At 39.7% G+C, this 144,179-nt stretch overlaps 3 protein-coding genes and 1 long non-coding RNA gene across 6 annotated transcripts; 2 read left to right on the top strand and 2 right to left on the bottom strand.

The window, feature by feature from the left end:
• The first annotated feature begins 14,987 nt into the window (after positions 1-14,987).
• On the top strand, positions 14,988-16,010 carry LOC116406961 (protein kinase C delta type-like). Its single transcript, XM_031892181.1, has 3 exons — positions 14,988-15,152; positions 15,432-15,560; positions 15,794-16,010. Exons 1-3 carry the CDS (start codon positions 15,048-15,050, stop codon positions 15,920-15,922), a joined length of 363 nt encoding a protein of 120 aa, XP_031748041.1. The 5' UTR covers positions 14,988-15,047; the 3' UTR covers positions 15,923-16,010.
• Positions 16,011-51,442: 35,432 nt separating this feature from the next.
• zc4h2 (zinc finger, C4H2 domain containing) lies at positions 51,443-65,989 on the bottom strand. Its single transcript, NM_001016675.2, is given in 5 exon segments — positions 51,443-52,038; positions 52,425-52,587; positions 53,135-53,307; positions 60,568-60,739; positions 65,894-65,989. Coding segments are annotated over 5 exon segments (675 nt in total). The 5' UTR covers positions 65,947-65,989; the 3' UTR covers positions 51,443-51,924.
• Positions 65,990-90,418: 24,429 nt separating this feature from the next.
• On the bottom strand, positions 90,419-94,130 carry LOC116406668. Of its 2 annotated transcripts, XR_004219732.1 has the most exons (3): positions 93,645-94,126; positions 92,707-92,865; positions 90,419-90,625 (listed from the first exon to the last, which is right to left on the bottom strand). It is a non-coding gene; the product is annotated as an uncharacterized LOC116406668 (long non-coding RNA). The 2 variants fall into 2 exon arrangements; XR_004219731.1 differs by having other exon boundaries at positions 90,419-92,865; positions 93,645-94,130.
• A 36-nt stretch (positions 94,131-94,166) lies between these two features.
• On the top strand, positions 94,167-142,773 carry zc3h12b (zinc finger CCCH-type containing 12B). Of its 2 annotated transcripts, none has more exons than XM_004915752.4 (6): positions 94,167-94,367; positions 134,502-135,316; positions 135,861-136,000; positions 139,610-139,844; positions 140,264-140,370; positions 141,189-142,773. In XM_004915752.4, exons 2-6 carry the CDS (start codon positions 134,670-134,672, stop codon positions 142,622-142,624), a joined length of 2,565 nt encoding a protein of 854 aa, XP_004915809.1. In that variant the 5' UTR covers positions 94,167-94,367; positions 134,502-134,669; the 3' UTR covers positions 142,625-142,773. The 2 variants fall into 2 exon arrangements, with proteins under 2 accessions (XP_004915809.1, XP_002931879.2); XM_002931833.5 differs by lacking the exon at positions 94,167-94,367 and adding an exon at positions 118,771-118,873.
• The last annotated feature ends 1,406 nt before the right edge of the window (positions 142,774-144,179 follow it).

The raw sequence follows: 144,179 nt of genomic DNA, 5'->3' as shown, positions 1-144,179 counted from the left end.
TCAGAGCGCCCCCTCAAGACCCAGGGTCCCCCCCATGGTGCCCTCAGTTTCAATGCTGGTTATGTTGCTCAGCAAATGTGCAATGATTTTTTTTATTAAAGGGGTAGTCTACCTTTAAGTTAACATTTAGTATGTCATTAAATGTCCAATGCTAAGTGACCAGGCAACAGGTCTTTATTATTTAATTTTTTAAGTATTTGCCTTCTTCTTCTGACTCTTTTCAGCTTTCAAATGGGGGTCACTGACCCAGCAGCCAAAAAACTATTGCTCCGTGAGGCTACAATTGTATTGTTACTGTTACGTTTTATTACTTATCTTTCTATTCAGGCTCTTTCCTATGAACATGTCAGTCTCTCATCTAAACTACTCTCTGGTTGCTAAGGTAATTTGGACCCTAGTAACCAAACAGCTGCTAAAATTACAAACAAAAAGTAAAATTATTTAATAAAACACCAATAATAGAAAATGAAGTCCAATTGCAAATTGTCTCCGAATCGCACTCTCTGCATCATACTAAAAATGAACTCAGGGTGAACAACCCCTTTATATGAATGAAGACTTGGAAACTTTCTTTACATGTTGGCACTACTGTTTCTGGAAGTTGTTACCAAAGTCTGTTCAGTGGGATGCATTTTCTAACCATTTTCTGCTTTATGTGCAACCCTGGAATGTAGGTCACTCTTTAGAGACATATGGCAATAATTTAAGAAATTCTTTATAACAATCCTTTTATATCCTGTTTGTCCGATGCCCCATAATATCAGGTCTCTATGGGGTATATTTATCAAAGAGTGAAGTTAGAGCTACAGTCCACTAGAGTGAAATTCTGCCACTTTCTATTCATTTCTATGGGATTTTTAATAGAGTATTCATCAGTGAGTGAAAGTGAAAGTTCACCCTTTGATAAATATGCCTTTAAAAATGCTATAGAAATGAATGGATAAACTCTTTGATAAATATGCCCCCCTGTCTGGGGTGGAAGTGTTGCTATAAGGACTATCTGATGTACTCATTTTATATTTTTTCCTTTCTATTAAGAAATTCTGTACAGAATTCTGCAACATTATATTTAAGTTATTATGCAGCATTCTGACTTTAAGAGAAAAAACATCTGTTCTAAAATCCACTTATTTCTACGCCACCACTTTGATGTTTATCTATCCTTTATTCTTTTTAATTACACACCTAATTGGACTATGGGCTCTATGAAGCTCTGAGACTGGTTTTAATTAGCCTGTAATGCTCCCTTGCCTGTAGCAAAGTGCAGTGTTTCTTATGCCTGCCTTCTTCTTCCCTTTCTGCCTGGTGCCCTAGCCTTGCTACCTTTTTGTGTATATATTGTGTATTTAATGTAATACCTGTGTGTTTACCTTGCTACCATACATGTACTTTTTCTTGCTGCCTTGTTTATGTTGGTGACTTGCTACATGGCTACATTTGGTTGTTCCTGGACTTTGCTTATTTCCATTATGTACATTATATATATATTTTATATTATTTTATTTTGCCTTGCTACCTTGTCTAGGTTACAACATTGCTATTTTGTTTGTCTTGACAATGTCCCTCCTTACCACCCTGTATATGCATCTGCCTTTCTTCTTTGTTTTTATTTCCAGTGTTCATGCCTTGCTACTGTGTTTGTTTTCTTTCCTTGCCAGTGTTACTTCCTTGTTATCATACTTTGTTCATGCAATCTACCTTTTTTAGTGCACTTTGTACACAGGCAGAGAAAAGCTGATCCACCACTATCCACTCCTTTGTGTAGCTCCAGGTCACAGCATTGGCCTGTGTGCAGCTTTTCTGAGTGGATTTGGCCCGAAAATATTAAAAGTATGCATTTTGGCACTATTATTTTCTCAGTGTAGCAGCAGTCAGGCCAACACCGGTGAAGCTACACAAATACAAGTGTATCCACCTTTCCCCACCTGCATACAAAATGCAAGCAGAGAAAAGTGGATCCTCCCCCCTGTGTGACCCTAGCCTTAGCCTTCCCAAATAGAGGTAATCCAATATATATTTATATAAATATTAATGAAATTCTCCTACTGGTAGGCTCACCAAACACCCTGCTTACTGCGTCTGCTTACCCTAGTTTCAAGTTCTTAGTCCCCATTTCTGCTGGGCAGACTGACACATCCTGGAAGCAATTCAAAAGCTGCCCTTATAAAAATGAACCAAACTGCAGACTGTCTGTTGCTCTCTACAGAGAGCCCTGGTCTCCTCCCCTAAATCCCTTTCTGCACAGAGCAGCATTAATAGAATATTGCTGTTTATAATGAAGTTTTAGAAGCTGTTAATGAGGCTCCCAGCAAACTTGATTGAACAGCCAGCAGTTTTTCTCTTTACTGTTGCATTATTACGGGACTAAAATTAGAAGCAGCAAGAAGGAGCAGTGTCGTGGGAGCAAAAGGCTACATTCTGCAGAGCTTCATTTGTCTTCAAGGCGCATTCTTTCTCCCAATCACAGAGAGCTAGCTCATTATCGCTTTGCTCCAGGAGTCTGAGGGCTGTAGGCTTATAAACCACAAAATAAATAGTTTGCACCAGCACAACGCTTTGGAAAAATGAATATAAAATAAGAATAACAGCATTCGGAGCCCGATTAACAAAGATCCCCTGCTACGGATGGGGTCAGATCATTCTTTGGGGGAGTAAGTAGCAATTAATACATTGTGATTAAGACATTAATTTCATATTCTCTTAAAAGCATTTACAGTAAAGACATTAACTTGTTTGCTGGCAACCTGTGAACATATCTATATTTATTCACAAGCTGGCATTTACGTTCTACACTCAATGTGCCAAAAAAAATATACGCTATTTAAGGTCTATGGAGACAGGTCAGGAAAGGAATACTTTACTGTACCAGTGTAGGGCTAGCCCACCAGGAGTTTTCCTGGTATCCAGGTGTAAGTGGGCCCTCCTGCTTATAACTATTTAGCCTAATTCATGATCATTCCTTATATCTCAATATTGAAATAAAGAGACTAAATAGATGAATAGATTATATATTAGGAAAAGCGGTAAAGTGAAGAGTGGAAAGAAAGTTTTGAGAGTAGGCCCATAAACTTTCATTTTCTGGTGGCCCTTAGCATGCCAGTCCAACAGTACACTTCCTGACCACTTTGTTAGCAGTAGGTGCATACAGAAGATAGGAACTCAAATAGAAATGGTTTCCCTACTGCTGTTTTTACAGCATGATGGAGCGCCAGGCTGGGGTAAAGGGTAAGCAATTACAATCACTGGGGATGGGGGGTGCCTAACATTTGGCACCCCTCAGTGATTTTTACTTTTCCTTCTCCTTTAAGTTCTTGTACAAGGTTGTAGGAGGGCATTTGGTTCCTATTAAAGGGGACCTGTCACCTTAAGAAATAATTCCAAATTGTTTTCTATTGTGTTTGTCAAGCAAAAAAAAACTTTACTTACACTATAAAAATTATTTTAATCTTATTTTCTTGGAAAATTGTGGAATTCACAATTGCAGCAAGCAGACAGGCGCCATTTTGTGGACACTGTCATCAAAGCAGGCATTGCATCCTGCCAAAATCTGGTTTCTATGCCAGTATGGGGGAACCTGATGCCCATGTCCCTGCACTGGTTACACAATTACATGGTGAGGAGGGAGGGGGAATGTGAGGAGGGCAGCAACATCTAAAAAGTTCTGAATTGAAACTGAAATTTACTCTCTGCCCCACCCCTATGCCTAAGGCATAGAGGCGGGACAGGCAATATATGATTGACAGCTGGGATTTTTAAATGCCTTTATAATGGGTATGGATGTGTTAATATAAAAATTATTTGGGTTTCTTGTTTAATTTAAAAAGGGCTTTTATTATACAGCTTTTTATGTCTGGGTGACAGGTCCACTTTAATGACTCGACAGGGTTCGAAGACCCACAAAGGAATAGGGGTGATTTGACAGCGTTCAACAAACCATAAAGCAATAGGGTTTGTGCAACGGTATAACGGAGTATATCTGGTTGCCCAAGTAGAGTTGCTCTATGCCACCCTCCTCAGCAGCCAAACATGCAAATGTACCAGTCAGCCATAAATTCATACGATTTAACAGATAGAAAACAAGAACATTTAATTTGCAATCTCCTTTTCTTCCCTGGAGCAGAACGGTCCAACCTCAGGCTGTGAAGGGATAACTGAATAAAGGATTGTGCCGCCATAATAAGTGCTGCAGGATAGACCACAGCGTAACAGAGCATTCTTGGGTTTTACATATTTTAACAGGTAATGAGATGCAGAGACAATTTCATGTATTGCTTGTTTGCACTCAACTGTCTGTTTCATTAATGCAGAAGAGTGAAGAGCTGATAGACCTTCCTTGTCCTATAAGGGACTTCACACTGCGGGATGGATACTAATCACCTTGTAGGGAATGAGCAAGTGAAGCATTATTATAGTGTGACATTACCTGGGGGCATGTAAGGTGTTACGCTTACAGAATGTGCCTGGCAATCAGACAATTTTGGAAACGGTGTAGGTGAATCAATATCCATGCATTGCACAATACCAATTACTAGTGATTAATCATCTGTTCTTTTAATAAAGAATTTGTGGCATGTGGCATTTAGTTGCTTCCTTAAACTCTGTATCTCATTAGTTACCCAATGTGAAGTCAGACTGCTCTTTTTACTCAGCTTAAGTCATCAGCAGTAATGGCAGAATGCAGGGGAGGCTGATATACTGTAAAGCTGGGGGTCCTGTACATTACCTGGGGCTATTATTGTCTTGACATTTGTCATTAGATTGATTCATTAACCAAGCAATTAAAGTGATATAAGCACACGTATGCAAGCAGGCAGCAAGTGCTGAACATCCAGACACGGAATATAATATGGTCATGTAAAATATTTTTAGCAATGTTAAATATGTTATTGTTTTGTCCTACCTGATGACAATCAGGAGGCACAAATGCTGCTAAGACTAAGGCGGCCAAAGAGCTAGTTGACCAACAAATGTGCTATTGTACCAGCTTCATTTCCCATAGCAATCATAAGAGATCTTTGGTTTGATTCTCTAAATTTTAAAAGATTGTTCAAAGCTGATTGGCTGCACTGGCAACTGCATTTGTGCAATATAGCCCTTGTGTTCATAAACAGGCCTCCCTTCCACCATGGAAATCTCACCTGTAGTATTAATGGCACCGGCTCATCTAAGGGCTGTCGCTGTGAAAAATGGTAAATAGAGCAAGACATACAAACAGATTTTTTTTATATAACTCTAATGTCCAGCAGAACATTTGTGTTAACAGCAGTGTCACTATTCTCTTGCAGCCACAAATCATTTACTGAATGGAACCATGTCACTCTACCCTTCTCTATCAACTCTGTCATCACTATTGATAAAGGTTGGTCAATTACAAGATCTATGAGCAACTTCTCATTTGACAGTTGCACTTTACCTATAAAAGTAGAGATGGCGTTACCACTTCCCCACAAACTATATGCTCTGAACTGCTCATAGTAATGCTGTGGGATCCCATAGCATTGCTGGTTCTCTAGGCAGGAGCCTTCTATAGTGCAGTAGCCATGTTCTATTCTACTTAAAATTGCTGGAAAACTATCTGTTAAATGGAGAGATAAGGCCTGAACTGAACAGGCATAAGCAAGCCCCCCATTAGGCTTGCCACCTGGCTAGTAAAAATTATGCTTGCCCCCAATGTTATTAATAGGGGAGAAAGGTGGAAATATACAAGGGCTGGTATTTTTTTCCAGGAAGCTGGAAACCCTATTCCCCATATGCCTTGTCGTAAGCCTCTATACCGCAATATTTTCATCATCACTACTTCATTGGCAGGCAACCGACACTTGGAAACATGCAACGCCACATTTCTAAGTGACTGTCCCATGACAATCAAAATGCACAAGCATTTACAGGCAATTGGCAGAGAAGTGAAGGAGGGCATTAAAACACAGCTTTTCATTTAATAAATACAGTATGTCAATAAAACATCTTTCCAGGGTATAAACCTGTTATACTTTATATAGGCTATGGGGAAAGCTGCGCTCATCTCTAAATTGGTGGGGGTGCAATGAGGCTGTGACCACAAAATTGAATATGCTTTGATATATGGACAAACAATCCCTGTTTTGTTTAAAGAGGAGGGCATTGGTAGCTTAATGCACAGAATGTGTTAGTGTCCTATATACAGTATATTGATAATGAGTGCAGAGGACCCCTTGTCTTTGCCTATACTTTATAAAGGCTCAGGAACAGTGAATGTTACATGCCCTTAGGTACTATCACTCACTGCGACACAAAATTTTATGTTTTCCATTGCTGAGAAATTAAAAGAAATCTGTCTAAGGGAATTTCTATATGTTCGAGGCAGGTATTTGATATATTCTATTTTATTCTATTGTATTCAGGTATTCTAATAAAAGGGTATTGGATACTGCCTTAGGATATTATAAATTGTACATTACTATATTGATTTATAAATGTTCAGTAAGGCTGATGTCAGACGACGCGTAGGGCGGATATTTTCGGCAAGCGGGAAAACGCCCTACGCCTCCTACATGTTTCCTGCACCCGAATGAATGAGATACGCTCGGGTGCAGGCCAATGCAGTGGAAATACGAATAAAAATGCGAGAGTTTGGAAGTCTTGCATTTTTATGCGTATTTCAGCTACATGTGCCTGCACCCGAGCGTATTCCATTCATTCGGGTGCAAGAAACATGTAGGAGGCGTAGGGCGGTATTTTCAGCAAGCGTTTTTTTTGCTTGCCAAAAATATCCTCACTACGCCTTGTCTGGCATTAGCCTTAACTATGCCGGCCCAGTTTATTTTTTATTTGCTTAATCCCCTCCAGGTGCTAAATCGTCATCAGGAATGATTGCTTAGTGTTTTTGACTGAAGTGCTACGCAGAGATGGAGGTGCCTTTGTTTTACCCAGTAAGAAAGGCAGTATAATATCAATTATGACTGCAAGTGCAGGGTGCAAAGTGACACTTTATTATATTTGTTACCGATAATGCAGCGTTTTCCCATAATTTCAGCACAATTGCTGGATGTACCAAAGAGAAATGCAATTCAGCATGCATGTGGTAGCAAATCAGATGCAGGTTGTGGCTAACAATTTCAGAGTCAGGTTTGAGAAAGTTCCACCGTTAAATTGACGTTTGTATGTGATTCATCTGCTGCATCAGCAACCTGCTGTGGGAATTCTGCTGTATACTGCTATATAAGGCATTATGTTCAGTTCATTACAGTTCATGCCAGCGAACCCAACATGCCAGACAGAAGAAGATGGGTTTGTCATCCGCTATGTGCCCACAACTGCATATCCTGTGAGGGTGATAAACCAAATCAATAATTAGATGCCTTGAAGGAAATATTACTCATGACGTGGTAGTTATAGTTTCTACATATATATAATTATACTCTATTTATTAATGCATCTGGTTCCCCTCTGACATATTGATAAGAGTATTTGCATAGGCCTGAAGCTCATAATAATCAATGCCCAAAAATAGATTGTTGTCAAAGTTTCAGGCGTTGCCGACCATATAGACAAATATATGAAAAAAATATGAGCAAAGACCTTCAGCGATAATCATTCTCTGACCACTTAGAAAGGCCCATTTATAATAAACATTGTCAGAATAAATTAGGAAAAATAGGTGAAGTCCTCTGAGCACTTTTGCTGTTATTTTCATCTTTAGTGGTCTCTTGGATTTATACTTTATATAAAGTATATACATTGTATTAAGTACATACTAATACCAGACTTTCACATCACCAACTGTCTTTTAGAGCTGCTGTATCAGCACCTATCTACCCCTAGGGTTACATAATTATGCCAGTCATTGAGTAGCAAGTGTGGTATTATGTCTAAAACAGAAAATGAAATTTAAAAAGATTTCAAGTAGTCTAGACTGGAAAATATGTTTATATGTTTAAAGGCATTAGGACAATTTGTCTCATTTACAATGTATGGGGCACTCTTTTTCGAGTTTCGTCTGTATGGTTCCTAAAAAGATTTTGCTGAAGGCCAGTTATTTTTAGTTAATCGCCTGCATGAAACCTTATGGGTCCCTAAAATATGCAAAACCATGACCACCATTAACTAGCTGCTATTGCTTGTTCTTGAGTTTCAGTAATGTATTCCTCCTTTTGGGGCAGATTGGAATATTCAGTTAAATACCTATAGCAGCTAAACAAGTCACACTTTATTTTGTTTCCTTTGATCCTGAACATCCCAGAACATTTCCTGCAACTGTCCTGGTGCTGGAACCGACAAATTCAATCATTTTGGAGATCATGCCCAATTTTTTTAGCAAGACCTATTGATGTGAATTGTCTCTGATACTTTAGTAATGCAGATGGAAGTATATTTTAGAGAATGTTAATATATATATATATTTAGTTGAGAATTTTAAACACATTTTTGAAAGTTTATTTTAAAAGCTGGAAATGTTGTCTGTTAAGTGTTGTTTTTGCTGCATACTTGGCTTGGTACATGGAAAATATCGGTTCTATTTAGTGTAAAATTGATGGAATATTTTTGGTGGAAGGACAGGACACAGAGCCAACTTTGGGTTAAAACGTGAAAAGTGGGCACTTGTTCAGGAAACAAAAAAATGCTATTATACTGATTTATTAAGATATATATATATATATATATATGGCCAGTAACAGTAACCCTGTTTTACTTCCTGGTACAGGTATAGGACCTGTTATCCAGAATGTTTGGGACCAAGGGTATTCTGGATAAGTGGTCTTTCGGTAATTTAGATCACCATACCTTACGTCTACTAAAAAATCAATTAAACATGAATTAAACCCAGCAGGATTGTTATATATTGAATAGGGATTATTTATATCTTAGTTGGGATCAATTACAAGGTACTGTTTTATTATTACTGAGAAAAAGGAAATTCGTTGTAAAATTCTGAATTATTTGATTAAAATGGAGTCTATGGGAGACGGGCTTTCCGTAATTCAGCGCTTTCTGGATAATGGGTTTCCGGATAAGGGATCCCATACCTGTATATAAAGAAAAAATATCAATTGTAAATCTCAATGTTAAAATGCAAAACATAAGGAATAAGTTATAATAGACATATTGGTATCACAGACATACTGAATGGGAAACTAGTCCATTACATTACATGGAAGAAGTGGGACAGCAATGCAGTATAACAGTGACCCTCAAGTGCAGCCATTTTGTAAATCAGTGGGTAGCTCTATATAAAAACTACATTTTTACATTGGAATTTACACCAACATTTTATATGTCAATAGACTTGCCAGAAAGCCACTCAGAGGGAGTAAAGAGCAGTAAACGTGCATTTATGAATATTGCATGAGCTGCGCAATAAGTTTCTATGCAGTTTTTATGACGTGGTTATGTCAGCGATTCCTTGTTTCATAGTTTCACTAACTGGGAATTATATTTCTGTGCAACATTTACATCGCTTTATGTGGCCCTGAGGGTTTTTGATGGTCACATGTTTGTGAGGAATGTTTTTATATTTCTGCCTTATTGTGTATTAAATCTCACTATAGCCCCATTTTTTTAAATTGTGGCCTCAAAAGCTGTTTGACTACAACTTCCACCATTGTTTAGCATACAGTAAAGAGCAAAGCATTCTGGAATTGTAGTCCAGTCACATCTGGGGACCCTATAAGTTAAGAAACACAACCTCCCCCTGCATTTGTGTTTATGGTTCTATTGGTGTTCTACAAAGTCCCTCTGATGACTCTGATGAAGTATGTTTTTGCAATTCTAACAATGATTTCGGTAAGATATCGAACTTTGGCATGTATTGCAATAGTATACTTCTGAATCAACTGTCAATCAATGACAGTTACAGACAGCAGAGCAGAGGACAGTTGGGCCACTTGACCGTTGGCTAGAGAGAGGGGAGCAGCTAGCAACAGTCTTGAGATAGTGGAGGAGAGATTTTTGCGATTAGAGGAGAAATTTGCGAATCTTGGAAAATTATTTGAGAGTTTTGGAGAGGAGGAGGATTGGAGGAGGAAAATGAAGAGGCGCCAGGAGGAGGTAGAGAGCCGGAAGGAGAGCAAAGAGGCATTGAGAAGAGCCAAAAGGAGTCGTGAAGATGAGGATGAAAAATCAAAATCATTTGGCAGAAAGAGCAAAAAAGCCAAAAAGTCATGGAGCCAGGAAGAGAATACACAGGTAAGTGAGAAGTGCAGGATGGAGAGCAAAGCGGAGGAAGAAAAGAAGAAAATTCAAAAGAAGAGATCAAGGTCAGGGAGCCAGGAGGAGAATGCACAGGTAAGTGAGAAGTGCAGGATGGAGAGCAAAGCGGAGGAAGAAAAGAAGAAAATTCAAAAGAAGAGATCAAGGTCAGGGAGCCAGGAGGAGAATACACAAGTAAGAAAGAAGTGCAGGATGGAGAGCAAAGCAGAGGAAGAAAAGAAGAAAATTCAAAAGAAGAGATCCAGGAGCCCAGAGAGCAGCGCAGGTAATGAGAATTAAACTGACACAAGCGCCTTTAGCCCATTTCACATTTACTCTCCCATTTATTTGTTCATATTGCAACTGAGTGCATTGTAATGTTATTAACTGACTTTAATGTGCTGAGACAGTAGGGCTTATTTAGGAATATAAGTGCTAAATGGTGCAGTTGCTCATAGCAGCCAATCAGCTGTTTTGGATATAGTACTGTACTGTACTGATTAGTTCATGTGTAATGCACTGCTGTGTGTGTGCAAAGAATGTAAACTTTATTCAGCCATTTCTGCTGATACCTTAGCAACAGTCCATTATCTATATACTTGCTGTTAATTCTTTAATGCACAGATGTTGTTGGACTACAACACCCAGAATGCTTTAACTATTGATTAAATGTTAAAGAATGCTGGGAGTTGTAGTCCAGTAACATCTGGGGACCCAGGGTTAAGAAACAAGGATGCAGACTTTAGTGCAGATGTCAGTTGGGATAAACCAGTTGCCTCTGAATATAGGGGGAGCTGTGGATAAATGAGATATGAGGCAATTGAGAGACTCCTGACAGGGGGAACACTAGATGCTGATCAGTAATATCTGTGCAGGGAATAAGGATCTGCAGGGGCAATGTGGGATCCATACAGTTTGGGGCCTATTGGCTGCTACATCCTCCCAGTGGGGCTCTAGATCTCTGTATTTATAGGAACCTGTTAGGGCTACATCACTGCTAGAGAAGGTTCCAGGCGTTTATCAATCTGCCAGCCCAGTATAATATACTGTTATTAACATTATAATTATCAAGTGGCATTGAACTGACTGAATAGGGAGTTATAAAATGAAGGCATTGCATGGGCAGCATCTAATTTGCCAATGTGATTCACTGAAATTAAAAGAAAATACACTGAATAAACCCCTAATGCTTACTAGAGTATATTCCTCCTATAAGATACTTTATTTGCAGTATGAGTTGTTAATGTGATTTCTTCCCGACAGGAGAGGGAAGCAGCAGAAAGAGACTCTGTGTCCCAGCCCCAGGACCTGCCCCACTCAACATCAGCAGCTTCAGGTTCCACTATGAGATCGGACAGGGGACCTTTGGCAAGGCAAGTAATGGGGTTCCTCATTGCTTTATCTCAATAAGGATAAAAGCAGTTACAGCTTCTTCTATTGGGCAATAGCTGTTCTTTCTTATTAGTCGCACAGAACTAATATAAAAAGTTGATTATATGAAATAGAAATTAATATAGCTCTGTTATTATTATGTTATTACGTACATTCATATTTTGTATTGTTTCTGTTTATTTTTGAACTATAAAGTAAGTTGTTATCATATACATTTTGAACTATCTTGGGAACTGAGTTTAATGTTAGAGTAATATTCACACTCCCTTTCTCAGGTCATGTTGGCTTCTTGGACCAGCAAGAAGAAACTAGTGGCAGTGAAGATCTCAGGGAAGACACCACAGGCTGAGATGGAGGCACGTGTGCTACCGATTGCGAGGGGGAGCCCTTTCCTTTGCCATGCCTATGCGGCTTTCCAATCAGAGGTAATAGATTTATATCTGTGTTTCCTGATTTTGTTAGGAGAGCAACTGAACAAACAAGGCAGCACAGTGTGTATTATATATATATATATATAATACACACTGTGATGCCGTTTTTTGTTATATATATATATACAGGGATATTACATCCCTATAGTGAAACATAAGGATATCTGCTAAGCAAGTCCATGAAATGTAGATAATTATGAGAGATAGTATTTGCAGCAAATGCTTATCTGGGGTGGAGACTTTTAGGTAAATTGCATCATGGGGATTATACGTATATCACTAAGATATTTGTTAATTTGTTTTTGAGCACTCCAGCCAAACAGGCTTGGTATGACATCCCACACTAGGATACTCAGATAGAGTGTAATGAGACCTTTATTTTCATGGGGTGTTGTTCTGTGGTAAAGTTTAGGAAGATTATATAAATACAGTAATTCTTTATGCCTCCTACTTAGCTAATTTGGGGCAAATGCATTTAAGCCTGCTGATATTGATGTATCTTTGGGTGTTACCCTACATTGTATTGCTCCGTTGTTTTCTATCTATTTAAATGTCTCATTCTCTCCTTGTTTGCCTTCCTGACCAGGCACAAGCATTTATCATCTTGGAATACATCGGCGGGGGCACCCTTCGGGATCGGATGAGCAGAGAGGGAAGAATGAATACAGCCAACATTGCGTAAGTAATATATCACTTGTAAAGGGAAATAGTGAGTGCAAAGAGAGAATTTGTGTTCCAGTAGCTTAGAAAGATAAATAAATAATAAATAATAAATAAATAGAACTACTCTTTAGCCATAATCAAGTCAATTCTATACATTGACAAAATGATGACAGTATGTTGGATTTGGCTATGTAATTCACTGCACAAGGGATACAGTGTTGGATATCTTTTTGTGAGACCAAAATATGTTAATTATTACTCAGGTTAATTCCAGTGATAGAAATACAAAGGAATACAGACAAAATTACTGCTGCATTGTACCCATGTCTACCTTTCTAGGGGCTACATATAGGGCCATTACTCTATACATACTATATGAAGAGTATTTTATGATATGGGGCACTTTACTGAGGCTCTGTGAGATATTCAGCATATCTGATTGTGGGCCATAGGAGAAAGTTGTTTGGAGCCATTTAGATCATTGTAGGCTATGGAATCCCTTTTTGGATGGCCATTGTGAGCTGGTTGGTCACTTTACTAGGAGACAAGTTGGGATGTGGGGTACCTAATAGGAACATTGCAGGATGTGTAACATTTTATTGGTTCATTGAAGACTACAGGACACTTTATGTGAGAATTTATATAAAACTGTATATCAGTGGAACCGTGGGCTATGAGGCACTGTGTGGAACTAAATAATGCACTTTATTAGAGCATTAAGTGCTATGGGACACTGTGTAAAACCATGTCATGAACTTAGATGTGGATTAAATGTACATTGTGTTGTACCGTGAAGCATTATGGGCTAAGGGGGTGCTGTGAGGGGTGTGGGTCTATGTTGGAGATTTAATGGAACATATTTGAGCTATTTTGTTTAAGGCTCTCAGACATCACGGTTTTCCTGATTGTATACTATACAGACTCCTGTTTGCCATTAGGAGGCTAAAAGTCTCAGTTTTGCTTTAACTGTCCCCTTTTATTCAGTATCATAACAAAATACTAACTTTAAAATGTTACTGGTGTTTTCTTGGTATCAATGCTGTAATAAGTTGCTCTGGCCTTTCAAAACTGGGACTAGTTTCTTTACATATTAGTGTCTTTTGTCAATTTTAAATATCTATGTTCATCATTTTTTTCCCTTTATTAAGGTTCTACTCAGCAGAGATTATTTGCGGCCTGCAATTCCTTCATTCCAACGGGATCATCCATCGGTTAGTAAAATGCTCTGATCTCTGATTTCCCTCCAGTCTTTATATTATGTTTATATTAAGGACAGATCTTCCATAAACCCTTCATTTTGAGCATAATTGAATGAAAAGTAATGAGACTACAATTAAAGGGGCTGTAAATGTTTCTCCATGTAGAATCTGCCTGCATGACAGAGTGCCCAGAGCTTTAATCACTGTCAGGCTCAGGACAGATCTCATTGGTGGACTTCTGCCTTATTATGTACCCCAGTAACCAGTAGTAACAAATGTTGAACTTAATCCACAAGTCCGACTAAGCATAGATATTGCACCACAGGCACTGCAGTGTTCAGCACTAATACCTTATTAATCACCCAACTAAAATAATTTAAGAGGACACCTCGCTGTATCCATTTCCTCCATAATTATATTTTTTTGCACACAAATGTGTTATGTTCCCTAAATGCCACATGTGGGACATATGGCGAATTGCCAGAGTGGTATATGTATGGTAGAGGCAGCAGGGCATATGTGGGGTTGGGGAGTATGTGGGGGTAGGGGCAGCATGGCATATGTGGAGTTGGGGAGTATGCGGGGTAGGGGCAACAGGGCCTTGATAAACTTTAATAGAAAAAGGAGCAGGACAGAGAGGCGTGCAGAGAAAAAAACATAGGAACTGCAGCTGCCTAGCTAATGTAAGTGCATGACCACCCCCCCCCAAGAAACCACATCTCACTGGGCCCAGGACAATTGTCCCCCCAGTGCCCCCTGATGATGGCCCTGTTTATGGGCTGCCATGTTGGTGAGTACTGGCTACTGATCCACTGCTGCACAGACAGAATTCTGTCTCCGTACTATGTTCCGTACTTGCTCAAGCTCAAATCTCTGTACTACTCAAACTGTTTCACTAATTTTATTCTTGCAGTGACCTCAAACCGGACAACATCCTGCTAGACCAAGAAGGCCATATTAAAATAGCTGACTTTGGTCTGGCAGCTAACAACATCTTCGGCAACAAAACCACCAGAGACCGAGCCGGAACACGAGGATACATGGCGCCGGAGGTGAGAAACCCAGTTCCATACAGCACATGCACAGTAACAGCAATGGGTAAATGTTAAATGATCTGTTCCTTCTCTTCAAGGTGATCCAAAGGAAGGAGTACAACGCAGCAGCTGATTGGTGGTCATTGGGCGTTGTCATCTACGAAATGGCCACCAACATTCTTCCATTTTTCAGCGGGCAATCGGTAGTCTATGAGGAGCCCATATATTTCAGATGTCGCAGTACAGAAATGGTGGATCTCCTGCAAGCGGTGAGTATAAGCAATTATACTATGGAATAATTTGAAAAAGAAATAAAGCTTAAATTCTCTTTTCAGAACACATTTTATTGTATTTTATTCTCTGTTATACATATCCCATAATTCTGTTTGGGAAGCCCATGGTGCCTACTCCCACACTTTCTGTAGAAAATTGTTATTTTCAGGGTTAGAGGCTTTCTCCCCTTGTGAATATATATATATATATAATCTGGAGTATTAAAATGGCATTTAAGGGCTCTGGGAGTATACTTATGTTCTGATTTTTTTTAGCTACTTAAGAAAGACCAACATCAACGCCTTGGCACCACTGGGAAGATCAGGGAGCACCCTTTCTATGGATCTATCGATTGGGTGAAACTGGAAGAACGCACAGTAACATCACCTTTCATGCCCATGGTGGTGAGTATATGGCTGAACCAATCAATGGGAAACTGCTGCTTTACTGTTAGAATCCGACCTATGCCAGAATTAATCTTTACCCAAGCAGCACGTGAACCACTGCTCGGGCACATCCACTCATTACAGGTCACTTTTAGGTTATTGCCCCAGTGAACAGATTTAATAATTCCTAGAAATTGGAGGCATATTAAGTAGAAACAAGTCTAAAATTCATTCTTTTTTTTTTTTTGTAGTGTTCATTTGAGGACTTCAGTGACTCCACTGGAGAATCCTCATCATTTGTGTCAGTTCCCAGTGAAGACGACAGCAATAACACCGTCCTTGAAGGGTTCTCTTTCCTGGATCCCAGTGGGCAGGAGTAAGTGTTGGCTGCAATAGGACATCCATGGCAGTCAGCTATAGACATCGGCACCATTTCTGAATAACCTTTACACTGCTATGTGGAAGCTACCATCGCCTTCTGCTGCATCTGCCTACATAGAACATCTGCTGCAGAGTCTCTTGTAAGTAGGAGTTTAAGTAAGGTAAGTAGGAGTTTAAATAAGGTAAGTAGGAGTTTAAGATAGAAATATAAAAGGTTTTAGATAGCAAATTATGGGGAATAATAATATAATGATATTTCAGTTATTGGGTAATAGGGGAATTTATAATCTTAAATTATATGTTATTAAATAGGGCAGGGGGGATATTGCTGTGGATTTAGGTTTAATAGGTAGGTTTAAATAACAAAAGAAAAGAGCATCATTAAATTGGGTTGTGTTGATTGAGGGTGGGAAGGGAAGGAGGGTGGTTGAGGGGGTTGAATGGGTTTGGTTTAAGGGTATGGGTGGTTTGATTGGGTGGGCCTGGGCCTGTTTCCTTATCAGAGCGAGCCTTGTTTCACTGCCTGCAATGATGAGATGAGTCCATCTGATGACGATGATACATTTGTTGCGGACTTTGTTCTGAGACAGGTTGAACATTGGCTACGTGGATGGGGAACCCTTAGCGAGTTGATATTATTACTAATTATTTAGGTGGTGACAATAGTAGCATTAGCACAGATATGTCTGATCAATCGTTACCATCCTCTTTCTGTACAACGAGACAATCGCTTCCTTGCATCTTAGTTGCTTTCTGTCTTTAGGCAGACAGGGTTGAAGTTGCTTTTCCTCATTTACTGTGATCATTTTGGATTGCCCTTTATGATCAACTGCTCTAACCTATGTGTTTTTTAATTGCACAAGTGGGAATTTTTTATTCTGGTTAAAGGTTAAGTTTTAACTATTGGTCTCTGTGGATTTATTTACCCGGTTCATGTGGGAGGGAATGGTGCATATGTTCGGGGTCTTCTTAAAGATTACTTTTATGGTGCTCTTTTCTTTTGTTTTGTTAGTCAGTAGGTATGTAGAGATAGTGTAGGTTAGTTAAGATTAGAATATAAGAATTTGTTAAGGTCCCCATACACGGGCCGATAGTAGCTGCCGATATCAGTCCCTTGTACCGGTTCGGCAGCTAATCGGCCCTTGTATGGGCACTTCCAACGGGCCTGCCCGACCAATATCTGGCCTGAAATCGGCCAGATCTTGATCGGGCAGGTTAGAAAATCTAGTCGGATCGCACCAACTTTACCTATGCCCGTCATTATAATTCGATTGTTTGGCCCCAGGGCCAAACGATCGAATTACCCTGCATACTCCCGATATCGCCCACCCGTAGGTGGGGGATATCAGGAGAAGATATGCTCGCTTGGTGACATCACCAAGTGAGTGGATCTGCCAATGTATGGGGACCTTTAGTCAGTAGGTATGTAGAGATAGTGTAGGTTAGAGTTAGGATTAGGATGCTTTTTCCCCTACAGGTACACGGGAATGAGGATATAAGGTTAGTGTGTGATTGTGTGAGAGAATGGAAAGCCAAGTGCAATAAGGGTTGTTTGGACTCCTGCTAAGTGGGGGGCCTTACTATTGGGGTATTAGTTTAGTGATAGGTTAGTGTTAGGCTAGTAGTTAGAGTAGTTAGGGTAAGCACTCCCTGAAGCATGTTTTGCCCGGAATGAAAGGTGTGTGAATGGGCAGTAACAGGGTTGAAGCCTTGACGTGGCGTTACTGCTCACATGGGTAACCATGTGCTAATTCAACCGAGTGTGAGACTGTGGGTGTGAGTTGTGAGAATGAGTTCTGCTGTGCTCAGAGCCTTTGTTACTAAAGCTTCCCAAAATTCAGACCAACATTTTCTAGGGGTTTTTAGAGGTATAAAACCATTGGGATTTTAATTGCAGTAAAAGTGTCTATTTAAAATAAAATATATACTTGACTCACCATTTACTCCATTTTCCCTTTGGAGCAGGAGTACTACTCTTTCCTTAAAATGCAGACATCCCTTCCCTAGCTGGTATTATTCTATATTTTATTAACAAGAAGGCCTGCTGGCCAAATGTTACCCCCTTTTTATTTTTTAACAATTCTTTTATTGAGCATTACAAAGTATGCTTTACCTGTATGACATAACGACTGTGTTACAACATGCCATGTTTTCATTAAAATAAAAGATATAAAAAAACAACTTAACACCGATGGTGTCATGTTTCTCATTGTTTCTAAGGTATACCAGTGTTTAGTTGATAGGTATTATACCGGTTGGGGGGAGCTTCAGAAAAGCAATTTATCCTTTAACTTTAAGTCTGCATTTACCTTGTGTAGGGGTCTAATCTACGGCTGGGTCTGGGTCTATCCAGAGTTCCCAGACTTTGTTAAATTTATCCGGACAACCTCTTCTCATGTAGGTAAGCCTATAGAGTGGAATTGCCTCCTCTACCAGTTGTTTCCATGAGTGTATTGGTGGCCCTCCACTGGATTTCCAGTGAATTGCAATTGCTTTTTTTGCATACATACATAGAATAGACAGTAATGTACATTGTGCCCTTCTTGGTGTTACCTCCCCTAGTTGATTAAGTAATATGATTATAGGGTCCATTGGGAGTACAATGTCAGTTTTTTCTTTTATCAGCTGTATTACGTTTCCCCAGAAGGGTTTAATTATAGGGCAGTCCCATACCATATGCATGAAGTTTGCAGGGACATGTTGGCAACGTGGGCAGTTTTGAGGTACATTAGGGTTCATGTCATGTAACCTCTGCGGGGTTAGGTACACTCTATGTAAGTAGTTCATTTGCGTCATCTTATCTTTACTGCTAATGACCCTCTCGAAGGCTGAGTCTTTTCCAGAAAAGATAGAAACGTTAAACATAGGTCCATTCTTAAATCTACTAAGGAAAAAAGAGTCAGTTTTTCAGGGACAGATTTAGACAGCCTAGATAGCAACAGTGAATCAGATACGGGTGCCTGCTCCTCCTCTCCTTTTTCTCCTCAGGACACTAGAGATCTCAGAATGAAGAATTCTCTCTTGAGTGAAGATATCAGATCGAAAAATTTCTTCATCTACAAAAAACGACCAAGATGGCAGAATAAAATGGAAGAACAAAAAGAACTTTCGATCAAGCGAGTCAGGCGAGGAAGAATTCACCCCCAGGACACAAAAATATCCACTGAGGAACAAGGAGAGGAGAAAATTTTGAACCTCTCGTATAGGACTCTAACTCCTGAAGAAAAGTCTGTTTTGGAAAAAGGACTTACTTTCTGCCCAACGAAAAACTTCGACCTATTTGACACAATAACGGACATTAACCGATTTGTACGTAAGCTTTTGCTAAAAAAACACTATTATTCTGATGAACTTATAGACATAGATAGACAGAAAAGTGAGATGAGTGAGAGTATATCTGTTCCCCTACAATCCCATATGTCAAACTTTAAGGATATGGTTTCTGTTCTTCACTTAGAATCACTACTTAAAGAAAATGATCCTAAGATTGGGAGAGTAGGAATTGATCCCATTCAAATAAAAGATAAATTTAAATCTAAATCCAACTATTACCCAGTACATTTGAGAGATAATACTATAAATCTTTTTCAAAAGAATGTAGAATGTGAACTTACTTCACTATACGATAGCTTAAACAATGAAAGGAACACATCTCTACATTCAAAAAATAATCTTTTATCTAAAGAGGTAAAAGCTTTGAAAAACTTGGAGAGAGACAATACAATTGTGATAAGGAGAGCCGATAAAGGAGGCCTCATAGCCGTCCTTAATAAAACTGATTATTTAACTGAAGCCTATAGACAACTTTCTGACAAGGACTCCTATAGTACCTTAGAAAAAAATCCTCTAAATGATTATGAAATTGAACTAGATGTCCTCCTTTCAGAAGCCCTCCATTATAAAATCATAGATGAAAAGTTATTCTCCTTTTTGAAACCAGACAGACCTCAAGTGGCAATCTTTCATTATTTACCAAAAACACATAAAAAGGAGAGACCACCACCGGGTAGACCTATCATAGCGGGTATAGGCTCCCTGGGTGAAAATCTATGTGAATATATTGACTCATATTTACAACCTTTAGTCTTAAGACTACCAAGTTATCTAAAAGATAGTAGTCATTTAATACATACCTTAAAAGATTTCAAATGGGAACAAGGCATCTATAAATGGGCCTCCATAGATGTGGTATCATTATACTCATGTATTCCTCACTCCCTGGGTATAGAGGCTGTTAAATATCATCTTACTCATTACAGTACTTATGATGAAAACTTAAAAATCTTCATCCTAAAAGCTATTAAATTTTTGTTGACACATAATTTTTTCCTATTTAATAAGAAATATTACTTACAGAACCAAGGCACGGCAATGGGAGCCAAATTTGCTCCCTCATATGCGAACCTTTTTTTTAGGTTGGTGGGAAGACACACACATTTATAATAACAACATGTATCATGAACACATCCAATTCTATGGACGTTTCATAGATGATATTGTTATTATATGGTCAGGCACTCTTGGTCACTTTGAGAACTTTCTCGCCTTTATTAATACAAACACGTATAACTTGAAATTCACCTCAGAATTTAATGAAGATTTTTTGAATTATTTAGATATAAACCTATCTGCAGACAAAAAACACATCACCACCACTATTTTTCGAAAACAGTGTTCAGCTAACACTATTTTGAATGCAAAATCTAATCACCCTAAACACTTAATTAAGAATATTCCATATAGTCAATTTTTAAGATTAAAAAGAATATGCTCGGATGAAGAAGATTTCATAGTAAAATCAAAAGATCTGTTTAAAAGATTGAGAGAAAGAGGATATACCCCTACTATTCTCAATACAGCATATGAAAGAGCAGCCTCTAAAAATAGAAACCATCTCTTTAATAGATATAAATTTACTGATAGTAATAATAAATCTTCAAAAAACTCTACACAATCTACTTTAATCAAACCTAAAGACACTACTACTTTGTCATGTATACTTACATACAGTCCTCAATATAATAAGATCAAAAATATTGTGGACAAGAATCTAGCCATATTAAAGACAGACCCGATTCTTAGGTCTATTTTGAATGATGGCATAAAATTTATCTCTAGGCGAAATGAAACAATAGGAAACAGACTGTCACCTAGCATGATTCAAGATAACGTACCAGAAAAAACGTGGCTATCCACAAAAGGATGTTTTACCTGTGGGGCAAAAAGATGTATTACTTGCAAATTTGTGACTAAAACAGATACATTTGTTTCAACAACTACAAAAAAGACTTATGTAATCAAACACTTTATAAATTGCAACACAAGAAATGTGATTTATCTTCTCACTTGCAAAAACTGCGGGAAACAATACGTAGGACAGACGAGTAGAAGATTAAAAGAAAGAATCCGTGAACATGTTCTGAACATTACGGATACTAAATCTCACACACCAGTAGCAAGACACTTCCATGAGTGTTCAAATAGATCTCTACAACATTTTTCTGCTATAGGTATTGACAGGGTCCTCCCAAACCCTAGAGGAGGTAATATTGTTAATACACTTATAAAAAAAGAAACAAAGTGGATTTTCTTTCTCAATACTAGACAGCCGCAAGGCTTGAACTTTGACTATGATGTATCGTGTTATGTTTGAATTGCATTCTACATATATAATTTTACCTGCTGTTACATATTGTATATAGTAAACAATATAGGAAACTCTAAAATTAGCATGATTCCTATATGGTTTAAATGAGCTTCTTCATAAATATACCATTTGTAAAAATGACATCTACATAGGAAATTATTCCATTTGTCAAAAAGACATCTACATAGAAAATTATATTAAACTATATATAAAAGATAATATATAAAGTAAACAATGATAAATAAATAATATACAGACATTTTTTGAGATAACTTACTCTATTATACACTTTAGGATACATACTGCTACTAACACATGTTTTTTTTTTTAAATGTTTTGCCAATTGTTTTTACTTAATTAATTCTGTGTTGTGATTGGCTAATCACATCTAAATGATCATTGGCCTCTCATGCTTTAAATACTCTTTGTGAGCAATTGTTCATTCAGCCTATGATTAAGTACCGAAAGGTACGAAACGCGTAAGGCTTGCTGTTACATGTGTTAGCTTTAAATAAATATACTTTGATTTTACTACTTTTCTTGTGAACTTCTGCAAAAAATCCTTTATACCTGAAATCCCGGAGTGCCTGCCTATTGATGTTTTCGGTGAGTCTAAAGGTGGCCATACACGCACCGATAATATTGTACGAAACCTCGTTTCGTACGATATTCGGTGCGTGTATGGTATGTCGGTGAGTCGACCGATATCGCAGGAAGCTGCTGATATCGGACGACTCGCCGATCGGACCAGTTTGAAAATTTTGATCGGGCGCCATAGAAGTCGCCTGACCAAAATTCTCCCTTCAGCGCTGAATCGGCAGAAGGAGGTAGAAATCCTATTGTTTCTACCTCCTTACCTGCCGATTCAGCCCTGAATGGTGTGTGGCGGATCTGACGATGTTTCGTGCGACCGATGGTCGCACGAAACATCGTCAGATCGCCACGTGTATGGCCAGCTTTAGATATCTTCCCATTGCTCTGGTGTGATGTGGGGATATCTCCCTGCCATTTTGTGTACAATTTGTTCAGGGATGCACTTCCAACTTGTATTAAGCTGGCCATACACGCACCGATAATATCGTTATATAATATAATAATAATATCGATATATTCGGTGCGTGTATGGCAAGTCGGTGAGTCGACCGATATCTCAGGAGGCTGCTGATATCGGTCGACTCACCGATCGGGCCGGTTAAAAGATTTTGATCGGGCGCCATACAAGGCGTCTGAGCAAAATCTGCCGTCAGGGCTGAATCGGCAGAAGGAGGTAGAAATCCTATTGTTTCTACCTCCTTATCTGCCGTTTCAGTCCTGAACGGTTAGTGGCAGATTGTACGATCTTTCGTGCGACCAATGGTCGCACGAAAGATCTACAATCGCCACGTGTGTCGCCACCTTTAGTTGTGCATAAAAGCTCGAGAGAGGTTTTTTAGGCTCTCACTATGTATCATTATTTCTATATGCCTTGGTATTGTATCATTTGGTACGTGCCCAAACTGTGCTTCAGCGGCGTGCCTTAGTTGTAGGTATCTGAACAACTAAAAAGTATTTTTGTTTTAGCTCTTGATAGGGAAGCAGTGTTCCATTTGTTATAATATCTGGCAGGTACTTGACGCTGTGTTGCGCCCATAACTGTGGGTCTGAAATTGTTTTAAAGTGCTTTAGATGGGGATTATACCAAAGTGGGGTATATTCTGAGTGATACTGTTGGAGTTTGGGATAGGAACGGATTACTGTTTGCCAGGCTCTGGCTGTCGCCTTCATTAGTGGAGAGGCCTTTTTGGTGTATTTACAGCCTCTATACAACATATTTTTTCGCTCCTCTAGTGAGCCTATTACCTGTGCTTCTAGAATGGTTGCTGCTTTAGTTAGGGTGGGTACTGCCCAGTTTCTTGCTACCAGGTAGTATAAAAATAAATTGGGAGCCGCCGGGCTTCCTGGTTTTGTTGGGAGTTGTAGGGTAGTTAGTGGAATTCTTGAGGGGGGAGCGGTTCCAATGCAGCGTAGTCACTAAGCTTTTAAGTTTGGCAAAGATAGTTTTATGAATGACGGTTGGGGCTTGCCTAAAGATGTAGGTCAATTTGGGAAGTATTACCCTTTTGAACAGGTTTATGCACCCAATAAGTGATAGGGGGAGATTCGCCCATAGCTCAATCTTATCCTCCACTAGCTTAAGAATTGGGTGTATGTTGAGCTCACTGAATTTGTTTAGATTGGTGTGGGAAAAGTACTGACTTCTCCCAGTTGATTTTGAGGTCAGAATAGTTGGTGTGAGTGTTTTGAATTTCCACCAAGTCAATAGGTAAAATCTGATTGGCTGTTCGCAGCTCCACCCACTTTTGGGCATCCATTAATCATCATATTTTCATTCAGGCTGACCCCATGACTATGTGATTCAAGTTTGGGGAGTGTAGCCTCAAAGCTGTAAGATTGGCAGCAGTTTCAATATCCCCATTAAAGTCAATGGGTGAAATTTGATTGGCTGTTGTTGGCCCCTCCCACTTTGGGGTCATCCAGCAAATGTTGCTGGAGCAACCTGCTCTGCTATAGGGCGAAGAAGTATGGAGAGTTTGGGTGTTGTACCCCTAAAACTGTAGGAGGAGCAGCATTTAGAAATGGGGGGCGCTAAGAAGAAGCGGAAGAATAAGCTGAAGTGGAAGAACAGTCTGTTGGGGTTTACAACCAAACATAATGATTACACGGAACAATATTATTATTTTGCATCCAGCAATGAGAAGATAAATGATGTTGCATCCCCACCTTGAGCTGCTTCTGGGAATTGCACAGCGAGAAACACAAGCCTGGTGCAGAGAATGTGCCGGATGCCACAATAACCAAAAACTCTGAGCAAACTCAAACCCATTTTAGATTTTATTTAAATACGGTCAGATTGGAGGAAAATTGAGAGTGGTATAGCCATTGTCAGAACGGAGATAAATTATGTGCAATAAATAATGCACACAGTTTTCTTAAAAAATAAATGCTCCCCGATATGAGAGAGTCTTTACAAATCTGCTTCAGCACCAAGCTCAAACTCTCCATTCTCAAGCTATTTGAGACATGCTGATTTTCCCTAATTTTTAAGAAAAAAAAGATTATTAAAATCCCAAAATTAAGAATATCCGCTTCCCATTGGTTTTAATGGTACCTCGGTAGATGTGAGCAGGGCCCCATACTACTACATTAGTAGGACCCTCCCCCCAAGAGGCCTCAATTATTAACCCATTGGTCACTTGGGCCCCTGGGCAGAGGATCCTACCAACAAGAATGGGGCCCCTATGAAAAAGAAATGACCTGCAGGTGCAAACACCATGCTTCTAATCCACCCAGCAGTGTCCTATTATGCCAAACCTGCTCTACAACAAACCCCAACCCACCACTGGCACGTTTCCGTCTCTTGGGGCCCACTCTAACATGGGGCCCCTGACTGCTGTACTCCCTGTACCCCTCAGTGGTGGCCCCACTGAGAGATGAAACTTGATATCAATGTAAGTTATATCATAAAGCTTGAGAAATATGGAATTTGGATCTTCCAAACTAAAATTGCAATGTATTGATAAGAAAAGGCTTTAATTAACTAATTAAAAAAAAGTAAATACCCCCTATAATCTGTCAGGCTTTCCTTGACTATGAACCACTATGTATAAAGCCCCCCTAAATACACAAAAGCCTATGGGACACACAAATCTCTAACCTTGAAGTTCAATACATCTGCCCCCTAGAGTAATATTTCCGGTATCTTCTGCTTAGTGGGTCCATAGGTGTCTAAACAATAACGTGTTTACGAATTACAAGCTTTGTATATGTACAGTCAGGGCAGCCATCAGAAATCGCGGGGCCCCTCACAACAAAATTTTCTGGGCCCCACCCTCCCACGCCCCCTCCCATCAATACAAGGGACACACAGGCATTGGTAGCGAGGGCCCCTAAAACATTGGTAGCCAGGGCCCCCCTAAAACATTTGTGGCCAAGGGTTACGTTTTGCATTGGTGCCAGGGCAGGGACCCACTAAAACATTGCTAGCTAGCCCAGGGCGCCCTTAAACATTGGTGGTCCTCCCCCAGTGCCCCCATACAATGGCCCGCTCTCCGCTGCTTCCTTACTGCTTCTTCCCGCTCACCCCGCCCAGCATCCTCCTGCTTCTTCCAGGGCACCCCAAGCATTCTTCAGCTCCCCCCAGCATCCTGCTGCTTCCTTCAGGGTCCCCCCCAAGCATCCTCCTCCTTCCCCCAGGGCCCCCCCAAGCATCCTCCACCTTCCCCCAGGGCCCCCCAAGCATCCTCCACCTTCCCCCAGGGCCCCCCAAGCATCCTTCACCTTGCCCCAGGCCCCCCCCCAAGCATCCTCCACCTTGCCCCAGGCCCCCCCAAGCATCCTCCACCTTGCCCCAGGCCCCCCCCAAGCATCCCCCACCTTGCCCCAGGCGCCCCCCAAGCATCCTCCACCTTGCCCCAGGCCCCCCCCCCAAGCATCCCCCACCTTGCCCCAGGGCCCCCCCAAGCATCCTCCAGTCCTCTCCCCCTGCAGCCGCCGCCAGAATTTTTCTCTATCCTGTAACTCTGTCAGTTGTCCCGGGCGCTTTTATAGGGTTGCGCCCCGTGCGTGTGACGTCAGTACGCACAAGACGCAACACTATAAAAGCGCACATGCAGCGGGGAGTTCGGGACATAACAGTGGACACCAGCGATAACAGTAACAGAGTTCGGCCGGGCCCCCTATAAACGCCCGGGACAACTGTACCCCCTGTGCCCCCCTGATGGCGGCCCTGTGTACAGTGGATATAAAAAGTCTACACACCCCTGGTAAAATGTCAGGTTCCTATGCTGTACAAAAATGAGACAAAAGATAAATCTTTTCAGAACTTTTTCCACCTTTAATGTGACCTAAAAACTGTACCACTCAATTGAAAAACAAACTGAAATCTTTTAGGTGGAGGGAAGAAAACCAAAAAAACTAAAATAATGTGGTTGCATAAATGTGCACACCCTCTTCTAACTGGGGATGTAGCTGTCACAATCACATTCAAAATCATGTTAAATAGGAGTCAGCATACACCTGCCATCATTTAAAGTGCCTCTGATTAACCCCAAATACAGTTCAGCTGCTCTAGTTGGTCTTTCCTGACATTTTTTTAGTCGGATCCCACAGCAAAAGCCATGGTCCACGGGCTTTCCAAGGCATCAGAGGGATCTCATTGTTAAACGATATCAGTCAGGAGAAGGGTACAAAAGAGTTTCCAAGGCATTAGATATACCATGGAACCCAGTGAGACAGTCATCATCAAGTGGAGAAAATATGGCACAACAGTGACATTACCAAGAACTGGACGTCCCTCCAAAATTGATGAAAAGACAAGAAGAAAACTGGTCAGGGAGGCTACCAAGAGGCCTACAGCAACATTAAAGGGGCTGCAGGAATATCTGGCAAGTAATAGCTGTGTGGTACATGTGACAAAAATCTCCCGTATTCTTCATATGTCTGGGCTATGGGGTAGAGTGGCAAGGGGAAAGCCTTTTCTTACAAAGAAAAACATCCAAGCCAGGCTACATTTTGCAAAAACACATCTGAAGTCTCCCAAAAGCATGTGGGAAATGGTGTTATGATCTGATGAAACCAAGGTTGAACTTTTTGGCCATAATTCCAAATAATATGTTTGGCGCAAAAACAATACTGCACATCACCAAAAGAACACCATACCCACAGAGACGCATGGTGGTGGCAGCATCATGCTTTGGGGCTGTTTTTCTTCAGCTGGAACTGGGGCCTTAGTTAAGATAGAGGGAATTAGGAACAGTTCCAAATACCAGTCAATATTGGCACAAAACCTTCAGGCTTCTGCTAGAAAGCTGAACATGAGGAGGAACTTCATCTTTCAGCATGACAACGACCCAAAGCATACATCCAAATCAACAAAGGAGTGGCTTCACCGGAAGAAGATTAAAGTTTTGGAATGGCCCAGCCAGAGCCCAGACCTGAATCCGATTGAAAATCTGTATGGTGATCTGAAGAGGTCTGTGCCCAGGAGATGCCCTCGCAATCTGACAGATTTGGAGTGTTTCTGCAAAGAAGAGTGGGCAAATCTTGCAAAGTCAAAATGTGCCAAGCTGATAGACTCATACCCAAAAAGGCTGAGTGCTGTAATAAAATCAAAAGGTACTTCAACAAAGTATTAGTTGAAGGGTGTGCACACTTATGCAACCACATTATTTTAGTTTTTTTGGTTTTCTTCCCTCCACCTAAAAGATCTCAGTTTGTTTTTCAATTGAGTGGTACAGTTTTTAGGTCACATTAAAGGTGGAAAAAGTTCTGAAATGATTTATCTTTGTCTCATTTTTGTACTGCACAGGAACCTGACATTTTACCAGGGGTGTGTAGACTTTTTATATCCACTGTATTATTTATTAATAAATCACAACATGTAGTGTTCCGTGGTGCTAAAGATGCCCACCAGCCAGTGTGGTGACCATAGGCAGAGGCTGAATTTTTTGTTTGGGGAGGCTAAAGATGGGCCATACATAGACTGACCTAAAGCTAATATGAGACTTAGTGGATTTGCTGCTGGTGTAAAAAATTAACCTCCCAACTACCTCTTGCGGTTCCCATTGACTCCCAGGGACACTGCGCAAAATTGCAGTGGGAGGGCTTTTTTTTACCCTAGAATGCTAAGGATGTAAGAATTTATACATGCACTTCTGTGAGGGGGTTTCCATTCATTTGTGTTTGTGATCAGTGAGCTTAAAGGGGTAGTTCACCTTTAAATTAACTTTTATTATGATGTAGACATTGATATTCTGAGACAACTTGCAATTGGTCCTTTTTATTTTTAATGGTTTTTCAGTTATTTAGCTTTTTGTTCAGCAGCTCCCCATTTAGTATTTCAGCAGCTATCTGGTTGCTAGGGTCTTATTTACCCTAACAACCAGGGAATGGTTCAAACAAGAGATGGGAATATATAGTTTAGGGGCCTGCATGGAAAAATAAGTAATGAAAAATTACAATAATAGTAAAATTACATAGTAACATAGTAAGTAACACAGTAAGTTGGGTTGAAAAAAGACATACGTCCATCAAGTTCAACCATAATGCCTATATATAACCTGCCTAACTACTAGTTGATCCAGAGGAAGGCAAAAAACCCCATCTGAAGCCTCTCTAATTTGCCGCAGAGGGGGGAAAATTCCTTCCTGACTCCAAGATGGCAATCGGACCAGTCCCTGGATCAACTTGTACTAAGAGCTATCTCCCATAACCCTGTATTCCCTCACTTGTACTGAGAGCTATCTCCCATACCCCTGTATTCCCTCACTTGTACTAAGAGCTATCTCCCATAACCCTGTATTCCCTCACTTGTACTGAGAGCTATCTCCCCTACCCCTGTATTCCCTCACTTGTACTGAGAGCTATCTCCCCTACCCCTGTATTCCCTCACTTGTACTGAGAGCTATCTCCCATACCCCTGTATTCCCTCACTTGTACTGAGAGCTATCTCCCATAACCCTGTATTCCCTCACTTGCTAAGAATCCATCCAGCCCCTTCTTAAAGTTATATAATGTATCAGCCAGCACGACTGATTCGGGGAGGGAATTCCAGAACTTCACAGCTCTCACTGTAAAAAATCCTTTCCAAATATTTAAATGGAACCTCCCTTCTTCTAAACGGAGTGGGTGCCCTCGTGTCCGTTGGAAGGACCTACTGGTAAATAAAACATTATAAAGGTTATTATATGATCCCTTTATATATTTATACTTAGTTATCATGTCACCTCTTAAGCGCCTCTTCTCCAGTGTAAACAGACCCAACTTGGCCAGTCTTTCTTCATAACTGAGACTTTCCATACCCTTTACCAGCTTAGTTGCCCTTCTCTGGACCCTCTCTAACTCAATAATGTCCCGTTTGAGCACTGGAGACCAAAACTGAACAGCATATTCTAGATGGGGCCTTACCAGCGCTCTGTAAAGGGGAAGAATAACCCCCTCCTCCCGTGAATCTATACCCCTTTTAATACAGCTCAAAACCTTGTTTGCCCTTGCAGCTGCTGCCTGGCATTGCTTGCTACAGCCAAGTTTATTATCTACAAGGACTCCAAGGTCCTTCTCCATTATTGATTTGCCTAGTGCAGTCCCATTAAGGGTATACAGGGCTTGCATATTTTTACATCCCAGGTGCATGACCTTACATTTATCCACATTAAATCTCATCTGCCACTTAGCTGCCCAGATTGCCAGTTGGCCAAGATCCTGCTGCAAGGATGCCACATCCTGGATAGAATTGACTGGTCTGCAGAGTTTTGTGTCATCTGCAAACACTGATACATTACTCATAATACCCTCCCCTAAGTCATTTATGAACAAGTTAAACAAAAGTGGACCCAGTACAGAACCCTGACCCCACTGAGAACCTTACTCCAAGTAGAGAATGTACCATTAACAACCACCCTCTGTACCCGATCCTGTAGCCAGTTTTCTATCCATGTGCAAACGACTTCACTAAGACCAATAGACCTTAGTTTAGAAAGCAGTCGTTTGTGGGGAACGGTATCAAATGCTTTGGCAAAATCCAAATAGATGATATCTACTGCATCCCCACTGTCCAGCTTCTTACTTACCTCATCATAAAAAGCAATTAAATTGGTCTGACATGACCTGTCCTTCATAAAGCCATGCTGATTACTGCTCATAATGGCATTCTCCACTACATAATTTTGAATGTGATCCCTTAACAAGCCTTCAAATAACTTGCCCACCACGGATGTCAAACTTACAGGCCTATAATTGCCAGGCTGAGATCTTACTCCCTTTTTAAATATGGGAATGACATTCGCCTTCTTCCAATCCCTAGGTACCATACCTGATGAAAGCGAGTCTGAGAATATCAGAAACAAGGGCCACTGCAATTCTGCCCCTAGCTCTCTCAGTACCCGAGGGTGTATTCCATCTGGCCCAGGTGCCTTGTTTACATTTATCTTGTGTAACCCTTTAAGCACCATATCCTGTGCCAACCACTGTGTAGTTGGAGCTGAGGCAACAGTGCAGCTATTGGGTGGGACATGGCCCACTGGCTCCTCAACTGTAATTGTAGCCTCGCAGAGCAATACTTTTTGTTTTAGTTGCAGTCTGTATTTACAAAACCAGCACATTATATTCCGTGAGAAGCAGTGGGTACGGATGGCAGATATTCAGGCCCTGGCACTATAACACTGGCACTGATACAAAACATTGGCTCCACCGTAACTAACTAGAAATAAACAAATCAATGACAAAAGTAAAAAAATGTTGTAAGTGAAAAACAACAAATACATAAAAGCACAATGAGCTTTTTCAGGGGGAAAGAGTTAACTTACTATCCATCAGTTAGGGTAGGGGATAGGGATATAACAGATGTAAGGTTACAAAAAACAATTTAATTTCACAAGTGATTCGACCTTTAGAACTGAATAGTGCCTGTGTATAGTGCCTGTGTATAGTACCTGTGTATAGTACCTGTATATAGTGCCTGTGTATAGTGCCTGTGTATAGTACCTGTGTATAGTATCTGTGTATAGTGCCTGTGTATAGTGCCTGTGTATAGCGCCTGTGTATAGTGCCTGTGTATAGTACCTGTGAATAGTGCCTGTGTATAGTACCTGTGTATAGTGCCTGTGTATAGCGCCTGTGTATAGCGCCTGTGTATAGCACCTGTGAATAGTGCCTGTGTATAGTACCTGTGTATAGTGCCTGTGTATAGCGCCTGTGTATAGCGCCTGTGTATAGTACCTGTGTATAGTGCCTGTGTATAGCGCCTGTGTATAGCGCCTGTGTATAGTGCCTGTGTATAGTACCTGTGAATAGTGCCTGTGTATAGTACCTGTGTATAGTGCCTGTGTATAGTACCTGTGTATAGTACCTGGGTATAGTGCCTGTGTATAGTGCCTGTGTATAGCACCTGTGTATAGCACCTGTGTATAGTACCTGTGTATAGTACCTGTGTATAGTGCCTGTGTATAGTGCCTGTGTATAGTGCCTGTGTATAGTACCTGTGTATAGTACCTGTGAATAGTGCCTGTGTATAGTACCTGTGTATAGTACCTGTGTATAGTACCTGTGTATAGTACCTGTGTATAGTACCTGTGAATAGTACCTGTGTATAGTACCTGTGTATAGTACCTGTGTATAGCACCTGTGTATAGTGCCTGTGTATGGAGCCTGTGTATAGCGCCTGTGTATAGCGCCTGTGTATAGCGCCTGTGTATAGTACCTGCGTATAGCACCTGTGTATAGCACCTGTGTATAGTACCTGTGTATAGCGCCTGTGTATAGTACCAGTGTATAGTACCTGGGTATAGCATCTGTGTATAGCGCCTGTGTATAGCGCCTGTGTATAGTGCCTGTGTATAGTGCCTGTGTATAGTGCCTGTGTATAGTACCTGTGTATAGTACCTGTGTATAGTACCTGTGTATAGTGCCTGTGTATAGTACCTGTGTATAGTACCTGTGTATAGTGCCTGTGTATAGTACCCTGTGTATCGTGCCTGTGTATAGCACCTGTGTATAGTACCTGTGTATAGTGCATGTGTATAGCACCTGTGTATAGAGCCTGTGTATAGCGCCTGTGTATAGTACCTGTGTATAGTGCATGTGTATAGCACCTGTGTATAGAGCCTGTGTATAGCGCCTGTGTATAGTACCTGTGTATAGTATCTGTGTATAGCACCTGTGTATAGTACCTGTGTATAGCACCTGTGTATAGCGCCTGTGTATAGTACCTGTGTATAGTACCTGTGGGATGAAATCGTCAGCTAAAGTTCAGAGTTGGTGAGGTTCTTAGAACCAAGAACACTGGCTCCCAGGCATACTTGGCTTGGTACATGGAAAATTATCGGTTCTATTTAGTGTAAAATTGATGGAATATTTTTGGTGGAAGGACAGGACACAGAGCCAACTTTGGGTTAAAACGTGAAAAGTGTGCACTTGTTCAGGAAACAAACAAATGCTATTATACTGATTATACTGATTATTAAGATATATATATATGGCCAGTAACAGTAACCCTGTTTTACTTCCTGGTATAAAAAGATAAAAAACAATTGTAAATCTCACCCTGACTGTTCTTAGAAGAGAGCCAAAGCTTAAAAGTAAAGAAGTAGGCTTAAAATAACAACCCTTAAGCTTAGCTTATCAACAGCTGCTCAGAGCACACTGAGCATGTGCAGTGTCACTGACACTCCTATCAAGATGGGGAGTGAAAATGTTAAAGTTCTGGATCATTCCTACTATAGAGATGCTTACATTTAGGCTTGTGCAATAAGTTCAATATATAAAATAGCCATATTGATTTTAGGATTTAGTTTTCCACACCATTTTTCCTTTTTTTTTTTTTTTTAACAGAAATTCTTTTTATTGCTTTTATCAGTATATAAGGGTAGGGATAAAGAAAGGAAAAAGGGGGGGAGGGGGGGAGGGGTTACAGCTATAGTTGAGTTTTCCATATTATCATTCAATAACATACAAGAATGTTCCATTTTTCCTTTTTTACTGGCTCAAGTTGTTTCACCTAATTAACAAGATTACTAATGATGGACAATTAAACTGACAATAGATACAAAGTCAGAGGGATATATTACAATGCAAGACATAAGGAATAAGTTATAATAGACATATTGGTATCACAGACATACTGAATGGGAAACTAGTCCATTACATTACATGGAAGAAGTGGGACAGCAATGCAGTATAACAGTGACCCTCAAGTGCAGCCATTTTGTAAATCAGTGTGTAGCTCTATATAAAAACTACATTTTTACACTGGAATTTACGCCAACATTTGACATGTCAATAGACTTGCTGGAAAGCCACTCAGAGGGAGTAAAGAGCAGTAAAAGTACATTTATGAATATTGCATGAGCTGCGCAATAAGTTTCTATGCAGTTTTTCATGACGCGGTTATGTCAGCGATTCCTTGTTTTATCGTTTCACTAACTGGGAATTATATTTCTGTGCAGCATTTACATCACTTTATGTGGCCCTGAGTGTTCAAAAAATGGCGCTGGAGCATTTTCCTATGCTCGTCCCATGTAACTACTTCCCTGCGGCGTTTCCCATTTCAGTGAATGGAAGGAATCAGGCTCAGGCAGTGGCTTTTTGATGGTCACATGTTTGTGAGGAATGTTTTTATATTTCTGCCTTATTGTGTATTAAATCTCACTACAGACACATTTTTTAAAATTGTGGCCTCAAAAGCTGTTTGACTACAATTTCCACTATTGTTTAGCATACAGTAAATAGCTAAGCATTCTGGCATTGTAGTCCAGTCACATCTGGGGACCCTATAAGTTAAGAAACACAACCTCCCCTGCATTTGTGTTTATGGTTCTATTGGTGTTCTACAAAGTCTCTCTGATGACTGAAGTATGTTTTTGTAATTCTAACAATGATTTTGGTAAGATATCAAACTTTGGCATGTATTGCTATTGCTATACTTCTGCATCATAATGAGTTTCAACTGTCATCAATGACAGTTACAGACAGCAGAGCAGAAGACAGTTGGGCCACTTGACCGTTGGCTAGAGAGAGGGGAGCAGCTAGCAACAGTCTTGAGATAGTGGAGAGATTTTTGCGATTACTGGAGAGTTTAGCGAATATTGGAGGATTATTTGAGAGTTTTGGAGAGGAGGAGGATTGGAGGAGGAAAATGAAGAGGCGCCAGGAGGAGGTAGAGAGCCGGAAGGAGAGCAGAGAGGCATTGAGAAGAGCCAAAAGGAGTCGTGAAGATGAGGATGAAAAATCGAAATCATTTGGCAGAAAGAGCAAAAAAGCCAAAAAGTCATGGAGCCAGGAAGAGAATACACAGGTAAGTGAGAAGTGCAGGATGGAGAGCAAAGCGGAGGAAGAAAAAAAGAACATTCAAAAGAAGAGATCAAGGTCAGGGAGCCAGGAGGAGAATACACAAGTAAGAAAGAAGTGCAGGATGGAGAGCAAAGAGGAGGAAGAAAAGAAGAAAATTCAAAAGAAGAGATCCAGGAGCCCAGAGAGCAGCTCAGGTAAAAACTGACACAAGCGCCTTTAGCCCATTTCACATTTACTCCCCCATTTATTTGTTCATATTGCAACTGAGTGCATTGTAATGTTATTAACTGACTTTAATGTGCTGAGACAGTAGGGCTTATTTAGGAATATAAGTGCTAAATGGTGCAGTTGCTCATAGCAGCCAATCAGCAATCTGTTTTGGATATAGTACTGTACTGTACTGAGTGGTTCATGTGTAATGCACTGCTGTGTGTGCAAAGAATGTAAACTTTATTCAGCCATTTCTGCTGATACCTTAGCAACAGTCCATTATCTATATACTTGCTTTTAATTCTTTAATGCACAGATGTTGTTGGACTACAACACCCAGAATGCTTTAACCATGATTAAATGTTAAAGAATGCTGGGAGTTGTAGTCCAGTAACATCTGGGGACCCAGGGTTTAGAAACAAGGATGCAGACTTTAGTGCAGATGTCAGTTGGGATAAACCAGTTGCCTCTGAATAAAGGGGGAGCTGTGGATAAATGAGATATGAGGCAATTGAGAGACTCCTGACAGGGGGAACACTAGATGCTGATCAGTAATATCTGTGCAGGGAATAAGGATCTGCAGGGGCAATGTGGGATCCATACAGTTTGGGGCCTATTGGCTGCTACATCCTCCCAGTGGGGCTCTAGATCTCTGTATTTATAGGAACCTGTTAGGGCTACATCACTGCTAGATAAGGTTCCAGGCGTTTACCAATCTGCCAGCCCAGTATAATATACTGTTATTAACATTATAATTATCAAAGTGGCATTGAACTGACTGAATAGGGAGTTATAAAATGAAGGCATTGCATGGGCAGCATCTAATTTGCCAATGTGATTCACTGAAATTTAAAGAAAATACACTGAATAAACCCCTAATGCTTACTAGAGTATATTCCTCCTATAAGATACTTTATTTGCAGTATGAGTTGTTAATGTGATTTCTTCCCGACAGGAGAGGGAAGCAGCAGAAAGAGACTCTGTGTCCCAGCCCCAGGACCTGCCCCACTCAACATCAGCAGCTTCAGGTTCCACTATGAGATCGGACAGGGGACCTTTGGCAAGGCAAGTAATGGGGTTCCTCATTGCTTTATCTCTATAAGGATAAAAGCAGTTACATAGTTACATAGTTAGTTAGTTACATAGTTACATAGGGTTGAAAAAAGACCAGTGTCCATCAAGTTCAACCCATCCAAGTAAACCCAGCACACCTAACCCACACCTACCAATCTATACACTCACATACATAAACTATAAATACAACCACTAGTACTAACTGTAGATATTAGTATCACAATAGCCTTGGATATTCTGATTGATCAAGAACTCATCCAGGCCCCTCTTAAAGGCATTAACAGAATCTGCCATTACCACATCTCTAGGAAGGGCATTCCATAACCTCACTGCCCTCACCGTGAAAAACCACCTACGCTGCTTCAAATGGAAGCTCCTTTCCTCTAATCTAAAGGGGTGACCTCTGGTGCGCTGATTGTTTTTATGGGAAAAAAGAACATCCCCCAACTGCCTATAATCCCCTCTAATGTACTTGTACAGAGTAATCATGTCCCCTCGCAAGCGCCTCTTTTCCAGAGAAAACAACCCCAACCTCGACAGTCTCACCTCATAGTTTAAATCTTCCATCCCCTTAACCAGTTTAGTTGCAGTCTCTGCACTCTCTCCAGCTCATTAATATCCTTCTTAAGGACTGGAGCCCAAAACTGCACTGCATACTCAAGGTGAGGCCTTACCAGGGACCTATAAAGGGGCAAAATTATGTTCTCATCCCTTGAGTCAATGCCCTTTTTTATACAAGACAGCACTTTATTTGCTTTAGTAGCCACAGAATGACACTGCCTGGCATTAGACAACTTGTTATCAACAAAAACCCCTAGATCCTTCTCCATTAAGGAAACCCCCAACACACTACCATTCAGTAGATAGTTTGCGTTTATATTATTTCTACCAAAGTGCATAACTTTGCACTTATCAACATTGAACCTCTTTTTCCAGTTTGCTGCCCAGTTATCTAATTTTGTCAAATCGCTCTGCAAAGCGGCAGCATCCTGCATGGAACTTATAGTTTTGCACAATTTAGTGTCATCAGCAAAAATAGAAACAGTACTGTCTATGCCCACCTCCAGGTCATTAATAAACAAGTTAAAAAGCAAAGGCCCAAGGACTGACCCCTGCGGTACTCCACTAACCACACTGGTCCAATTAGAAAATGTTCCATTTACAACTACTCTTTGTACTCTATCCTTCAGCCAGTTCTCTATCCAATTACAAATATTATGTTCTAGGCCAATATTCCTTAATTTGATCATTAACCTTCTGTGAGGTACTGTATCAAACGCTTTAGCAAAGTCCAAGTAGATGACATCAACTGCCATTCCAGCATCGAGGTTCCTGCTCACCTCCTCATAAAAGGCGACTAAATTAGTCTGGCAAGATCTGTTACGCATAAAACCATGCTGGCACAAACTAATAGTATTGTGAACTGCAATGTATTCAAGTACCCTATCCCTTATTACCCCTTCCAAAAGTTTTCCTACTACTGATGTCAGACTAACAGGCCTATAGTTTTCAGGCTGAGAACGGGATCCCTTTTTAAATAACGGCACCACATTAGCAATCCGCCAGTCTCTTGGCACCATGCCAGACCTCAATGAATCCTGAAAAATTAAGTGAAGAGGTTTGGCAATCACAGCGCTCAGCTCATTTAATACCCTGGGATGAATCTCATCCGGTCCTGGACCTTTGTTTACCTTTACATGTTCAAGTCTCTTTTGAATTTCCTCCTGAGTGACCCACGCGCCAGTAGCTAAATTACTAGAACTGGGCATATTACAAGGGAAGCCTTCATTATCTGGCTCCTCCTCCTCAGTTACAGCTTCTTCTATTGGGCAATAGCTGTTCTTTGTTATTAGTCGCACATAACTAATATAAAAAGTTGATTATATGAAATAGAAATTAATATAGCTCTGTTATTATTATATTATTATGTACATTCATATTTTGTATTGTTTCTGTTTATTTTTGAACTATAAAGTAAATTGTTATCATATACATTTTGAACTATCTTGGGAACTGAGTTTAATGTTAGAGTAATATTCACACTCCCTTTCTCAGGTCATGTTGGCTTCTTGGACCAGCAAGAAGAAACTAGTGGCAGTGAAGATCTCAGGGAAGACACCACAGGCTGAGATGGAGGCTCGCGTGCTACCGATTGCAAGGGGGAGCCCTTTCCTTTGCCATGCCTATGCGGCTTTCCAATCAGAGGTAATAGATTTATATCTGTGTTTCCTGATTTTGTTAGAAGAGCAACTGAACAAACAAGGCAGCACAGTGTGTATTATATATATATATATATATAATACACACTGTGATGCCGTTTTTTGTTATATATATATATACAGGGATATTACACCCCTATAGTGAAACATAAGGATATCTGCTCAGCAAGTCCATGAAATGTAGATAATTATGAGAGATAGTATTTGCAGCAAATGCTTATCTGGGGTGGAGACTTTTAGGTAAATTGCATCATGGGGATTATACGTATATCACTAAGATATTTGTTAACTTGTTTTTGAGCACTCCAGCCAAACAGGCTTGGTATGACATCCCAATCCCACACTAGGATACTCAGATACAGTGTAATGAGACCTTTATTTTCATGGGGTGTTGTTCTATGGTAAAGTTTAGGAAGATTATATAAATACAGTAATTCTTCATGCCTCCTACTTAGCTAATTTGGGGCAAATGCATTTAAGCCTGCCGATATTGATGTTTCTTTGGGTGTTACCCTACATTGTATTGATCCGTTGTTTTCTATCTATTTAAATGTCTCATTCTCTCCTTGTTTGCCTTCCTGACCAGGCACAAGCATTTATCATCTTGGAATACATCGGCGGGGGCACCCTTCGGGATCGGATGAGCAGAGAGGGAAGAATGAATACAGCCAACATTGCGTAAGTAATATATCACTTGTAAAGGGAAATAGTGAGTGCAAAGAGAGAATTTGTGTTCCAGTAGCTTAGAAAGATAAATAAATAATAAATAAATAGAACTACTCTTTAGCCATAATCAAGTCAATTCTATACATTGACAAAATGATGGCAGTATGTTGGATTTGGCTATGTAATTCACTGCACAAGGGATACAGTGTTGGATATCTTTTTGTGAGACCAAAATATGTTAATTATTACTCAGGTTAATTCCAGTGATAGAAATACAAAGGAATACAGACAAAATTACTGCTGCATTGTACCCATGTCTACCTTTCTAGGGGCTACATATAGGGCCATTACTCTATACATACTATATGAAGAGTATTTTATGATATGGGGCACTTTACTGAGGCTCTGTGAGATATTCAGCATATCTGATTGTGGGCCATAGGAGAAAGTTGTTTGGAGCCATTTAGATCATTGTAGGCTATGGAATCCCTTTTTGGATGGCCATTGTGAGCTGGTTGGTCACTTTACTAGGAGACAAGTTGGGATGTGGGGTACCTAATAGGAACATTGCAGGATGTGTAACATTTTATTGGTTCATTGAAGACTACAGGACACTTTATGTGAGAATTTATATAAAACTGTATATCAGTGGAACCGTGGGCTATGAGGCACTGTGTGGAACTAAATAATGCACTTTATTAGAGCATTAAGTGCTATGGGACACTGTGTAAAACCATGTCATGAACTTAGATGTGGATTAAATGTACATTGTGTTGTACCGTAAAGCATTATGGGCTAAGGGGGTGCTGTGAGGGGTGTGGGTCCATGTTGGAGATTTAATGGAACATATTTGAGCTATTTGTTTAAGGCTCTCAGACATCACGGTTTTCCTGATTGTATACTATACAGACTCCTGTTTGCCATTAGGAGGCTAAGTCTCAGTTTTGCTTTAACTGTCCCCTTTTATTCAGTATCATAACAAAATACTAACTTTAAAATGTTACTGGTGTTTTCTTGGTATCGATTCTGTAATAAGTTGCTCTGGTATTTCAAAACTGGGACTAGTTTCTTTACATATTAGTGTCTTTTGTCAATTTTAAATATCTATGTTCATCATTTTTTTCCCTTTAATAAGGTTCTACTCAGCAGAGATTATTTGCGGCCTGCAATTCCTTCATTCCAACGGGATCATCCATCGGTTAGTAAAATGCTCTGATCTCTGATTTCCCTCCAGTCTTTATATTATGTTTATATTAAGGACAGATCTTCCATAAACCCTTCATTTTGAGCATAATTGAATGAAAAGTAATGAGACTACAATTAAAGGAGCTGTAAATGTTTCTCCATGTAGAATCTGCCTGCATGACAGAGTGCCCAGAGCTTTAATCACTGTCAGGCTCAGGACAGATCTCATTGGTGGACTTCTGCCTTGTTATGTACCCCAGTAACCAGTAGTAACAAATGTTGAACTTAATCCACAAGTCCGACTAAGCATAGATATTGCTCCACAGGCACTGCAGTGTTCAGCACTAATACCTTATTAATCACCCAACCAAAATCATTTAAGAGGACACCTCGCTGTATCCATTTCCTCCATAATTATATTTTTTTGCACACAAATGTGTTATGTTCCCTAAATGCCACATGTGGGACATATGGGGAATTGCCAGAGTGGTATATGTATGATAGAGGCAGCAAGGCATATGTGGGGTTGGGGAGTATGTGGGGGTAGGGGCAGCATGGCATATGTGGAGTTGGGGAGTATGTGGGGGTAGGGGCAACAGGGCCTTGATAAACTTTAATAGAAAAAGGAGCAGGACAGAGAGGCATGCAGAGAAAAAAACATAGGAACTGCAGCTGCCTAGCTAATGTAAGTGCATGACCACCCCCCCCCAAGAAACCACATCTCACTGGGCCCGGGACCATTGTCCCCCCAGTGCCCCCTGATGATGGCCCTGTTTATGGGCTGCCATGTTGGTGAGTACTGGCTACTGATCCACTGCTGCACAGACAGAATTCTGTCTCCGTACTATGTTCCGTACTTGCTCAAGGCAAATCTCTGTACTACTCAAACTGTTTCACTAATTTTATTCTTGCAGTGACCTCAAACCGGACAACATCCTGCTAGACCAAGAAGGCCATATTAAAATAGCTGACTTTGGTCTGGCAGCTAACAACATCTTCGGCAACAAAACCGCCAGAGACCGAGCCGGAACACGAGGATACATGGCGCCGGAGGTGAGAAACCCAGTTCCATACAGCACATGCACAGTAACAGCAATGGGTAAATGTTAAATGATCTGTTCCTTCTCTTCAAGGTGATCCAAAGGAAGGAGTACAACGCAGCAGCTGATTGGTGGTCATTGGGCGTTGTCATCTACGAAATGGCCACCAACATTCTTCCATTTTTCAGCGGGCAATCGGTAGTCTATGAGGAGCCCATATATTTCAGATGTCGCAGTACAGAAATGGTGGATCTCCTGCAAGCGGTGAGTATAAGCAATTATACTATGGAATAATTTGAAAAAGAAATGAAGCTTAAATTCTCTTTTCAGAACACATTTTATTGTATTTTATTCTCCGTTATACATATCCCATAATTCTGTTTGGGAAGCCCATGGTGCCTACTCCCACACTTTCTGTTAAAAATTGTTATTATGTGCATGGCAGGCTCCCACGATGAGATGACTTTTCTGTCCGTGCCACTTTTCAGGGTTAGAGGCTTTCTCCCCTTGTGAATATATATATATATATATATATATATAATCTGGAGTGTTAAAATGGCATTTAAGGGCTCTGGGAGTATACTTATGTTCTGATTTTTTTTAGCTACTTAAGAAAGACCAACATCAACGCCTTGGCACCACTGGAAAGATCAGGGAGCACCCTTTCTATGGATCTATCGATTGGGTGAAACTGGAAGAACGCACAGTAACATCACCTTTCATGCCCATGGTGGTGAGTATATGGCTGAACCAATCAATGGGAAACTGCTGCTTTACTGTTAGAGTCCGACCTATGCCAGAATTAATCTTTACCCAAGCAGCACGTGAACCACTGCTCGGGCACATCCACTCATTACAGGTCACTTTTAGGTTATTGCCCCAGTGAACAGATTTAATAATTCCTAGAAATTGGAGGCATATTATTGTTAAGTAGAAACAAGTCTAAAATTCATTCTTTTTTTTTTTGTAGTGTTCATTTGAGGACTTCAGTGACTCCACTGGAGAATCCTCATCATTTGTGTCAGTTCCCAGTGAAGACGACAGAAATAACACCGTCCTTGAAGGGTTCTCTTTCCTGGATCCCAGTGGGCAGGAGTAAGTGTTGGCTGCAATAGGACATCCATGGCAGTCAGCTATAGACATCGGCACCATTTCTGAAGAACCTTTACACTGCTGTGTGGAAGCTACCATCGCCTTCTGCTGCATCTGCCTACATAGAACATCTGCTGCAGAGTCTCTTGTAAGTAGGAGTTTAAGTAAGGTAAGTAGGAGTTTAAGTAAGGTAAGTAGGAGTTTAAGATAGAAATATAAAAGGTTTTAGATAGCAAATTATGGGGAATATTAATATAATGATATTTCAGTTATTGGGTAATAGGGGAATTTATAATCTTAAATTATATGTTATTAAATAGGGCAGGGGGGATATTGCTGTGGATTTAGGTTTAATAGGTAGGTTTAAATAACAAAAGAAAAGAGCATCATTAAATTGGGTTGTGTTGATTGAGGGTGGGAAGGGAAGGAGGGTGGTTGAGGGGGTTGAATGGGTTTGGTTTAAGGGTATGGGTGGTTTGATTGGGTGGGCCTGGGCCTGTTTCCTTATCAGAGCGAGCCTTGTTTCACTGCCTGCAATGATGAGATGAGTCCATCTGATGACGATGATACATTTGTTGCGGACTTTGTTCTGAGACAGGTTGAACATTGGCTACGTGGATGGGGAACCCTTAGCGAGTTGATATTATTACTAATTATTTAGGTGGTGACAATAGTAGCATTAGCACAGATATGTCTGATCAATCGTTACCATCCTCTTTCTGTACAACGAGACAATCGCTTCCTTGCATCTTAGTTGCTTTCTGTCTTTAGGCAGACAGGGCTGAAGTTGCTTTTTCCTCATTTGCTGTGATCATTTTGGATTGCCCTTTATGATCAACTGCTCTAACCTATGTGTTTTTTAATTGCGCGAGGAGTCCAAGTGGGAATTTTTTATTCTGTAAATAAAGGTTAAGTTTTAACTATTGGTCTCTGTGGATCTATTTACCTGGTTCATGTGGGAGGGAATGGTGCATATGTTCAGAGTCTTCTTAAAGATGATGGTGCTCTTTTGTTATGTTAGTCAGTAGGTATGTAGAGATAGTGTAGGTTAGAGTTAGGATTAGGATGCTTTTTCCCCTACAGGTACACGGGAACGAGGATATAAGGTAAGTGCGTGATTGTGTGAGAGAATGGAAAGCCAAGGGCAATAAGGGTTGTTTGGACTCCTGCTAAGGGGGGGCCTTACTATTGGGGTATTTAGGTTAGTGTTAGGCTAGTAGTTAGGGTAAGTACCCCCTGAAGCATGTTTTGCCCGGAATGAAAGGTGTGTGAATGGGCAGTAACAGGGTTGAAGCCTTGACGTGGCGTTACTGCTCACATGGGTAACCATGTGCTAATTCAACCGAGTGTGAGACTGTGGGTGTGAGTTGTGAGAATGAGTTCTGCTGTGCTGAGAGCCTTTGTTACTAAAGCTTCCCAAAATTCACACCAACATTTTCTAGGGGTTTTTAGAGGTATAAAACCATTGGGATTTTAATTGCAGTAAAAGTGTCTATTTAAAATAGAATATATACTTGATTCACCATTTATTCCATTTTCCCTTTGGAGCAGGAGTACTACTCTTTCCTTAAAATGCAGACATCCCCTTTCCTAGCTGGTATTATTCTATATTTAATTAACAAGAAGGCCTGCTGGCCAAATGTAACCCTTTCATATTTGTACAGTCATCAGTCTCCTTCTTATGACCAGGCCTGGATTAGTGGGAAGGCTACAAAGGCCTGGGCCTAGGGAGGCAAAGATTTGGGGTTGGTATGTTGCCCGCTGGCCGCATCCGAACTGGCGACTGGGAGGGAGGATTTTGACAGCTGTTTGATTCTCCCACCCAGTCCACAGTACTGGTGATAGATGGAATTGGTGTAGCAGCAGCGGGGAGAAAGTGAGGGTTATGTAAGTGGGAGCGGGTAGAGGGGGCAAGTGGTTGGGGACTGCAGGGGTGTTGCAGGAGGGCGAGTGGCTTAGGGGTGCACCATCTTTAAATCCGGTGCTGCTTATGACTTCATAATTTAATCCAGTTTCTAAACATATGATATAGTGCATAAGTGATCCATTACATGGAAGAAGCTGGACAGTACTAAACTATATCAGTGATCCTCAAGTGCAACTGTCACCAGGTTCAGGCTGGCCTCAGGGTTAAAGGCAGTAGCAAGCAGCCAGAGTCTCCATGTCATTTTGTCTCAATTCCCCTGGCATTTCTTTTTAAAGCTTTTGGCAAAATATTTATGGCAGTTGGGTGAATCAAACATTGCTGTTATTCACCGTGTTCCTCTGCATGGAAACGCCAGATGGCAACTTTAACCATAGGCTTTTGGCTAGTTCACTACCATGCTCCAGATAAGCTTATATATCCAGAAAGTCTCAGAAAATAGAGCTAATTAATTAAAAATTATATATAGATATATTCTCTATTTCACTCTGTGGTTTAAAAGCTTTGCATTTATAGCTCTTTGTGTCCTGATTAATACAAAACATACAATTTAGCAAGACATAAGCCCTCATTGCTATGGAAACAGAACCCCAATGCACAACTTTAACATACTTTTCTTCTCTGCTTCTGAAATACTGTGTTTGATTTCCGCGTTTTTTGCGTTCCGCCAGTGTTTGATGTCGGAAGATGAAGCGTAAGATATTTAATGAACAACAAAGATCTAAACCTTTATTATTTTATTAGGCCACCAAGTTTAGAGGTGCAATTTACAGTGACAATTATACAAATAAACTTCACACTCAACATAGGCAATTAATCCCCTTTGCGGAGCCACAAAAAAACCATTATTGATCTGCCTATTTATGTTCATAAGGGGAGACACTGCCCACAATGCAGGCGGTGTGCATGAAGCTTTGGGTGATTATGTTTGAAGGATTGAGGAGGAAGGTGGCGCCGCAAGATTTTGTTCACTGTGTGTGAGTGGGATCTGACCTACTTGGTCCAGAAAAGGTTGGCAAAACCACTTATGGCACACAAAGTAATTTTGGGTGTTTTGCCCAAAGGGAGATTTTAATAAAGATGGCATTGGCACTATTAATCTGCCAAGAGTTCTGAGCGTATTATACATGGAATTGGCACTATTAATCTGCCATGAATTCTGAGAGTATTATACATGGAATTGGCACTATTAATCTGCCATGAATTCTGAGAGTATTATACATGGAATTGGCACTATTAATCTGCCAGGATTTATGAGAGTATTATACATGGAATTGGCACTTTTAATCTGCCAGGATTTATGAGAGTATTATACATGGAATTGGCACTATGTATCTGCCATGAGTTCTGAGAGTATTATACATGGAATTGGCACTATGTATCTGCCATGAGTTCTGAGAGTATTATACATGGAATTGGCACTATGTATCTGCCATGAGTTCTGAGAGTATTATACATGGAATTGGCACTATTAATCTACCATGAGTTCTGGGAGTATTATACATGGAATTGGCACTATTAATCTACCATGTGTTCTGGGAGTATTATACATGGAATTGGCACTATTAATCTGCCATGAGTTCTGAGAGTATTATACATGGAATTGGCACTATTAATCTACCATGTGTTCTGAGAGTATTATATATGGAATTGGCACTATTAATCTGCCATGAATTCTGAGAGTATTATACATGGAATTGGCACTATTAATCTGCCATGAGTTCTGAGAGTATTATACATGGAATTGGCACTATTAATCTACCATGTGTTCTGGGAGTATTATACATGGAATTGGCACTATTAATCTGCCATGAGTTCTGAGAGTATTATAAATGGAATTGGCACTATTAATCTACCATGTGTTCTGGGAGTATTATACATGGAATTGGCACTATTAATCTACCATGTGTTCTGGGAGTATTATACATGGAATTGGCACTATTAATCTACCATGTGTTCTGGGAGTATTATACATGGAATTGGCACTATTAATCTACCATGTGTTCTGGGAGTATTATACATGGAATTGGCACTATTAATCTACCATGTGTTCTGGGAGTATTATACATGGAATTGGCACTATTAATCTGCCATGAGTTCTGAGAGTATTATAAATGGAATTGGCACTATTAATCTGCCAGGATTTATGAGAGTATTATACATGGAATTGGCACTATTAATCTACCATGTGTTCTGGGAGTATTATACATGGAATTGGCACTATTAATCTGCCATGAGTTCTGAGAGTATTATACATGGAATTGGCACTATTAATCTGCCATGAATTCTGAGCGCATTATACATGGAATTGGCACTATTAATCTGCCAGGAGTTCTGAGAGTATTATAAATGGAATTGGCACTATTAATCTGCCAGGATTTATGAGAGTATTATACATGGAATTGGCACTATTAATCTGCCATGAATTCTGAGAGTATTATACATGGAATTGGCACTATTAATCTGCCATGAATTCTGAGAGTATTATACATGGAATTGGCACTATTAATCTGCCATGAATTCTGAGAGTATTATACATGGAATTGGCACTATTAATCTGCCATGAATTCTGAGCGCATTATACATGGAATTGGCACTATTAATCTGCCATGAATTCTGAGCACATTATACATGGAATTGGCACTATTAATCTGCCAGGAGTTCTGAGAGTATTATACATGGAATTGGCACTATTAATCAGCTATAAATTCTGAGAGTATTATACATGGAATTGTATTGCCATTATTAATAATACAAGTGATGTTGTGAAAGCTATGCAAATTGTGTTGTTACGCCTAAAAGGTACAACAAAACATGTTATTTGAATAACTTTTGCAGTGCCTATCTATCTATTGCTAATTAGCCATGAGTCAATATGTGGTTGGTATTAAAGTGGTGCGTTGGTAACCCTGTTGGCTGCTGGGGTCAGCATTATGAGTTGCAGGCTACAAATAGGAAGAATAGTAAAGCTATTAATTTGAAAAACATACAATAATGAATAAAGCAGTAAAAAATTGCTTAGAAAAGGTCAAAAAAACTTGTTAAAAGTTGATAAAAATGCATTGGCCTCTCAGGTCTCCTTCCCTTCACTTTTTACTCTTATGGAATATGACCAGCTCAAAGGAAAAGTGTCTACTTTAAATTACTGAATCGATATAAAGTCCAATCTTTTATCAATGAAACACATTCACAACCAAAAGTTTCTGTCAGTTCTTTGTAATGCTGGTTAAAAGAATTGATTAAAATATTGGAGAACAATTTTGGGCTGCTGTAAGATGCCATAGACAGTCACTATTAATTGGGCTGGTGGGGGGCTGCTTGGGCCTCTGTGTACTTGAAATGCCAGGGCCTTTTTTAAACCCCAGTCAGGGCCGGCTTCATAAGCACAATCCTTTCCCGTCAGGACAGAAAACCTCCTTGATACCATGAAGGTGATAATTCAAAATGACTTTGCAGTTAGTGGCTTTTAATTTTACCCTTTAACCATGTGGAACCTTCACAGGCATGTTTTTTTTTGGGTAGTATTCATTGGTTTGTTTATAACAGACTCAAAGATACCACAATAAGTGTCTCAATACCTAGTAGACCAGGGGTCCCCAACCTTTCTTACACGTGATCCACAGTCCAATGTAAAAAGACTTAGAGAGCAACTCAAGCATCATAGTAAATCTTGTTTTTATTCAACAAAAACCTGCCACCAAGTAAGGAATTCTGAGAGCAACATCCAAGGGGTTTGTGAGCAACATGTTGCCCCCGAGCCACTGGTTGGGGATCAGTGTAGTAGACTAATGACCATGTTCAATTCACCACTTCTTTGTGAAAGCATGCTAAATGTATTAACAAGTCTATGCCCTCCAATCAAAACATGGCATCTGTTTCTGTAATGTTCTCAAGGAAGTGTATTTGGAGAGGGGCTTGGGACACTGCATCAGTGTTGGATTCATTTCCTGATTATCAGCCGTAGGTGCAAAATGAACTCAGACCTGTGCAAATAAATATTCCCAGGCCAAATCCTCATTAGGGTTGTGGCACACGGGGAGATTAGTCGCCCGCGAAAAAATCTCCCCGATATGACATCCCACCGGCGAGAATGTAAATCGCTGGTGGGATGGCATACGTGGCACCGCGATTGCGGAAGTTACCTCTCGAGGCAATTTCGGCCTGCGCCGTGTATGCCATCCCACCAGCGATTTACATTCTCGCCGGTGGTATGTCATATCGGGGAGATTAGTCGCCCGCGACAAATCTCCCTTGTTGCGGGCGACTAATCTCCCCGATATGACATCCCACCAGCGAGAATGTAAATCTCCCCGTGTGCCACAGCCCTTACACACACACATGCTGTTCTGAGCTTTGTTTAGATAATACTTTTCTACCTTAAGTAAACCAGATTAAGAGTATTTCAATAACCATTCTGTAATGTAGGCTGGGAATAACATGCTAGATTTATATTTAGGACACAGGAAACTAGAGATAAATCGCTTTCTTTAGAGTTCTAAATATGCGGTTTGATTAAATAAATTGTGTTTACAAAGCATCCAGGATTGATACTTTAATTATCTGGTAATGAGGCATCTTCAGATTTTTCATCTCTATGGATAATGACATGGAAAATGTTGGGGGTTTTTAAACCAAACATAATGATTACACGGAACAATATTATTTTGCATCCAGCAATGAGAAGATAAATGATGTTGCATCCCCACCTTGAGCTGCTTCTGGGAATTGCACAGGGAGAAACACAAGCCTGGTGCAAAGAATGTGCAGAATGCCACGACAACATGGGGCCCCTGACTGCTGTACTCCCTGTACCCCTCAGTGGTGGCCCTGTAGAGATGAAACTTGATATAAATTTAAGTTATATCATAGAGCCTGAAAAACATGGAATTTAAGTCCCCTAAGTACCCCCTATAACCTGTCAGGCTTTCCTTGACTATGAACCACTATGTTTAAAGACCCCCTAAATACACAATAGCCTATGTGACACACAAATTTCTAACCGTGAAGTTCAATACATCTGCCCCCTAGAGTAATATATCCCCTGCTTAGTGGGTCCATAGATGTCTGAACAATAACGTGTTTATGAATTACATGCTTTGTAAATGTATTATTCATTAATAAATCACAACATGTAGTGTTCCGTGGTGCTAAAGATCCTGTGATACTAACTTCTTGTACTATTATAGAGAAAAGGTAGCAGCACGACAACAAACTCTCTAGCTGGCAGAGGTGAGAGGCGGTAATGCAGTCTCAGTGTTAGGACTGCATGTTACTCAATTTGCTACATAGGAACATTTTTTGCCATGCCCCTCAGTACTTCTGCTCTCTGTCTTCCCTAAGCTCTTTGCAAGCAGCACCTCTTTTTAGATCCCTCAAACAGGCATCTTTAGGCGGTATGGTTGCTGCTAAAGGGTTGCAGCATTTAGTAGTAATGGGTGTAAAATTTGTGTATATAATTATACAGTATATTATATTATGTATATAGTGCATTGGACTATCAACAGCTTGTAGGCCAGTTTTTAAATTGTTATAATAATTACACAGAAATTTGCCAAAATACATGTAATTTGTTTCTGTTAGATTGGAGATCTTTTTATATTAGGAGGATTAGGAGTATATTGGGAGAGAAATTTGCAGATGGGGCAGAAAGATTCTAAGTGCATTTCAGTATGAGACAGGGCAGAATCTGATGAAATGTGGGCACAATGTATAATCTAGCCCAGGCAAAGTATTCAAGGAGGAGGAACAGTTTAAAAGGGTTGTTTACCTTTAAATTAACTTTTAATATAACATAAATGTTTGTATTCTGAAGTAATTTGCAGTTGGTTCTTATTTTTATTTTTTGTGTTTTTTCAGTTTAGATTTTTATTCGGCAGTACTCCAGTTCGGCTATCTGGTTGCCAGACCTTGTTTACCTTAGCAACCAGGCAGTGGTTTGAATGAGAGACTGGAATATGAATAGGACAGAGACTAAACAGAAAGATAAGGAATATAAAGTACCAATAATAATAAAATAATAAAATCTCACAGAGAAATAGTTTTTTTTGGCTGGGGTCAGTGACCCCTATTGGTAAGCTGGAAATATGTAGAACAGAATGGCAAATAATTATTAGCTATAAAAATCAAATAAAGAAGACCAATAGCTAAGTTGCTAGGAATAGGACATTCTATAACATAATAAAAGTTAAAGACGAACCACCCCTTTAACTAGCAAGTAGATATGACAGGAGATACAGGGGACACCTGAAATCCATAGAAATCATGGAAGCATGTTCAGAGCAGCATATTATCCCTGTTACTATGGTATTGGCATGCTTCTGTTTGTTACTCCCAATAAAGCAGGGCAAGCAAATCAAAGAGCTGTATGAAGCAGGATGATGCCACAGCTACACATGGTTTCCTTCTCTCTGACAGCCTTTGCGTATTGATGACAAGCTGGACATTGGAGTTGACAATCTGTAGGATGCATGTTGGAAATCCTTGCTTAAGTACCTTGCATTGATCTAAACAGAAGATGCAAGAAGATGCAGCTTACAAGGACTATAGAAATAGTTGTAAGGCTAGTTGTGAGGCACTTTCATACAGCCTCATAATTCAACATGGTTGGACTCATTCAGGATATTCATGGAGAGTTCAGCAGTACCCAGTGTAACTGCAGGCTAACAAGTCCATTACAAGTAGGTCATAACAATCAGACTGAAGTTGAAATACCTTGGGTATTTCCCAATGCGTCGTGAAAAATGACTAGGATATAGATCATATAAGTCACATGCTTGCAGCAGGTATACTAATCCATAACAACCAATTAGATGCTTGCTTTCAAACAAGTAGTTAGTAAATGCCTCCTGCTGACTAGTTGCTATGGGTTAATAGATTGCATGCAAACTTTCCTACCTTTATTACATTCCCCCCTTCCCTTTCCTGCAACTAACTCATCCATTTCAATAGTTACGCTAAAACACTTTTTAAGTGTAAATGAGTTTTATTAACCTCACAATGGAGATCATAACAGAGGGAGCACGTCTACCAAATGCTGGGGGCCCGAGATGCACAGGATGTGGTATGATTCAATTTGCAATAAAAAATATGCCCTTTAATTTCCCCTGCTTACCCCCCCTATTCTCTGAGATTGGGCATCCCTTATCATTGACAATATGTGTATATATGTGTATATACTTAACCCTGATACTTGTGGCTAGTACAGCCCTCTGTGCAAGGTCAGGGCCACCAAATACATGCGGTGAACCAATTGCTTTTTGCCCAAGAACATGTACCATCCATTTCGGATGATAATCATAAGTCCAGATCTATTTGCAGCACTTACCATTAAAGAACATGGATGGGGTCATGCTATGGTAGATGTTGATCTCCCTATTACCATCGAAGAACATGGATGGGGTCATGCTATTGTAGAAGATGTTGATCTCCCTATTACCATTGAAGAACATGGATGGGGTCATGCTATGGTAGAAGATGTTGATCTCCCTATCAAAATAAACTAGATGAAATTAACTTGATTAAAACAGATACAGGCCATTATAGCTACACATATTAAAAAATGTATAACAGTTTTTTTCCCCAAAACATATCCAAAGATACGCTAAGCATGTTACCTTTATAGACAAAGCAACAGAAACAGATTTTTGTATGAATATCTTACATTTTATTTAATCAATGAATTTGGCAATAAAAGGCAGGAAGTTTTTTTGAAAACCACAGCACGTTGGTGTCTCATTCTCTCTTTGTGCTGCAATTTCCAGAAGATTTTGCCTTTCTTTCCATATCACTTCCTAAGACTTTGCTCAGAGCGCAAGATGTACGGATAGCACCAAAAGACTCCTAAATGTACGAACATAACACTGGGAATGTATAGTGGCGTCAGAGTTGCAGCCTAGGGCCGGAGCATGCCTTTAACTTGGTATTGCAGCCCTAAGCTGTTTCTCATTACAGCCAAGCCACGGTAATGGAGCAGGCCCCTTTGTGCTTACAACACGTTAAATAGAAAAACACCACAAGTTCAGTTCAAGATTGCACAGAATTCGGGGCGAGCACAGTTACATTATTACTGGAAACAGTGTTGGGAAAGGAAGAGTATCTGAGACTCAGACGGAATGGATGAGGTCTATTCATCTTGCTTTCGCTTTGGCTTTTTTGGATTTCTGGATCGGCTCTTGGCTTTGCAAAGCGGGCATATGGGCGCATTGCGGTGGATCTGCTGGTGACAAGACAAGCAGGCCTGGAAGACACACAGAGGTACAAGAATTTTAGAGGAAATTGAAGCAGACAGAAAACAAAAAAAAGCAAATCTCTCCTAAATGCAACTAATAGAAAGGTATAAACAGATTTAAATGTACAGGTGTGATATTTGTTATAAGGAGATCTCATAACAAAGCTCCAAAATTAAGCTTTGCCATTTCTTATAGAGTGCTATTTAAACAATTGACTTTTAATTTTCATAAACCTGATTTTTCCTCCGTAATAATTAAGCATTACCTGAGAGAGCAACAATGCTTCCATTATTGATATGGGCTGCTTTAATTATGACAATTTAGTTGAATCCTGATATAAAACGTAATATAAGGTCAAAGTGAGTTCAAAATGAGCATGAGACATAATAGATACCTTCATGGGAGGCGGCTGCTGGCGGAATGTAGCTGTTTGTCTGTTGTCCTGCTTTCTGGCTACTTGTAGCTGTTGTGCTGCTGCTGCGGCTGCTGCAAGGGATTCTGGAATGGGTGGCTCCTGTGGTTCTGTCTGCCATTCTGCTTTCTGTTTTTCAAAGTAGCTAGAAACAGCAGAAAGATTAGTTTTACAGTGATAAGTGGGAAAGTGTTGTATTATCCAGAAATTGCAGCTGCAATATATGGAATTGTGTGTCACATTTTTAGAACAAAACACTGGCATTGTTGTTTTGTTATTGACTATATATGTAACTGATAGAATATACCCTGCAAAGCAATGCATCATATGTTGTTGTCGGTCTGTACTTGGGTAACAATCCCCTACGGCAGTGATATGATTACCTGATGTATGCGTCTGATTATACAAAGACATCTAACAGGTACTGTACAAGCACATAACATATGCATCTACAAGTACAAACAGTTTTCTGTAGCAACCCTAGCAATGTACTCTAGACTTGACACTGCTCTCTGTCTCTATGATATGTAACCATAGCAACAGACAGGCTGCCTTCTCTCATTGCATAAAACCATACTCAGAGTGCAAAGTAACAATTCATCAGGAGGGCAGCAGGTTGCCCATCACTACAATAAACTCTCATTTTGCTATATAAAGCAATGCACACACGGCACCTCTGACCTAACACTCACTCGAGGGACAGTTTCTCTTCTTCCTCACAAAGGTCCGGCAGCCTCTGTAGGCCCAATGTCATCCTGAGGGCGTCCACATGTTCTTTCAGAGGCTTGTATTCCTCATGCAGGCGCCGAGTAGATTCCAGCAGCTTGTTCAGATCATTTTCCGATTGCTTGATTGTATTTTCCATCTGCAAAATGAGATTAAAAATGCTGTAACATACAGGCTCCTTTACTAACATAGGCGCCAACAGAAATCACTCACAATACAGATCCTATCAGTCTACTAAATGTTACAAAACGAAAGCAAATATATGGTTTCTAAGGGTAACTGCAACAGTGCTATGTAGCACATGTGTAAGTGAAATGAATCCCAGCTGGCTTTTGTTAAAAAAAATGTAAAATATTTCAAGGAAAATGAAACCCTTAAAACCAATTAATGTCAAATTACTTAGAGTGCTCTTCTGGGCACTTTTGCAATGTATATTTTTCCAGTTTTCAAGATATTAGCAAGTTTTACACTGCTAATATAATGAATTTGGAACTACTATTATACCTGAAAGCACAACATTTATACCCCTTGACAGTCGTGTTACTGCCATTAATTGTATGATCTGTCGCACAGATTAAAGGGGTAGTTCACATTTAAGTTAACTTTTAGTATATGATAGAATGGCCTATTCTTAACAACCTTTCAACTGGTCTTCATTTCTTTATTTTTTTTTTCTTATAGTTTCTGAATTATGTGCCTTCCTCTTCTGCTTCTTTTCAGCGCTCAAATGCAGGTCACTGACCACAGCAGCCGAAAAAGTATTGCTCTGTGAGGCTACAATATTGTTTTTATTGCTTATTTTTATTACTTATCCTTCTATTAAGTCCCCCTACTACAAGTATCGGACCCCTTATCCGGAAACCCATTATCCAGAAAGTTCATCTCCCATAGATTCCATTTTAATCAATTAATTCACATTTTTAAAAATTATTTCCTTTTTCCCTGTAATAATAAAACAGTAGCTTGTACTTGATCCCAACTAAGATATAATTAATCCTTATTGGAGGTAAAACAAGCCTACAGGGTTTAAATACTGTTAAATAATTTTTTCAGTAGACTAAAGGTAGGAGATCCAAATTACGGAAAAACCACTTATCCGGAAAACCCCAGGTCCCAAGCATTCTGGATAACAAGTCCCATACCTATACAGGTATGGGACCTTTTATCCAACATTAATTAAACCCAATAGGCTTGTTTTGTCTCCAATAAGGATTAATTATATCTTAGTTGGGATCAAGTACAAGCTACTGTTTTATTATTTTTATTTCTATCACAGAGAAAAAGGAAATTGTTTTTAAAAATTAGAATTATTTGCTTAAAATTGAGTCTATGGGAGATAGCCTTTCTGTAATTTGGAAGTTTCTGGATAAGGGATCTAATACATGTATTTACATTCCACTCTCTGATTCAAGCCACTGCCTGGTTGCTAATATAAACAGGATCCTAGCAACTGGATAGCTGCTGCAAATACAAACTAAAATGCTGCTAAACAAAAAGCTACATAATTCCCAAGCCACAAAAAGAAATGAAGACCAACTGCAAATTGTCTCAGAATATCACTTTCTACATCAAACTAAAAGTCATGTTAAAGGTGAATTAGCCCTTTAATTCTAAAGCATAACTAAATAAATGCTGGTTACTATTTTGCATCCAATTGTGAAAATGCAATACAAATTCAAAATCACTAGAGGTGAGGGAAAAGATATTGTTTATTACTTAAAATAATCATCATCACTAATGGCACCAAACAAAAGGGCAGAAAACATCCCTACTAATCATAGAGAATAAAATCGAAGATGACATTTATCCTTTCATCTCCAAATCTACTGACGTGTATCATCTATTAATTCTGTTTATCACATTTCCAGATGGGAGCCTTTAATAAAGCACAGTGAAACGGAGAGAGTTATTTCGAGAGGCTGCCCATTATCTACATTATGAGCGGCTATATTTGGCAATACAGCTCACTGACTTTGCACCCAGGAGAACTGTCAGTTTACAGGTACAGGACTTAATGTTCTTGGTCTAATACAAGATTATTGATCTAAAACGCCGGCAATGGAGAGCATATAAATCTCCGCCGAAGGCATTGGTAGGGACGTATCAATCCATTCAGAGCAGATGGGAATTTTAGAAATCCATATTAATGAAGTGAAAGATATAGCTAACAAGAGTCTATCATATGCGCCTTATCTAGATGTCTTCTGGCTGCATACAAGGATATTTACATGCAACTAAAGCCCTGAACAAAGTGAAACTTAGATTGTTATACACTTGGCATAGAGCTGGCGTATGCATCAGACCATATACCAGCCCAAGTCACACCAAATGCTTCAACAGAGCAATTTAATGGTGGAAATTAACTCCAAAATATCAAACTGTATATTGCAAGGCACAAGTCATGATGACAGCTGGCCTGACCGTGTCTTCTGTCCTTATAGATTTCTTTTAGGTTAGGATGACATGTAAGACTGGTTTTCCCACCATGGCTTTATCTAACTTGCTCTAGCTATGATCAAATTAATGTAAAATAACATTCTACCAATGCTATGTCCCCATAGCAATTTTCCGGTGAAAGGCAATTGTTACTGAGGAAATACCCTGACCGTTTGTGTCTTGGCTTCTCCCTCTCCTCCGTTATCTACCCCCATCTCTTTTTTCCCCTCAGACAACTTATGTTTCCTCCCCTTCAGCCAAGCCCTTCTCACAGCTTTCCCTTGGTTCTCTTACATTATTCTGTCATTTATACATTACCCTGTCACTCTCACACAGTTCTGCACACATCAGGTTCCTCTCTGGCTGCCATCCCATCATCTATCACAATTTCTAATTGGTGCGCTGCTCACTTCCTGCTTCCTGTGCAGCAGTTTACACATTTCCTGACACCTTTAAGGCATTTTACCACTCTGGTCCTGGTGCTCCCAGCTGGTACTAACACTGGTCTCTCACAAATCCCAATGGCCTCACAAGAAAAATATGTTCTTTGATCTTACTCCTGACATTTTATATTATCTCCTAAGTAAGTCTGTAAGAGCTGTGGCAGACGGAGAGACTAGTACCACGACTACTAGTCTCCCCATGCGCCACAGCCCTAAGAAGCTTTAATGGCTTTCTCTGTCCTTGCCCCCTCATCTCCCTACTCTCCCACTTGCTCGTTGATTCTTTTTGTGTGTACACATGACTTAATTTCCAAGCCCTTCTTCCTCCCTACTATTATTTACCCTTTTGGATTCTTGTTGAATTTTGCTCAGGATAATACAGGGTCAGCCTCTTCTTGCTGCCTCTGCCACAATGTGCACCGGCGTTTGCACCCCGATTACAAAGGGGGGGGTGCGGCACAGAGGGGGAAAAAGAGCTCACGACTGGGGGGCCCTCAGCGGCATCTCTGCTCACCCCAGTCCGACACTAGGATGATACCATCTGTCTCTAGCACAGTCATCCCCAACCAGTGGCTCATGAGCAACAGGTTTGATTAAAGTAGGTGCCCATTTTTAAATCTCTGGCTTGGAGGCAAGTTTTGGAAGACTCCAAGCAGAGCCTCCTGCAGGCCAGCAGTTCACATCACATCTATTATTTTGCATCCTCTAGGATCTTTATTCATGCTTGTGTGGCTCACCAACACTTTTTACATCTGAGTGTGGCTCACAAGTAAAAAAGCTTGGGGATCCCTGCTCTAGAGTATGAATACTGAACAGTTGTGTCAGCAAACTATAATAACATTCTGCCACATAAAGACAATGTGCAGCTAAGTGCTACAGTAACCATAATCCTCATTATCTTCCCCAAACAGACGCCTCCAGCAAGATTTAAATACACACAACTGACACTGTAGATCAGGGGTCCCCAACCTTTTATACCCGTGAGCCACATTTAAATGGAAAAAGTGTTGGGGAGCAACACAAACATGGAAAAGGTTCCTGGGGGTGCAAATAAGAGCTATAATTGGCTACTTAATAGCCCCCATGTAAACTGGCAGCCTACAGAAGGCTCTGTTTGGCATTATACTGGGTTTTTATGCAACCAAAACTTGCTTCCAAGTCAAGAATTCAAAAATAAGCACCTGCTTTGAGGCCCCTGGGAGCAACATCCAAGGGGTTGGGGAGCAACATGTTGCTCACGAGCCACTGGTTGGGGAACACTGCTGTAGATAAACCTGTTCCTTTAATGTAGAAGAAATATTTCTCTTATGTAAGCTCTGCGTGTCTCTCTTACCCAAATAGCCTAAGGCCCACAGTCATTTTTAATTAAGGAAAATGCTTGCTGGGATTTGTAGTTTTATCACAGCTGGAGAGCCAAGGTTCCCTACCCCTGGCCTAAGGGATGATTCACGTCATTAGCAAAGGCATAATTCACCTATTGCCTAATGCAGTTTCACCACTGTTAGAGCTCATCGCCACAGGGAAGGCATTTAAGGTTTAAAAATAAAGTACAAAAGAAGGAGAACTGTGTCTTAAGGGCTAATGCACAATTCCTTAGGCAAATAAGAATATATTTAAAAGGTTAGGTCACACTCCATTTTATAAAGATCGATTCTGGGTGTGCCTGTCACTGATAAAGATAATAGGTGTGACAACACTTATTTGCTAAAATATTAATTAATATTTCCTCCTTGAAAGGGCCCATCATCATGACACGGCTCTTTTCACAATAAGATATATGACTTTAAACTGTGGTGTTGGCCTGTCTACGGCAGTGGAATTGGATGGGTGGCAATATAAAGGGCAATTAGGTTAAACAATGTGCTAACAATGGTGTGGAACTTCCACCTGCAACCTCCCATTATTTTGAACATGAACGAGAGTGCTTCTCTAAGACAATCTCCAATTGGTCTTCATTTTTTATTATTTATAGTTTTTTAGTAATTTTACTTTTTGTTCTGCAGCTCGCCAGTTTGGAGTTTTAGCAGCTATCTAGTTCCTAGGGTCCAAATTACCTTAGCAACCAGGGTTTGCTTTGAAAGAGAGACTGAAGTGTAAATAGGAGAGGACCTAAACAGGAAGATAAGTTATAGAAATTAAAGGAACAGTAACACCAAAAAATGAAAGTGTATTAAAGTAACTAAAATATAATGTGCTGCTGCCCTGCACTGGTAAAAGTTGTGTGTTTACTTCAGAAAGTCTACTATAGTTTATATAAATAAGCTGCTATGTAGCCATGGAGGCAGCCATTCAAATGAGAAAAGGCACAGGCACATAGCAGATAACAGATAAAACACTATTGTATTCTACAGAGCTTATCTGTTATCTGCTATGTAACCTGTGCCTTTTCTCCTTTTTTCCAGCTTGAATGGCTGCCCCCGTGGCTACACAGCAGCTTATTATATAAATTATAGTAGTGTTACTGTAGCAAACACACCAGTTTTACCAGTGCAGGGCAACAGTGCATTATATTTTTATTACTTTAAAGCTCTTTCATTTTTTAGTGTTACTGTTCCTTTAACAAAAACAATAGAACTATAGCCTTACAGAGCAACAACTTTTTTAGCTTCTGGGATCAGCGACTCCCCCTTACAAAACTGGTAAGAGTCTGAAGAGGAAGGCAAATAATTAAAAAAAAAAAAAAAAATATAAGGAAGACCAATTAAAAAGTTGCTTTGCATTGTCCATTCTATAACATACTTACCCCATTTGTAATAAAAGGAACTAAGTTTGCCCAGGAGCAGTAATCCATAGCATCCAATAAGATGTTTGCTTTCAAACAGGTGACCAGTAAATGTTACCTGCTGATTTACAGCTATGGGTTAATGCTCCTGGGCAAACTTAGTGCCTTTTATTACATAACCCCATAAAAGTTAACTTAAATTAAGGTGAACAACCCTTTTAATTGGAGGAGGCACTTTCAGGTCCTTTTTTACATGGCTAAAACGTGCTGGGTTTGATGTTCCTAGGCCTAAAAACAAACCTTCCACCAAAAATTCTGCAAAAAACTAAACTGAAATCTGATTTTGAATTTGCATATTCAGTGTGTGCACCATTACAAAACTGCATCATCTGTCAATGCAATGTGTTTCCTTCAGTTGTCCACAGCTTTAAAGTCATGATATTCAGGCCCGAATTTGTGGCAAGGCCACAAAGGTCCTGGCCTAGGGCAGCATCCTGCCCAGTTGCTGCTTCTAAATTTGGTCCGAAGCACTAGGGAAGTGCGGGAGACCTGACAGTTTTAAATGCCCTGCACACTGATCCCCAGTGCTCCGGACCCGACTACTGAACTGTGCGCATCTCAGCTTGCGCAAACGGGAGGGGGTGGTAATGACCACAGAGACAGGGGGGCCTAGGGGCACCCAACTTTGTAAATCCGGGCCTGATGATATTAAGGGTTTGAATTTGGTTCAGCTGCTGAACACTATGGTTTCCACCAAGTTCAAATCTTGCAACACCTTTTGGCAAACCCCAAACTTATTTTATGTGACTATTTCTACAAACCTAATATTTCAGGAGGGATACATAATATTTTTCATCAAGTTTTGTCAGCTTGGTTATTACCATATTCTGATTGGAAAGTGATTTGTGTGGGCCCATATAGAAAAGTAGATGTTGGCCAGTTAAGCTGAAAATTCACCCCAGTGTACCCAGCCATGAGCAGGAATAACTAGAAGCACCAGTAACCATATCAAAATCTTTTTAGTGCCCCTTGGGAAGGTGGTTAGTTTTGCAAACTTACAAATTAGTATTTTGTATTTTGCACAATTTGGGCTTTATTCCTCCCTCTCTTCAAATGACAAAGGTAGCAATAATATTATAATAATTTTAAAAGGTGTATTTTCTGGCCAGAAAACAAGGCTACACCTTTCAACCATAGCTGGCAATCATAGTGGAAAGTCTATACAAAGGTTTGTCAGCAGGTTATATTACCCAGGTATTGATCTAGGCGTAGAGTATTATGAGGCTATAACATCCATGAAATGAACATAAGTCTTTTTTCTGGAGACAGTTCAATGAGTAAAAAGAAATGTGCTTACTCACATCAATTATTATGCAATAAAATACACTGTACACATTGGCTTCACTCCCATCGTGGAATCAGGGTAATTTTAAGGAACACAGCACAGTTTATGCTCAATGACAAAGTTATATATATGAATAATGTACCCCTTATAGTAAAATATTAGGATATTAAATGTCACCAAGGAGTTTTATAAAGGCACGAGAATAAAGGTCAAGTACTTATATACATTTTATCCAAGGTGACATAATATTTGTATATTTTAAAAAGGGAGTACATTTTTTTTTAGAATACACAAGTTTCAGTGGGTCATGTGACATATAATCAGTGCTTGATGACATCAACAAACACTTATAAGGGCAGACTATTCATGGTTCTTGTATATTATAAATGCATACAGTGTACAGTGGACTGCTAATAAAGGCACCAAGAGCTTCCCTTATTTCTGGGTACGTACCACATTAATATCAGCATGGATCAGCCTCAGCTCTTCTACATGTGCCATCTTCTCCTGAAGCAAGAGGTCCATCTCCTGCTTGTACTCCTTTAGGTGGCGTTCCTCTGATTCCAGCGATTCAAACTCTGCCTTCAAACGGGCTTTTATCTTCTCCATTTGGTGGGTCTTGTTTCTGAAAAGTCCCAATAGGAAAGTCAGCAACATTATATTGCAATGAGCACTCCAGCACTTTTTCTTTAGTAAAATACATAAAGTACTGCAAATGAAAATGCATGTAACACCAAAAAATATAATCCCAACAATCCTAAAGGGCTAGCCCAATCACTGACTATGAAGGAAGTTTAGTTATTTAAATCGCATAAGAAATACGTTTTACTAACTACAACAGTTCCTATACAAGTTACCAAAGGTATGGAGCACATATGTTGACTTGTGGCTTTGCAACTGTTAATCGGTTTTAAAAATATGTATTAAAGGGGACCTGTCACCCAGCCATAAAAAGCTGTATAAGAAAGGTAATTTGCAGTTTAAACATGGAACCCGAATTCTTTTTTTTGTTAAAGCATCCATACCTGTTCTAAATGCATTTGAAAATCTCAGCTGTCAATCATATATTGCCTGTCCCGCCTCTATGCCTGAGGCACAGCAATCACTTTTCCTTTAATTTCTGCACTTCCTATATGTCCCAGCACTCCTCATATTCCCCCACTCTTCTCACTGTCTATAACTGTGTAAACTGTGTATGAGCCCATGTTACAGAACCTCCTTTCTGGCACATACACATGATTTTTGGATACTTCAAGGTTTGCTTTAATAATGGCTTCCACAAAATGGCTGCCCACCGGGTTTTTTCTAGTTTTTGCCCAGTCCAACCCTGTGTCTTATTCCATCAGAGTGCATCATCTTGTCACATGGTTTTCTGTCACTCTATACCCTGTAGCAGGCCTGGACTGGGATTCGAAATAGGAGCTGGTGTTTCAAGTACACAGATGCCCAAAGAGCCCCCCACCAGGCCAATAGACAGTGACTGACTATGGCCAGAATTTGCCAGAATGCACAGATTGCCAGTTCTAATCTAGTTATCCAAAACACTTTGAGATTAAGTTATTTTGGGTACGATTCCAGGCTTTTTTCTTGCTTTTTAGTCCTGGAATATTGTACTGAAATGTCATTCTTTTTCATGCCTAAAGGGAAAGTCACATGTGGGAGATTCCTGCTTTTTGTCCCATGTAATTTCCAGCTTGGTAGCACAGCCCTCAAAATTGCCCCTCCATTGACTTGAATGGAAATCAGCTGGATGCTGCCAGTGTCCAGGCAATTTTCATTCAAGTCAATGTAGTGGAAATTTTGTGTTTTTCCACCCGCCAGCAGAGCTGGGTGTCAAAATATGGGGAATCACCCCATGTGCTACTGCCCTGTCAGCATATATATGTAACAGAATTCATTATTGGAGTAGAAGGATACACATCCGCAGACAATAACAGGTGCAGACACATTATAATGGCCAATCAGGGCTTTAGAGAATTCCCCTATGAATAAAACCAGGGTAGCCTTGTGTCTGAGTTATACAGTAAAACCTCAATTTTGCATACTATTATTTTAAGTTACACCATTTTTTGTGGTCCCACCCACATATAAGGCATTATGCATTTCCCTGATATTTTCCTGGATCTACACCATTTTTTCCTGGACCCCTGAGAAACATAAAATGGGGGTTCTTCTGTACTGAGTATGAATATTATTGCTTAAAAGGTCATATAATAGATAATGTCATACTAGGCATACTAGGGTTCTTGAAAATAAATTGACTTGAAAACTTTGCCAGATCCCACTCATATCAATAAACATAAATACTCAAACAAGAATATCTATGTCAATATTATACTGAACCTTTATAGAAAAATAAAATAATTATAACCCCTTTACTTATCAATAGGATGTAGTAGTATTTATTGATGGGCGTAGTATTTATTGCTTCCACCTAATTTCATTTAATTGACTGATTGTCACATGCATTTTGGTAGGGTGTTTCATGCGCAAATTAGTACAGATCAGCCTAATTAAGTAAAGGTTACTCAGCTTAGGGCAATATTATAAATTTATACTTATTATTTAAACAATATTATTATTCCATCTAGATTTAACTGAACTGGCTCAATGATACAGTTCTATGGGAAATATAAAAAGTAGATCAGACATAGAACATTGACATCAAATCATTTGTTTGCTTTTTGAACTTAAAAAAAGAATAAATATGGGGTATTTTGTCAGCCACTGCCATGAGGTGGAAAATACTAGCTGACAAAATGTCCCGCTGTTACTGCACCTGTCACATCCACCATTTTTTACAAAAACGCTCCAGCTAAGGTCACTGTTATGTTGAGAGTCTATGGATGAGATTAGCTTGAAAGAACAATCATGGCTGCTCCCAGACACATCAATAAACACTAATATGCAGATAAATAAAGCACCTGGTGCAGAATATCCTATTTCCATACTTTTTAATTAAGATTTATACAAAAATAAAGCAAATGTAAAATGTATTCCGGGTACATTTACACTTTAGTGGTGGGGGTTGAGTCTCTCATGACAAAAAGCTAATTGTGCATAATGCAACCACAGAAAAGCCTTTCTAGCAGACATTCAATAGACAATATGACAGGGACAACATGAGATGATATTTCCTGCAAACACATCTAGAAATGTTTATAATCGCATTATCAAGAACCAAAAAGCAGCATTACGGCAGTTTGCTAAATATTTAAATCCTGTAGAAAACAAAAATGGTTCTTTGTATATTGTTAATTCTATCGATTATTTTCAACCAGCTGTGATCACGAGCAGCACACGGTGTAATAAATGCGTTCGTACACCAGGCAATCCCCAAATGCTACCTATCCAATTGGCCTGTAGGTTGGATAACGCTATTAAAGAATAAGTAAACCTTTTTTTTCTCTCTAATATTACTCTAAATAGTGCCCAGAATAACATACCTTTCTCTCTGAACTCAGTCTTGTGTTAATTCTGTATCACAAGCTGCTCAACTTCAGATCTCTCAGCTACTTCCTAGCCTAGCATGAAGCTCCACCCCTTTTCTTTGCTGAGCTCTCCTTATCTCTCAGACTGTGCAGAAGGTCACAGAGTTATCTACTGCTCATGCTTGCTGTCTCTGCGCAGTAGACACCCCTTTGATGATCTTCACACTCAGAGACATAAGAAGAGCTCAGCAAAGAAAAAGGGGCAGAGCTTCATGCTAGACTAGGAAGTAGCAGAGAGCGCTGCAGTTGAGCTGCTTGTGATATAGAATCTCCTTGGGGCTGAATGCAGGAAGAAAGGTATATTATTCTGGGTCTGTATAGAGTCTTTTTAGGGGCTTTTTTAAGATAAATCGTATGGCTGCCTTGCCTTTGTTCCATTCACTCATTTAAAAGTACAGCCACGTTTCATAGAACAGGCAGTTACCAATATTGTTACTTGCTTACATACAGGTGCAAGGCAGATGTTCAGTGCAGTTTTGTATTGCTGCATGCCTGGCTGCCAAACAGGAGCATCTCTGGCCACACAAGTGGTGGGTCAAATATGGCTAATTTGTCCCTTGGGCCAAGACATTCATATTATGAATGGGACCTCTGCTTCCGTGACTCTCAATTTAGTGGACCCTAAAACAGGTGGGGCATACCAGAAAGTGTCTGTGTGTAAGTGTGGCAGATCAGAATAATGGCCTGAATAAGATTGGAAATTCTCCAAGCATGAAAAAAGATATCCCTTGTAATCATAAACAGGGAGATTATTCTATGTAATATGACAGTGAATGCATTTCCATGACTGTTCTTATACTAATGCTGAGGTTTTATCCTAGGAAGCACTGATCTTCTAAATAATAAAAAAATCCAGCTCCATTGCCAACCTCCAAGAAGCATGTGCAGTTGTATATTCCATACTGTACAAGCACGAAACACTAAAAAATACCCACCAGCAGAGATAGTGGTCAAATCTGGCGGCAGTGCTGGGGGGGGGGTGTACCTCATCTTTGGTCTATGGGCACATACACAGTATGTAATCTCAACTGCACAAACGCTGAAGGGGGTAGGAGTTCTGGGTTCACTGCCTAAGGATACAGCCCTACATATTATGTACAAACAGATATATATAAACAAATATACATGCATGTGATATTCTAACCTAGAGAAACCTGAGGGGCCATTTATGGTTCACAAGTGCAGTTGTGGTCTAGCGAAATAGCCAAAGTCATCAAGCAAAAAATGACGTTCATTAAAGCTATTTGTGTCAAAAGTTGCTACTTGCCCTTCTGCGTAGTTGAGAGCCCATTTGTTCCTTGCCAAAATTGTGCACAAGTGCACCTACTGACTCAAGGGAACCCATGAGCTACTGCCAAACACAAAGACTGCAGTGGGTTCAAGTTCCAACCGGAACTTCAGCATTCGATTAAATTGCATCAGATTTACTAAGCAGAGCAGGAAGTGATGCCAACCAGATCTTAAGCATTCGACTCAATTGCACCACATTTACTTAGCAGAGCATGCACAACTGTGTTTGTTGCGCCTGGCACATAGCCCCCTTGAGGCAGGCAATGGCGCTGGAATTGTGCTAAAACCACACCATTGTGGGTAAAAAAAAAAACCATGGCTATTGCATCCTTTGCCCTTGTGGTAAGTAAATTACCCTGCTGGTATAGAAGAATCTCCAAAAAGTATCTTTGCATTTTTTACTTGTACCCTTTGTTTCCATAATTCTAAGACCATGCCTACCATCTCATATCAACTCATCAATCATCAGTCCATGTTCACTGCAACAAAATTCACTACGGTATTGTATTTGTTTTTTAGTCCAAATTACAGAGGGAAAATCATGGGTTCCAATAATTCTGGATAATGAATCCCACACTGTGCCCAAGTAATGTTTGTGTATGTATATAGATATATATCATTTCTTTATTTAACTCAGATCAGAAATATGTATTTATATTATTTATTATAAAAACATTTATTTTAATGTACACACAAATATTTATTTTAATATTAGACACACAGCAAAAGCATCACTTGCAGAATGAACCAGTATTGGATGTAGGCAGATAGTATATGAGGGAGTGCAGCATACATTAGTATATTTTAATGCAAAAAAAGTGCACTTTTCCCTATCAGAATCCATAAGTCTGTATTACACAGGGTTTTGCTTTCAATTTATCAGTGAATAAAAGATATCTTATTCTTGCAGCTGTGTCTCCCACAGCCTAACAATGGATGTTTTTCCAGAAAAAAAAGACAGAAAATCAGAGGCTATTAGTAAAGTTGAGAGGCCATACCTGATCTCTTTAATGCTCTCCAGTTTGCACATGATCTCCTGCTCATCTCCCATTCTCCTCACCCAGCAATTATCCGTCCTGGGGAATGAAATTAAATGCCAGAAAAACAATGCAACGGGCACAGTATTCCAGCTGCTCTGATCTGGAGGCAGTAGCACCGCAGGGGGCTTCTGGGAAGTGTAGTCTGCTGTAACACTCCTCCTATACAATAGTGTTTAAAAGACTACAATTCCCAGAAAACATCACGTTCAACACTTCCTGTGTCCTCCCTTGCTTTTGCCTTACCTGTGGAATGAATTATGGAAAACGAAAACGTTATATAGAAATTATACAATTAGGCCTTGCATGGGGTTAAAAAGAAAGTCTAGCAATTGTTGAAGGACTCTTATAAGGGCCTTTTGTTTAACGAGGCAGCAAATATAGCAGGGGGGATGGCGGGAGAGGACGGAGAGAGAACAGTACAATAGCGCCCAGACAGTGAAGCACTGGGACAAAGGGACCTGACACTGTTTAACTCTTTGGCTGCCGGATGACTTGCTTTCAATTCTTGCTTACTGCCAAAGTTTAATTGTTTCTAACTTGAATGGGGGTTAAGTGGAATTTTAGTTGACCTAAAAAACTATACAGCATACCTTTCTATATAAGAGCAACCTAGGCTTTCGATATATGCTGGGATTTTTGTATTCTGTAGGCATCTTATTGCTTATGAAACAGATTTTATTTTATACACAAAAGGAGCAACTGATTTGGAAACAGGCCAGACTGGCAATCTGTAGATTCTGGCAAATGCCAGAGGGGCTGCTGTAAGGTGCCATAGACACTCACTATTGGGGCTGTTTGGGCGTAGAATCCCAGGGCCTATTTTGATTTGACAATGCCCCCTGTCTCCCTAATATGCCAATAAAAAATATGTATAGTTTCATAGAGATTTCTAAATTGTATAGGCTAAAAACTACTTGCAGCAGTGCTCTACCAAACCAGAAATCTTCATATTTAAGGTTTCATGTCCCAAATTCCCCACAGAAAACCATACATATATGGAAATAACGCATTTTTTTGTTTTCTGTGCATTTACCTTGAGCTACCCAGCTGCAATGCTTTCCTCAAGTCATCAGTTTCCATAAAAATGTTAAAATACATTTTTGCATAAACATTTTTTATCACATCAAAGCTTGCAATGTACATGTCATTAGGTACCAATATTGTACTAAGATAAAACACCCTAAATATAGATACAAGAGATCTGCTGAACAGTTTCATGCCCTATGTGCATAGGTTTACCAAAGTGTGTGGCATATAAAGGCCCCTCCATAGCCTGGAAAAGAACATCTCCTGTGCTGGTGTTGATCAATGTGCCAGGGATATAATGATCTTCGTGGCTGTCAAGGGAGGCTTCTGTTCACATTGTCTGCTGATTTATGGCAGGCAGAATATCATCATATATTGCTCTTCCTAATGAGCCTGTGGGGAGCCGCGGGGGGACACGCATGACTGGAAATTACATTAATTTTAGGCTATTAGCCCTGGGATGTCATTTATGAGCTTGGTTTAATAGGGAATGGATGTTATTGCTTAACAGAGATGCCTGTCATTTAAAACCTATTGGTGCTGGCAAAATATACGTTAAAATTGTGGGAAAGATTGGTTGGCAGGCAGGGTGACATGCAGAGTAAAGTCTAGCAGACACAATTAAAAGCAGAAAGGTTGTTCTGTTGTTATTGTAGCATATAGATAATACCTACATTACAGCTTTCAACCAACCTGTCCAGCATTTTCAAAGTGGCCCCATCAACAAGCCAAATTATATCCATGGAACAAAGACATGGGGGGGGGGGACAATTTGCCAGCATTTATGTACTGAAAATTATATGAAATTTGTTTCTGTACAATTTATTTTTTAGACCAACAATAAAGGGAAACTGTTATATGCAGTATGATTGCTGAAACATGATTTCCCCCCCCCAAAAAAAAATCTTTTTAATATGCGCATAAGGATTCCTTTTTTAAAAAATGCCAGTCTGAATCAATAACCCTGTAATTCTAATTTCTTAAGCATTTTCTAGGCAAGAATTGCTATGTACCATCCCAGCATGAATAATGAATGATTTGCCTTAATTATTATTGTATTCTTCTTCTTATCACTATACTTTATATATGTGAAACACTTGTTCTAACTTTCCTTTAGTATATCTTTTTTCAGCATTTACTTGGCAAACACCAGGTCCCTAATATTCTGGATTAAAGATCCTATACATGTATATATTTTTCATAGTTTTCTTTTTTAAATATGTTGACCCCATAAACCTAAGCAAGCTGACAAAAGACCCCAGTGGAAGCCTCTCCATACATTAAGCAGGGGGTTGTGTTGTAGGAGTAGAACAGCAGCACTTAGGAAATGAGTGGATATCTGCTGTTCTTTTTTTAAACCAGCTGCCCTTTTGAAGGCTTTTCTTGTGTACTTGTGTTTGAAACTGCTTTGTGAGAGATCTGTCCCTGGCAGCCGCACAGCCTAGACTATAATGGCTGGTGTGGGATAACTTTCTCTGATTGCTTTATTCTCTGTCTTGCAAAAAGGAACAGCTACTTGACCAGCTACTGTGCACAGTGGGGGGGTTTGTGATAATCAGCTCCACTTTCCCTTGTAATTAGAAACACAATAGGAAGTGCGGGAAGTCACAGATACATGAATAGGCAAATGGCCTTGCTGGTGAATAAAGACGAATTGCAGGTAATGGCTATTTAAGATATGGAAAAAGCCCAAAAGGCGAAGACATTTAGATTCTATAGTTGCCTAGTTTACTCCTTTTAACTCATTAGTGCCTGGTGCTTAGTGCAAGGCAGGGGCCGCATGCAGTGGAGCTGGCACCACATTCAGTTGCAGTGAGAGGGTTTATCACTTAATGAATTAGGTACAAATGGTGTTTGGTGCTTTTGTTTGCTGAGTAGATTATCTTCCTGTCATGGTGTGCTGCCTTTCAACTGCAGGAAACCAATTTCTCTGGATGTCTCAATTACCAAGTGCTTTAAACACCTTCATTAAAAACTTTGTTACAGTATTCTTGTTTTATTCATTATTGCAGCTAAACATTAGCAAACCCATTATGCTGAAAATTATCCAATTAAAATGTAAAAAAAAAAATTGTCTGACCTTAAATGGTCTTTTAAAATAGACAATCTTTACAAGCATTTTTACAGCAATCTCACTTACATCCACAAGTACAGTGTTGGTCCCCACGATTTCTGCATGTTAAACCACATTCATTAAGGGCTCTGGCACACGAGGAGATTTGTCGCCTGCGTTTTTTCCCCCTGTCGCTTTGGCGACAAGTCGCCACGACAATATACACAAAGATTTCATGCGAGTTGAGCTCCAGGCGATCTGCTACCCATGGTACACTCAACAGTTACCCCCCCCCCCATGGTTACTCAAGTCACTCAGAAAAGGGTCTGTGTGCGATTTGAAACAGCTGGCGACTTGAAGTAGCCTCGTATGTCTTGACGCTGGTGATTTCCATTGGTTTAGCATTGGCGTCTTGTCGCTCGTCTTGTCGCCAAATCGCTCTTTTTGAAATCACCGGCGACAAATCTCCTCGTGTGCCAGAGCCCTAAAGGTACTTGTGTCAAAATGTGCTCCTTGTACTTCTGTATAGTAGCACTCAGTGCTTCTTGCCTACTGTTTGGAATTGTGCACTGCTGTGCCTATTGACCCAGGGGAACCCTAGAGCTACTGCCAACTTCTGACCATGCTGTAGCTCCATGGTTCCTTTGGTGCCCTGTATCAATTGCCAGCAAACACTAGAAATTATGCCAAGCAGACTTAGAAACTGCAATTGTAGTAGGCACGGTGCAATTCCCTTTCTGGAAAAGAATTATGGGAAAAAAACTGCATTATGGGAAAAAAAACACGATAGGGCCAATTCTTTAAATTCAGCTGTCTGTATGTTTTTGTAACATATAGTACATACCACTGTCCACTCTACATCATACTTAATGTAATGGTGTAGGTAATTTAACACCACTTTAAGGCAACCATACAACTGATTGGCCCATGGGCCAAACTGATGGGTATCATACAAGGTGCATTGCTGTCTTTTTATATTTCAATTCCAACACCCTGAACAAACAGAACAGAGGGAGATCAAGAGAAGCTGTGGCTCCTCTTCACTCATTCATCTGCCAATGCCCTTTTTTGTGCAGGACCCTCTTGTATTGGTTATTGGCTGTTTTTATATGTTTAATGTATACACCCATTTATTGTGCAACTCTACGGAATATGTAGGCATTTTATAAATATTATTAATAGCAATAAAGATAATCATAATAATAGCAATAATACATGATAAACTGGCATATACAGTATGGTGCCTTAGCACCAATCCGGTAACTGATAGATAACCATGCACATGGAAAGCAGTTGAGCCACGATACGTGCAGCAAAAACATGCTTCATGTATCTATTTATATGTGTTTTGCCAGCTTAAAGAGAATACTGAGGCCAGTCTGTGTCACACAGAAGTTTATTAGTCCATCCATCTGTCTCTTATCATGCAAGGAACTGACTAAAGTCCTACTGCTTGAATGCTTCCCTTATTGTTAACAAAATCCTGACTCAATATTTTCATTTCAGGGTGATGTTTGTAATATAAAACAATGCATTACAATTCTTAGGGGCACATTTACAAAAGCACGAATGCTCCGAGCGTATTTTCGCTGATTTTTTTGGGCGTCCGCACGACTTTTTCGTACGGCGCACGACTTTTTCGTACAGCGCACGACTTTTTCGGACGTTTGCACGAAAAAATCGGAAAAGGTTTTACCGTTGTTTACAATTGTTCGGTACGAAAATTTCGTGAATTTCGGATCGCCAATGCGATATTATCGTGACTAATACGATTTTTTCGTAAGCATTTTCGTGATATGTGCGATCTTCCGAAATTTTTGTTTCCAATACGATTTTTTCCCATTCGTGATTCAGATTCGTGGATTAGTAAATGTGCCCCTTAGTATTTGGGTCATTTACAATAATCTATGTAAAAGAAATGTTTTGACAGGGAAACATTCAAAAGGAGTTGGCCTGCATGCAACTGCACTCAGTCTTGGCTCTGTATGGGCTGTCACTTACACTAGGACTGCACAAGGGGCCTGGTTGCACACAATTTATTAAGCAAGTCTATGGCACAGCCATTGCACCTCTATATTCAGCTCTAATAACCATTTGATTAGAAATATTTTGAGAATTGCTCCAATGTTTCAAGTTTATTTTGCCCCACCTATGGCAGATAAAATAACTAGCATAGTTTGCATTTGTTACCAGCTGTGTGCAGGGCACAGTGAGGATTGCTATGAACCTATTACACACGTAGGGGTGGAGGGCTATGAAAAGAAAGCTTTCTATGTGTTTCTGTTGTTATTATATAGCAGCTGCTCTGTTTTTGGTCCTTACTGCATCACTGGTGTGGCCCCTGCAGCCAGCTGCATAAATTATTCTATTTATTGCATTAACACAGGGATCCCCAACCAGTGGCTCGGGGGCAACATGTTGCTCCCCAACCCCTTGGATGTTGTTCTCAGTGCCCCCAAACCAGGTAGTTATTTTTGAATTCCTGACTTGGGAACAAGTTTTGGTTGAATAAAAACAAGATTTACTCCCAAATAAAGCCCCCTGTAAGCTGATAGTGTGCATAGAGGCTGCCTAATAGCCAATCTTAGCCCTTATTTGGCACCTCCATGAACTTTTATGGTGCTTGTGTTGCTCTCCAAGTCTTTTTACATTTGACTGTGGCTCATGAGTAAGAAAGGTTGGGGACCCCTGCATTAACATGTACTCCCTGCACTTCCGTATGGTTGTACATAAAGCCGCTACCTGCCTCCTGTTCTAAATCTAGCACTTCTACACCTATTGACAGCCTGTGTCAATAGGCGCATAGCAGATGCGCCACTGGACATAGAAAATTGTCCACATAATTGTGTTCAATTTGCATCAAAGTGTGAGCACAACTCAGTTTTAAGACGTTAGATGCAGTGTCAGATGCAAGCTCTCCTGGTGAACGCACCAATCAGACCCAGACTGGGATTCAAAATAGGCCCTGGCATATCAAGTACACAGAGGCCCAAACAGCCCCCCCAGCCCACTAGTATGTGTCTATGGCATCTTACAGCAGCCCCACTGGCATTTGCCAGAATCCATGGATCACCATCTGGACCTGATATCGATGCTGCAATTCTGGGGGAAATCTTGCATTGTTGGCAAAAAACATGGCAATTGCTTTCAGAGGTGCAATTGCTTTCAGAAGTGCATGCTGCGCCCATGGTAATTAAATGACCCATTAAGCCGTCCTAAATCTACATTATACTTCCCCCATGCACACAGTCACATATAGGGAAATCCTGCAACTCATTCTGTTACTGGCAGTTTAATTGGAAGCAGAATAATTGTGACACTACTCCTCTCTGATATCCATGGACTTAATGGATGTGATTGAAATCAGACTATACTTAGATCATGTTTATTGGGTACATCAGCCCAAACTGATTTTTATTGAAAATTAAAATCATTAGTTGGAGATACAATTTTTTTTGCTGCCATTTACGGGACAAAAAAAGCAGTAAGGATATTACCTGGAGATATCTTATAGGTCATTGGATTAAGTGGGTGGGTGTAGATTTATTTGCTCTCTGATGCGGTATGGTTGCTAAGCAACCAAACAGAGAGAGTGAAAGATGCAGTAGGAGGGAAAATCAGATCTCTGATGGGAAAACATGTAAGCAATCTGTTTATTGGGTGTAATTGCCCTCTTTGTACAAATAGTGAAAAATGGTTACTTGTATCTATTTTACTACTCTTGTGTTTTTCATTTAGACCAGGCAGTCTTGGGGGCAGATTTACTAAAACTCTAACATTTTTTTATTTACTTAATTATTTTTTTAAATTTGAATAAATTCATTTCCACAAATGTCTGGCATTTACTAATAAATCTGAAATTAATAATCCGCTTGGGAAAATTCACAGAAAAGTTGTGAAATTTCGGAATTTTTTGACTTGCTGCATAAAAAGTGCAACTTTTTCGAATTGTTGCACAAAAAAACCAGGGTCAAAAATCTGAAACTTCTAAAGTTTCTAAGCAAAAGAAGGATCCTCCAGGGAAGGGAAGGGGATATCTGCCATTGACTTCTACATGATCTCAGCAAGTTTTAGCTGCCAAATTGTCAGATTCAGATTTTTAGCTGTTTTGACACATAGTAGATCTTGGAAAAGTCACAACAATTTTTTCTGCAACTTTTGGTGCTAAAAATCCAAATTAAAAAAAAAATGCAATTCCAATGGTTAGTAAATGGCCTCCTTAGTGTACTGTTCTCCAGCAATAACTTCTCTCAGCAAAAAAATAATATTATTCCTGCATCTTGAACAGAGGTGATGACTTTTCCTCATGATTTGGCACCTTTAGGGTGAAGATGCACGGAGATACTTGTAGCAGTTACTTGTCTTGGCTACAAAAATAGATAATGCTGATAATTTATTGATAATTCTCTGTACGTGTGTTTTAGCAGAGGCAATTCTATGGCATTCTATGGTGTTTTGACGCAAGCAATTGTGGGAACCCTGTCTGTAGCTCTATGGTTCCTTTTGCTAATTGATGTACTTGCACCTCAGAACAGGAGGCAGGAGAAAAACAGCAGTGCCAATCACAAACATTTATTAGATTTTTCCCCAGGTGCTCCTGTTAAGAGAAAACCGCACCAGTCTGTGTACCTGAGATTTTTATGATGCTGTGCATGTAAAGAACGCCAGCTGCCAAGGGAACTAAGCACTGATGTAAGTGGGTGACAGCCCAGCGCTCAGACAGTTTTTTCTACAGGCTGGTGCAGTTCTCTCCTAACAGGGGTACCAGCCTGGGGGCAAAACTTACTGAGTGCCATGCCAGTATTGGTTGCTATGGGCAATATCACCTTGATGTTGGCTTACACACTTATTAATATATACAGAGAGATAATGTAATTTGCATGCCCATAAACTTACTATATACTATATATAACTATATATCAGCAAAAATCATTTATGAACAGGAAAGCAATGTTCAAAAACCAGGAACAATTTCCACTTTTGGCCCATTTCCACACGGCTCTCCTACATAAATATTGATGCAGGTTTCTGTTCTCCATTTCAGAACACAGAGACCAGTGGCCACCCCAATAAATGCAGTGCTGCCTGTGTTCAGCAGTGCTGTGTTGTTGGAGAATGAGCAGGGGAAGGCACCAAGATGTCCACCTTCCACCTCCTAACTTGCACATCATTAAAACACACAAGTTAGGGAGCAGCAGCAGACACAGGCCACAACAGGGCTCTGTTGACCAATGGCAAGCCATAAGGGCAGGGCTGGCCTGTGCCCAACAATGCTGCACTGTGCACATCATGCATGATTTTGTATCCGACACAAGGTGCAGCCACACTCTGGGAAAACATGCTCCCTGAATAAGCTCTTGCATTGCTTCTCCGTGTCTTTGTTAACGGTCCCCATTGTCTACTTGAATCCAAAGTAAAAGGAGCAAAATTAAGTATGATATTAAACTTTTATTAGAAATGTAGTATTACAAATAAAAACAATTTTGCGTTTTTTGTAAAAATAATGTCATTTTGTTCCAGCAAGCTATAGTTAAAGTGATGTTAGATTATGGTCACAGGTTGAGTCTTATGGCCAGGATTACTGTATGTAGTGGCGGGGGCCCCTACACTACCTAGCCACGCCTGTGATCCACTCATCCCCGCCCCCAATCCAAACCTAGTCCCTTTTCCGGTATCTGGGGAATTCAAATGCTGATTTCCTCCTTGCATCAATCTTAGTCAAATGCATCAGTTTTAACTGTCATATTCCGTAGATATCCATTGGTGAGGTTCATCCTTGAGGAGGACTGTAAAGGAATCACTTTTAGTCAGATATAAGAAAGCCATTTATAAAAGAATTATATACCAAAGCTAATAGAGGCTAATCAAAATGTTTGTGGGGCCAATCCTTTTTAAAACCATCTCTTTGTTGTTTTTCAGAGGAGATCAATGTGGCAGGTACTATAAACATTTCTATTATTAAGGTGCTACAGCATATTACTACAAGTATGGGACCCGTTATCCAGAATGCTCGGGACCTGGGGTTTTCCGGATAAGGGGTCTTTCCGTAATTCGGATCTCCTACCTTAAGTCTACTAAAAAATTATTTAAACAGTAATAAAACCCAATAGGATTGTTTTACCTCCACTAAGGGTTAATTATATTTTAGTTGGGAGCAAGTACAAGCTACAGTTTTATTTTTACAGAGAAAAAGGAAACCATTTTTAAAAATGTGAATTATTTGATTACAATGGAGTCTATGGGACATGACCTTTCTGTATATCAGAGCCTTCTGGATAATGGGCTTCCGGATAACGGATCCCATACCTGTACTGTTTTATTATTACAGAAAAAAAGGAAACCATTTTTAATAATGTGTATTATTCGATTACAATGGAGTCTATGGGAGATGGCCTTTCCGTAATTCGGAACTTTCTGGATAATGGGTTTCCGGATAAGGGGTCCGATACCATGGTGACAGAATTAACTGACACTTTGGGTCTCTTTTACTAATGAGGAATTATTTTTCTTAAAATATGGGTTTAATACAAGTAATTTTAAAGGAAGGAAACATAACATCAATGTAGAGTTTGACATTTCTAGGGCGCCCTACAGAGACTCTGCTAACTTCCTACTCTTGGACCTAACTCCGGCCTGGGGTACTTTTGGGGTAATTTTGTGCAGAGCCCTCTGCTGATATCTTGCTCCAGCTCCAAAGTGTCCCATGCAATAATAATGGTGGGGAGCATGGGCAGTAAAGGAACCTCGAGATTAGAATTTTACCTCACATGTGCTTAGCTAGGGTGATGCAGGGGGTAAATGATGAGCATGGAACTGAATGGCAAATTCCCCAGGCTAGGGCATTTTTGAAAGAAGATGACAAATTGGTAGACTTATGCTTGATTAGAACAACAGCATAGAAACATACTCGCATTTAGCCAGATTGGCCAACACTATTTGCAGTTTAGATGTAAGCTGCGCAACTTCTATCCTCAGTTGGTCAGTTCTCTTGATCAAATCAGCTGCGCATTTGCAATTGCTTCCATCGACATACTTTCCTCCTACAAAAAAATAAACATACTGTTGTAAACCTAAAAATGTGCCTTCAAAAAGTGATTACAGTAAGGAACAATATAAAAATGCTTTATTTTATGGCTGTCCATAATCCTTTTCCCTTTAGATCTGTATTCTGTACTTTGGTATTTCAGCCCAAACCCCAAGTAATCTGCCTGCACGGGGGTTTGACACACACCACTCTGTAATAGCATTATAGCCCAGCGGAGGCATAAACCTATATTCTCACTCTCCTTTAAAGGAACAGTAACACCAAAAAATGAAAGTGAATAAAAATAATTATGATATTATGTACTGTTGCCTGTGCTGGTACAGCTGGTGTGTTTGCCCCAGAAAGACTACTATAGTTTATATAAACAAAGCTGCTATGTAGCCATGGGGGCAGCCATTCAAAGGAGAAAAGGCACAGGCACATAGCAGATAACAGATAAAGCCCCATTATATTCTACAGAGCTTATCTGTTATCTGCTATGTAACCTGTGCCTTTTCTCCTTTTTTCCAGGTTGAATGGCTGCCCCCGTGGCTACACAGCAGCTTATTTATATAAACTATAGTACTGTTACTTTAGCAAACACACAACTTTACCTGTGCAGCGTAACAGTACATTATATTTTAAATACTTTAATACACTTTCATTTTTGGCGTTACTGTTCCTTTAACAATAGTATATAGTGTTTCTAAGATGCTGGAATTCTTCATTGTGTTTAAATTCTCTCTGGTGTGCCTACCCCCACACTATAATTATAGTATATTGTTGTTTGTATTATTAAATGCCCCTTATTTGCATGAACCTTTACAGAGAGTGTATATTTGCAGCACTAGTGGAGTCTGCAGTCTAAGGTCCCTACTATGCACACACTATGGTCAGTTTCATCTGGAACAATTTACCCTAAATATGCCACCAGTGGTATAGGGTTAAGCAGTTTTAGATTATGCAGAAGTACCTTCAACTTTCACTTCATCCAGTTCATCATCGTCATCATCAGGAATTTTTCTACTCTTCCAGCAGATGTAGCACAACCTATACATCCGGTAAACTCCATCATATGAAAATATCCTGGCATTGGGGGAAAAAGTATAAACAATGGTTTATACTAAATTCACCTATTATTGTTAAGGACCATGAAAAGATGTTTAAGACAGGAGATCTATCAGTATCCAATATTTAATATATTAACCTGTCTATTAAATGGCTCTTCAGGGGTAAAACCAGAAGCCAGTAGCCTAAATATAAAATATGGTCCTGTTCCTAAATAAAAGGGACATTGTAGCATGTGGTTTTAATGGTAAACGAGTAGAAAGATGCCACTGTCTGTGCTGCTTTTTAACTTTAAAATTAAAAATAAGGGCAAATTGGTTTCAGAATTATCCAGTTTTTTGCTTGATAATTGCTGAGAGAAGGTGTTTCTGAATACATTTTACAGGTTTAGAGTCAGAGTGAAAGTTTTTGAAGCACTTACAGTTGAAATATACACGCCGCTATGCAGAGGACACTGAAGCCGATTATTGTGTAACACAGTGCATTAAAAATCAGAATGTACAGTGACTTCCTAATTATCTCTGCAAAACAAAAGCAACAATCATTATGAGTTTGTAGCAAAAGTTTTGTGTTTGCTTCCGAAACATTACTAGAGTTTATATAAACCCTGATGTGTAGCCATGGGGGCAGCCATTCAAAAGAAGAAAAGGCACAGGTTATATAGCAGCTAACAGATAAACCCTGTAGAATACAATGGTGTCTTATCTGTTATTTGCTATGTAACCTGTGCCTTTTCTCCTTTTTTCCAGCTTGAATGGCTGCCCCCATGGCTACACAGCAGCTTATTTATATAAATTATAGTAGGGTTCCTGAAGCAAACACACACGTTTTACCATTGCAGGGCAACAGTACATTATATTTCAATTAATTTAAAACACTTTCATTTTTTTGGTGTTACTGTTCCTTTAAGGAGCAGGTCAGATATTTAAAGCACTAAAACAATAACTAGCCAAATATTGGCCCTTAAAGGAACAGTAACACTAAAAAATAAAAATGTTTTAAAATAATTAAAATATAATGTACTGTTGCCCTGCACTGGTAAAAGTTGTGTGTTAGCTTCAGAAAGACTACTGTAGTTAATAGAAATAGCTGTTGTGTAGCCCCGGGGGCAGCCATTTAAATTAAAAAAAGGAGAAAAGGCACCGGTTACATAAGAAGATAACAGATAAACTGTGTAGAAAACAATGGGAATCTATGCTACTTATCTGTTATCTGCTTAGTAACCTGTGCCTTTTCTCCTTTTTTCAATTTAAATGGCTGCCCCCATGGCTACACAGCAGGGTATTTATATAAACTCTAGTAGTGTTTATAAGCAAACACACAACTTTTACCAGTGCAGGGCAGCAGTACATAATATATTAATTATTTTTATACACTTTTATTTTTTGGTGTTACTGTTCCTTTAAAGGGGAACTTAACCCCCCAAAAATTATTGTTTAAACATCTCAAATACAGAGGATGTTTATAATTTACAGTAATTGAATATTTTAAGTGGTTTCTGAGATATTAGCAGTTTTAGAGTCTTCAGCTCAACAGCTTTTTGAAGTGTCAATGGTGTCAGTGACCCTAACTGGGTAGGTGCTTTCTATGCACGTCCTGTAGTTAACCTTAGGATTGCTGACAGTTGACAGTTGAGCCAAAAGCCTGGAATTAGCAGCCTTAAAATGTGAATATTTCAGAAGATAAAGAGTACACTGCAAAAGTGGTCAGAGAAGGACACCAAGTAAATGTACATCAATGTATTTTGGGGGTTTAGATTCCCTTTAAAGTAACAGTAACACCAAAATAAGTGTTTACTTGTATTTAAATATGATACGTATTGGCTTCAAAAATGCTACTCCTATTTATATAAATATGCTGCTGTGTAGCAATAGAAGCAGCGATTTAAGCTGAAAATGGCAATGTAATTGTATATTTGTTAAATATTGGGTTATGCCAAGAGGCAAATTATAATGAATAGAGCATGATTTAACTACTTGTTGTTCATAGATTCTTATACATTATATAAGATAAGTATAACTCACTGTCAACAAATTCATCTGGTAACAAAACAGATGTTGTTTTTGAAATAAAAATTAAAAATAAGAAAAAGATTTTATGGCACATCCTCATTCTGTGCAAGAGATCAGATTCTGCCTGTGGTTTGCTGCTGTAGTGGCATTAGGAGCATCACGGTGGATCGTCACATGATCCCTGCATTGTGACATCACAACTCTATAGCTGTGGAAAGATTGCAGGAATAGCTATTCACAAATTGATGACTTTAACTGTACCATTTAAAAAAAAAAATAAAAATACCGGCTATTAAGCAAAGCATTATGAATACATGGACAGTGATTTAACTACCTAATGTTATTTGCCATCATCAAATAAAGTTACTATATTCTAATATAAAACATATAAAGTTACTATATTCTTATGGACTTTTCTATGTTGTTCAAACTTTTACTGTGGTGGCTATTTCTATTTGGGTAATAATTTATATACCACAAGAAGTGGATATCCTAGCTGCATATATTTAATGGAATACTGTCGTGGGAAAACATGTTTTTTTTCAAAACGCATCATTAATAGAGTTTCTCCAGTAGAATCCTGCATTGAAATCCATTTTTCAAAACCACAAACAGATTTTTTTTATTTATTTTGAAATTTCACATGTGCCTAGCCATATACTTCATTTCCGAGGGTGCCACAGCCATGTGACCTGTGCTCTGATAAACTTCAGTCACACGTTACTGCTGTGCTGCACGTTGGAGTGATATCCGCCCCCCCCTCCCAGCAGCCGATCAGCAGAACAATGGGAAGGGAGCAAGATAGCAGCTCCCAGTAGATATCAGAATAGCACTCAATAGTATATGGGAGTTATACTGCGCTTCATTGATGTCAGCTTGCCTGAAAATGAAACTGTAAAACAATGTAAAGATTAACATTTGCAATGCTCCCCTCCCTACCCCTCCATTTTTTCCTTCTGTACCCCCTCCCCATATTTACAAAATGATAAAGAATTTTCAAAAAAAAAAAAGTTGCTGCGCTTCATTGAAAACTGTAGATACATAGATATTTTATTTTGTTTAGTTTTTATAGTGTTTTACTATTAACATTTATTAGAACCTTAAGATTAAAAAAAACCAAAAAAAATAGTTGAAACAGATTTTTACAGTTCTCATGAAAAAATATATTCAAAAACTCTTTCATTGATCACACAATCCAATGCTGTTGCTGATACCATTTTCACCTCCCTCATTTCTCACATATATCACCCTGTAGATAAAAGTTTTCACATTTCTCATTGACTGCCATGAGATTTCCGTCTGCTTGAAACATTTTCATTGATGGTGTACTGAGAATGGCCCTTGTTAGCTCTGTGGAGTGATCAAACTGACACACGCACACAAGTAAATTTAATATAGGAGATTTATTGATACTTAGCACGGACACTGAGGGGCCCCTTCCACATAAATGGCTCAGCAGCTATTCAGACATAACCAAATACCAGGCACCGTGAAGTCCAGGCCAAAGTCAAAAAACTTCCTCCCAAAGCTTTATATATGCTTTCCCCCATACATAATAAAAAAAGAGTATACATCTTAAAAGCTAGCATACTATATAGGGTAAAATACAACATTATTAAATATTTGCTATTAATTAGCATACAGTACTATATATGGTAAAAATCAATCATTAAGCAGTGTCGTGTTCCGTGAATTGCTAAAAGCTATAAGCACCATCTTTGTTATCATAGGACCAAGCTTATCCACATTCTGTTCATTCCTATAGGATTTTAAGAAGCATATTATCAATTGGTGAACTCTAACTAAAGGTGGCCATACACGTGGCGATCTGACGATGTTTCCTACGAAACATCTTAAGATCCGCCACACACCAGTCAGGGCTAAATCGGCAGGTAAGGAGGTAAAAACAATAGGATTTATACCTCCTTCTGCCGATTCAGCTCTGAAGGGAGAATTTTGGTCAGGCGCCTTCTATGGCGCCGGATCAAAATTTTCAAACTGGTCCGATCGGCGAGTCGTCCGATATCAGCAGCTTCCTGCGATATCGGTCGACTCGCCTACATGCCATACACGCACCGATTATCGGTGCGTGTATGGCCACCTTTAGGTTTCTAAAAATTCCCTAGCAATGAATAGAACATGGGTGAGTGTTTATGTATTAAACTCTAAACTCACATTTTAATATATCTGCCCCTTAATATTTAGATAAGTTCTGTATCTCATGTGCCCAGCTAGGGCAATTCAGGGAATAAATAATCAGCATTTTTTTAAAAAATAAGATGTTAAATTTGCTAGGTTAGCACAATAACATAGTAACATACCCACTTTTAGCCAGATTGGCCAAAACTCTTTCCATCTTAGCTGTAAGCAGAACAACTTCTATTATCATTTGGTCGGTGCTTCCCAACTTACTCCATCTTTTTTTATGCAGGTAAACGGAAAACATAATAGGGTTGATTCACTAAGGTGCGATAACGCTTATCGCATGCTTTTCTGCGTTTTAAAATTGACGCGCAAAAAAGTGCAAGTATAATTGCGTTAAGTCACATATCGCGTGCGTTAAATAGCGCGCAAACGCATGCGGTAATTTTACCGCGTTGCATTAATTCTCATGCAGAAATAATACTAACGCACTTTGACGTGCTAAATATCGCATTAGTCTGTGCGAAAATTAACACCTACTTGGGGCAGGCGGTAATTATAGAAAAGTACGGTTTGTGAGCTTTTGGCAACACAATATGGACTTTGCAGTGGGATTTATTCAAGTATGTGTTGGCCCTACCCTAGAGTGATGTAGCCTCCAGTTTGCAGGGAAATGGTCATTTTCAAAAAAAGTAGTTTTACAATGCTGTGTAATGCTGTGTATGGCTAATATGGCGTGCGCGCGAAAAGTATCGCACATGCATTAATTAGCGCGCGCGACAAGCAGTGCAAAATACCGCACGAAAAGTCTTCACAACTTAAATAACGCAAACAGCATCGTGTCTAAATAAACGCAAGTAGCCTTTTAGTGAATCGTGCGTTAAGACGCAAAAAATTGGACGCAATAAAATTTTTAACGCATGCTATAAATAGCGCTCGTTTTAACGCACTTTAGTGAATACATATTAATATCATAACACACTGACTGACTGAGCAAACTGAGGGAATGAGAACCTCTGAGCAACATGAAAGTCTTATTTTATGGTAATAAAATAAAAATTAAATACATACCTTTTTCTCACTATAGTACTATAGATAATGGTTACACCCAGTAGTGTAATTTCTAGTACTTTTTTACATCACTGATCAGCTCTTCCACTAGTTCTGCTTCCCTCAGTCTCCAGAGTCAGTTGCATAGCAACCACCTAGCATCATACAGCAGATAACTCTACTCCCACCCACTTAATCAAACCATCCATTACATTTAGGATATGTCTCTGCAATACCCCCTACAAACATACAATGTATTTTCCCTTTTATTTGCTATCCAAATGTGGCCATAAATGTATATGTGACTTATTTTTATGGGAAACACATCAAAAAATAGTATGTCTACTTAGCAACAAACACTAGTAACTATAATTTTTTTTTTAAAAAAACCTACCAATTATTATCATGTGGCACAAGCTAATTCATTATGTGAGTAGCCTAGTAGGTTTTTATCTAGTAGGTATTAGGGCATTCTAAACATTAAAAGGGGATGATCAGCAGATGGGTCAGAAGATATCAACGAGCCAGCCTGTCCTAGTTCTTGCCATTGAGAAGGTACAGGACCTATCTACTATCTTTATACTAATCAGAATCCATCCCATGATAACAACCAGCACTGACTGTTGCATGATTAACTCTTAAAGGAACAGTAACACCAAAAAATGAAAGTGTATAAAAGTAACTAAAATATAATGTGCTGCTGCCCTGCACTGGTAAAAGTTGTGTGTTTACTTCAGAAAGTCTACTATAATTTATTTAAATAATTTGCTATGTAGCTATATATATATATATATATATATATATATATATATCAAATGATTAATAAAACATTTATATTGATTGGATATGATATGATATGATACAAACCTACCTTCTCATAACAGAATAAATACAGTGGAGCTCAAACTGGGTTTTGGTGGGCTTCTTTTGGCCCAGCTTAGTTATTAGCACCCCAAGGCATGCCCCCATGAAGACCACAACCCCCTACGCAGGTCAAATCTCCTGTGCACTGGTTCCCGCACATACATATGTAAGCAGACTCGCACTCTTCACACAGAAACAAGCACATTTATACTCTCTCTAACACACACATAAAAGATGAACTGTCTCTTAGCATAATGTGACCAGGGAGTGGCTCAGTCTCTGGACAAAAAACAACAAAGCACCAAGTAACAGGCAGCAGCTGCCATAAAGACCTGCACTGTGTTATTAGTGGGTTAGAATCAGATCTTACTGAGGTCTGCTGGTTAGATAGTTCTAATGTGTATGCTGAAATTGTTTACTATACAGTAATGAAGGCTTCCCTTTTAATATGCCCAGTTCTAGTAATTTAGCTACTGACGCATGGGTCACTCGGGAGGAAATTCAAAAGAGACTTGAACATGTAAAGGTAAACAAAGGTCCAGGGCCGGATGGGATTCATCCCAGGGTATTAAATGAGCTGAGCGCTGTGATTGCCAAACCTCTTCACTTAATTTTTCAGGATTCATTGAGGTCTGCCATGGTGCCGAGAGACTGGCGGATTGCTAATGTGGTGCCGTTATTTAAAAAGGGATCCCGTTCTCAGCCTGAAAACTATAGGCCTGTTAGTCTGACATCAGTAGTAGGAAAAATTTTGGAAGGGGTAATAAGGGATAGGGTACTTGAATACATTGCAGTTCACAATACTATTAGTTTGTGCCAGCATGGTTTTATGCGTAACAGATCTTGCCAGACTAATTTAGTCGCCTTTTATGAGGAGGTGAGTGGGAACCTCGATGCTGGAATGGCAGTTGATGTCATCTACTTGGACTTTGCTAAAGCGTTTGATACAGTACCTCACAGAAGGTTAATGATCAAATTAAGGAATATTGGCCTAGAACATAATATTTGTAATTGGATAGAGAACTGGCTGAAGGATAGAGTACAAAGAGTGGTGGTAAATGGAACATTTTCTAATTGGACCAGTGTGGTTAGTGGAGTACCGCAGGGGTCAGTCCTTGGTCCTTTGCTTTTTAACTTGTTTATTAATGACCTGGAGGTGGGCATAGACAGTACTGTTTCTATTTTTGCTGATGACACAAAATTGTGCAAAACTATAAGTTCCATGCAGGATGCTGCCGCTTTGCAGAGCGATTTGACAAAATTGGAAAACTGGGCAGCAAACTGGAAAATGAGGTTCAATGTTGATAAGTGCAAAGTTATGCACTTTGGTAGGAATAATATAAACGCAAACTATCTACTAAATGGTAGTGTGTTGGGGGTATCCTTAATGGAGAAGGATCTAGGGGTTTTTGTTGATAACAAGTTGTCTAATTCCAGGCAGTGTCATTCTGTGGCTACTAAAGCAAATAAAGTGCTGTCTTGTATAAAAAAGGGCATTGACTCAAGGGATGAGAACATAATTTTGCCCCTTTATAGGTCCCTGGTAAGGCCTCACCTTGAGTATGCAGTGCAGTTTTGGCCTCCAGTCCTTAAGAAGGATATTAATGAGCTGGAGAGAGTGCAGAGACTGCAACTAAACTGGTTAAGGGGATGGAAGATTTAAACTATGAGGTGAGACTGTTGAGGTTGGGGTTGTTTTCTCTGGAAAAGAGGCGCTTGCGAGGGGACATGATTACTCTGTACAAGTACATTAGAGGGGATTATAGGCAGATGGGGGATGTTCTTTTTTCCCATAAAAACAATCAACGCACCAGAGGTCACCCCTTTAGATTAGAGGAACGGAGCTACCATTTGAAGCAGCGTAGGTGGTTTTTCACGGTGAGGGCAGTAAGGTTGGGGAATGCCCTTCCTAGAGATGTGGTAATGGCAGATTCTGTTAATGCCTTTAAGAGGGGCCTGGATGAGTTCTTGAACAATCAGAATATCCAAGGCTATTGTGATACTAATATCTACAGTTAGTACTAGTGGTTGTATTTATAGTTTATGTATGTGAGTGTATAGATTGGTAGGTGTGGGTTGTGTGTGCTGGGTTTACTTGGATGGGTTGAACTTGATGGACACTGGTCTTTTTTCAACCCTATGTAACTATGTAACTATGTAATATGTCCTTTGTTCTTTTCTTAGTGTGCCCTTTTGCTGGAAACCCAGGCGAAATGCCCTGACAACGTAATGCTAGCCCATGATGTTACCTCATCTCTCCAAAAAGGCATCGGTTCTTCTAAATTAGGGTTTCGGGGGGGGGGAGTTGTCCTAAATATTAATTTAAAACCCATTTAAAGTAACCTTGAAAAACTTTTTATTTTCCTTTTTAAATGTTCATACCTCTCAGTAAACATTAATCTTGATTTCAGCAAAAAGGCAACAAAAAAATAGCATTTTGATAGGGCCCGTGATGCGTTAAACTGGATGATCATGTATACAGACAATATAAAACATACATGATGGTGTTGCTGCGGGGAACCATTTTTCCGGCAGTTTCAATGGCTGTCTCCTTGTCATCATAACAAATAAAAGTTGGTTGCACTAAATGTTGTACTAATGCAATGGATCCCTTTCTGTCAGCTTGGATATGGCAGTAGCTGAAGGTTGCCACCAGGGGGTTGAGTCAATACCCTTTACTGACTTGCACCAAGCAAAATGATGTTATTAACGCCTGAATGGTTCCTGAATGCCATCTTTACTTGCATGGCCAGTCTGCCAACTGATTTTTATTTCAAGCGATCATATTTCCAAGATAGTCTTTGTGTTAATGATTCATCAAATGGCTTTATGACCATCAATTATAATTCCTTTGGGTTCATCTTTTTCACTACCCTCCTATTAATTTTCCTTAATTAATTCCTACTTGCTCCCAGTAAATAAACTTTATGGTCTTAACCAAGTATGTGGCTTTGTATCTCCTTGTCATTCTGATTCTGTGCTATTAAGATTATAGATTATTTCTGTTTGAAAACCATAGTTATAGACTATATGACAGTTACATATATTATTATTTATTTTATGTACCAAATCCATATTATTATTAGTCATTCAGGCCCCATTTCCTGCCACAGTGGAGCTTACAATCTAAGGTTCCTGTTTCTTTCACGTGCACACTAGATTCAGTGTTATCAGGAACCAGCTCACCAAATCCTAGCAGTTTTGCAATATTTGAAATTTGGGTGAATTGTAAGTGTTTAGCCAAGCCTAATCCAAATCCTTTAAGTCATGTAACTTTAAAGTTCTGGACAACTGAAAGTGACAATTTTTGTTTTTGAAAATTAGAAATTGCCCAGCCAAATTGTTCTACTTTTTTTAACCTCTCTTGCTAGGGTGGGTGGCAAGAAGAGGCTTGGGCTGTTGTGGGTTGGATGTGGATAGCAAGCCTGAGCAAAAATACAATTAAATAGTCTAGATTGAGGGTCAGTTGCAGGTCCATTCATTTTGACAAGACTTCTTAACTGATTTCACCATTTCCAATGGCATTTGTCATTTTATATTTCCAATTACATAATGATGATTTATACACTTACACCTCCCATACCTTTAATGCAACATCTAGTCAAGTAGCAGTCCCCTCTAAATTATGTGCTTTTAATTGCACAAAATGCTCTCCACAATTTGTTGTGTCCAGTGGCTTCAAGTTAAGCTTGCCACTATTCACCAAAGAGAAATTTCATAGGTATTCAATGTACAGTGTATTAGAGTTGATGCCCGTGGGTTACCCGCAAGAAAAGCGTGTACCCTATTGGTTGTGGGTAGGATTTTCATATGTTGGTATAGATTTGGGTCAACGGGTCCTGGGTTATATACATATTTTTTATCTTATATTACCTATATTATCCTATATCAGTGCTGTCCAACTTCTACGGTGCCGAGGGCCGGAATTTCTCTAGCATACATGGTGGAGGGCCGCTAATGGAAGCCAGTTTTTACCACTCCCCTTTTTGAAACCACACCCACTTCAAACCACACCTATTTTATCACAATGGTGGTAGCACAGCAAAATCCCAAATGCTTGGTCCTTACTGTGGGGATATCAACCATCATTCATATGTGAAAGAATTATGTCATATTAAGATATACCCTTAAATTCCATATGCCTCCTCCTCCCCTGTGGATAGCAGAGCAACCCCCAGTACATAACTACACACCTTAGGGACCATTGAATGGCTATTTCCAACTGCTAACAAACTCCCACAACAAACCCCTGCCAGGTTCACCTCCCACAAGCAGCATAGGGCAAGCAGAGTATGGCACACACAGGCAGCACTCTGCCTGTCCTATGCTGTCTGTGTGTGCCATACTCTGCCTGTCCTATGCTGTCTGTGTGTGCCATACTCTGCCTGTCCTACCCTGCCTGTGTGTGCCATACTCTGCCTTCTCTATGCTGCCTCTGTGTGCCATACTCTGCCTGCCCTACCCTGACTGTGTGTGCCATACTCTGCCTGCCCTACCCTGACTGTGTGTGCCATACTCTGCCTTCCCTACCCTGACTGTGTGTGCCATACTCTGCCTTCCCTACCCTGCCTGTGTGTGCCATACTCTGCCTTCTCTATGCTGCCTCTGTGTGCCATACTCTGCCTGCCCTACCCTGCCTGTGTGCCATACTCTGCCTGCCCTACCCTGACTGTGTGTGCCATACCCTCCCTGACCTATGCTGCCTGTGTGTGCCATACTCTACCTGCCCTATGCTGGCTGTATGTGCCATACTATGCCTACAGTACCTATGTCTGAGGTGTGAAGAAGTGAACAATGGGAGTGATTACAGCCTGGGCCTGAGGTGTGAACACTGCAGGGGGTGAACAATGCAGGTATTAAAAGGTGTGAAAAACACAGGGGATTACATATTTAAACAATACAGGGGGATTACAGCCTGAATCTGAGGTGAGAACCATGCAGGGGGGCAGTTAATCACAGTACTGATACCATTTAAAGCTTACACAAAGGTAAGCCATCAAAGCAGCCAGACAGGTGGGGGGCCACACAGAGGGGGGTCGCGGGCCGCCAGTTGGACAGCACTGTCCTATATCATAGGCAGTCGCAGGTTGAATAGTGTGTCAAAGCAAGCGGGTTTCTGGTCCAGTCTCAAAAATTGGTTCTACAGTATATATATGTATTTGTGTGTGTGTTTTTTCTAGGGTAGTTTTTTTCACTTGAATTTCACAAGCAAACAATGATATGTCAATTGCTTTGAATGTATCTAAGCATGTCTGATCTCCAGAAAACAGTGGTCAAAATAACGCTGGCGAAAAGAATGAATAAAATGAACCTGCCTGTATGACTTGAGAGTGAAAGAGGAAAAACTAGAGTACAGGTATGGGATCTGTTATCCAGAATGCTCGGGACCTGGGGTTTTCTGGATAAGGGATCTTTCCGTAATTTGGATCTCCATAACTTAAGTCTACTCAAAATCATTTAAATATTGAATAAACCCAATAGGTTTGTTTTGCATTCAAAACTGTTTTATTATTACAGAGAAAAAATAAATCATTTTCAAAAATTAGAATTATTTGCTTATAATGGAGTCTATGGGAGATGGCCTTTCTGTAATTCGGAACTTTCTGGATAATGGGTTTCCGGATAAGGGATCCCATACCTGTACCTGCAGGAAATCCACACAAGCACAGAGAAAACAAACTCCATGCAGGTGAACTGGATGGTATCAAACATAGGACCGCAGATCTACAAGTACACTGTGCAACTATTTCAATGAAATGTATGGCTCCTCTAATGAGTGCAAATCTAACAGAGGCCTCTACATAGTGTGCTCTTTGTATTTGTTTTATTTATAACAATCCACATCATTTATGGCTCACAACTGTTCTACTGTATAAAAAGAAACGAGAGGTTCTTCGTGATGGAATCCTTTAACCCTAGTATATAAAAATATTATGTTTAATAGAAGGAAGCAAAAAGGTCAGCCTGTCCTGATCAGATGGGTTCAGTGAGTATGAAAACAATCTTTCTGGCAGAGCTTATTGAGCGCTTCCTATCTTTGTTCCATTACTAGAGAATTTTGTTTTAAGGCAAGAAAATCTGATTGAGCTGGGTAAGAACTCCCCGGCTGATCTTATAATTCAGTGAGCTGAGAAATAGTTTTTCTATTTATACTGACCTGTTTCATAATGTCTTAGCAAAATAGAGCACTCTGCGGATTAAAGATAAACTTCAAAAAATCCAAATGTTGCCTCTAATGCAGAGCTGTCAAAGGGGTCACAGCAAATGTCACAACCATTAAAAACTGTGCACAAGTGACTAGACTGACACTAGTACCGAACTTTTCAGGGGCCCTCAGCTGCAGGGCAGTATATAGGTCCAGTGCCACGCTAGGCACCAGATATAAGCCCCTAGTTTACAGAAGTCACATCACGTGCATGGCTGTAATCACCCTCTTCACCTTCACCCCCCAGCTCCACCACTGGAGTTATCATCTGGCGCCTGTGAGTTTTTTTTTTAATTATATATAGGCACCCAAGAGCTGCCCTCTAAAGCTGCCACACTAGGCACAGAACCTTGGGTGCCTATATATAAATATGGCCCTGCCCACCTGAAATCTGAGCTCCCAAAATATCTATTTTTTATACTGCTCTACAAAGACCAGTTAAGGGACCAGATATGTTGTACTACCAAACAGCCAAATTTGCAGCAATCTGATTGGATTATTAGATTATAGCATTATTATAGATTATTAGATTGCCAAATACTTTTGCCAATTGGACTGTAGACAGAAACAGACATGGAAACTGTAATTTCTCTGCCCTCCTAGTGTGAAAGGTCTGTATGACTCTCATGAAATTTGTGTGACTTGGGTCTGGTTATAGGCTTAGTGCTATAATACGCTATTATTAGGAAGTCATGTTTCACTCTAATTTATCCTAAAAATGTTCATTGAGATGCTTAAAAGAATTTATTTTAATATGTGGTACTTGAAACCCATCTTTATTTTGCCCTGAAGCACCAAGGTGAACTTCTATGCCCCTTACATACATCAAAAAGAATCATAGCTCTGTTGGACACTAGAAGGGAAGGAAGCCATCACTTAGAGACCAACGCCCTAGACCATGTTTTGTACTGGATGACATGGCAAGGTACCAATAGGGTGAAAGACACATGTAAAAGGCGATTCAACTTGTCAGTACTTTGCCTGCCTCCCAAGCTCAAAGTAAATTGAGTAATGCAAGAACAGAAAAAAAAGCACACAATTTGAGGAAAAAAGGAAGCCTGTGGCTTTATTGTACAATTTCAACAACACAGTCTCCACATGGGAATGGGTTGGACACTGAATTTAACTTATAAAAATGCAGGGTATTCTCCCTTGACCATTCAACCCCAGTTCTAGAAGGAAGCAAATTACCTGGTGTGGATGGCAGTCATTGCTTCGAAATAATTTTCCTGGTTTTCTGAATGACCTACAAAAAAACAGAGTCAGACAGGTGCCCAGTGGTTACCCTCTCTCAAAAATAATTAGGCTGATAAATTTTCAAAATGTTTTGGGTCTTGCCCTGCTACCAACAAAGAGGGATCCCACTCTGAAAAGATTTTACCTCTGCCATGTTATTGCTACCTGTATGAATTATAAGTATATCAGGTTTTCTCCCTGACCTTTCTGCTTTCTATAGTAAAGGGTATAGTTGGGACATATTATCCAGCCATCACATTCTCATTCGATAAGATGTTCCTTTGTTTTTTTTTCACCTCTTTGGGTATCTTGATTCTGTGATGTTTTTCTTTAACTCTGACAGTGGCAGGAGGCAAGGCACAAAAGTCTCAGTAGAGACTGTCGATCTCCTGGCATGGCCTTGTTAATATTTATCAGATTATTGCCAGCCAGCTGTGTTCTACTGACATTATCAAATGGGAGCCTGCATTGCCATCCCTGGGTAGGAGCCCCCATTACCTTGCCTGAGTATATACCGAAGTATAATATTTTTTATCATGGGAAAAGTGTTTTTCAGATTCCATGAGATCCAGACCCAATTCCTAAAGCCAACAATGGTGTTAGCTTTCTTTTGCATTGTTATAAATCTGGAAAACCAATGGCAATAAAGTAATCTAAACTCTAAATTCTCTATACTCTGATCTAGGTATAACTGAAACTGAAAGTTTCAGAATAGAAAAGATTCTGCACATCCCATGGACACAGCAGGCATAACACAGCCTGGTACTAAAAAGTAAGTAAAGGCCCCTGCTGCTTTTTGCACCTGTTGGCATTCCTTATTTAATGTCTCTAAATGACATGCAAGCTAGGGGGCGTCTTAGTGGGTGCTCACCTACTTCTCCAAAAACCACCCCTCTTGAATACAGAGCTGTCAAACACATGCAGTGCTGCGTTCATAGGTGAGGCTCAGTTCTATGGGCACTAAGTGTGGGATTGGGTGCAAATGCACATGGTGCTTTGAGCTCTTCTTTGCACCTTGCACTCTGCCTCACACTTCATAAATAAAGGTTATATTGATTTCTGCCAAAAGTGCCCCTGTGCGTTGGTCTAATCAAGTACTTTTCCATTACGCACAATGACACCCCCTTGTTAGTGTAATCATTTATTAACTGGAATGCTGAAATCAAAGATAAGAACTCTTCTCTCTCTCTTTAACAGGAAATGAAGTAGCTGGATGTAACCTAGAGCATCCTGAGTGGGCATATTTGTACCTGCATGGAAAACTTCTTTTAAAACCACTTTTTTACCACCATCCATTATTTTCTTGTTTTTTTTTTTACTTTAGATTTTAGGCTAGTGCCACACAGGGCAGATTCTCGACATACAGCCTTGTGTGGGTATTATCTGAAAACTAAAACTGAATTACAAAGGCTAGAGCCCCCTACGCTGGCACCAGCCTTGCCTGCACCTGGAGGCACTGTCTCCACTCGGGTGCGGGCAGACGCGGTGGTTATCAGCAAAAAACAAAAAAGACAATGATACCAGGTGCACGCAAATTAGCAGGCTGGTGCCAGCGTAGGGGGCTCTAGCCTTACGTTAATTCAGTTTTAGTTTTCAGATAATACCCAGACAAGGCTGTATGTTTATAATGTTACTTTTTCATAAGAGTTGTGCTCTTTTCTGCTCAACAATAATACACCTAAAATATTATTAATTCTGAGAGAAACTGTATGTGCATATTAAACAGGGTTAAGTAGTACCATTACGTTGGGGACAGACGTGATGCCCACCAGTCTTTCCTGTAGCCAAACCTATGCCTTAAAGCAGCCCTGCCTCTTTCTGTGATGTGGTCCCTCTCATACTTTAGTTTACAAACCCTTGCCCAGCTGCTTCTTTACTTCAGATACATTTAAGTAGTTACATTCCTCCATAGTCTTAATTCTAGGACTATCTACACTATCATCTTTTGTTAGCCCCTTGCATTACTACCATTTGCTTTATATACCTGTAACCCTTACATAATTTTTTAAGTTCCCTCTGTTGTACTTTATTCTGCCTCTGATAGTTTCCCACCAGTCATATCAATCTTAGTGCAGCCGATCTGCGACTCACCCTGAGTCTTCTCATGCACGGTATTCTGTGCTTTTGAAGCTTTTTGCGTGTCCTCTGATCCTGTGAAGTTGAAGCATGGTACTGTTGCATAGATCTTTATTTTCAAAGATCTGTGGCTGCTCCAAAACTGGACTTCGGAGTACACTCAGGTTTTGTCACCTGTAAAAAAAATTGCGGGTGGGAAAAACCACCCCAAGGCCCAATACAATTGCTTGGTCGATAATAAGGGCACTATTCCAACTAAATTTGCTATGAAGTAGTATTTTCTTAATCAGCACAGGAAATTAAGTTGCATAATGCATCACTGCTTGCCATATAAGTGCAAGGGAAACTGTTCCTGCTTCAAAAATAGATGGAAAGGTCACATCTGGTTGTCATATTGAGTAGGTTTGCCACTATTCCTCTTCATTTAATCTAGACAGTGATGTCACTGGGGGTGGGGCACAAGATGTAAAGGGGCCCACTGCACTGAATGCTAAAAAAGATACAATGTTTCTCAAACTTAATTAAATAGGTAGCTTTTGGCAGAGAGCCCAGAAATCTTAACAAGCTACACCTGCACTTAAATACAATTATAACTAATAGCTGAACAGGTCTCTTGGGGGAACTGAGACTCACAGCTCAAAGGGCAATTTCACCTTTTTAGCAATACTGTAATAATAAAGCGACCCCAAAATCCCCAGAAATGTGTTCAAACTTTAAATAACCGGCCAAATTGAGTAAAATGGGATTTCTTTTTGTCCCTCTTTCAAATGTTGAGAGGTATGGCATTCCCATGCTGGCGCTAAGGTAAGCAGCACTGGCAGGGCAAATGTGAAGGGGACAGCTCTGCAAGCATTACCCCAAGACTTGGCAAAGAAGAGAGGTGCTTTAGCTTTTTCTGCTAGGAATGGGACCTGAGTGAATGCTAATGGGGAATAAAAAAGCTTTTTTCTTACCATTCCCAGCTGATTACTTCTTCATCCCTAAATAGCAGAGGCCACACTATTCTTCCTTCTGCAAGGTTCAGATCTCATTCCGACTGTGACTATTTTACTTTCTCTGCTCCTGAAAAAAAAAGGAATCATCCAGTGTTTCACCTTTAAACAGTGTCAGGTCCCTTTGTCCCCAATGTCTCAGTCTCTGCCTGGGCTCTATTGTACTGTTATCCCTGCATCCTCCCCCCAACCTACTTGCTGCATTTGCTGCCTTGCTAAACAAAAGGCCCTTAAACAACTGCGAGGCTTGTCCTATTTTAACCCCTAAAAGGTCAGATGGTCTCAAAGGAAAAACCGCTAGAAATATGTTTTTTGCCATTATGTACAAGTAAAGGGCTGACGGCCTCCAGCAGCAGGTTCCCACTTTCATTACGTTAGGCATTTTCTAGCCTAGGCTGAAGCTCTAGAAGGCACAGGAAGTGAAGCTAAGGTTGGACCCTGATGTTTTCTGGGAATTGTAGTCTTCTAATTAGTATTGTGGGGGAGATGTGTTACAGCAGACTACACTTCCCAGAAGCCCCCTGCGGTGCTGCTGCCCCCAGATCAGAGCAGCTGGAATACTGTGCCCGTTGCATTGTTTTGCTGGCATTTAATTTCATTCCCCAGGACGGATAATTGCTGGGTGAGGAGAATGGGAGATGAGCAGGAGATCATGTGCAAACTGGAGAGCATTAAAGAGATCAGGTATGGCCTCTCAACTTTACTAATAGCCTCTGATTTTTCTTAACTGGGGAAAAGATAGCTTTATTTTACTGCAAAAAAAACATCCATTTTAGCCTGCTGGAGACGCACTGGTAGGAAGGCTTAATCACGAACATTTTTGGCTGTATTAAAGGGCAGGCAAAATACCATATAATAAAGCCTGCAGGATTTTCCTAGAGACAAGTGTGTGCACTAGCATATCTACAAATCTATCAGAATGCACTGTATGCTGCACCCCCTCACATACTGGCTCCAGCAGCTGTACCGCTTTCACTTTATTCTCATACTTTCTCATCATGCTCTCATTTCTGTATCAATTGATTGTATAGATACTATCGATAGGTCATGGTTATCCAGCCTTCTGCTCTGGCTTTTTAAAACTACATGAATCTACATTTAGCAGCAACCTAAATTGGCCTAAGAATTCTTGGAGTTGTAGTTTATTGCAAACTGGGAGTCTGCAGTTGGTCATTAATGATATACATACACATATTTACATAGACTTTGATATTTATTATATTATAAAATATATAGAAATCATAGGAAGGTGGTTAGCAGATTTCACTTATCAGGTGTCAACATTTTACACACAGATTTGAAAATAATTCATTCAATGACACTTGGCACCTCAGCAGTTTTAATATTTGTTTTTTGCACAGGCCTGAAAAGTGCAGTGTCATTTTCTGCTACATCTATGTACATCTTTGCACTGTGTCCTGTTTAGCAGGGCTTTTGGTGGAGGGGGCAGAGAATTCCTAAACTGACATCACCACATCTCCCTGCATCATTAGGCACCCAAGTGAGTGGGACACAAGGCGAAAGAGGGACCTCCTTCTGCGCTCTATTTGCCAGTCACTTTATAACCCTTAGTTCACTAACTATAAATCCTATGCAGGCCTTCTATGGGGACCTTTCCTAAATCTGTTGACAACCATATCAATCATAAGTAAAGATGTTATTGGTTACTATGGGTAACTGCACATAGGCAAACCTAGTGCCTTTTATTAGATATGTGAGAATATTAATATGTACATTTCTGGGTGAGAAATATACATTATATAGTATTACTATATACTACTATACTATACACATTTCTGGGTGCTGGTTTAGGAATATGTCTTAGAGTAGTACTATGCACTACCATGTGCTTCCTACAGAATAATGCTAAGAGTAGTACTATTTAAGTACTGTTTATTAATACTATATACTATTTATTTAGGTGCTGTCTGATGCTTAGAGTAGTACTATGTTCTTCTTTAGGTTCTGGCTGAAGAATGCTTAGAGTAGTACTATGTACTTCTGGATTCTGGCTAAGGGCTAATGCTTAGGGATATATGGTGCTGCGTAAAAAGTGGAGTAAACGTTACCGGTGATGTTGCTTATAGCAGCCAATCAGATGCTTTGCTTTTCTAAATGTTGAAATCTAATTGCTGGTTGGTTGCCATGGGCACCATCACCAGTAATGCTTTACTACACTTTTTACACAGCATGATAAATATACAACTTAGAGTAGTAGTATGGTATTTTTCTGGGTTCAGGCAGAGGAGTAATGCTTAGAGTAGTGCTGTGGTACTTCTCTGGTGTCTGGCTGAGGAATAATGCTGAGAGTAGTACTATGGTACTTTTCTAGGTTCTGGCTGAGGAATAATGCTGAGAGTAGTACTGTGGTACCTTTTTGGTTCTGGCTGAGAGTAATAATGTGGTACCTTTTTGGGTTCTGGCTGAAGTTTAATGCTGAGAGTAGTACTATGGTACTTTTCTGGGTTCTGGCTGAGGACTACTGCTTATTGTATTTTTGCTGCTTGAGGAATGATGGTAAGAGTGGTACTATGTATTTTTTGGGTTACATCTGTGTATTTTCCCTTTTTAAGTAGTGCCACCAATTATGCAGTGTTAGAAGTCAGGTGGGTGACTGCACTTCATTCCCATCCTTGGTCTTGTAAAAGGTGAGCTGGCGCTTGCTCTCTCAACCTTCATGGTTGATGATTACCAACTTCAAGTCCTGGCAAAGAATGAGCTCTGTGCAGTTTTGGATTCACTACTGAGAGGAGTTTAAGTTATCACAGTAGTGAGTTTGTAGTTGGGCTCTGAGGTTTGTGCACTAGGACTAAAAGTAGAAATTCTCAGGGTAGGGTTTACTTCTCCTTGAAGCTTCTTGTTCATGCAGTTAGCTGAAAATACTGTGGAGTGAAAACTGTCAGCCTTAAATTATTCTGTGCTTTCAGCAAACACTGAGCAATTACTTTTAGTGACAGTTTCAAGGTCATTAGTGAGTACATGATTTGTACATGTTTCTTACAATTAGCCCTCTGGCAGCCCTCACCAAATAGATGACATTGTAATATTGTAATAGATGTGTAGCTTGTTGGCCAACAACACTGCCAGACTTCAGAGTCCCCCTACATTTAAATGATTGATCCACAGAGACCAACACCAAGTTTTTGATCCTTTGCTCAAAGTGTGCAGCATTCCCCAGATTGCAAGTTTTTTAGTAAGTAACCACTAAGGGTTGCACTCTTGTGTCCCTTAACGCTCTAGCACTTGTGCCCTGGGGAATTTTAAATGACCTCTCTTGTCTAATAAGTGGGGTTTTTTTTAAGCCCATCCGATTGATATCTACCCGATCCATGGCCAGATATTGATTAGGAAAGCTGTAGTTTTGATCTATAATTTTAACTAATGTTAATCCAAGGAGGAGTCTGTCATAGAAATTCATCCTTTTAGGCACCCCCCCCCCCACTTAACACAGTTGCTAACCTTGGACCCCACTATAAACCTAAGGGTGCTGCTCCACAATCTTCTGTTTCTTCTCAGTGGTGCCTTTGATGCCCAGGGCATGAGAAGTACAGTATAATTTTCAACGTTACTCAACTGCACGTGTGTACTGTCCTGGGAAACCAAAAGGATATCAAAGATGGTGCAGCTAATACTGGGGAAAGGGGGGGGGGGCTCTGCAGGGAGCGGTTGATTAGTTTAAAATGGGTGGGGTGGTTCAACTCTAAAAGATTTCACTTTACAACATGCATTGAATCATGTTTTTATTATGTCAAATAAACTCGGTCTCATCTGACCAGGGAGGTTCTAATCATCTTGAAACCATCGATCTTACCAGCTTTGCTCTCTACGGACCACAGTGAGAGTCGAGCAGAAATTAGCAGGAATGGAGTATAACAATGATGAACCTTTTTGACACCATGTCTTCTAATTTGTGATTGGCTGCTGGTTTCAGGAGGACCAGAACTTCCCCTGTTGGATGCATCTAAGAGAACTGGCACTTCAATATTCAGTGTGGCCTTGTAAAGGGATTTTATCAGATTCTCTAAATTTCAGGGGAAGTCTTTACATCCGCTTTAAGGATAACATAGAGCAATTTTCACCTCCTTAAATTGTCCCGCTTCATTACCTACATTAGTAACAAACAAATAGTGCATTCCCAATTCCTCCCACTGATGGGAAGATCTAACATATAACCAATCATCCCAGTTGGGCTAGCTGTTGATGGAATTTTGTTTAGCACTGCAGTTTTCTGTCTAGACCCAGAAGCAATTTACAGTCTACACTTTCTAATTGTTCCTATCTAGAATAACGGCAAATGTGTGGATAGCAGCTTTAATCTGATAAGAGAAGTTGTTATCGGTGACAGTACTGTAAGGTCACATGAGGCAGCTGGAGGCTTTGTCACTGTTATACACAGTTGTAATTAGGTTGTTATGACATGATCTTCTGTATTCCTTTTCATCCCTAACCTTGTACACAGCTTAATGTACCATTTGTCAAATGTGCTGCTCTGAGACCTGCATGGTTAATCTCTTACCTTGCCTCATTGCAGGTGCATACCTGAAAACATAAGCATCACATTTCTGTCAGTGGTTTTGTGTGTATATATTTCTATATTTGTTTTGTTTCAAATAATGCACCCACCCCATGTGAACCTAGGGCATAATATACCCCTATAGCAAAATATATAGTGAATACCCCCTTGTTAGGATATTATAAGTCACCAAGGAATTCCATGACTATCTACAGGTCATGCGACTCCAAGATGACTTCTAATATCGCCATATTTTACAACAGGTGTACATTATTATAATATACAAGTTTCAGTGAGTCACGTGACACAAAATTACATGACCAAGCACTAATAATATATCTGATGGCATCACTAAACACAGTTTATAAGGATATCATTTACAGGATATTTATGGGTCTTGTGTATTATAAGGCTAATAGAAGTAATTGAGGAGTATATAAAGATACAAGGCCATGGTGAGTCACACAACACAACTGACATCACTAAGCATCAATTATAACTGATGACATCACTAAGCACCATTTATAATTATATATTTTCCAAATTATTAATTGCTATTATAATAATAGCCCTATGGGGTTGTAGTTTGGCACCTTCTGTGTGGCAATGTTGTGCCTCCTCTCACAATTTACTACTAGTAATATGCAGTTACACAGTTTATACACTGCTTGTAACGCCCACTAGGGGTCTGTCAGGTGTCTAAAAAACAGTGTGATATTTATACCTATCCTTATGGTCTCAAACTGGAACAGTAGCAAAATCACAAAATTTCCCAGGATCCAGTAGTTGATTATCTGGTAACTTGGCTAATTATGTGATTGTAGCAGAGGTATGGAACTGATTGTTGTTGGATCCTATTGTTATTCCCCTGGAACATCCAATATTGGCCCAAGGTGACAATATAGACTTGTTAATAGTCAGTACTGGGTTAAAAGAAGAGGTCAGATTCCTGATACAAGTGTAACAGATGCGCTATTCCTTAGATTTCTGGATAATAGATCCCAAACCTGCACATGTAGCACTCTAGAAGGAGCTAAGAGATCATCCAGGAGTGGCTTGGATAATTACTTAAGCAAGCTTAAAATTCAAGGCTGTGATGTCAGGATCTACAGTTAGTAAATATATTGGTATATATAGTTTATATATGTTAGTGTACAGATAGGTTGGTATCAGTCCTGGATTTTGCAATCTGTGTATTCTGGCAAATGCCAGAGGGGCTGCTGTAAGGTGCCTTAGAGAGTCACTATTTATTGGGCCAATGGGTGGCTGTTTGGGCTTCTGTGTACTTTAAATACTATGATCTATTTTGAATTTCAGTCCAGGCCTGATCGTTATGAGTGTGTGCATATATGTGTAATGGGTGTTGTTGGGAGGGGTTGAACAAACAGGAAATAGAAAAATTGGATTTGTAATCATTTAACATACTTTATGACTGCAGCACCAAATTTTATATATGGGAGAAGAAGGTGTTTTCCGAGAAAAAACCCCCTAGAAAGCATATGTTTTTAAATCCCTCGTTTTTAGCCTTGGTATGACATACTTAAAAATAATCATTTCATTTTATTAGTCACTCGTGGAAAAGAATTTGGAAAGGACAATCATTTTTGTTTTTGTTTTGCTCGCTGTGAGTAATTTAGTGACCACTATGAAATGATGCAAACATTCTTATGAACTGTTTAATAGAACGGCAAGTAGTCTTGCTGGCATATACATTATACTGTATGTCATTTAAAGAAGTGCCGAATATACTGAGATATATACAGGGTACTTAAAAATTTGCCACCTGTTGTTGAATTAAGGATATTACCAAGGAGTAAATGCACAAGTACCAAGTACTTTTATACTCAGAGGTCTAATATTCTCCTATTACAAAAGGGGGTACATTTTTTTTTTCCAGTTAGTCATGACATAAATAATATTAGCACTGATTATAACTGATGACATCACTAAGCATTGTTTATTAGGATATTTTTGATTTTTTATACTAATCACCTGTCTATATATTTCATCCCCCTGTTTTTCAAATAAAGAGCATAATGACATCCTAGCACACATCTCCCACTGGCAAGTACCCAGCCACAGTCTGGTTGAGATTGGGGGGGGGGGGGGAATTACACTCTTTTTGTCTTTTTGTTCCAAGAAACATTTGTAAGAAAGATTTGTAGAGCTCATAGAGTTGATGGACATTTGAAATGGTCTTTTTAAGTGTTAGCTAGAAGATGACACAATATTGCACAAACAACGCACAATAAGGGCAAGTGTTCCATACTGAATGAGGACATAGCGGTGCTGTGTGCATTCCCTCGCTGTCTGTGCTGCTAATTCTCTGGTGTTGGTGGGATTCTGAGCCAGCTGCACATAAGAGGATCATACAGTGCTTATGTGTAAAGTGTGGTAACTGAGACCTAGTGGAAGCCATTAACCAAATGCCAGACACTGTCTGCCATTAATAGCATACTCTCCTTGCCAGCTTTACTGCAGTGTGGTACCATAAATGTCTTTGTGCCTCAGCACTATGGCACACCTTTATGTCTGACTGTTCCTTCTGGATGCACCGTGTGTGTCTGACCTTGTCATTTGCAGAAATGTGCTCCCTCAGTTTTGTGTAGGCAATGGAAGCACCGAATCCAGGATTTGATTTGGGATTCAGCCAGGATTTATACTTTTTAGCAGGAGTCAGACTCTGGCAAATGCAAGTGTCTGACCAAACCAAATCTGAATCCTTAAAATCATGAAACTTAAGGGAAGTTAAAAATGTTATACAGTTGTCTTTGAACCCTTTGTAACCAAAACGAACAAATCCCAAAATAGTGGATTTGGTGCATCCCTCGTTTTATGAGGGTTATCCTTGACCAGGTGTCCATTTACCCAGACCACACCCCTTGCTCCACACCCTCTGGGGGTCTAATTATCGGTGATGCCTAAAAAATCTGGAAGTTTGGCCATGTGTTAGCTGCTGTAATGCCTCCATGCCATATATATATATATATATATATATATATATATATATATATCCATAAACTGTAAGGCCCCTCCTGAGCTTAATTCCTCAGATGAGGCTGATTCACAGTCACGCTCTGTCTCTGTAACCCAGTTGTGCTAAGTCACAGATTCCTGTCCTTTTACAAGTTACGTGGGCAGGAAAGAGGGGGAGCAGGCAGGCAGCACCAGGGTTTTGTGCTTCTCTGTCTGAGAACTCAACTGATTAACACCCTGAGCAGCTGAATTAGCAGAGAGGACACAATCCTCGTGCATCCCTTACCTAATTACATGAGCTACTGATAGAATGTACTGCCTACAGAGATGTCTAGGAATAGTTCAACTTAGATCTTGTCTTTAGGAGCCATGCTGCTAAAAAGTAAAAGGAACTCATAGCGTGACTTTAATGGGGACATAAACCTTCCATTACAATATTCTAGATTGCTACTCCAAGCTTACTCTAACATATCATGAAGGGGTTAAAACATGCTGGGAGCTGTAGCCTAGCAACATCAGTGCTGGATTCTTACTGCTATGTAACTCCAGGGCCTGCTGTGTCCTTAAAGGGATAGTGTCACTTGACAGGTTTAAAGAGTAACAGGTCACTATGCCTATAACAACCTGTCCAGCACAAATCACCCCTTATTGTAAGTGGCAGGGTTCCATTGGCCCAATTGCCCATTCACCCTATACTTACCATGGAGCATCTTCCAGTAGTAACTTCTTTTGCATTTTATGGAATAAATAGTACAGTTGATGATTATTGGAATTCTCTTACTACAACTTGAAAAACCACCACAGTTCTTAACTGACTTTTACCAAAGAAAACAATGGTAATTTCAAAAGTTATAATAATGCACCCTCTTTAACTAGTAAGAAACTTGGGTGTTATAAAAAAAATAATGTACACCCTGTTGAAAAAAATATGAAGATAATAGAAGTTATCTCCATGACCTGTATAAAAGCATTGGGCCTTCAGACCTGTATCTTTATATGGTCATGGAACTCTTCTGTGACTTATATTCTTATATTTTACAAAAGGGGTACTTCATTCATTATGTCATATTTGTAAGGTGGTATTTATATAGAACTTTTGTCCCATAGGGACAGTAATAATCCCTCTAACAGTGTTTAGTATATATATGCCAAAAACCATGATGTATTTGTGTTTGCCAGCTGATGGTCAACTACAGTTTACAAAAGCTGTGCAAGAGTCACCGGACTGATTTATTTAAATTTAAGTTCATTATTATTCTGCTGCTACAGTTCAATACTTATCCAAAGGAGAAAAAAAATTAAAAATCCTATTTTTTTGCTGCTGTAAAAATGTAATCATTTTTTTTACTGCTACAAAATGCAATTGAGAAGTGACCATTCAGGAAATCTAATACATTAAAAAAAATGAAAAGCCACAGCAGAAGATTCTGTACTTCTCCAGCAGCAGAAATACAGGCAGGGAATACACACCATGTGCCATAGCCATTAGTATAACGGCACATTGGGTTCTGGAAGGTCAGCAGGTATCAGTTGAAATGGTCCTTCTGAAGACAGGAGGGCCAGTACTGTCCCTCAGCAAGTGACATGTCCATGCTGTGTTCCAGGTTATCACTGACAATAGAATCTGTTCATTGTTTTATAACTGACATTTTATTATGACCAATTTGGAAGCCCACTGGCATGACTCCAGGCTGTGATTTGGAAAAATCCAGGGCTGTGGAGTTGGTACATAAAGTCATTGACTTTATGGTACCTCTGACTACGACTACAACTATGGCATTTCATCATTGCCAAAGCTCAGTAATTTTATATCTATATGAAGATGGTGTCTGCTTTTGGAAACAAACCTTAGAACTATGGAAGTTGATGCACTACCCTATTGGCCATCCAAACATGGCACTGCCAACATGAATGATGACACTGTTCAAGTTTGGTTCAATAACAATAAAGTTATAAGAGCTCAGCTATACTTCACACTAGTGCACTGGGCTTTATTCTTACAGCAGAGAAGTAATATCTGTGAAATAGGACATTGTAACATATTGTATTTTTTTCATTATAATTAAAATTTATTAGGAGTTGGATTTGGAGTCAGTACCAAATTTACAATTCTGACTTTTTGTGGAGGTTAATTAATGGTCTGGGGCTATTTTTCTGGCCATTGTTTAGGGGCCCTACTTCTAGTAAAAGCAAACCTTAATGCTTTTACTAGAACCAGCTTGGGGAACCCCCTTTCCAGTTTCAGCAAAATAATGCCCCCATTCTCAAAGCCAGGTCCATACAGAATGGGATTGCTGAGATGGAAGTGGAGGAAACTGCCTGGCCTGCATTGAGCCCTGCCCCAGTCCAACTTCTGTGGGATAAATTGTAAACCTGGATGCCTGAAATCAGTGTCCCAACTACACTATTGCTATTGTGTATAGCAGTGAAAGCAGGACAAACTTCATATTAATACCCCTAGTCACAGCTCTGATCCACAGCTATGAACTGCATGTGCCCAAATGTTCTCTGATATCTTTACTTCCATTTTTTTTTTCTTTTGCTTAATGATATTTGCATAATTCTAAGCAATTTTTGAATATTCTATAATAGATATTTTCAGTAGTTTAAATAATATATGTAATTACAGTATAACCCAGTCGTCTGTGTCATTGGCCTTAATTTGACATTTGGGAATTATTTTTTAAGAATTTATGTTACCTTAACCTTCTGGTGTAAAAGCATGTATTACTTCCCCCTGCACCTATGCCACAAACAGAATTCCCATTAACCATGTTGCTAGTATTCAACCTTAGCCGACCACATGTATTTTCTGCCTGTGCTAGAGACAGAGCTCACCTCATTCAGACAAAGCAATGAGTCACGGCTCTCTTCTCTCTGCAGTTTTCTAAACATTGCGCAGAGGGCTGACTCACAGCTGTGCCCCTTCCCTTCTGGATCCACCAGTAGGACACAAGTGTTACATGACCAAGGGCCCAGTGCTTGCTCATGGCAAAATGGAGTGTCTCTCATATACATGCATTACCATGTGCTTTATGTACTATACAGATATGGGATGTATTATCCATAATGCTCAAAAAAACCCTGTGTTTTTTAGGATTAGGGATCTTTCTGTAATTTGGATCTCCTTACTTAAAGTCTACTAAAAGAAATAATAATTTAAATGTTAAATAAACCCAAAAGGTTTGTTTTTCCCCCATTAAGCATTATTTATAATTTAATTGGGATCACGTACAAGGCACTATTTATTGTTACAGAAAAAAAAGGACATCTTTAAGAATGTGAATTATTGAAAATAAAATAAAGGCTATGGGAGATGGCCTTTCACTAAGTCAGAGCACTTTGAAAATGTGTTTCCACATAACAGATCCTATACCTGTACAACAATGGGGACATTATTCTTTACTATTAAATAAAAACTATACACCCAGTGGCTAAATAAGCCACTTCCATAAGAACATACTTTTTTAGTAATATGTGCCATTGGGTAATCCTAAACAGAAAATGTAGTAAGGGCCACCCCCTGGGATCATATGATTGATTCATGGTGCACACATACAAACCAGGGGCACACATAAATGTTGGGTCATATCAGCCAATGAATGGACCGAGTTCTGTCTTTTACTCCAACTTCTTCCTGTTACATTTGGAGCTGCATTATTTCCTGACAGATGATCCCTGAGGGAGCACGCAGACCATAACAAAATGGTGGCTCAAGGTAAACAATGTAAAAGGGTATAAATAAATCTAAATTTTGTTGAAAATTCTCCTGAGTTTCTCCGACACTCCTGCTACATATGGGATGACTATATTGCACCTTCTCTCTGCCTTGTTTGGTAACCTTCAATGATTACCAAACAAGTCCAGTTGCTTTAGATTTATTTATACTAGATATACCATGACCTGGATGAATGAAAATCTTCATAGACAATGTAAAAGGGCAATTTTTACCGATATATACCTGTATATTCCAGTTTGGTAAGATTCTTTAATAGGCCACTTGACATGATATAAATGTTGGTTAAGTATTCATTCTGGGGGTATAGTTTTCCTTTACATATTGCATGTTCCCATCTCATTTGCAGATAAACAGAGATGGTAGTGGGGAATATGATAAAACACTGCCCTGGACCCCTTCACTGCAGAAGTAGAGGGGCTATTTGAGGGTTAAAATAACATTGTTGTGACATAATATACCTAATTCTCAGTTGGGATCCTGACGAACTGCTTTGCCTTTTACTCAAGCCTTGGTGACAACTTGGCACAAAGAGCCTGGACTCCAACTGGAGGAAACAACAGCACTATAAATGCCACAAAACGCCTGTCTCGAGCTCTATGCTGCCTGCATTGAAAGAGAATGCGCATGCACATAGAATTATGTAATAAAAGGCACTAAGTTTTCCCAGGAGCAGTAACCCATAGCAACCAAGCAGCAGAAAACATTTACTGGCCACCTGTTTAAAAGCAAACATCTTATTGGTTGCTATGGGTTACTGCTACTGGGCAAACTTAGTGCTTTTTATTACATATGGGGGAATGAGTGAGGGCCCCAGCTCAGTTTGGTTGACCATCCTAAAATTCTTATAGTTTTGCTATTATAGGTCCCCCAGTGATAGGGTTGAAAACTCTATGGGGCACATTCATGAAAACGCGAGTTCGAATTCCGAATGGAACAAATTCGGATTGTATATGAAAATTTCTGATGATCGCAAATATGATGAAAATGCTTACAGAAAAATCATAGTCACGATAATATCGTGACTACGATATTATTGTGACTAAGTCACGAAATTTTCGTACCGAATGATTGTAAACAGTGGGAAAACCTTTGCAAATTTTTTGTGCAAGACACAAAAAATTCTGTGAAAATGCGCTCGGAGCGTTTGAATGAACGCTCTCAACGTTTGTGTCTTAATTAATCTGCCCCTATTAGTCTGCACCTTTTGTGGGGGAAAAAAATTGCCATGTTAGGTGTCCTTTAATAAAATTAAATCCTTCTTGAGTCCAATATGGCAGTCACACAGGCCTGGAACCGTTCTGAAGTTATAGCAACTTTAAATGCTTTATAGCTTAATACTCACAGATTATGGGCAATAGTATACCCAGTCAGATGTTTATATGACTTTAAACCAGATTTGGTCTGTCGGCTTGGCCAGTTTTGACCATACTGAACAGATCATCAGATACATTAAAAACATTAATCTACTGATGCACCACGTTGGCAAATTTATAGTGCACTGGCAGATGTGGAAGTGAGAAGGAGCCACAGCTCTGCTTGCCTTCTGCAGTTTGATTGAGCTGTCAGCCCAAATGGACAGTACATTAGAAAGTGCCCATTCTTACACAATGCTGGCTAGTGAGACGATCGGTTGGATATTACTGTAGTGTATTGGTCAGTGATTCTGTGTGATTCCCCTGGGTGTCAGTGGTTCTGTACATGCCCAGTGTGTTTTGGGGTGCTGAAGATGCATGGATTTTCACCAACAAGGCTTCAGTATCTCTACTCACTCTGTGCATTTAAGTAACCCCTCAAAGAATGCATTCATTATACCCTTGTTGCCATTTGAAGAATGTTATTTTTATTTGAAATCTGAGTTAAGGTAAACTGAATTTATGGTTAGAGATTGTATGTGTGAAGATGGGTGTGTATTATAGTGTATATGTGTTAGGTCTCATTAGGTTCAGTTAGCTGTATAGTCCGTATATTGATACACCCATGGGATTTAAAAATGTTCAAAAAAGGGCTGCAAGGTACAAATCAAGCCGTCATTTCTAGGAACATATTTAGAACACACAGGCAAGTACTATATTAGAAAATCATTTAACCTAATTTTGCAGGTTTGGTTTGGTCTCACATTACTGACACACTAGACCCACTTAAGCTTTATTGCATTATAATGTCCATATCGCAAATATTGGTGTAAAATATTTTAGATTCAACAACAAAGTCTGTTTATATTTAATGTGCTAATAATGACACGTATTCCTTTGGTGGTTGGAAAGGGAGGTTGTTTATTAATAACTATGAAACTCCCACTCTCTGGAAGCGTATGTTTGTAATTTACTCATCCAGCAATCCTCCCCTCTCTCTAACCGTTTATTTCTGTCTCCTTTGCTAAAGGGCAAGTGTAATCTTTGTGCAGTATTGGCAAACTGTAAACATCCAGATGTTGCAAAGGTGGCCATACACAAGCAGATTTCAGTTGCCAATTTGAGTATTTAGACCATTTTGGCAGCTTATCTGCCTGTGTATGTGCATCCCACTGTTTTAATTCGATCATTTGGCCCTATGACATATCGGGAGATGATCCGCTTATTTGGTGACCTCGCCAAACGAGGGAATTGCAGCGTGTATGGCCGCCTTAGCTCCTATCTCTGGGATCTGAGATTTGTAGTTTTACAACTTCTTCACGCTGCAGTTCTGCAGTATGGAACAGCAAGCCTTAATTTGGTCCCCTGTGCCCTCCTTTCTCAGTCACATTCACGTCTGTTTACATCTTGAACAGGTCTAAGTGTTACTTCCTACACATTACACCCATTTTACAGCTTTATAGTCTTCTGTGTATAGGTGTACAACCATAAGCAAACACTAAACACTGACTTGGTTACTCTGTAACTTTCCCCATTTTATTGGACTATGCATATATCTAAGGCATTAGACCTTTGGCTCAGTACCCCCTCATGATCAGCGCATGTGTCACCCTTTATACAGGCCACCCTAAATCTGCTGCCCTAGATATGGGTGCCTGTATCTAAATATGGTCCTTCTGATTGGGTCAGTCTTTGTCATTGGCTATAGACGCATTGGGATGTATGTGCAGTCAATGGACTTTCATGGAACCCCCAGTAATGTTGGCAAAGATCTATTTGCTTTGGCAAAGTAGACAAATGATAGGATTTAACTGTATTTTAGTTAGTTTTAGTCAGGTCAGAGATTAATAAGGCAAGCCCATGCCCTTTGCGTATAACCCTTGAAAAAACCACAAACACAAAATAAGCAAGAAAGTGCAGTCTTATTGCATGTTTAAATATAAGTATAAGGATTTGCTTACCTTTGAAATTAAAGTGTGGCACTTTTTTAAAAATGCCTACACTTTCTTTACTGACGTGAAATCCAGCGGAATTTCCTTACCCTATATTGTTATGTGGTCAGTGCTTCCTCCTTTCACTGATTTGTGGCGTCAGACAGCCAGAGCTAAGAGCAAACTTTACCTTTACTGACTAGTGGTTCCTAAATAATACATATGCAAATGAGCGATGCCTAAGCAACTTTGCATTTACAATTATTTGCCTGTCTATTTTGTCAGACAATCACATGGGTTCTACTAGGTGTTATGTAATCAACGGTACAAAATTTATGTCTATTTACCTATAGCAGCCAATCAGAAAGTCGAGTTAAATGGCAGCAGGACTTAAGGTCCCCATACACGGGCCAATTATAGCTGGCGATATCGGTCCCTTGGACCGATTCGGCAGCTTATCGACCTGTGTAGGGGCAGAAACGAGGGGCCTGGCCGACCGATATCTGGCCTGAAATTGTTAGAAAATCCAGTCGGATCGGGGACCGCATCGGCTCGTTGATGCGGTCCCCTAACCGACGGCCCCATTGCCGCGTGTAGAATTCGATCATTTGGCCCCAAATTCACCTACATGCCTTCCTGATATTGCCCACCCGTAGGTGGGGATATTGGGTGAAGATCCGCTCGCTTGGCGACATCGCCAAGCGAGTGGATCTGCCCATGTATGGCCAGCTTTACTTCACTTAGATCTATCTCGGGCGACTGAACCACTCCATGCCTGTTTCTGTTCATTTCCTAGTTTCTTTGTGACTTTACCATAGTGACATAATAGCTAGAATGAATTCCCCATTCTTTTCTTTTAATGACTGTAGGGACATAATTGTTGGGTTCATTATTTAAAAGGTTACTGCAACTTTCCCAAACTCACTTTATTCACAGGGAAATTGCCTTTTGTTCTGCTTAGGAACTTGCTGAAGGTCAGTTACAAACAATTTGCTGGGATTCTTATCAGGGTGACAGCACATGTGGTGCATCCAGAAATCAAGCACTATTATTAACATTTATTTATAAAGCGCCAACATATTCAGCAGAGCTGTATAACAATGATGGCACAGAGAGTGTGGTTGACAAAATGTCCCATGTGTTATTACCCTTATATTGGTTGCGTAGATAAGGCCCCACAGATTCAGGAGGATCCTGGGTGTGCAAATGGCAGTGACATCACTACCAAATGATTTTTGTACGTATGGGTAAACCCACTTACCAGCTGTAAAATCATGCTGTGTCTCACAGGTTTTTAATGAACACAGTTATCAAAGCTGATACCTGCCCAGTTATTACAACTTATAGCAGCCAGTCAGTGTTAGCTCTTAGCAGTCAGGCTCATTTATATTAATGAAAACAGCACCTTGCTGGACTGGCCCAGACTTTACCCTAGTTACTTTATAATTAAATATTATATTTAATCCAATGTTTATTCCTCTCAAGACTTGGCTGATAGATGCTTTTGTTGGTTCTTTCTCTAAGCTTAAGACACAAAAGAACTTTCTCCAGGATCCCATAGTGACATGTTCAGACATTATCAGTCAGAACTATCTATTCCAGTCTGTGGGATTTCTATTCTAATGCCAGTTGTGCTAGGTGGGTATAATTTTTAGGAAAAATGGCCCACTGATATATTTCCACAGGGTGATGAGAAATCACTTGTCCTCCATTTCCATAACTCTTATTAGGAAAAAAAATCCACAATATTTTGTAAATGTAATGGCCCAGTCCCTGGATCTCTTTCTTTAGCTCAATAAACCCTTCTTTCCTTCAATTACAAAAATATATTTTGGCTTCTGGGAAGGTGTGTTAGTTAATATAATAACATAAATACAGAGGTATAGATAATAATAATTGCATATTTTTAAGCATAAGATTGATGTTAGTATCCCGTTAATTCAAACTCAATACTTTTCCATTCTACCCTAGAAACCTACATGCCAGCAATCATGAAACATTTCCCTTTGTTACTGGTCTTAAAAGGGAACACTACCCAAACACAACTTGAGCTTTTTGAAAAGTAAAAATATAATGTCAAGCAACTTTGTAATATATACATCAATTAAAGAATATGCAGTCTTTTCATGATTTTTAATGTAATAATATGGTTTGGAACAGTTACCTAAGACTGGACCCCTGTTCTCCTGCTGATGTATCGTCGACTGGCCTCAGCGTGCCTTCAGCCTGCATCCACCAAATCCCACAATTCACTGAATATTACAGTGAAATGCATTGTGGGCTGTGTAGTTCCTGCATGCTGTCTGTAGGCTGTGGAGAAATTGTTACAACTTGTAACATCGGTGTGCTAGTCCCTCCTCCCCTGCCAGGTTTTCAAATGTTGCAGAAAGAGAAGAACTGTTTTGCTGCTGGATTTCAGCATATAAAAATATTATTTATTCATACTTTTTGAAGGAACGGATTACAGTGATAGGTATATTAGGGGTTTATGTGTTGTGTGGACGCTTTAAAAAATGTTGGTCTGGAAGCCGGAGATCCCCTTTAAGCTTTTCCTGATGTTTATTTTGTGGATCGGAGTAACAGGATAATCGTTCATCCTTAGCTTTACCTCTTTGGATATTAATTTCCTAAAGTGGATGGGGCTTTGCTGCCCATGTTAGTAAAGTGAGAGGAAATCTGATGTACTGAGCCTGGTGCTATCTGTCCTAGCAATCAGTCGTGACTTCCATGAAAAGCCCTATTTAGGTAGGGAGTTGTGGTTGCTAAGCGCTGGCCATTTGTACCTTCACATCCATGCAGATCCCCCCTCCTGGGCTCCCAGCCAGTAGTATCTATTATTGTCATAAAGCAACATTCACAAAGGTGTTTAGCAGACTACCTCTGCCTGAGCCATTCATGAATTCTACAAAAAATATATCTATATTTTCCCTTTGACATGATTGCAGTAGCTGTGGAGACAGAGTTTCTATTGGAGAAGAGAATTCAATAGAATGTCTTTTGGAGAGCCAAAGGGTGCTTTAGGGCTTAGGGGTGTGATCAGAGAAGACAGTGTTAAGTGTTAAAGGAATACAAAATATTGTTTTTTTTTATAATATCATTTATGTATTTTACACAGGTTAAGCAATGTTGTAGAAACATTGCCTAAAACATATTTTAAAATATGGTGCTGTTGTTTGTTCTGCAGTTTAGCTATCTTACAAGATAACACAACCCAGATTCTCTAAGGTATGCCAATTTGTTAAGAACTCCCATTGATTCTCGCTGCATTGCCATGTTCTTTGATGGTCCCCTTTTTCTGCCTCCTTCCAGCTTTCAAATGGGAGTCACTGATGCCAGGAGCCAATATACAATTTTATTGTTACTTTTTATTACTGATTTCTGCTGCATTGATTTTGAAGTGATGGCCTTAAGAGGCAGACAGATATTTGCAAATAGCTTTTAAATCCGTAACTATGACTTTTGAAAAATTGGTTAAGATTACATCTTTTTATGCAAAATAACGTTCCACTAGGGGGCAGACTTAGTATTAATCCCGATCTACAGCAAGGATGAGATGATGAAAATGCTTCTGCAACAATGTACTAGAACTAATGCAAGAGAGTAGCTTGGGGAATATGCTGCATAGAACAACATCACATGGTTGTGCCACTAAGTACATTGTGACTACTGAAATCCCAGTGTTGCAGCAAAAAGTAACAAGTGACCTACTAAGGTGGCTATACACAGGCATATTTAAGCTGCCAATTCAAGTCCTTCAGACCAATTTGACTTATCTGCCCCTGTATGGGGACCCTGATGGGCCTCCCTGAGCGATATCCGGCCAAAACTTTGCCAGGTGTCGATCAGGCAGGTTTGATTGTCCCTTTCAGTTTAGGGGCCACATTGACTCATTGATACCGTCCTTGCTCAGAGGGCTCCTATATCCATCATTGTAATTCAATTTGAATTACCCCGAATTGGCAGTGAGCATATCCGTAGAATGATCCACTTATTGCCAAACAAGTGGATCTTTATGTGTATGGTGCCTTTAGGGCAGCATTACTGGGCTGTAGATCTGTGGAAAGATCATGACCACATTATATAATAATATGGTTATGTTTATCAGTATAAATTCAGTTTATACCATTTCTATTCAAATAGTGCATTTTTTTACTGTTTTCATAAAATTTAAAAAATGAATCAGTTAAGTTTTTCTTCCTTTCAGTTTCTCAGCTCAAAACAGACTTGCTGTTAGTTTATTGCATTTGTTGAAAAATGTATCAGAAACAACTCCCATGCATACATTAATCCTTGATTGTAAGTTGAAAAACATGGGAGTTGTAGTCTAGCAACATCTGCAGAAGCAAAGTTAAGAAACAGGGCCTTAAAGGGGAAGGAAAGGCTAAGTCACTTGGGGGTGCCAAATGTTAGGCACCCCCAAGTGACTTAGATCGCTTACCTTGTACCCTGGGCCGGTGCCCCTGTTAGGAGAAAAAAGCACCAGCCCAGGGTACCTGTAGGAAGCGCTTCCTCCTTCCTTTTTCTTCTGCCGGCGAAATCCGTCGGCCGGCGCATGCGCAATAGAGTGAAAAGCCGACTTTCTTGTTTAAGTTCGGCTTTTCACTACTGCGCATGCGCGCACAAGCGATAAGGAAGGAGGAAGCGCTCGCTGCTACCCCGGGCTGGTGCTGTTCTCTCCGTACAGGGGTAAAAGGTAAGCGATCTAAGTCACTTGGGGGTGCCTAACATTTTGGCACCCCCAAGTGACTTAGCCTTTCCTTCTCCTTTAAATCAACCAGTTCCCTTCAGCAAGCATGTCATCAGCAGGCTCTAAAATAGCAACAAGGTAAACATCAGCATAGTAAAGAACACAACTGTGTATTTTCCAGTCATTTCATCTGTTCCTTGGAAAAACATTTTAAATATACCTCTGGCTTCTCACACATACATAACTGACAAACAAAACCTTTCAGCTAACTTTTAAGGTGAAGACACACAGAGCTACTAGTATCCAAAGTTGCCTTGAGAGGAAACTTTGGGCGACTCCGGCAAATCGGAGCGGCGCATATATCATCCCACCGGCAATGCTGGCGAAGGCATTTGTCGCGGGGCGACTAATCTCCCTGTCTGCCACTGCCTAAATGACAGAGAATACCCTGTTATAGATAATACTGAGAATTGTCTAAAACACACAAGAGACAATTATCACTACTTGATCAGTCTATTTTCTTTTGTGCTCTTTGCACTAGCACAGCCAGACAATCTGCTCCAAACCACACCTACGTTCCAGTTCGCAGTCTTTCTTTAGATTCCACCATACCTCCTCAATGTCTTAAGTTAGCCATACACGCACCGATAATATCGTACGAAACCCCGTTTCATGCGATATTCGGTGCGTGTATGGCGCGTCGACCGATATCGCAGGAGGCTGCTGATATCGGTCGACTCGCCGATTGGCCAGGTTAAAAGATTTTGATCGGGCGTCATAGAAGGCGCCTGATCAAAATCTGCCTTCAGGGCTGAATCGGCAGAAGGAGGTAGAAATCCTATTGTTTCTACCTCATCTGCCGTTTCAGCCCTGAACGGTTAGTGGCCGATTGTACGATCTTTCGTGCGACCATCGCACGGAAATCGCCACGTGTAGCCACCATTATTCAGTTTGAAAAATCTGATTTTTCCACCCGAATACGACAGTGAGGAGGTATGGTGGAACTTACAAAAGTATAATTCAGTGGTCCCCTTTAACATTCAAATAGAAAAAGTGTTGGGGAGCAACACAAGCATGAGTAAAGTTACATTGGTGCCAAAGAAGAGCTATGATTGGCTATTTGGTAGCTCATATGTGGACTAGAAGCCTACAGAAGGCTCTGTTTGTTTGGCATTACTCTGGTTTTTATGGAACCAAAACATGCCACCAAGTCAGGAATTCAAAAATAAGCACCTGCTTTGAGGCCACTGGGCGCAACATCCAGAGGGTTGGTGATCACTGCTATAATCTGTATGTTTCCCATGACAAAACCCTGAGTAGAAGTTGTTTGAACTGCTAAGTTCCCCGACACCCAGAATGAAACCACATGGATTTGCTCATCAGCCACTTTGCATCGATGGCTTCACACTTCCATTGTACATTGTATATTTCTGCTGCGGCTAAAAGCTTTTTAGTCACAGAGTTATTATTCTCAAAACCGCATGATAACATGGTTTTGTGCAATTACTTTATGGGTTAAATCGTTAATCAAGCAGTTATTAGCAATACCCATGTGAGCACTGTATGAGGAGGAAAGGCTTTTGTTACTCAAACTCTCTTTTCTCTTTGTCAGTCTGTATTATTGAGATGTGTTGTTTAAAGGAAGAGAGACTTGTGGAATATTTAGTTCTCTTTGTTCCATTTGTTTGCATTCTTCTACCCAATGCTTAGGTCTCTTACAGTGGTATTTCCTGACCTACTGCAAAATGAAGCATAACAATGTGTCTATACAGCATCCAGTATTTGAAAAGGGTCAGGCACATCTTGCTGGTAGGTTGTTGTATCACTCAGGGTTTGCTATTAAATTCAATACAGAGGGCAGTTTTTATGTTGGGGAGGGACAACCTGTACCCTTCTAATGTCTACAAGATCAGAAACCAGCACGATTATCCCAGTGTTAAAGTGTTTAAATAGTGTACTGACGCTGAACACTGCTTTCTAGTGATAACACGGAAATACACTACAGGTATGGTATTCTATTATGTGGAATGCTTGTGATATTTCCATAGAACACAGATACATAATTAGCAATTGATACGTATGTGTGTGAACAGTAATGTATTTGACCTAAGCTGAACAACTTATCCAAACACAAGTTAAAATTTCTAAGAAATAAGAGTACCTACATAAATGTCTATGTACAAGAATGCATTACGGTGGTTCCTAAATTGATGACACATTGCTGTGTATAGGAACTGTTTCCTCCAAAACTTAGCAAAGTGCTGTTCTCTTTTCTAAAAGTAATTTCCTTGCAACTATTGGAGAAGCAGGCCCTGCCACTGCTGGGGGCCCAGGAGCTATCCATAGTCATGTGTTATATATCTAATCTTCATCATGATCAGTTATAAGTAATGTACCTTCTACTTTACAATATATCAATGTTAGTTACCCCCCCCCCCCGTGAATTAAACAAAGAAAAAAATTTTTTTACTATACTGTGTGCAAGGAAGTCTAATTCTATGCTATGTAGAAGTCACCTTTGATTTCCATAACTTGTATAAATACGCCTGGGTTTCACCACACAAGTATTTGGAACCCCTTTTTTCCTTTATATAAAATAAAATACCTTGTGGTAAAGTTATTATAGTTTGTGGAAAAAATCACCAGCACTCCTGGCCTCTCCAAGGAAGGGGGAACCCGGTGCACAGCCAGAGGGGACAACACACCTTCGTAATCAGGGACATTTTTAGAAAACAGCCAGCACAATGAGTCTTCAAGCAGCGGGATTATCCCTTCATCTTTATTTCAAATTAGTGATGTTTGGGGGGCAGGCCTAATGAAGGGGCCCGCCCCCGAAACATCACTAATTTGAAATAAAGATGCAGGGATAATTCTGCTGCTTGAAGACTCGTTGTGCCGGCTGTTGCCTAAAAGTTATAGTTTGCTCTTTATTTTTTTTTGTAAATAAATGAATGAACTTCTGTTATTAATCATTACTAATCATTTCCTGCTTTACTACTGATATAAAGTAACCCAGAAAATGACCCTTCTTGAAGGAGCCCTGCTTACACAGGCAAGATACGCATTGACTTTTTGGAAAACTGAGTAAAGCTGGCCATATGTTTGCTGATGATATCACAAGAAACTTGCTTCATAAAATTATTTGTACGTACGTGGCGGGCTGCCGATCCTAATGGATATTTGTGTACTACAGATTTCAGTTTGTTTGGGAATTGGCCAGGTTTAAAAATGTAATTTGCCAATAAACCATCAGCCGACGGCATAACCTAGTAGGCCTATGTATGGCTATAAGGCAGAATTTATGGGAGCTAAGTGTTCCAGGAATAAAGGTGGGCTCTGTCTTCTGGTTCTTTACCAGAATATAAAGTATTAAATAACACAAACATTTATTATACCAAACTGTTAAGCCCCATTAACTTGTATTTCATTACTTTTAACACAATGCAATGCATGTTTTTAGTGGTGAGTTAGAGCTCACTACTGCTCAAAGCGGCCAAAAAGGGGTTACCATAATTTTGCTTTTCTAGATGAACTCCATATCAGCAGTGACTGGCAGTGGAGTAACCAGACCCCACAAAATAATTTAACCCCCCCTAAATCTCCAATATATATATATATAAATTGAAATTGCTCATTAATTAGGGCCCACATGACCCACTGGGCCACCCTTGTAGCTGCAGGGTCTACCATAGTAATGTCCCTGCTCAATGGGATATCCACACATGAGAAGGACCCTTGTAAAGGACAGCTTCAACCCCTTCTTACCTGTGTCTTTGTGACAAACTTTTAGATATCCACATTGCAGAGAGCAGAGCAAGGCACATACAAAGTATTTCTGTATTAGTGATGTGTGGGCTGGCCCAAAAACTCATGGGACCAGCGGGTTTGGCCAGACATTCGCACATGATTTGCAGATCGCGGGCGAGTTTAGGCAGAGCTCTTTCTTTCGCCCTCCCTATCCACAATTTTACTGTGCCCGGTTTCAGCCTCCAGCAACCACTATTTATAGGCATGTGCCTGCCCTGCCCCTTCTTGATGTCAGAAATGGAGTGGGGCAGGTGCAAGTCTAATAAATAGAGGTGGATTGCTGGGTCGGATGCAAGTCAACTTTTTGTTGACCTGAATACAAAGTACTGAGTATTGCCAAAACAATAAGATCTATGATCCTCTATTAAAGAGGAAATCATTTTTTTTTTCTTTTAAAAAAGGGAGCTAAAACAATTGTAGTAGTAATTGTAACTCTGTATGTTCTCCCGAAAACTGACAAAAGCTAAACCAATTTGAGCTCTTAGGACTATAGCCCTTGCAAATGTTAACATCATATTCAGTTTCATAGAAAATTAACTGTGCCTAATGCCAAGCCCCTGGGCTCTCTCTATGATGTATGTATAGCCTGGATATTTGTTAAACCAGCAAGTACGATGCCAGGCCCCAAAGCAGTAAATTATTAAATACCCAACATTTGGCTTTAAATTAAGCAAGCCTTGGCCCTAGTGTCACAAAAATAGTGAACTTCACGCAAAAGGCTGCTGAATCTGGGAACGCAATATAGCCAGTGTCCAGAATCACTGCAATTTGGATGAGTTAAGGCAAATTTATATCCGGCCACAGAACCACTGCAATATATAAGAAATGTATTCACTTTGGCTCTTAATTAAATATGTCCATTTTACCCATATTTCCACAGTCACTGGCATGTGTAATAATTGCATTTAGTTTGCTACTGCTTTAAACAAACTTAATGCTGTACCAGGGCTCAGGGTCCCAGCATCATTCAGTTTGGCTTTAATGTGTAATAAAAACCATCAGTTTGTGATTGCATTAAACATGCCCAACACCATGCCCTAGAATCACTGCAATATGCAATGAATGCCTTCAGGTCATTTGCTGCCTTATATGTAAGTGTATGTCAGGGTCTAAAATCCTGCAAGTCAAGTGAAATACATAGAAAATGACTGCAGATAAAAGCTCTGGTGGCCCCAGAGAACAAACAAATGTTAACATATTGTAAGATACAAATCCCTTTCAACAAAAGCAGACATTGAAACTAAAAATCAGTGTGGCTCCAACAAACCTGCATTGTAGTTTTACAGACCATACATATAATAGCATTAGTACCTTGCCTGAAGTTTCTGGAGCTACATTCTGGGTAGCTAAGGTTGGGTAGGGGGGGAGTGGGCGAGGAACCCCCTCATTACTTACTGCTCAAGGCTGCATAGCAAGAGAATCCCCCTGGTCACACTTACATTCTCATCACAATATGGGAGAGATTATAGGCGTTTGCAATGATGGGGCAACATTTATTTTAGGGGGGAAAAGTTATGGGAAATGACTGGGCTGTTGTTACTATGGGAAACTGGGGGGGGGGGTGTGTGAAAAAACTGGGGCATTCCAAAAATATCCAGAATTATTGTCTGTTCCTGGCAGCAGTGGTGCAATTACATTGAAATCCATACTGAATTATATGGGGGGGGGGGGGCATGGCAAATTTCTTTTATATTTACTTTTCTTTAACTACTGAGTCTTTTTTCCCCGTTTAAACCTGAGAGAGCAGTTAGGTTGGTTGGTGAAACACCTATTTTACAGGGATTTACCACATTACCTCATCAATAACACACGTGTTAGCAAGTTGCTTGACTGTATTGTACATAGTAGTGAGGAATCCCCTAAGGACTTTCCACCTGTAGAGTCATGTGAGCTCTGCTCTAGACTGCATGACACAGACAGCACATGAGTCGCAGCCACTGTTTGCTGTCGGTTTCCCCCTGCTCTGAGCTTGTCACAATCCCTTCCCCACTTCCCAAGAGTCAGCCCTTAGCCTGCAGCGTCATGGAAGGGGCGGCCCTGCCAGAGGGAGGGCAGGGGGTGGTGCGCTGTAAGGCCAGTCTCTGTGGCACATAGTGTGGCAGTCAGCTATCCATACAGCATCAGCAGTGAGTGCAGCCCAGACAGCCCATCTCTCAGCACCACCCTCCCCTGTGCCTCACAGCAGGTAAGACTACACCAGGCAAGAGCTTTGTGCTCATTCAGTGCTGCTTCTAGCTCAGGGCTTTTGGAGTGGGCCCCAGCCTCAGGGGGCAGCTCTTGGTAAGGAAATCTTAGGGCTGCATTAATAAACTAGGTTCATTTTTAACTGTGTAAGATACTTTTTTAAATGATTCACTTTAAAAAAAATACTGCTTTTCTTATGTTCTACTATTGTGCTGGGAGTTCCTAGGACAGTTTGTATTACCTCGGGGCCATTTCCTAGTCTTTCTATATGCTGATGCTGTGAGTTAATGCAGACTAAATGGTTTCCCATATAGCCATGTGCATCCCTCTGTGAACTTTTTGCAGCCACATTGACTTTTCAGAAGATACTGTAATAGCTAGAGACCACAGCATGGTTATTGATTGTCGGACTGTGATGACAGGATAAGCTGCTTGTCTCTGATATACGGTATGTTGTCTAATACATTCATAAATTTGCTGTTGCTCTGGTTCTGACTCCTGAAACAATGTAGCAGAAGTCTTTTCTCCTCCTGTTGGTTTCTGCTGTGTTGTCTGAGGAGTCAGGACCAGTAATGCAAAGAACATCAACAACCAGAGAGATACTGCTGTCTGTAGCAGCCTTTGAGGGAAATCCCCCTTTATGGCTGGACTGTGAACAGATACAGCTGTTTCAGTAAACTCTTTGCTGAGCCAAATCAGTTATACACATTTCCAATATAATGCATCCTATATTGCCACTGGGACTTGCATATATATTGATTATGTGTACATTGGTTATTTCAGTGTTAAATGCTGTTGATTTAATATGAAACCAAGGCAGATATTTGTGTTTTGAGACCAATGGCGTCCCGCCAGAGAAATATTGAAGTACACGGGTAACCAATCCCTAGTTTAAAGGCATACTGACAGTAGTTTGTATTTTTATACATTACAGATATCCTGAGCATGGCAGGGTATATGGTTTTTTGGATTATAGCATCCTGAATATACAAGTCTGACTACCTTATGAATGCTGCACACTCCTATTTGGAATATCAAGCAGCAACTCCTATAAAATATAGTTTGAAAATAAATCAAGCTGCAGACTGGCATCACTATTGCTTTAAGAGATATTGCTTGTTCTGTTGAACCAGGAAAAAGACATTTTTATTCTTTATTCTTGAACAATGTTGACTCTACTCTGTGACCCAATGAGATAAGCTATATTTAGTAAAGGTAAGCATTCGCAGATTTACAGGAAATGTTTGCAGATTCCCTCATGAATGTGATATTTTGAAAAATAATATTTTTTAAACTATTGTATATAAACATGGTAGCTGGAACTGCCAGCAAGGTAAATAGGGTCCCACAGACAAACCCTTAATGACCCAGTACACCAAAACCCCACCTATGATCTGCGCAGACCTGGCCAACTTCCCTTTAAAGCTTCACCCCTTCACGACCTGAAATTCACACTTTCCTGTCATTTGGGGCCCTTTCTGCCACTGGGCCCCTAACTGGAATACCCCCCGATAATGGCTCTACTGCAAAATTACATTGTTGACTTTCGGAATAGTTTCTGGAATAGTTTCTGTTTGTATTCCTGATGCCTGAGCCCAACGATTATCCCTTGATTATTACCTTGAAATATATTTTTGTATGAGGTAGACAGTGAGATTTTAAATCAATTTTCCATTTAGTCTAAGTTCTTTCATTAATTTAACTTTATTTTTATTCTGTAGGTCTCTGACTTGGAATTTTGTTACCTGGTTGTTAGGGTCCAGTATACCATAGCAATCAGGGAGCTATTTGATAGGCTGAAAGATGACTAAGAGAGTGTCTGATAAAACAAAAGGTTTAAAGTGCAATAAGGCACTTTGTGATAAATATACTTATATCAATTTACTAAACCCTATGAGAAAGGTATAAGTCAAGGTAGATTTTAAAAATAAAAGTAGTTGGCAGATGCTACCTAAAACAACCAGACTTCCTGATCCCTGGCCTACAAGAAAGTTTGTGTGGAACGAGGAACTCCTGTATGATTGTGTTATTCTTGGCTTGTGTTATTCTTGATACCCATTGTATTTGTAGTAACCCCTTGACAGCTATTGACTAGCTGACTTTTCATTTGCTTGTGCAAATCTATACAACTTAACCCTGTGACAAAGAGGTTGTTTTTATTGTTATTATGGCATAGGACTGCGTGCATAAGTACTAAATAGGTGGTTCGCCTTTAAATTAACTTTTAGTATTTTGATGTGACAATTTGAAATTGGTCTTGATTTTTTATTTTTTTTTTGTTTTTCATATATTTAGCTTTTTGTTCAGCACCTCTCCAGTTTGGTATTTCAGATGCTGTCTTGTTGCTAGGGTCTTATTTACTCTAGCAACCAGGCAGTCATTTGGATGAGAGACTAGAATATGAATAGGTGAAAGACTGAAAAGAAAGTAATAAAAAAGTAACAATAACAGTAAAACTGTAGCTTCATGGAGCAATAGTTTTTAGTCTGAAAACTGGAAAAAGCCAGAAATAGAAAACACATAATTGAAAAAATGTATAATAAAATAATAATAAAGAACAATTGAAAAGTTGAAAAGGAGACAAGAAATTCATTTTCTGTGCAGCGTTTCTGAGAGTTCTTATGGCTGATAAAGCTTACTTAGTTTTTACCTTTCCTTCTCCTTTAAGTTCCATGAGCTTTGGAGGCAACACACTGCCCCTGTGCTAAGTCTAGATCATGGAGGAAAAGAGCAGAGGGACATAGGCATGCTGTGCAAGTTCTCCTGGGGATCTGTCCCTACCTACCTTGTTCTATTCCAACCTGCAGCCCTCTACCTACTGCTAAATTACAACTGTTTCATTATTTTGTGTGGTTTTTGAACTATCTGCCAGTCTTCAGCCTGAAATTTAAATTGTATGATTGATGGGGTCACTGACTCCAGCAGCTAGAAAGTATGTTAGTGCCGAGGCTACATTATTTCAGTTTTTCTCTATTTAAACCACCAGCTGGTTGCTAGGGAAAGTTGGGGAAACCGATGCCAGAGATGCAGAATATAATTATCTGTCTAGATCATACTAAAAGTAAATCTGAAGGTGACACAACCCATGGGAAAGCATTACCTTGTAGAACTTCCACATCGCATTTGTTTCACTTGTAACGCATGGCTGACGACACACCGTATCAGCACTCCTTCATTTCACTGTTACAGGGAAGGATTGACATTTTCCCCTTAGGCCACAATACTGACATTAAGTAGGCTAATTTGGCAGCGTGATGAATACCTCGCCGCTGATGTCAACCTTGCACTTTTAGCACACCTTTAGATGTCATCATGAGTAAGTAAAAAACTGTGTATACACAGGATACATAAACTGGTCTCGATAGCAAAATGTATTGGTCATGTGACTGCGGTTTGGTATCTGTTATCTTGAAAACTATTCAGAATACCATTTCCTTTATATGTCAGTTGCCAATAGTGATGCATAAACTACTTGTCTCTACAATCATATAAGAATAGTTTTACACTGTGATCTGGGCTGAAAGGAGAGTCTAACTCTAAAGCAACTTTCCAATGTGCATTCATTTGATGTTTTCATTGGTTTTCAAGTTATTTGTGAATGTTATTGGTCACTGACCATAACAAACAGACATTTGTGTGTTTGTAATCCTAAAGCCCCTCATCTATGTATCCCTGGAGGGAATTAGTTGTGCTTCGGGAATAGTTCAAAGCCAGGAAACATGTTTTTCCCCTGTAGAGTAACCTTGAACCCAGAAATGTCGGTAATACATCCAACTGGCAGGTTACAATGGTCAATGACCCTAACAACCAGAAAGCACTTGAAATGCTGAACTTGAGACCTATAAAACTGAATACTTCACCTTTAAGTAAACTTTTAATATGTTATAGAATGTTCTATTCCTAGCAACTTTGTAATTGGTCTTTATTTTTTTGTGTGATTATTTTCCTTTCTCTTCTATAGCTTTATAGCTTTCAAATGGGGGTCACTGACCCCAGTAGCTAAAAAACTATTGCTTTTTGAGCTTACAGTTTCATAATTGTTACTTTTATTTTTTAGCTTTCTATTCACCTCCCATTTTATTCATATTTGATTTTCTCATTCAAACCACTGCATGGTTGCTAAGGTAAACAGCACCATAGCAACCAGTTAAGTGCTTAAATTGAAAAATGGAGAGATTCTGAACAAAAAGCTAAATAACTTAAAAAAAGTGTATAATAAAAAATGAAAACCAGTTGCAATTGTCTCAGAATATCATTGCCTACATAATACTAAAACAGAATTTAAAGGTGAACAGTCCCTTTAAAGGGAAACTATACCCTTTTTTAAGTACTGTCTCCACAAGTGTATTTAAAAGCATCCCATAACATACATTATTACATGCAATTAAGCACAGCCTTTTGAATCGTACAATTCACCATGCTCATACCCGTTGCTAAAGAAGGAAGTAGAGTTTTACTTCAAGCAGGGCCACGCCCCTTTTCTTTGATTGGTTGTTACCAGCTGACATCATCAAGGGCAAAATCCTCACAAGAGAGATTTGGACAGCTGAGGTCTCTTTACATCTACCTTTATTTAACTGATGCTCATTTTATTCTGAACCCTTTTCCACATGGGTGAAGCAGGGAACAGGGGCATAGTACAGAGAGGCAAGAGGGAACCCAGGTATGGTAGTGCCCTGTGGTTGCCAGTGACCATGCGTGCCCGCTGGTTCCCTGCAAATTAACCCCTGACCTACAGTTTTCCAGTGGGGGCTACAGAAAAAAAGAGCACATAAACGCCAACAGGGAAAATTCCCTACCAATTGCACAGAGACAGAAGAAAGAAGTCGTAGAGTAGGAATCAGTAAAATAAAGTTAGAAAAACACCCTGTTAAAATTCTCTATTGGACAGATTTTCAGAGAGCCCACCCGAGGGGGATTTCCAAAGTATTTTTGGCCAATAACTCTTGCCACAGGAACTGCATACAGCTTAGGCTTCCTGAGGAAGAGAGCAAGAGGCGCCTTCAGAATGACATTTAGTTACAACATCCAATGACTGATCAGAGGTGTGTCTGTGAGTTTCTGATGGGTCATGTGATATAATCTGTGAACGAGCATGCAGGGTAAAGCTTGCCTGTGTTGAGTTAAAATGTCTGCTAAAGGTAATTGCTGTAAAACATTAAACATTTACTTAAATCACTTAGAAAGCCTATATGTTTAATTGGTGAATTTTTTGTATAGCTAATAATGAATCTGTTGCAAACATTTTATTTTTTAACAAATAGTTCCCCTTTAAGACTTCTAAAACATCTTCCTGACTTCAACAACTCAAACAGATAATTACAACAGTGAGTTATATCTTTAATAATTCTAATTGTTCTGACCCTACATCTCCCAATATAAAAATCCAATAAAGATGGTAATGCAGATCTTATACTCTGCAGCACGTACCACTCTATGTAAGACATTACCCTTGTACGCAGCTGTTTTCAATCCATAAAGTAATATTCTGTGTCAAAACAATCTCCACTGCGCCAAAATAAAAGTGCCTTAAAAAAAACGAAACTCTGAATTTCCATAAATGCCCTAAATGATAGAGACGCTGCCTGGCCTTGTTAGACTGAATATAAATCTGACAAATCTTTAGTGATTTGAACCCCTAAATATTTGAGGCTACTCTCATGCAACCCCGTTGGTAACAGAGGAATAAAGGTGGCCACACACGTGATTGTTCGATGGTCCCACGAAAGATCGTTAAATCCACCACTAACCTTCAGGGCTGAAACGGCAAATAAGGAGGTGGAAACAATAGGATTTCTACCTCCTTCTGCCGATTCAGCCCTGATGGCAGATTTTGCTCAGGCGCTTCTATGGCGCCCGATCAAAATCTTTTAACCTACCCGATCGGCGAGTCGACCGATATCAGCAGCCTTCTGCGATATCGGTCGACTTGCCGACTTGCCATACACGCACCTAATATCGTATGAAATTAGGTTTTGTATGATATTATCGGTGCGTGTATGGCCAGCTTGAGACTACCTCATTGCTCTGTACCCACATGTGTTTACCAGAGAAACCCTGTAATACTGTAGTAGCACGTAAACACGCCTCTGAACATATTACATAAGACATCTCAAATTTTTTTTATCTTTATTTTGCTGTTTGAAAATAAATAAAAACCATTTCATTAAAAAAAAATGGAATGGAGTGCAATAGGACCTCAGCTGTTCTTTGACTAAAGTCTATGTAGAGAAGACCATTTTCATTACACCACAGTGCTAGGTTCTTCACCTCCTTCATGTAAGTTGACTATTATGGGAGCTGAAGCACATCGTTGTCGTCAGCAAACTTTACAATGTAGTTAGAATCGAACAATTATGGCTGTGAAGAGTGTAAAGCAGAGGGCTGAACTCCACTGTTTAATATAGACTAATGCCACACAGTGTGTATTTTCGGAAAGCTGAAAAATGCTTGCCGAGGATATGCCCCACTACTGTAAAATCCTTCTACCATCTGCCTTGCACCCGAAAGCATGGAATACGCCTGGGTGCAGGCACATGTAGCCAATATCCGCCTAAAAACACAAGACTTTGCTCTTTAAAAAAAATTCAAAACACAGGCACATAATTGGCTTTTTAATCCCAAATCTATCAATTTAGTAAACAGCCTTAATGAATCATGTTAACATGATTCAGCGTGGAATGCAAAACATAAGAAATAGCATTTTCTGTTGATCTATTTGGATAAAATCTAATAATGGATAAAATAATGTCCTTTATGAGGCCCTCAAACACTTTCATTATTACCGATGTCAATGCAACAGGTCAGTAATCATTTAGACCCACGGGCTTATTATTTTTGGGTATTGGAACAATAATAGATTTTTTAAAGCAATCAGGGACCACAGAATAGATGTAAAGATTACAGTCAGTTGATCAGCACAACAACACAACAAGAGCCCAAAGATGTTAATGATAATTTTAACCCTTAGCAATGCACTTTTTTTGTGAGGACAGCCATGCAAGACCCTGGCAGTTCACTTTTCCTACCTAAGGGGGGCTAAATGCCACAAGTGGGGCCAACTGGTACTGAAAATTGTGTGAAAGTCCATTTTCTTTTTATCCAACCATTATAATGGATTTAGTTTTGCTTTCCTAGAGTATGCAGTTGCTACTGTATGGGTGGAAAGGGGTAATCTCAAGTGAGCTGTAAATCAGAGTTCTGTCTTGCCATATAATTGCTCCTAAATGTCTGTAATTAGGCACATTGTTTGCCTACCTGTCTTTTAAAGTGTTTGCCCAATAGTAACAGCCCAATTTACTCCCAAATGGTTTCATTTCATAAGATTAAAAGTGGCTTTTTTGTAAAATCTTTACAAATGCAGAAAATCTCTGTTGCACAAACAGACAGCTGGAAGGCACCCAGATCTCGTTACAACTGTTTTGCTGTTCAGAGGGGGAGCGGTTACCAGCTTTTTTTTTTTTTTTTGTGGCAGGGGATACAGCGAAGATTTATTATGTTTAAACAGTTAATGTATGGAGATTCCTCAAACTCTTACCTGCTTAAAATTGTCATCACCTTGATCTCTGGTTCTTCTGATTCGTTTTAATTTTGTTTGCTTTCCCTGCTTTGAACTACTCACTTGCCGGAAAATTCCCTTACAGAGAGTACAAATAAGGGACATATTTGCCCAAAGCCAAAATAAACCACATAAAATGAAGTTGCATTTATTTTGGCTTTAAAATATTTAGCAGCTGCCTTTTTAATGACTTATGATGAGGATATTGTCCTCTATTCTCTTAATGCATTTGCGTGTCTGTGACTCACATAGTTCCAATGTATTCAGCGCAAGCCTTTTTAGGGGCTTCAGTGTGACTCACATTTTCGCTTGCAATATGGCGGTCCTAGTTCTACCCGAAAAGGCCAAACATCCAAATCTGGCAGTTATTTTTGTATTGGGATTTGGCAGCCGCTATCTGTGATTCATTTCCTGATTCCACATACTTTGTGTTGTAAATCAAACAACTTTTAGGGCTTTGCAATATTTGACTAAACTGTAACTGTTCAGAGATATATATTATCAGTTATTACTACAAGAATGACCCACGTCTGTGCAATCAAGAACATTTTTCTTCAGTCAGTAGTTTGGAATGGTAACTGCAAACAAATGATATATATATCTGTGGCGTTTTACACCCTGATGGATAGCTGTTTTTAAAGCTGATTGTGCTTCCTTTTGAGTAGTTGGAACTAGGGATGCACCGAACCCCTGAACCCACACTGAAGGATTCGGCCAAATCCCGAACCGAATCATAATTAACATGTGGTAATTAGGATTGCATCGGGTTAAAAAAAAAAATGATACATTTATAATTAGCATATGGTAATTTATACTAATTAGGATTCGGATTCATTTAGGGCGGGACCGCGGATTCTAAACCAAATCCTTAAAAAAAAGCTGGGATTTGGCCGAATCCTGAACCGAAACCGGGATTCGGTGCATCCCTAGTTGGAACACAGCATATTCACAATATGAATATATTGCAATTCTCCTCTCTGCTTATAAAGGCTGTTCCTTCTCATACCTGGATGGGTATCTGCATCCAAATCACAGTTTTTTAAGCTTCGTGTACACCACTAGTGTGTGGTTTGGTCACCCATGGGGCCAAATAGTTGGATCATGTAGCGGACCAATGGGACCCAGAGATTCAATGTGATCATCTGATGGTATTTTCCAGCCTTTCTTTTATCCGTCGATAAAGGATCCTATACCTGCATGAACAAGCTTTGATAAGATATTGATTAGGGTGGACATTGCTTTGGCCCCATCAACAGGTTGATGATTAAATGGAAATTCCAAGGGACTTGCTTTTGCTCTGCACTAATAACACAATGACTTGTGCAATGTTTAATGATGTTTAACATTACAGAAAGACCCCTTACACAGAAAACATGGATCCCAAGAATTCCTGATAATAGACCCCATGTGTATATTCCTTAAATGTATTCTTTGCCTGGTGATTTGTTGTTTAAGTAGGAAAGATCACTCTTCCTAACAATTTTGTACCTAAACCTTACTATTTGCTTCATTTTGCCAGCATCACCTTAAAGGATTTTGGATGCAATCTCTAAGTTATTGAAACAGAATGTGATGATAGGTGTTTTCATTTTTGTGGTTTTTGCTTTCTTTAGAAATGGATGAAAAAGTCAAATATTTGTCTCTGCTGGACTGGGCAATGCATTGAAACAGTAATACTTTTTCTAAATTCCCCTTTTGCTGAAATTTTCAGCAAGTAATAATCTAACTTAATTAAGATAACCTGCACCATATTGTTCAACTATTTTTTCTTTTATTTTGTCGAAAACAAATTCTTGTGTTTCCTATAGGAATTTCCCCAGGCCTGGATTAATGAACAAAATCAAAATTTCCAAAAAACAGCATGACGTTCACCAAAACTGTCAGAATAGTAAATCATTTCTTTTAGTATTGAAATAGTGCTCATTTTATAAACAGGAGAAGTACAGTAGTACTTATAATACACTCTTATAAATGGTAAAGGTATGAAAATGCTTTTATGTTTTAGGCAGTTATTAATAGAGCCAAATTATCAGCAGTCGCTCACAGATTCCATGAACAGGTGTCTGAAAAGGAAAAGTAAAACTGTTTTTCTTTACAAAAACATTTTGTTTATAAATACATTTCATGCTACAGAGCATATAGTCTCAAGCAGTGTAGCATAAAATGCGCAAGTGGCTGGTAATATTGCAGACAAATATCTGCACTTCAGGCCGGGAATGTGTACGTATTAAGTCACATGGGCAAATCCCACTTCTGGGAATTTTTATTTTGCGTGTTTCAGTTGTAACAAAGAGAGAAGCAGAAATAAGAGAGATACTGGCTTCTCTTGAAAAGTTAGCTTCTTGCATGCTTACTGTGGTCGATCCGTGTTGGAAACCATTTCCTCATTGTTTATTTTCTTCCTCTTGCTTTTTTTAGATGGGGTTTTTACAGCCCGTCAGCCCGCTCAGGAGAAAGTGCTAAATGAGACCTTACAGGTTCAGTCTCATGATACTGACATTCAGAGAGAGAAAGAATACACTGATCTTGGCAAATCTGCTCTCAGAATTCAGTTCTGGAGAGATTTGGCTCTATTTTTACCCTATAATACATTTGATTTTTTTAAATCTTACATTCAGTAAAAAAAAAACTTTTTCTACTAAGTGAGAGCTGAAATGTATTTTTGCATTGGCGTTTATCAGCAAAATTTTATTCAGTTTTTATTTTTAATTATTACAGGGGTGGTGAACACAAAAATAATATTTTGCTAAATAAAAGAAATGATAACAACTTTCCATTATACACGCATTACAAATTTTCAGTGGTTTTAAAGGTACAGTATTTGAAAATGCAGTATCTATGCTATTTTCCACACTGCTGGTTCAGACTATTGAAACAGTTAGGTAAAAACAAAATAACAGACCTGTGAAGAAACATGCCTGGTATTTTGGGAAATAGAACACGGGCTGGAGGAGGCATGACCTGCAGATTTTTTTTGGGGTGTATATCCACTTAAATTGTTAAAGAGTCCGATTATGGAGGCATACCTGAAAGGACTGTAGCAGTGGTCCAGTAAAACAGGTTAATTGTCTGCTGAAATGTACCTTGTGTGTGTGAGTGAATGCGAGACCAGGCGCATTAGCTTGTTAATGTGGTCCTAGCGCCTATGGTCTGTCAATGTGATCTGATCGTTTGGCCCTGAGACCAAAAGATTGGATCAATACAATATCGCCCACCTTAAGATGGGCAAATTGGGGAAGATCCACTCATTTGGCAAGGTCGCTAGATGAGTGGGTCTTTCCCTGGTATGTGCTGCTTTGTGGATCTTTCAGTGTATGGCCACCTTTAGTCCTCTGTACTATCTTACCTTCTACTGTGTATTTTAAGGTCCGACATCTGGGCCATGGGCTTGATTTTTTGCTATAGATATATGACAAGAACTGTAGCAAACTTACGAGGTTATGTAATATAAGGATATTAAATAACCTTGTAAGTTTGCATCTTTGCTGTACATTAGAATTCATATAGCATAGATATTTATTTATGTAGATAGATACATCTACATAAATAAATAGATACATCTACATAAAAATACTGAAGAATGTGGCAAAACCGCAGCTCTGCCTATAGTATCCACCAGAACAAAGTGTCTGGGTTAGCATAGGGTAATATGGGCTTTCTGTTTCATTAACTTTGGTGCAACAACAGTAAAAAATTTCCACGCTAAATACATTATAATGGAACTAGTAACTGGCACTGTATAAAACAAGTGTTTGTTCATATGATTTATATGTGGGACCGGGGTGTACCACCCTGGACAGAACAGTGGATGAACTGTAAAGCATAGTCTTATGAACGAGCACAAAACAGGTTTGGCTGTATGGTTGCAAGATTTGTACAATGATATGGTTCCACCAAATTTATTCTTAAAGGCATTGTTTTAAGAAGAGCCCTATTACATAACAGATAATTATAACCTGCGCCCAAAATACTTTCAAAATGTAAACAAAACTTGATTACCTTGATATCTTTCTAGAAAGAAAGGAGCATTAAAAACAACTCAAGCATTTGAATGTTTTGTGGATATGTATTTGTTACCTGCTCGGACATGCTACCATCCTCTGCCATGAAACCAGAGGGCACACCATCCAAAAACAGAGGAGGAAAGGGTGGTGGAGAAGCCTGTATTTGATCCAAGTGCTGCTAGTAGCTAATGTTTCTCTGATGATGCTGAGACATGTACCGACTGATTTAACAAATAAAAACTAGAAAAAATAAAAATAGAAACTACCTGATAAAAATTATATGTGCCAAAGTAGTTGAACATGTTTTATTTTGTAAAGGTTAACTGACCCTTTAAAAGAAAAAAAAAAAAAGTGCACTTTGCTTCACTGAACCTTTACTGCACTTAAGTTAATGGTGAAATATTTCAGACTCCCAAACAAGGAAGTGACAAAAAAAATTATTTAATTTCCTCTCTGGGGACTTCCTTAAAAACCACAAGGCGTGGGTTTCACTTTGTGACTCAGCCAAAGACATTATAGATTAATTAAATGCTTGTACCTTACAGTGTGACCTTAACTACATCACATGCTCCCTTTTTCTAACTTGGCTGCACAATCCACGGTTCTGTATTTACGGCTTGGAGATGTTTTCCTTTCATAGAGAATGATTATTTAATAATCATTAATAATAAGCACTTCTTAGACTGTTTATGTCTATACACACATACAGGTTGAAAAAAGACACACCAACAATATATTTGATGAAAGAAAAAATTTCCCCATTGTTTTTATTCACTTCGCTTATGTTATATTCTGATGCCTTTCTGCAACCAGAATGGAGGCTAAAGGCAAAATGTAAGAATTTATAAGAATGTCCTTGTGTGGATCTGCTGTAAGCATATCTGTCAACTGTTCCATATGTGCCACATGCTGCAGTATTTGAAATATTTAGTACTGACTTTTGCTTTCTTCTGAGCCTTTTTCAGTGCCCATTATTAAAAGAGGAGGCCAGACCAAGCTCATATGGATATGAGGTGGCCACTAAAGGGGCTGTGTGTCCTCCCACTCTGTACCTTGTGTCTCTAATTGATGTGCAAGGTACAAGGCTGGTAGAGGGACCCGACATTCCTCCCCCTCCCCTCTTGAGTGGAGCACTGACAAACATAAGCAGTGCTTCATTCAGGATGCAGTCCGCAGGTCTCTGCGCTCCAAAATGGACAGCGACCAAGGTGCAAAAAAATGGCCACTTTTTTGCACTTTGTACACTGTGTGAGACATTGTAAATGAGCCTTAAGGGCTCTGGCACAAACCGCCAGTGGGATGGCATACGCGGCGGCACAATCTCCAAAGTTGCCTCTCGAGGCAACTTCATCGATTTCCGCAAATCTTGCCGCCGCGTATGCCATTCCGCCGGCAATTTACATTTTCGCCGGTGGGATGTCATATTGGGGAGATTAGTCACCTGTGTACCAGAGCCCTAAAATGAGCCCTGATTTATTCTCTAGTTACAGCTTAGTAGTAGAGATGGTTCCTTAAAGGCTGTAACATTGACTGTGACTGTAAAATGAGAGCATTTATCCTTGCTGCTATTTGTTTCTACATTTTCAGCTTTTGTGTTCAGGCCTATTTGTCAGCATTTACCGAACCTTCACTGCTATTTTAAGGGCTCAAAATTGTAAATCCTTGTAGAGACTATGAGAGAAGAAAGGAAAGGAGTTGTGCTCAGGGATATCATATAATGCCTCTTGGCCTTTTAGACAATGGTCACTTCTAGCTTCTTAAAAGCGCTGTAAAGCACAACAGAAGAACCAGTGGGGGTGATAAAAAAAAGTTTATTTTTGGCCACCCTGTGACACAATAGGAGGCTAACCAAGGCTATAATAGCACACTGAGCCAGTAATGCTTTCACAGAAGCAAAAGAAATATACATTCAGCTTTTAAAATTTGTGAAGGAAAACTGTAATATATGGGTATAGTAGCCATTTAAGAAACTGAAGGATGTATATGTGTTCAGAGTCTCATTAGCCAATAATGGATTTTGCTAGTGTATAATGATGCACTGATAATGGCACCATAGACGTCCTAACATCAGCTATAAGTGTACCTTGGCACAAAATGTCAAGTACACTAATAAGAGAAGCCATTTTTCAGTGCTTTTGAGTGATGTAATTGTTGCTAATTAAAGGAGAGCACGCAAAAAACGGAAACTATGACGCTTGTTTTCCAGAACAACTCTTTGAACTGAGTGAAAAAGGTATATTGCGCATTTAAGTTAATTAGTATCCCAGCTTTAAAGGGGATATAATCTCAAAAATAACATTTTGCATGATAATATATATATATATATAATCTTTTCCAGTTATATATATATATATATATATATATATATATATATATATATATATATATATATATATATATATATCAAACTCAACAGTAGAAAGCACTCACAGCTACAGCATCAATCAAGTCAGTGATTTATTTCAGCATACCATCTACGTGTTTCGATCACCACAGGATCGTCATCAGGATGATAGACAGGAAGTGAAGTGTCAGGTTAAAAACCATATATATATCAATCCAAATGGTGTCCACACTCCATGGCTCAATATTCTGCGGGTTGCGTAGCCAAAATTATGTATATACAGAAAATAATAATCATCTGTGGCCAGCACACCCTTCAATGCTTTATCACAAATTTATTGAAAATATATTGTTAACAATTGTTTTAACATTATATTTTCAATAAATTTTTGATAAAGCATTGAAGGTTGTGCTGGCCACAGATGATTATTATTTTATATATATATATATATATATATATATATATATATATATATATATATATATATATATATATATATAAGGGAGAGTGGGGCACACCCTAAACTGGTTCAAACGCCCTGAGTGCTGGCTAAAATAAGGGAATATATGGACAGAGAGCCGCACACACAACGACTTAGCAATAAAGTGAAAATAGGGGTTGTAAATAACCATACCTTTTGCCGAATGTTTAATGTTTTATGTATCTTCACTCTCTAGCAATGGAAGTATAAATGTAAGCTAATCCTATATAATTCTATTTTACTTTATAATACACACCTTAATTCTTGATTGCTATGTGTTGCCAATGTATGGATAGAATTTTGCTGGTCATCAACAATTTCATAGTTCTTATCCATTTAAATTTTCATTAACATGGTAACATAGAAGGTTGGGTTAAATAAGACGCACATCTATCAACCTTTATGTGTATATTAAACCTGCCGAACTGCTAATTTATCCGGAGGAAGGCAAAACCCCCTTCTGAAGCCTCACCAATTTGCCTCAGAGGGTAAAAAACATTATTTTGTACACATGGTATATGGCAGCAACATATGGGATCTGCATTATGTAGTTTACTGTAGCAAGTAAAAGCCTCATTGGCCAGGAATAATGTTAACACTAACAGTTAAAGGGGTGGTTGAAGTTATACAAGCTGATTCTTACTGAAACTAGTGGGGCTATTTTTATCCAGTGACTTGGAGTTTGATTGCCTGCGTTCAATCATTGCGATTATGAATGAGAGCTGCAGACATGTACAGACTGAACATCAATGCCGCAGCATTTACTTCTTTTTGAAGTCAAGCTTTAACTTTTTTAATGGAGTGGAAAATGCATAACTGTATGTACAGCACATGCTTAATAAATATGAGTTTCTGGTAGAGGTCCATGTGCTTATTGTTTCATACAAGACAATTCTCTGATAAATATTTTCTTTGTATTATTCCCAAAAATATAATGGATAGGAGCTCGGACTATAGCTCTTTTCTCCCTCCCACAGAAATGTGTCACTCTGGTAGGAGGATAGTTATAGCCCCATAAAATTAATTATTAAAGGGTAACTCCGGGTTCCAATAATAGTGGCGATTAGTACGCATCAGAAAAGTCATTCTCTAAGGCCCCTATCACATTGACGCACACTAGATCAATCTTAGAAGAAACCAATTAACCTGCCTGTATGTTTTTTGAGTATGGGATATTATTCTGCATTGAATTATATTTTAATGAAATAACAAAACAAGTAACATATTCTTTCTCTGTTGCAGCAATCTGTTACCTCTCTGGGCACACCCGAATACACAAAGCAAGAAACACTAACATTGGATTTCTGGAGGATCTCAACCAGTCATCATGATGCTGCCGAATATCCTTTATTGCCGGGACTGAAAGCGAAAGAGAAGAGCTTGGGCATATCTGGCTGCCAGCTAAACGTGATGACGGCCTGGTCCATGGTCAAGAAACTGGAAATGGAAAAGAGGCCCTCCAAAGAGAGGGCAGCTGCAAAAGAGATGGAGTACTCACAGGATCTGGGAGACTGCAGTGGGGAATCTGACGAATGGACCAGCTCGGAAAGTGAAGCAGAGCAGCAGATAGGGCGGATTGGACTGGGGGGATATGGTAACACCTTATTCAAGGAAGTGGATATATCTAGCAAACCCCACCGTCAGCTGTGCAGGTCTCCTTGTCTTGACCGTCCTAGTTTCTCTCAGAGCAGCATTCAGGCCCCCATAGACAACCAAATAAAGCTTGAGGAAGCAAAGAGCAACCTTGACAGGGAATACCAAGCAAAGATGGACTTTGCCTTAAAGTTGGGCTATACCGGAGAACAGATCCAAGCTGTCCTTAACAAACTGGGCGCAGAGGCCCTTATTAATGACATCTTGGCTGAGCTGGTGAGGCTGGGCAACAAGGGAGAGTCAGAGACACAGAGCAGTGGAAGTGGGAGCAGTGGAATCCTGGTACCCAGAGGACCCTGTACCAAAGAGATAGCAAGTCCAGAACTGTCTTTAGAAGATGAAATCCTAGACAACACTGAAAATCTAAGACCTATTGTTATTGATGGAAGCAATGTGGCTATGAGGTAAGTATGGCTGTTACACTTTCATATAATATAAAGATTGGTATTATCATGTTAGCATTATCACATTAACAGTTTTGAGTTAATGTTGCTCATTGGTAACTTACTAGTGGCTCTTATGAGGCCTATAGGGTAATGTAATAAAAGGCACAATGTTTGTCCTGGTTAAGTAATCCATAGAAACCAGTTGATCAGTTACCTGCTAATTGCTGTGGGTCACAGGCCTTTTGCTTCCTATGAAGTAAATTAGACCAGTAGTGTAGAATTGGGGCAGAATTGAATTTGGATTGCTTATCTAGTTGTACTTCTGTCTAAGCCAGTCTGCAATCTTCAGATGCAGTATATGTGTTTATTTAGAAATATAAGGGCTCTGGTACACGGGGAGATTAGTCGCCCGCGAGCAGGGAGTTTTGCTGCGGGCGACTAATCTCCCCGTGTACCAGAGCCCTAACTATTTGTAGCTGTGGGATTAAATACTTATGTGCTGAGCAGTATACAAGCTCCAGAATTCCTACAGCCGGTCTGAACAAATGCTTCCATTTTACAGCCATGGGAATAAAGAGGTCTTCTCCTGCCGAGGGATACAGCTGGCTGTGGAATGGTTCTTGGAGAAAGGCCATAAGGATATCACTGTGTTTGTGCCTGCGTGGAGGAAAGAGCAGTCCCGCCCTGATGCACCAATCACAGGTAAGAAAGATTTTAAGCCATAAACATATTAGGTTAGCCAACTAGTAATGGATTTTAAAGAGAAAGTATACATCCCTTTTCACATGAGCTCAGTAAATAAAGCTTGTTACATAGGGTTGAGTCCATCAAGTTCAACCCTTCCAAGTGAACCCAGCACACACACAAACCTATACTGACCTATCTATACACTCACATATATAAACCATATATACCAACACCAATACTAACTGTAGATATTAGCATCACAATAGCCTTGGATACTATGCTTGTTCAAGAACTCATCCAGGCCCCTCTTACAGGCATTAACAGAATCTGCCATTATCACATCACTAGGAAGGGCATTCCACAGCCTCACTGCCCTCACCGTGGAAAAACCACCTACACTTCTTCAAATGGAAGCGCTGTTCCTCCAATCTAAAGGGGTGGCCTCTGGTGCGTTGATCATTTTTATGGGAAAAAAGAACATCCCCCATCTGCCTATAATCCCCTCTAATGTACTTGTACAGAGTAATCATGTTCCCTCGCAAGCGCCTTTTTTCCAGGGAAAACAGCCACAACCCTGACAGTCTAACCTTATAGTTTAAACCTTCCATTCCCTTTACCAGTTTAGTTGCACATCTCTGTACTCTCTTCAGCTCATTAATGTCTTCCTTAAGGTGAGGCCTTGCCAGGGACCTATAAAGAGGCAAAATTATGTTTTCATCCTATGAGTCAATGCCCTTTTTTTATACAAGACAGCACTTTATTTGCTTTAGTAGCCACAGTGCCTGCACCGTGGCCAAATTGCGGCAAGAATCAGTCCCATCTGGCATTAGACCAAAAGCTAAGGGCCAAAGCCCTTGGGGAGATTATTTGCCTGTGGTTAATCTTATCTCCCCAAAATGCCTTCCCACTGGCAATAAAGTGAAATAAAACGAATAGCCCTGCAGAAAACTGCGTGCGACTATGGAAAACTTTGTTGCCGGTAGGTAAGCATTTTAGGGAGATTAGTTGCTTGTGGCTTCCCACACACATATGTATATGTACTCTATGTACTTATATTAAGGGTTTACTTTGCAGCTGTGGGTTAGTTAGACTTTGGAATCCATGAACTGTGTTTACTGTTTTGTTAAGCAAAAAGTGTTATTCAGTAACAATAATCACAGCTCAGTAAAACATTACCAGGGATTTTTAACAAGTTTTAACTTGTGAAGTTTAACAAGTTATTTGTCTTTATCCAAAAATAGTCGTCCAAATCTTTTCCACCCACATATAATACATATTGGCATGGTATTAGTAAAAAGTTTTAGCGCTGACAAAGTGCTGTGTACTAATACCACATGGAAAATTAATTCTGACAAAATGACATCTTTATTAGCTTTCATTGCCGTCTTAATTTGTTAGAACTTTCCTGCCAGTCAGGGATATTTTTTTGTCAGTTTTAATAAATCCAACAACAGTTTGAAATTCTGGGAATTCTGGATTCTCATATTAACCTTTGATATATCAGGCCACAGTGTAACTTGGTACATAGCGCTAATGTGTGTCCTTACTCACCCCTCTGGATGGAGCCATTGACCCCCTGGCCGAATCATAGACTTCTGTCTGATCACTTGGCATATTGTCACAGTAATGGTACATTGGGCTCTTTTGGACAGTTGAAGTATTTAACTCGTGTCCCTAGTGCTGCAAGGCAGGCGTATTCTCCATATCTCCACTGATTTGTCCATTGCCAACAGACTTTTACATGATTGAACTATTTTAATGGGATATGATCTTTTAATATGAATATGGCATATGTGTGTTTATAGTAAATAATGTGCTACAGTCGAGTGCTTTTATACAGGTCATGGAACTCCAAGGTGACATCTAATATCCTTATATTTTATAATAGGTGGTACAGGTATCGGACCCCTTATCTGGAAACCCATTATCCAGAAAGTTCCGAATTACGGAAAGGCCTTCTGCCATAGGCTCCATTTTAATCAAATAATTCACATTTTTAAAGATGGTTTCCTTTTTCTCTCTAATAATAAAACAGTACCTTGTACTTGATCACAACTAAGGTATAATTCATCCTTATTGGAGCCAAAACAATCCTATTGGGTTTAATTACTGTTTCAATAATTTTATTAGCAGACTTAAGGTAGGGGATCCGAATTACAGAAAGATCCCTTACCCAGAAAACCCCAGGTGCCGAGCATTCTGGATAACGGGTCCCAATAATGTACATTATTTATTATAATACACAAGTTTCAGTGAGTCAAGTGACAGAAATGATATCACTAAGCACTGATTATAACTGATGACATCACTAAGCACAGGATATTCATGGCTGTTGTCTATTATATAAGAGAGAGTTTCCATTTACATATAACCTACACATTACTGAAGAAAAGAAAGCCCCTGATGCACGTTTGTTATCTGCACTGCCCTAGAAACGTATTTAGCCAAGTTGTTCTTTTGACCTCAAATCCATTAGTATCAGTGGATGGCGTCCATTGTATTTTATATCAGACCATCCATTCATTTCATTTCAATGGTCACCTTTCTCTGAACCACAATTTCTTCCATTATTATTTCTTTATAGAAGACATTGCAGATCTCTCCCCTATATTTAAGGTGTCTTCGCATCACTGACCACTTTTACACAATTAGATTTCCTTATTTTACCTGTTCCTCTAATTATATGCCTCTTATTTCTTAATGCTAGCGATCCCTTCAAGTGTTTGTATATATCCACAATAGACTGGCTCCAAGCCTCATAAACCACTGTGTCAAAATCATTCTGCAACTGGCCACATAGTTTAATAATATTTAGATATCCTACTGTGGGCCAGACCATCTACATAGCTATTAATGATTGGAAAGCCATGGCCTCATGTAGATTCCTTAAAGCTACTATAATGTTTCTGGGAAGATTGCCTGTATGTAGCAAAGTTCTTTATACATGACATAGCAATTTGTTGTTATTTCTCTAGGTGAGACAGTGTTACTTTTGTGAAATGGGATCATAAAGGCAAAACACTTATAGGCTTCTCATTATGATTTGGGTTACAATAGAACCGCCCTTAGATTTAGCATAACATGTGTCACTGGCCTTCCTTCCCTTGCTAGCCAATGCAAAATTTCCACTAGCCCACTAAGGGAAAGAAAGAAATCCACTGAATGTGTATGTTTGTGTTAAAGGGATAGTATACACCCCTTTTCAACCTGAACTTAGTGAATAGGGCTTAATTTTTGCCTATTTTTTAAATTGTGTGCGTTGTTATTTCTGGCTCTAGACAAGAATGTGAAGCTTGTTTAACTTGAGCACTTCCTGATCCTGAAGAACTTCAAAGGAGCTGTTAAAACTAATTACCATCCCACTGAGAAGCCTCTGATAATGAGTTGCTGAATGGCTGCAGCCTAGAGAAAGGAGGGGTTTATAAAGGTGGTGGGGGGCTAAGGTCAATGAAAATAGCCCAGTTTTCAAATGAGTGCTTTGTAATGGCAAAAAATAGGATTTTTTTTTTAAATGAAAACAATAGGCAGAATGTAACTCAAGTCATATATATTGTGTTCATTTTTAGCAAAGGTGTGTACTGTCCCTTTAAAATTTGAACACAGGCCTTCTCTTATTTTTCACAGAGCAGGAGATTTTACGGAAATTGGAGAAGGAGAAGATCTTGGTATTTACACCTTCCCGCAGGGTGCAGGGCAGGAGAGTAGTGTGTTATGATGATCGATTTATAGTAAAGCTGGCGTTCGATTGTGATGGAATCATTGTATCCAATGACAACTATCGCGACCTCCAGAATGAGAAACCAGAGTGGAAGAAATTCATAGAAGAGCGCCTCCTTATGTACTCATTTGTCAATGACAAGTATGTATTCCTCTCACATTTGACAACTTTTTTAGTCGTAAATAATGTTAGATATTAGAGGCAGAGCTTTAAAGTGATGCTGACATGCTCATATGGCGATGGTCCTAGGTCAGTATCCTTATATATGACAGGCAGTGTTCGTTTTTTGAATTTAATTTCTCATCCCTAGGCCATAAATACCTTTTGGCTCTGGCACCCTAGAACTTTGCTGTGCAGGTGGAGGAGCATTATGTATGTCATGCTAGACTTGAGGGAGATCCTTCAAAGGCTTATCGCTCCCAGCCCAGCATGATTGATGCGATAACCTCTCCTGGACATGCACAAAGAGGCTGTCCCCAAGCTATTGGTGGCCAGAGGAGTAAGAGGTTATTTAAAAGAAAATCCAAAAGCCACTATAACCACATCTAATGTATCTATAGGTTTATGCCTCCAGATGATCCTTTGGGAAGGCACGGCCCCAGTTTGGAGAATTTCCTGCGAAAAAAGCCTGTGATCCCTGAGCATAAAAAGCAGCCCTGCCCTTATGGTAAGTGAAACATGAGTAACAATAAGTAAACAATAAGTAAATGCAGTAAAGCAGATTTCAGCTTTATTTGTGATTGTATTTAGGTACACAGAAAATGTCCTTCTACTAGTTTTGTGTTTTGGAGTGGTCTTCTATATCAGGTTCTCCGTTAGAGAGAGAACCCTCATAAACTGGATTTAGACACTACTAAATGTAGAGGCGGTAATAGGAAAGGACTGATGGAGACCCTCTGGTTCTCTGGCAGGTTAACCCTGAGTATGTGTGTCTCAGAGCCATAAACGAGAATTCTACTTTTATCTCTCTATGATACATTGCCTTGATGTATTGCTTTATATGGCATTACATTATGCGATAGTATGGGATCTGTTATCCAGAAAGCCCTAAATATTGTAAAGTTTATGCAAGTATTAATTTTGTCCCCTTATACTTGATGCTAATTAAGGCAGTACCAATCCATGTTAATTTCCTTTATTAATGTTTACATGTTTCTGTAGCTTAAAGGCACATTGCTGCACATCAGGCCCAGGCTGGCAATCTGTGTGTTCTGGCAAATGCCAGAGGGGCTGCTGTAAGATGCCATAGACACTCACTATTTATTGCGCTGGTGGGGGGCTGATTGAATCTCTGAGTCCTTAAAATGCCAGGGCCTATTTTGAATCCCAGTCCGGGCCTGCTGTGTATGGAAGCACTGAAGCTCTTTATACATTACAGTTACTTTAAAGCAAAAAATAGTGAGTTTGCTTTATCATTTGAGAAAATATTGTGGGTGAGTCATTAATCGGCAGGTAAGCTATTAATTTCTCCAATTTGTATTTCAGGTAAGAAATGCACATATGGGCACAAGTGTAAATACTACCATCCTGAGCGCGTGAACCAGCCTTTGCGCTCAGTGGCCGATGAGCTGAGGATAAGTGCAAAGCTGTCGGCTGTGAAGACTATGAGTGAAGGCGCTCTGATGAAATGTGGAACAGTGCCATCCAGCATAAAGGGAGATGGGATCATGGAGACAAAGCGTATTGCCCCCAAGAGGCAGTCAGACCCTAGCATCCGTTCTGCAGCCGTGGAACCAGAGCAGAGGCTCTCGGCAGCTCGCAAATCCGAAGCCAATTCTGTGCCATCCTTGGTTTCAGCTCTGAGTGTCCCAACCCTTCCCCCTTCCAAGAGCCATGCTGTTAGTGCTCTGAATACCCGATCGGCCAGCAGCCCTGTACCTGGATCATCGCAGTTCTCCCACCAGAAGTCATCTCTGGAGCACATGGGCAGTGTTCATTATCCTCCTATCTTGGTGACCAACAGTCATGGCAACTCTGTGAGCTATACAGAAGAGTACCCAAAATATGAGTCTCTAGGAGACCATGGATATTACTCCATGCTCAGTGATTTTTCCAACCTGAGTATTAGCAGCATGCCCAGCTCAGAATATTACCCGCCAGAACAAGAACGAGCAGGTTTCTCCAGGAATTCTAGCCCTTGCCCAGAAAGCTGCATGAGCCACAATAGCAGTGACTCCTACTCCTCTTACAGTGACCTATATCTAGGTATATCTGACCCAGGCCTTGAAGATAACATGAAGCCTGCAAGGCCACCACCACAAAGCCGCCTGCAGCCATTTGTTCATGGTTATCATGAAGCCTTAACCAGAGTTCAGAGCTATGGGCAAGAGGAGCCAATGCAAGCTTCACGGAAACAATCCTCTTCTCATTTAGCCCTTCATATTCAACATCCACTCATTGGGGCACGATCCAGCTGCCCAGGAGATTACCCAGTGCAGGAGAACATGCATGCTGGTGCCAATGCTCAGCCAGGTAGGGCATTGGTTATGACCCGAATGGATAGTATATCAGATTCTCGCCTCTATGAGAGCAACCCCATGAGGCAAAGGAGACCCCCACTGTGTCGGGAGCAGCATGCCAGCTGGGACCCATTACCGTGTCCCACAGATTCATACAGCTACCATTCATACCCACTGAGCAACAACCTGATGCAGCCCTGCTATGAACCAGTCATGGTGAGGAGCATGCCTGAGAAAATGGAGCAGCTCTGGCAATCTCCCCACTGGCCACCAATGTCAGGGGAAGTCAGAGATCAACACATCATTCCAGAGCATCAATATCAGACCTACAAGAACCTTTGCAACATCTTCCCACCAGGCATTGTCCTCTCTGTTATGGAGAAGAACCCACATATGATAGACGCCCAACAACTGGCAGCTGTTATAGTTTCACGGTTAAGATCAGGTCACCATCATTGCTAGTCAGCAGTGGGCAACAGTATTGAAACCTGAATTCATTCTACTACATGTGTAGAAGTCACGTTGGGCAGTTCTGTGCCACTGCTTTAAGACCTCATGAACACATACAAACTTTTATTTATTCTTTTTAAAGCTGAGATTAGGGGGTTTTACGGCATTCCTGACGGAGTGCATATTTTCTGGCCTAGTAATTTTTCCATGCTAAGCCTGTACAACAAGTTGTGCCACAGTTGTGTCACGGGAGGGAAGTTCTACTCCTTTCCATTCTGAATACAGAAGATGGAAGGGATGTTTTAATCCCTCACATGCTGGAGGTAACAGCAACTTACTACTGCACAGTCTGCTTGCATTCTGTTATGTTAAGGTTCAAGCTATGTGCGAAACTGTTCATATTGTTAGCAATTTGAATGCATGCATTCGTATGTATTTGCAGTGTGGGATCAGTATAAATGTATGTGTGCATACATACATACATACATATGTGTGTGTATATATACATATATATAATATTTACTACCAGTTATCTTTACTGTAAATAAGGTCCTCTCTGTTGCTGGAAGCCACAGAGTGCCCCCCCCCCTTAATTTATTTACATTTCTACATCTTTCCAGACATTTCAGTCTGTTTTTTAACATTCCCCTCTTCTCTCAGTTTCTACTCCTTTCAAGCTTCATTTTACTACTTTGAACCTCAATGTAATTAGAGAATATTTATTTTTTAAGCTTCATGCTGTGACAGGAAGTTAATAGCATAAGCTGTATAAACTTGAAACAAGGGGACAAACCAATCACAAGGTGTCCATACATGCACCAATATTATCGTATGAAACAAGGTTTTGTGTGATATTCGGTGCCTGTATGGTGGGTTGAGGAGGGGACCGATATTGGCAAAAGCCTTGGTCTCATCGATTGGACAGGTCTGAAAATGTTGATGGCTGTACGTTAATGCTGAATTGTTAGAGGCCGAATTCTAGTGTTTCTACCTGCATATCTGACGGTTCAGGTTGTTGTAACAGGTATGGCCACCTTTGCTCTAGAGTTCTGCCCCAAACTGAACAACTGATTTGTGGCCTATTCTGCCTTAACAACCCTGGTTATTGAATTTCAGCACCCAGCATTCACCAACCGCTAAACATGGTCAAAACATTTTGTGTTTTGTCATTCTGCAACACTTGGGTGGCCTTGGATCAGGTCTTTTACTTGGGTCCAAGTACACTGGTTCATATAGCTTGAGTTCTATTCAAGTACTCCCCATTTTGTGGTGGGAAAGCATTACAAAATAGCGGAACACTCACTACTTAGCATGTCAATACCCATTAGGTATTTGGTTAGATATTATATAATATAATGTGGGTTTGAAAGCTGGAATCATTTGATCATAAAAATAATTCAGATTGAGCAGACAAATACTTGTTGCTCTATGCATGGGACAGCAATGGCTTACATCCACTGTTGCCAGTGCTTCAGGGCAACCAACCCTACTTTCAAGCTCTGAATTAATAGCCACAGGCTTTATCCCTCCCCGTAGCAAAGGATTGCTTATAAATTGCACTTTTCTG

Source organism: Xenopus tropicalis, chromosome 8, assembly GCF_000004195.4.
Source record: "Xenopus tropicalis strain Nigerian chromosome 8, UCB_Xtro_10.0, whole genome shotgun sequence".
In the NCBI taxonomy this organism is placed as follows: Eukaryota; Metazoa; Chordata; class Amphibia; order Anura; family Pipidae; genus Xenopus; species Xenopus tropicalis.
Note: the sequence above shows the minus strand (reverse complement) of the source record. Positions and strands in the feature narration are given on the sequence as shown.

Bases quoted from the DNA above. Each gene is read 5' to 3' on its own strand.
- LOC116406961 (XM_031892181.1), top strand. From the start codon at position 15,048: ATGGCCACCAACATTCTTCCATTTTTCAGCGGGCAATCGGTAGTCTAT. The intron at 15,153-15,431 runs GTGAGTATAAGC...GATTTTTTTTAG, and splicing joins TGGTGGATCTCCTGCAAGCG to CTACTTAAGAAAGACCAACA. The intron at 15,561-15,793 runs GTGAGTATATGG...TTTTTTTTGTAG, and splicing joins CACCTTTCATGCCCATGGTG to TGTTCATTTGAGGACTTCAG.
- zc3h12b (XM_004915752.4), top strand. From the start codon at position 134,670: ATGACGGCCTGGTCCATGGTCAAGAAACTGGAAATGGAAAAGAGGCCC. The intron at 135,317-135,860 runs GTAAGTATGGCT...TCCATTTTACAG, and splicing joins GGAAGCAATGTGGCTATGAG to CCATGGGAATAAAGAGGTCT. The intron at 139,845-140,263 runs GTATGTATTCCT...ATGTATCTATAG, and splicing joins TACTCATTTGTCAATGACAA to GTTTATGCCTCCAGATGATC.